Source organism: Phyllobates terribilis, unplaced genomic scaffold (genome assembly GCF_046119375.1).
Source record: "Phyllobates terribilis strain yellow unplaced genomic scaffold, ASM4611937v1 Scaffold_11__3_contigs__length_659146591, whole genome shotgun sequence".
In the NCBI taxonomy this organism is placed as follows: Eukaryota; Metazoa; Chordata; class Amphibia; order Anura; family Dendrobatidae; genus Phyllobates; species Phyllobates terribilis.
In genome coordinates this window covers 307,604,903-307,749,081 of record NW_027362771.1, presented here as the reverse complement: position 1 = coordinate 307,749,081, position 144,179 = coordinate 307,604,903, and the positions used below count along the sequence as shown (strand labels likewise).

Here is a 144,179-nt window from a genome sequence, read left to right as displayed (position 1 = left end):
CACGCGCGGTCCCTTTAAGAGAGGGGGAGCGCGCGCGCCCTAAGCACACTGCCGGGGAAGGAGCGCGCGCCGGAAGCAGCGGGGAGAGCAGCGCTGGAGGACGCCGCGCCAGGAGCTGGGAGGTGAGAGGGACGGCGTCTCTGCCTAGAACGGGGCAGAGACGCCGATGCTACAGTACCCCCCCCCTTTAGGCCCCCTCTTTTTTAGGCCAGAAAGAAATTTTTCAAGGAGAAGCGGGGCGTTGATGTTCTCCCTGGGTTCCCAAGTTCTCTCCTCAGGACCAAACCCCTTCCAATCTACCAGAAAAAAGGTTTTTCCTCTTACCCTCTTGGAGGCCAGAATACTCTCTACCTCAAAGATGTCATCAGCGGAAACCGGAGCAGGAGGGGCACCTGGATTTTTGGAAAAAGAGTTAAAGACAACGGGTTTGAGGAGAGATACGTGGAAGGAGTTGGGGATCCGTAGGGTGGCCGGGAGTTTTAATTTGTAGGCCACAGGGTTAATTTGCCTGAGGACTTCGAAGGGGCCGATGAATCGAGGACCCAACTTGTAGGAGGGTATTTTGAGCCGCACATGTTTGGATGAGAGCCAAACCTTGTCTCCCGGACGGAATTGGGGCGGATCCAGACGTCTCTTATCAGCATATCTCTTCATCCGCTCAGAGGAGAGAAGAAGAGCGGACCTGGTGCTCTCCCAAATAGTAGAAAATTCGCTGACAAGAGACTCCGCAGCAGGGTTGTCCACAGAAACGGAGACAGGAAGTGGAATCCGGGGATGTTGGCCACCAACTATAAAGAACGGGGATTTGGAAGAGGACTCGCTCTCATGGTTGTTATAAGAGAACTCGGCCCACAGTAGAAGATCCACCCAGTCCGAGTGGTGAGCATCCACGAAGTGCCGGAGGTAGCTGGACAAGATCTGATTGATCCGCTCCACTTGACCATTGGACTGAGGGTGGTAAGCGGAGGAGAAATCCAGGGTAATGTCCAGCAGCTTACAAATGGCTCTCCAGAAACGAGAGGTGAACTGAACCCCACGATCCGACACGATGTGGAGGGGCAGACCATGGAGACGGAAGATGTGGCGGATAAAGTCTTTAGCCAACTCGGGTGCAGACGGAAGACCAGGCAGGGGAATGAAGTGGGCCATCTTAGAAAAACGGTCAGCGACAACCCAAATGACGGTACAACCGGCAGAAACTGGAAGGTCGGTGATAAAGTCCATAGCGATGTGTTGCCAAGGAGCAGCAGGTACGGGAAGGGGCAGGAGATGGCCGGCAGGTAGATGTCGGGGAACTTTGTTACGAGCACAGGATGAACAGGCCGCGACGAAGTCTACCACGTCCTTACGTAGGGTAGGCCACCAGTAATGCCGGGCAATAAGTTGAAAGGTCTTTTTTTGGCCAGCATGGCCAGCTAGTTTAGAAGAATGTCCCCAGCGAAGAACCCTCTCCCGATATGGCACAGCTATGAACGTCTTACCGGGTGGAAGACGAGTTAAATCCAAGGGAGCCACATTCATCACCTTGGAGGAGTCGATGATGTGCGTAGGTTCCTCCTCTTGATCGGAGGACAGGAAAGACCGAGACAAGGCATCAGCTTTGACGTTCTTGTCCGCCGGACGGAAATGAAGAGTGAAGTCGAAGCGGGCAAAAAACAACGACCACCGGGCCTGGCGAGGATTGAGCCTCTGGGCATTTTGGAGATATGCCAGGTTTTTGTGATCCGTGTAGATAATTACCGGGTAGAGAGACCCTTCAAGCAGATAGCGCCACTCTCCTAGTGCCAATTTGATGGCTAGCAATTCCCGGTCTCCAATGGAGTAGTTGCGCTCCGACGAGGAGAAGATTTTGGAGAAGAAGCCGCACGTTACCATTCTCCCGGTAGAAGACTTCTGGGTGAGCACCGCTCCGGCTCCGGAGGAGGAAGCATCAACCTCCAGGTAGAATTGTTTATTACAGTCCGGACGGTGCAGGACGGGAGCAGAGGCGAAGGCTTTCTTTAGGGAAAGGAAGGCCTCCTCGGCTTCAGGCGACCATATCCTGGGGTTAGCCCCCTTACGGGTAAGTGCAGATATGGGAGCAGTCCGAGACGAGAAGTGTGGGATGAAAAGACGATAATAATTAGCGAAGCCCAGGAATCGCTGTATCGCCTTCAAACCTTCAGGACGAGGCCATTTTAGAACGGAAGAGAGCTTCTCGGGATCCATTTGCAGACCTGTTTGGGAGATGACATAGCCCAAGAACGGAAGGGAGGTCTGATCGAAGAGGCACTTCTCGTATTTGGCGTAAAGGTGGTTCTGCCGAAGCCTAAGCAGGACCTGACGTACATCCCTCCGGTGTGTGGGGAGATCCGGAGAGAAGACCAAGATATCGTCCAGGTATACCACTACGCAGGAGTACAGGAGGTCACGGAAGATGTCATTGACTAGTTCCTGAAAGACCGCGGGAGCATTACAGAGACCGAAGGGCATCACAAGGTACTCGTAGTGACCGTCCCGGGTATTGAATGCCGTCTTCCACTCGTCTCCTTGACGGATACGGACCAGATTATACGCTCCTCGAAGATCCAGCTTGGAGAAGATCCTGGCGCCCTTGAGCCGGTCAAACAATTCGGAGATGAGTGGCAGGGGATATTTGTTTTTTACCGTAATGAGATTGAGTCCTCTGTAGTCAATACAGGGACGTAGCGAGCCGTCTTTCTTTTTGACAAAGAAGAATCCGGCTCCAGCCGGGGAGGTAGATTTTCGGATAAATCCCCTAGCCAGATTCTCTTCAATGTACTCAGACATGGCTCGGGTCTCGGCTGCAGATAACGGGTAGATACGCCCACGGGGAGGAGTGGTGCCAGGTACCAGGTCGATCGGGCAATCGTATGGCCTATGGGGCGGCAACGTCTCAGCTTCCTTCTTACCGAAGACGTCCGCATAGGGCCAGTAGGGAACCGGGAGACCAGGTAAATTAGCTGGAGTAGGCTGAGGGCGAAGTGGACGGACCGGAACCAGGCAGGTCCTATGGCAGTCAGGACCCCATCGGAGTACTTCACCGGACCGCCAGTTCAATACGGGTTCATGTGTCTGGAGCCAAGGTAGACCTAGCAACAAGGAGTGAGAAAGTCCGGACAGCACATGGAATGAGATCTCCTCAGAGTGCAGCATTCCCACCTGTAGGGTTATAGGTTCGGTGACGAGCAGGATGGTCTCCGAGAGAAGTCTTCCATCCACGGAAGCAACTGACAATGGCTCCGCCAGGGACTTGGTGGGAATATGGTATCTCTCTACCAGAGACTGGGCGATGAGGTTTCCAGCAGCTCCAGAATCTAGATGGGCGAGTTCAAAGAGACGGTTTTCTCCCCAAGCAATAGAGACCGGTAAGGTCAGAGACGGAGAGGACTTACTTTTGTCTAGGACGACCTCTCCGAGTGGTCCTAGACACTGGCGTTTCCCGGCTTTTCCGGGCAGGAACGGATAAAGTGCTTCTTACTGCCACAATAGAAACAGCTTCCCTCGGCTCGGCGAGATTCTTGGCGAGAACCGACCATCTTGGTCTGGTCGACCTGCATAGGCTCAGGAGAGACGGAGGGAGTGACGGGTTGCTGAAAAGTAGGAGCTAGGCGTGGAAACCTCCTCTCACGGGTGACCTCTTTGGCACGCTCCTGGAACCGCAGGTCAATCCGGGTGGCAAGAGCTATCAGGTCATCGAGGGTGGTAGGAATGTCCCGACCGGCAAGTTCATCTTTAATACGGCCGGACAGACCCTCCCAGAAGACTGAAACCAGAGCGTCATTATCCCAGGCCAGCTCCGAGGCAAGGGTACGGAACCGTATGGCATATTGGCCAACGGTGAGGCTTCCCTGACGGAGGCGTAGCAGTGACGATGCGGATGAGGTCTTCCGTCCGGGTTCGTCGAAGACTTTCCGGAAGGCCGTGAGAAAGGCAGGCAAGTTGGACACCAGGGGTCTCCTCTCTCCCATAGAGGATTTAGCCAGGCCAGAGCCTCTCCGGTGAGATGGGACATGATGAAGGCAATTTTGGCCCGGTCGGAGTTAAACTGGTGGGACAGGAGTTCAAAGTGCAGGGTGCACTGATTTATGAAGCCCCGAGCCTGAGCGGAGTCGCCTCCGAAGCGAGGAGGTGCAGAAAGCCGGGGTCCGGGGTAGGATACCATAGTGTTGGTGGACAGCGGAGCTGTCGGATTGCGAATCATGGCGCTGGCGGAGGTTGCTGGCGGAGCAGTCAGAGTGTCCAGGCGAGAATTGACATTCCGCAGGTGACCCAGGATGGACTCCTGTTGGGACCTCTGGCGGGACAGTTCATGACACAGGTCCGAGAGCGAGGGAGCTTGGGTGCCACCGGGTTCCATGGCCCGAGCAAACTGTAACGGGTCTGGGAGGCGGAACCTCTGAGCTACTATACAAGGAGGCGGTCCTTGTAAGGGAGCGGGTGGCAATCAGGGATGACGGGCAGGCAGTCACAGCAGGTGACTGGGACAGTCTCTGAGTGGACGGGCTGGAGGTCACGGAAAGTGACCGGGGCAGTCTCTGGATAAACGGGCAGGGAGTTACGGCAAGTGACCGGGGCAGTCTCTGGAAGAACGGGCAGGGAGTTACGGCAAGTGACCGGGGCAGTCTCTGGGTAAAGGGTAGGTACGACCTGTGATGGCAGAGCCTCCGGGTAGGCTAGCAGGCAGATGGTAGATGTGTGCTCCCAGGTGAGCAAGCGAGAGTCTCTGGAATGGTAGGTGGTCACAGCACGTGACGGCGAAGCCTCCAGGTAGGCTAGCAGGCAGGTAACAGGTGGGCGCTCCCAGGTGAGCGGGCAGGAGTCTCTGGAAAGGCAGATGGTCACAGCACGTGACGGCGGAGCCTCCAGGTAGGCTAGCAGGCAGGTAACAGGTGTGCGCTCCCAGGTGAGCGGGCAAGCTGGTCCATAGACAGACTGACAGGAGTTGGAAGGCAGATCGTCGGACCTCAGGCTAGCAGGCAGGTGACTGGATATCAGGCAGGACAAAGGCAGCAAGCTGGCAGGAATCTGGCAGGTAACTGGCAGGTAACTGGCAACGGGACCTGAGGGCTGAAGCACAGGTGAGACACAGGTGCAAACAACATTGCTCGGGCACCTCCATTTTGGAGGAGGTGCCCTTTATATGGGAGGTCCTCCGGCAATTGGCCGGGGACTCCTTAGGACGGCGCGCGCGGTCCCTTTAAGAGAGGGGGAGCGCGCGCGCGCCCTAAGCACACTGCCGGGGAAGGAGCGCGCGCCGGAAGCAGCGGGGAGAGCAGCGCTGGAGGACGCCGCGCCAGGAGCGGGGAGGTGAGAGGGACGGCGTCTCTGCCTAGAACGGGGCAGAGACGCCGATGCTACACGTATGGACGATTAAGACAGGTATAAAGAGGGTGACATTTGACTATATACACACTCCCCTTGAGAAAGCCCATCAGAGTGCAAAATGGGCGTCGGGGTGTATGCTTTGGCGGTGTATGCTGTGGCGGTGGTCTGGGTACAGCAGGATTATAAATGGGTAAGTCCTGATAGCTAATGATCTTTCCTCCTCATGGGTATAGGGCATTGCTTTGGTGTAACTTATACTTTATACATATGTAGATTCTGAGGACACTTGTTCCTCTACTTAACCTAGCCATACCCAACTACACACATGTCTATATATCATGAGTTAAATTTTTTTTTACATTTTTTTCCATTTTTTCAGGTTTCCTCTTTTCTGCTGAAAACTCTCCCATTCCTCAATAGGTGGGAGAAATGGGTGCCATTTATCTTCATGGCACTGCTTTTTTATGATCCTATATACTACTAACAGATCACTATAGGATCACATCCTAGACCACGTGTATCCACAATTTCTTGAATCCCTTTTTCACCGTTTATGTCTTTTGTTACGGATCCGGGTGGTGGGACCTCTGTGCTGCGGTGCAAGGAGGGACCAGAGGGGCGTAACTAGGTATCAACTCGGACTGCCCAAGGTCGCACGGCGGCTCAATCGACTCCGTGAACCAGGGAAGGACCGAGCAGAGGGACCAGGTGCTACTCTGGGCCTGTCCTTGTATGAGAGCAGGTGACTCCCACGGGTAACTGGCAGGAGCCTCCGGGTAGGCACGGCAGGTAACTGGTAGGAGCCTCCAGATAGGCTGGCTGGTAGGCACGGCAGGTAACTGGTAGGAGCCTCCAGGTAGGCTGGCTGATAGGCACGGTAGGTAACTGGTAGGAGCCTCCAGGTAGGCTGACTGGTAGGCACGGCAGGTAACTAGTGCATTCTCCGGGTAGGCAGGCAAGCCTGGTCCATAGACAGACTGGCGGGTTTGGATCGTAGGCAGATCGTCGGGCAGGAGAGTACACTTGGCTGGCGGAGACAGGTAGTCAGGCTGGCGGACAGGACTGGTAGTCAGGCTGGCGGAGACAGGTAGTCAGGCTGGCGGACAGGACTGGTAGTCAGGCTGGCGGACTGGACTGGTAGTCAGGCTGGCGGACTGGACTGGTAGTCAGGTTGGCGGACTGGACTGGTAGTCAGGCTGGCGGACTGGACTGGTAGTCAGAATAGCAGCGGGACCTGAGGGCTGAAGCAGAGTTTAGAACACAAAGCTACAACCTTGCACAGGCACCTCCATTTTGGAGGAGGTGCCTTTTATATGAGAAGTCCTCCGGCCATTGGCCGGGGACTCCTTAGGACAGCGCGCGGCCCCTTTAAGAGGGAGGGAGCGCGCGGGCGTGCACCCTAAGCACAGTGCCAGGGAAGCTGCGCTCGCTGGCAGCAGCAGGAGAGCCGGGAGACGCCGGGAGCGCGGCGGTAAGGGGGACGGCGTCTCTGCCTGTCAGGGGGCGAGACGCCGATGCTACAGTACTCCCCCCTTTATGCCCCCTCTTTTTTAGGCCTGAAAGAATTTTTTTAAGGAGAAGCGGGCGTGGATGTTCTCACTGGGTTCCCAAGTTCTCTCCTCTGGGCCAAACCCCTTCCAATCCACCAGAAAAATGTTTTTTCCTCTTACCCTCTTGATGGCCAGAATGTTCTCTACCTCATAGACGTCCTCAACGGAGACCAGAGCTGGGGGGGTACCTGTATCGTCGGAAACAGAATTAAGAACAACTGGTTTGAGGAGAGATACGTGGAAGGAGTTGGGAATCTGTAAGGTGGCCGGGAGTTTTAACTTGTAGGCCACTGGATTGATTTGCTTGAGGACTTCAAATGGACTGATGAACCGTGGACCCAACTTATAGGAGGGTATTTTGAGATGAACATGTTTGGAGGAGAGCCAAACCTTGTCTCCCGGACGGAATTGAGGTGGGTCCAGGCGTCTCTTGTCGGCATGTCTCTTCATCCGCTCGGAGGATTGAAGAAGTGCGGATCTAGTGTCCTCCCAAATGGTGGAAAATTCGCTGACCAGAGACTCCTCGGCAGGGTTGTCCACTGAAACGGAGACAGGAAACGGAATCCGGGGATGTTGACCGTAGACCACAAAGAACGGGGACTTGGAAGAAGATTCGCTCTCATGGTTGTTATAGGAGAACTCGGCTCATGGTAGGAGCTCTACCCAATCGGTATGGTGAGCGTTGACGAAGTGCCCGAGGAAGCTGGTAAGGATCTGGTTGATACGTTCCACTTGGCCATTGGACTGTGGATGGTAAGCAGAGGAGAAATCCAGAGTGACATCCAGTAGCTTACACGTAGCTCTCCAGAAGCGCAAAGTAAACTGGACCCCGCGATCAGACACAATGTGGGGGGGTAGGCCGTGAAGACGAAAGATATGATGGATGAAGTCCTTAGCCAGCACGGATGCAGACGGGAGACCAGGCAGAGGGATAAAGTGGGCCATTTTAGAAATGCGGTCAGCGACCACCCAAATGACAGTACAACCGGCAGAAACAGGGAGATCAGTAATAAAGTTCATAGCAATGTGTTGCCACGGGGCAGCAGGTACGGGAAGAGGCAGGAGACGGCTGGCTGGAAGATGTCTGGGAACCTTGTTGCGGGCACAGGACGAACAGGCTGTGACGAAGTCTACCACATCCTTGCACAGGGTAGGCCACCAGTAATGCTGGGTAATGAGCAGGAAGGTCTTCTTCTGGCCAGCATGGCCAGCTAGTTTAGATGGATGACCCCAGTGAAGAACCTTCTTACGATCCGGAACCGCTAAAAACGTCTTACCGGGTGGGAGACGAGACAGGTCCAAGGGAGCCACATTCATCACTTTGGAGGGATCGATGATATGCATAGGCTCCTCCTCTTGATCGGAAGACAGGAAGGATCGGGAGAAGGCGTCGGCTTTAACGTTCTTGTCCGCAGGGCGGTAATGTAGGGTAAAGTTGAAGCGGGCGAAGAACAAAGATCACCAGGCCTGACGCGGATTGAGTCTTTTGGGCATTCTGTAGATATGCCAGGTTTTATGGTCAGTGTAGATGGCCACCGGGTGCAGAGCCCCCTCAAGCAAGTAACGCCATGACTCCAGCGCCAATTTAATGGCTAGCTGTTCTCGGTCTCCTATGAAGTAGTTGCGCTTGGACAAGGAGAAGAGCTTGGAGAAGAAGCCGCAGGTTACCATTCTCCCGGACGGAGATTTCTGGGTGAGCACTGCTCCGGCTCCGGACGAGGAAGCATCAACCTCCAGAAAGAACTATTTGTTGCAATCTGGACGGTGCAGCACTGGGGCAGAAGAGAAGGCTTGTTTTAAGGAGAGGAAGGCCTCCTCCGCTTCGGACTGCCATTCCTTAGGATTTGCTCCCTTACGGGTGAGCGCAGAGATGGGAGCAGTCCGGGAGGAGAAATGTGGGATGAAGAGACGGTAATAGTTGGCGAAGCCCAAAAATCGCTGAATCGCCTTCAACCCCTCCGGACGGGGCCACTTTAAGACGGCAGAGACCTTCTAGGGATCCATCCGTAGACCTGTCTTAGAGATAATATAGCCCAGGAAAGTAAGAGAGGTCTGCTCAAAGAGGCGTTTCTCAAATTTTGCGTATAGGTGATTCTGCCTGAGCCTAAGCAGGACCTAACGAACATCCCTCCAGTGTGTGGGAAGATCCGGAGAGAAGACCAAGATGTCGTCCAGGTACACCACCACGCAAGAATATAAGAGGTCACGGAAGATGTCGTTAACTAGTTAAGACAGCTAGAGCATTACAGAGGCCGAAGGGCATCACACGGTATTCATAGTGGCCGTCCCAGGTATTGAATGCCGTCTTCCACTCGTCTCCTTGGCGGCTCCGGACCAAGTTATACGCCCCACGAAGATCGAGTTTGGTGAAGATCTTCGCGCCTTTAAGGCGGTCGAACAGCTCAGAGATGAGCGGCAGGGGGTATTTGTTTTTGATAGTAATCTGGTTGAGTCCTCTATAATCGATACAGGGGCGTAGTGAACCGTCTTTCTTTTTTACGAAGAAGAATCCAGCTCCAGCCGGGGAGGTAGATTTCTGGATGAATCTCCTAGCCAGATTTTCTTCGATGTACTCCGACATGGCCCGGGTTTCGGCCAACGACAAAGGGTAGATACGCCCACGGGGTGGAGTGGCATCGGGTACCAGGTCGATAGGGCAATCATATGGCCTATGAGGCAGTGTCTCTGCTTCTTTCTTGTCGAACACATCTGCATAGGACCAGTAAGGTGCCGGTAGACCAGGTAAATTAGCTGGAGTAGACGGAGGTCGAGCCGGGCGAACCGGAACCAGGCAGGTCTCATGGCAATCCTGCCCCCAATGGAGCACCTCACCGGATTGCCAATTCAGAACGGGTTCATGTCTCTTTAGCCAGGGTAGACCTAGCAAAAGGGAGTGAGAGAGTCCGGAAAGCACATGGAAGGAGATCCTCTCTGAGTGCAGCATTCCCACCTGAAGGGTTACGGGCTCAGTGACGAGCAAGATGGTCACCGGAAGGAGTCTTCCATCCACGGAAGCGACAGCCAATGGTTCAGCCAGAGGTTTGGTAGGAATCTGATACTTCTCTACAAGGGACTGGGAAATGAAATTCCCAGCGGCTCCGGAATCCAGGTGGGCGGTTTTAAAGAAGCGGTTCTCTCCACAGGAAATTGAGATGGATAAAGTCAAGAACGGAGAGGATTTACTCTTGCCTAGGATGACCTCTCGGAGCGGTCCTAGACACTGGAGTTTCCCGGCTTCACCAGACAGGAACGGATCAGACGCTCCTTACTACCACAGTAGAAACAGCTCCCCTCGGCTCGGCGTGTTTCTTGGCGAGACTTGACCATCTTGGTCTGGTCGATCTGCATGGGTTCGGGTGAGCGTGCCCGGGGAGTTGCTGGTTGGGAGACAGGTTTCTGGAAAACAGGAGCAAGACGAGGAAATCTTCTCTCCTGGGTAGTCTCCTTAGCATGTTCTAGGAAACGGATGTCAATCCGGGTAGCTAGTGACACGAGGTCATCCAGGGTGGTAGGAATGTCCCTGCCGGCTAGCTCGTCCTTAATCCGACCGGAAAGACCTTTCCAGAAGGTGGACACCAGGGCCTCGTTGTTCCAGGCAAGCTCAGAAGCGAGGGTACGGAACTGTATGGCATACTGGCCCACGGTGAGACTCCCTTGGTGGAGACGGAGCAATGAGGAGGCAGTAAAAGTCCTTCGTCCGGGCTCATCGAAGACCCTCTGGAAGGCAGTGAGGAAAGCCGGAAAATTGGACACCAGGGAATCCCCTCTCTCCCATAGAGGGTATAGCCATGCCAATGCTTCCCCGGTGAGGTGAGACATGATGAACGCCACCTTGGCCCGGTCTGAGGGAAACTGATGTGCCAGAAGTTCAAAGTGCAGCGTGCGCTGGTTCAGAAAACCCCGACATAAGACGGGGTCACCTCCAAAACGAGGAGGCGCAGAAAGCCGGGGTCCTGAGCTGGATTCCATGGTACTAGTGGGCAGCAGCGCCGCCGGAGCGGGTGTCGCTCGGCTCGAGGCGGGCGCAGGTGGGACAGACAGCGTGTCCAGGCGAGAGTTGACAGACCGCAGGTCGGTCAGGAAGGTTTCTTGTTGGGATCTCTAACGAGAAACCTCCTGGTACAGGTCAGCAAGCGAAGGAGCCTGGGGGCCACTGGGTTCCATGGCCCGTGCAAACTGTTACGGATCCGGGTGGTGGAACCTATGTGCTGCGGTGCAAGGATGGACCAGATGGGTGTAACTAGGTATCAACTCGGACTGACCAAGGTCGCACGGCGGCTCAATCGACTCCGTGAACCAGGGAAGGACCGAGCAGAGGGACCAGGTGCTACTCTGGGCCTATCCTTGTATGAGAGCAGGTGACTCCCACGGGTAACTGGAAGGAGCCTCCGGGTAGGCACGGCAGGTAACTGGTAGGAGCCTCCAGGTAGGCTGGCTGGTAGGCACGGCAGGTAACTGGTAGGAGCCTCCAGGTAGGCTGGCTGATAGGCACGGTAGGTAACTGGTAGGAGCCTCCAGGTAGGCTGACTGGTAGGCACGGCAGGTAACTAGTACGTTACTGAAGCAGAGTTTAGAACACAAAGCTACAACCTTGCACAGGCACCTTCATTATGGAGGAGGTGCCTTTTATATGAGAAGTCCTCCGGCCATTGGCCGGGGACTCCTTAGGACGGCACGCGGCCCCTTTAAGAGGGAGGGAACGCGCGCCCTAAGCACAGTGCCAGGGAAGCTGCGCGCGCCGGCAGCAGCAGCAGGAGAGCCGGAAGACGCCAGGCCGGGAGCGCGGCGGTAAGGGGTGCGGCGTCTCTGCCTGTCAGAGGGCAGAGACGCCGATGCTACATCTTTGATGTCTACATTATTGGACACCACTATACCTGGATGTTGATCCTATTTTTCAGCAACTCTGCATCAACCCCCATATTTTTCTTCCTATACACACGATGAACTAATATTTGTGGAGACTAGCCTTTATTAATAGGAAGTTATTCTGTTACATGTTTTTCTAATGATGCAGTTCAACTAATTATCAACAACTGATTTAGTTCCTATTCTCTGTCAGCAATTTATTACATCATATGGAGCCACCGCATATTTAGTGTATACCTTGACCATTACTATAACGGTCTTTATACCCACCTCTGTATGAGCAGTTTTCTATGCCTGTATTGTTCTCTTTTTTTTTCTATGTTTGTATTTATTAATTTATATTTATTTATTAAAGCAACATGTTTTTATATATGTCTGGCATCCTTTTCTCTTTTTTGGTTTTCTATATGTCAATATAGTCATTGTTCATCCATAAGTGCATATATTCATGTACATTATGTTACATTTTTACGCACAATACACTTGTTCACACTACACACTTGTTCCATGAAAAGATAGCCAAGCGTTGAGCAATTACCATGCCTTATATAGGTGAGTTACCTTGAGGTATACCTAACCATCTGTAGCTTCTCACTCTCAAGAAATGTAAATATTAAATCCTATATAACTCTGTGTCTGGCGTGCAGAAATGCCACTTCATCATGAAGCTTCTGGTGCTCCTCACTGCTCTTGTGGCAGGGGTGCTCTGTGAGAAGACTTTTATAGGGTAAGTTTACAGTTGTGCTATCTAATTGCAGCAGGGTATTGGTCTGTGACTGTTTTTGTGGGCACAAAAAATGGATCTGTTAAGAATGGAATGCTTTTATTTGCCATATTTGTTTTTAAGGGAACCTCATTTATTGCATAGCTGAGACTGATCCACAAAAGCTGATCAGCACAGGACGTATACTGAGTTTAACCCCTTCACCCCCCAAGCCTGTTTCCACCTTCATAACCAAGCCAAATTTTACAATTCTGACCAGTGTCACTCTCACTGATTCTGAGATTGTTTTTTCATGACTTATTGTACTTCATAATAGTGGTAAAATTTCAATATCACTTGCGTTTATTTGTGAAAAAATCAGAAATTTGAATTTTCAAACTTTTAATTCTTATGTCCTTAAATCAGAGAGTTATGTCACACAAAATAGTTTATAAATAACATTTCCCACGTGTCTACTTTACATCAGCACAATCTTTGAAACATAATTTTTTTTGTTAGGAAGTTAGAAGAGTTAAAAGTTGACTCATTTTTCAAACAAAATTTACAAAACCATTTTTTTAGAGACCACATCACTTGAAGTGACTTTGAGGGGCCTATATGACAGAAATACCCAAAACTGACACCATTCTAAAAACGATACACTTGAAGGTGATGAAAACCACATTCAAGACGTTCATTAACCCTTCAGGTGCTTCACAGGAATTAATGGAATATGAAAGGAAAAAATTAACATTGAACTTTTTTTTTCACAAAACTGTTACTTTAGAACCCAATTTTTTAATTTTTTACAAAGGTAAAAGGAGAAAGTGGACTCTAAAATTTGTTTCTCCTGAGCATGCCAATACCCTATATGTGGGGGAAAACTACTGTTTAAGCGCACGGCAGGGCTCGGAAGGGAAGGTGCACCATTTGACGTTTTGAATGCAAAATTGGCTGGAATCATTAGCAGACGCCATGTCATAATTGGAGAGCACCTGATGTGCCTAAACAGTGGAATCCCCCCACAAGTGACCCTATTTTGGAAACCAGACCCCTCAAGGAATGTATCTAGATGTGTGTTGAGCAACTTGAGCCCCCAGGTGCTTCACAGAAGTTTATAACGTTGAGCTGTGAAAATAAAAAATCAAATTTTTCCCACAAAAATGTTCTTTTAGCCACACATTTTTTATTTTCACAAGGGGAATTTGCATCATGCAATTTGCTGTCCAATTTCTCCTAAATACATTGATACCCCATATGTGATCAAAAACTACTTTTGAGGCACAGTACAAAGCTCAGAAAGGAAGAAGCGCCATATTGGAGTTCATATTTTGCTGGAATGGTTTGCGGGTGCCATGTCACATTAGCAGAATGTGAAGTGCCAGAACAGCAGAAACCCCCCATAAGTGACATAATTTTTACACACTACACCTCTCAATGAATTCATCTAGTTGTGCAGTGAGCATGTTGACACCACATGTGCCTCACAGAAATTGATACCATTGGGTGGTGAAGAAAGAATAATTACATTCTTACTGCTAGAATGTTGTTTTAGCCCAAATTTTTATAAGGGCTAATAGGAAAAAATGGACCTCTCAGTTTGTTGTGCAATTTCTCCTGAGTACGCCAATACCCTGCATGTAATCGGGAACTACTTTTGAGGCACAGTGCAAAACTCAGAAGGGAAGGAGCACTATAATTCAGTGCAGATTTTACTGTTATGGTTTGCGGGTGCCATGACCCACTGGGAGAGCCCCAGAGGTGCCAGAACATCAGAACCCCCCATAAGTGACCTCCTTTTACAAACTACACCTCTCAATGAATTCACCTAAGGGTGTAGTGATCATATTTACACCACGGGTGTATCACAGAATTTTATACCATTGAGCAGTGAAGAAAAAATAATTACTTTTTTACCACAAAAATTTTGTTTTAGCCCATGATTTTACATTTTCACAAGGGGAAATAGGTAAAAATGGCACCAACATATGTCCCACAATTTCTGCTGAACGTGGAAATACCACATATGTGGCTGTTCAGTACTGCTTAGCCACACGGCGAGACTCTGGAAGGACTGATCGCTATTTGCCTCCTGGAGTGTTATTTGTCTCCTGTAGGTTTTCCTAGAATACTGTGCAGACTCCATATACTGAGCTCCTAAGTGCTAGAAGAGCAGAATACCCCCTCAAGTGACCCCTTTTTGGAAATCATACCCCTTTAGGAATTTATCTACAAGTGCACTGATGATTTTGACTCCATGGATGTTTTCCAGAAACAAGCAGCAGTGGATGTTGCTGAATGAAAATTGCAAATCTGCTGTTGTAGTGCCCATACATTGTAGTACTCAGTATGTTATACCCAGCTCATGCTTGTGGACACTCACCCGTAAATTAAGCGGGCTCTCGTCGCTACAGAAATGCTAAACATGTGGAAGCTAAATGTGGTTTAGGCATACTGTTGAGCTCAGAAGGGAGGGGGGCATTTGGATTTGGGAGTGCAGAATTCGCTGGATTTCTTTTGGGGGGGCGGAGAGCCATAGTGCTTTTCCAGAGCCTTTGTACTACCAGTACCATGGAAGCCCCCTATATTTCCGTTAACAGAGAATGGACTTGAGTGGGAACTTTCTTTTTAGGGGATTGAGCTGAAGATTTTATTGGAAACATTTTACATAACGTTTGGGATCACATTTATCTGGCGCTCTACGCGGAGCACTTATATCAGGGCTTCCAACGAAATCTCCGAATGACGTGATTCATATGAAACCCCCGAGTGATACATTCACTAGAATGAGGCAGCGAGTTATTCTGTACTCCATCTGCCCTCTGTTAAGTGGTGTCCTTCTTTTCAGAGGTGCACAAACTGTGGCCGACATTACTTTTATGTACGCCTAAAAAGACGGACACCTCCTGGATCATAAGCCAGACGGCATCCACAGTGTCCTCATCTGCCTCATTATAGGGAATCTTCCTCTGGAGCATCTGTCTGAATCACGTATTTAAGAGATTTATACAGAAACCCCGATGTAAGCGCTCAGCACAGAGCGCAGGATAAATGTGAGCTGAGCCTTACTGCCATTTTCATGAGGCAGAGTGAACAAATCAACAGCAGATGAACAATTTGTTTTATTTATTTTTTATGCCATTCCTCGTGTAGTATAAGTGATTAGACGAATTTATACTTCGGGTCTGTGCAATTACAGTGATACCACATTTATATCTTTTTTTTATGTTTGGCTGCTGTTACACACTAAAAGATGCTTTTTTTTGAAAAAACAAATTTTTGCATCTCCATATTTTGAGAGCTATAATTTTTCCATATTTCTGCTGACAGAGTCATGTGAAGGCTTGTTTTTTTGCGGGACGAGGTGACGTTTTTATTGGTACCATTTTCGAGCACATGACATTTTTTGAGCGCTTTCTATTCTGATATTTGTGAGGCAGCATGAACAAAAATCAGGAATTGTTTTTGTTTTGAAGCCATTCCGCGTATGATAAAATTGATAAGGCAGCTTTATTCTTCCGGTCAGTATGATTACAGCGATACCACATTTACATAGTTTTTTTTTTGTTTTGGCGCTTTTACACAATAAAACTATTTTATAGAATTATTTTTGCATCACTTTATTCTGAGAGCTATAACTTTTTTATTTTTCCGCTGTTGGACCTGTATTGTGGCTTTTTTTTTGCGGGACAAGATGACGTTTTCAGCTATACCATTTTTATTTACATTAGTCTTGTTGATCGCATTTTATACTGATTTGATGAAAGAGCATAGTTTTTTGCCTCATTTTTTTCTACTGTTCACTGAAGGGGTTAACCAGTGGGACAGTTTTATAGGTCGGGTCTTCCTGGATGCGGCGATACCAAATATGTGTGTGCTTTTTGTTTATTTTTTTCATAAAAATATTTATTTATGCGTACAATATATATACAGTAGATACATGTATAGATAGATAGATAGATAGATAGATATTTTCTTTATTATTTTGTGATTTTTTTTTAATATTTTTACAATTTGTTTTACTTTTTTTTTTTTACTTATTTACTTAGCCCCACTATAGGACTTTCACTTTTTGTAGTCTGATCGCAGTTGTAAAGTATAGCAATGCAGGAGCATTGCTATGCTTTATAACCTATCAGTGCAGCAGACACAAGCTTGTTAGACTATGCACTGCGCATGGTCAAACAAGCTTACTAGTGCGTGGTGACCCGGATGTTGTCATGACTACATCGGGTCACCATGGCAACAATTGACCCCGATGCGATGGCCTCTCGGGGGCGCCGATCGGAGTGCAGAGGGAGCCACTTCCCTCTGCTTGCCTTCTAAATGCTGCAATTGATATCAATTGCAGCATTTAGAGGGTTAAACTGCTGGGAGAGATGCGGGCACCACTCATCGGCAGTGAGTGGCGGGTGTCAGTTGGCATGTCAGCCAAACACATGGTGGTGATAGCCTAAACATATAGCTACGTCCAAGGTCGTGAAGGGGTTAATGGAACAGACACACAACAGATGTATGAATAGTTCTATTAAACTCTATGGGTCCTAGTGTTGTCCGTAAACGCAATTGAAGTCTATGGAGCTTTTCTCATGCTTGTGTTTTTTTTGTGGCCTGTGTGTCTGAAATAGAATATGGAAACATGTCCATTTTTGATCCAAGTCACAGATCCAAATTATACATACAAGTCTATGGTTCCGTGAAATATCTTCTGATGGCATTTTTTGTGCAATCTGTGTGCTATTCGTGATTAACACTTGTGGAAAGACGACTCACTCAGCTGCTTTCAGAAGTAGACTCAGGAATGGTTTTTGTCTGCAGGTTTATTATAATGGCATAAAGCACTGCAGATTCAGCAACATAAACTCAGCCTTGCTGACAAAGTTGGCAAAACAAAAAAACAAACGATAACACAGTCCATAAGTGTGCGGGGTTCGCCCGCACAAGCTGCAACACACTTCAACTCCTCCTGAGCTCAAGTTTCACAGCCTGGAGACTTGCCTTTCCAGACACACAACACAGGGAAAAAAAACAGTGACTGAGCATTTAACCTTGCTCAGCCACACCCTAAGGTGGAGGTAGGGTGAATGACTTCCCTTCCATCTCTATGTCATTCACACAAAACCACTCCCTTCACAATTGTGATTTTAACCCCCCAACATATAACATGCTGGATAAAAGTTGGAGGTTCAGTTCACTAAGGCTATCAGCCGTAGTGAAATATACCTCCCCTCACATACTTCACCAGTGACTCTGTCACACACTGTAATTGATTTAAGAAATTTTTTCAATGTATATTTATTTCTTCGTCAATGAAAATCACAGATGAAACACTGATGGTAAAAACTGAAACACTGACCAAACACTGATGAAAATCGTATAGAAAATACTGATGAACAACAATCCATGTTTTTATGTATGACAAAAATCATACTCGTCTGAATGAGACTTTAGTATAATGTGTTTCATTAATACAATCAGGAAAAATCTTACTCTGAGAAGATGTATAAACTCTAGCTTTCTTTTTCAGCGAGCAAGTGCTTAGGATCAAAGCAAGAAATGGTGACCAAATACATCAGTTGCAAGATCTGCAATCACTGGGTCACCTCCAGGTATGGTTACTTGATTATAAACACATGTTTTTAGTTTTTACATATCATATATAGCTGATTTCTCATGGCTCATGTTATTATAGTTTATATAAAGCAGATTAAATAATATCATTCCCTTGCACTGTGAATAAAATATACACTGCTCAAAAAAATAAAGGGAACACTTAAACAACAGAATATAACTCCAAGTAAATCAAACTTCTGTGAAATCAAACTGTCCACTTAGGAAGCAACACTGATTGACAATCAATTTCACATGCTGTTGTGCAAATGGAATAGACAATAGATGGAAATTATTGGCAATTATCAAGACACCCTCAATAAAGGAGTGGTTCTGCAGGTGGGGACCACAGACCACATCTCAGTACCAATGCTTTCTGGCTGATGTTTTGGTCACTTTTGAATGTTGGTTGTGCTTTCACACTCGTGGCAGCATGAGAGGGACTCTACAACTCACAGAAGTTGCTCAGGTAGTACAGCTCATCTAGGATGGCACATCAATGCGAGCTGTGGCAAGAAGGTTTGTTGTGTCTGTCAGCGTAGTGTCCAGAGGCTGGAGGCGCTACCAGGAGACAGGCCAGTACACCAGGAGATGTGGAGGGGGCCGTAGGAGGGCAACAACCCAGCAGCAGGACCGCTACCTCTGCCTTTGTGCAAGGAGGAACAGGAGGAGCACTGCCAGAGCCCTGCAAAATGACCTCCAGCAGGTCACAAATGTGCATGTGTCTGCACAAACTGTTAGAAACAGACTCCATGAGGGTGGTATGAGGGCCCGACATCCACAGATGGGGGTTGTGCTCACAGCCCAACACCGTGCAGGATGCTTTGCCTTTGCCACAGAACACCAGGATTGGCAAAGTCGCCCCTGGCGCCCTGAGCTCTTCACAGATGAGAGCAGGTTCACACTGAGCACATGTGACAGACGTGACAGAGTCTGGAGACGCCGTGGAGAGCGATCTGCTGCCTGCATCATCCTTCAGCAATGACCGGTTTGGCAGTGGGTCAGTAATGGTGTGGGGTGGCATTTCTTTGGAGGGCCGCACAGCCCTCCATGTGCTCGCCAGAGGTAGCCTGACTGCCATTAGGTACCGAGATGAGATCCTCAGACCCCTTGTGAGACCATATGCTGGTGCGGTTGGCCATGGGTTCCTCCTAATGCAGGACAATGCCTGACCTCATGTGGCTGGAGTGTGTCAGCAGTTCCTGCAAGATGAAGGCCTTGAAGCTATGGACTGGCCCTCCCGTTTCCCAGACCTGAATCCGATAGAGCACATCTGGGACATCATGTCTCGCTCCATCCACCAACGTCACGTTGCACCACAGACTGTCCTGGAGTTGGTGGATGCTTTAGTCCAGGTCTGGGAGGAGATTCCACAGGAGACCATCCGCAACCTCATCAGGAGCATGCCCAGGCGTTGTAGGGAGGTCATACAGGTACGTGGAGGCCACACACAATACTGAGCCTCATTTTGACTTGTTTTAAGGACATTACATTAAAGTTGGATCAGCCTGTAGTGTGTTTTTCCACTTTAATTTTGGGGGTGACTGCAAATCCAGGCCTCCATTGGTTAATAAATTTGATTTCCAATGATGATTTTTGTGTGATTTTGTTGTCAGCACATTCAACTTTGTACAGAACAAAGTATTCAATGAGAATATTTAATTCATTCAGATCTAGGATGTGTTATTTCAGTGTTCCCTTTATTTTTTTGAGCAGTGTATAATGGAGATATTACATTTCTTTCATTGCAGCTTGATTTTTGGACTGAACCTTCTAACCCAGATATACCAGTCGATATTCGTGTTCCGTTTGAGAGTCTTCAGTCAGTGAAGATTTATCTGGAATCCAATGACATTGATTACTCCATAATGATAAAGGATCTACAGGTATACTATGTAAACATGCACATAATCACAATCTGTCTTGTAACAAATGTTTTTGTACTTAAAGTTTTTTTTCCACAAACAAAAGTTCATTTTAAAAATTGTCTGTGTGTGACCGTGTATAGAACATACCACATCTCCTGGGCAGAGGAGGAAGCAAAAGACAATACAGACATTACAGCAGGGGACTGCAGAGGATTCATTTTGTGAGATAAAATATTGTTTAAAAACAGGAAGTGAAATATTTTACCTCACAAAATGAATCCTCTATGATCCCCTGCTGTAATGTCTGTATTGTCTTTTGCTTCCTCCCTTGCCCAGCAGCCGTGGCAGGCCCGGATTGGCAATCTGCCAATGCCTGCATTTTCCCGGTGGCTCTCGGCTGTAACGTGGACCCCTGCCCCTTTAAAACTTTTTTAATAAGCGCCTGTGTGTGCGCTCTCCCTATTATACGCACTGACAAGGCCACCGTGTGCGCTGCGGCGACCCTTGTCAGCGCTTGCGTGAGCCGCGGCAGCCCTTCTCAGCGCGTGCAGGGGAGAGAGAGCGGCACACAGGGGCTTATTAAAAAGTTTTAAAGGGCCGCCACGGCACGCACAGGGCCCTGTCTGACGCTGGCATGGTCTGTATCAGTGTCAGAATGTTTTTTGGGGGCGCAGTTGCACGCTACTCACCGGCCCCATGGATTGGATCCTCTCACCGGCCCCAGCAGGGATCCTGTCACCAGCCCCAGCAGGGATCCTCTAACCGGCCCCAGCAGGGATCCTCTCACCAGCCCCAGCAGGGACCCTCTCACTGGCCCCAGGGAATGGATCCTCTCACCGGCCCCAGCAGGGATCCTCTCACCAGCCCCAGCAGGGATCCTCTCGCCGGCCCCAGGAGGGATCCTCTCACCGGCCCAGGGATCCTCTCACCGGCCCCAGCAGGGATCCTCCCACAGGCCCCAGCAGGGATCCTCTCACCAGCCCCAGCAGGGATCCTCTCACCAGCCCCAGCAGGGATCCTTTCACTGGCCGCAGCAGGGATCCTCTCACCGGCCCCCGCAGGGATCCTCTCACCGGCCCCAGGGAATGGATCTTCTCACCGGCCCCAGCAGGGATCCTCTCACCAGCCCCAGCAGGGATCCTCTCACAGGCCCCAGCAGGGATCCTCTCACCGGCCCCAGCAGGGATCCTCTCACCGGCCCCAGCAGGCATCCTCTCACCAGCCCCAGCAGGTATCCTCTCACTGGCCACAGCAGGGATCTTCTCACTGGCCCCAGCAGGGATACTCTCACCGCTTCCAGCAGGGATCCTCTCACCGCCTCCAAGGATCATCTGCAGGCCTGATGCTGGACACGCTGCAGCTCTTCACCTCCTCCTGCCATCGTAGGGATCTGGGTGAGTCCACTCCCAATATAGAACATGTATCTATATACAGCAGTCAGTATCACCTGTATAATGTATATGGACTGCTGTATATACATTATATAAATGCTACTGCTGTGTATAATTGCAGTATCACCTATATAATGTATAAAGACTGTTGTATATATATTTTGTAGGTGATACTGCAATTATACACAGCAGTAGCATCTATATAATGTATATACAGCAGTCCATATACATTATACAGGTGCTACTGCTGTATATACATTATACAGGTGCTACTGCTGTATATGCATCACCTATATAATTTATATACAGTAGTCACAGTATCACCTTCATAATGTATATGGACTGCTGTGTATACAATATATACTGTTTGTGATACCGCTACTGCTGTATATACATATAGGTGATACTGCAATTATACACAGTAGTATCACCTATATATACAGTGATTTGTGAAAGTATTTGGCCCCCTTGAACTTTTCTACCTTTTGCCACATTTCTGGCTTCAAACATAAAGATATAAAATTCAAATTTTTTTGGGAAGAATCAACAACAAGTGGGACACAATTGTGAAGTGGAACGAAATTTATTGGATATTTTAAACTTTTTAAAAAAATTAAAAACTGAAAAGTGAGGCGTGCAATATTATTCGGCCCCCTTGATTTAATACTTTGTAGCGCCCTCTTTTGCTGCGATTACAGCTGCAAGTCGCTTGGGGTATGTCTCTATCAGTTTTGCACATCGAAAGGCTGAAATTCTTGCCCATTCTTCCTTGCAAAACAGCTCAAGCTCATTGAGGTTGGATGGAGGGCGTTTGTGAACAGCAGTTTTCAGCTCTTTCCACAGATTCTCGATTGGATTCAGGTCTGGACTTTGACTTGGCCATTCTAACACCTGGATACGTTTATTTTTGAACCATTCCATTGTAGATTTTGCTTTATGTTTGGGATCATTGTCTTGTTGGAAGATAAATCTCCGTCCCAGTCTCAGGTCTTTTGCAGACTCCAACAGGTTTTCTTCCAGAATGGTCCTGTATTTGGCTTTGTCCATCTTCCCATCAATTTTAACCATCTTCCCTGTCCCTGCTGAAGAAAAGCAGGCCCAAACCATGATGCTGCCACCACCATGTTTGACAGTGGGGATGGTGTTTTGAGGGTGATGAGCTGTGTTGCTTTTACGCCAAACATATCGTTTTGCATTGTGGCCAAAAAGTTCGATTTTGGTTTCGTCTGACCAGAGCACCTTATTCCACATGTTTGGTGTGTCTCCCAGGTGGCTTGTGGCAAACTTCAAACGAGACTTTTTATGGATATCTTTGAGAAATGGCTTTCTTCTTTCGTAAAGGCCAGATTTGTGGAGTGTACGACTGATTGTTGTCCTATTGACAGACTCTCCCACCTCAGCTGTAGATCTCTCCAGTTCATGCAGAGTGATCATGGGCCTTTTGGCTGCATCTCTGATCAGTCTTCTCCTTGTTCAAGATGAAAGTTTAGAGGGACGGCCGGGTCTTGGTAGATTTGCAGTGGTCTGATACTCCTTCCATTTCAATATGATCGCTTACACTGTGCTCCTTGAGATGTTTAAAACTTGGGAAATCTTTTTGTATCCAAATCCAGCTTTAAACTTCACCACAACAGTATCTTGGACCTGCCTTGGTCTTCATGATGTTTTCTGCACTTGAAACAGAACCCTGAGACTATCTGTTAGGTGTCAGGCTGTTGCTGGATTTGAAATGGGTCCAGAACCTTCTGTGGTCTCCCATTTCAGTCCAGCCAGGGCTGATGCTGCTCAGCATCATTGTCAGCCCCAACGCCTAGTTGGTCCACGAGATGTACAGATTGTCTCTTGGGTATTTGTGCCTAGCAATGTTAAGAGTAGGTTGCAGAGGGAGACAGGGCTGTTGGAGCCTAAGTCCAGGATTCTCCGCACTGAGCATGTCCGTGACCTGGCGGATCGTGATTGGTGGTTTGGCAACCACCTGATCCGGTGACCTGGCACCGCCTGATTGGTCGCGGGTGACGTCACCAATAGTGCAAAGGTGGGCAGGGCTTAGTCTTTAAAAGACCGCCCACAAACATGGCGGCACGCTCTGATCATTGAGCAGTGATGCTGTTGTGTGGACAACTGTGTTCCACGTAGTTTCCATAGGCAGGTGTAGTGGAAATAGGCAGGCTAGTGGAAATAGGCAGGTAGCTCCGTCTTGCAGTCTGGCTCTGCCATAGGGGTCGCCTAACACCCCGAGCAGCCTGTCGGACGTCCTGTCCACGGCTATCACCTGTCAGCCACGTGGAGTAATACCCTGCAGTCCGGTAGCACACCTGTTGGAGGCACGTGTACCCGTCGGCGTAGTCACCCACGCATCCAGTGTTGTTCCTGTGTAGTTAACAGAGCTACAGCTACTTCCCCGGTCGCGCATCTTCCGTGCAGTGAACGGAGATAGAGTGAACCGCTATACCCGTTCCTGTGTGCGTTAACACGGAAGGGTTTATCATTTAAGTTGGTTGCTTTCCTTTTGACCCGGAAAGTGTTCGGCAGCAGTCCACCAGGCTGCATAACCGTCCCCGGGGTCCGCGATGCTGGATTTGCGTATGACCCGCCTCCGGCGCCATTTAGGCCCTGCCCCATGTCTCGCCCTGAAGCACACAAGATGTCATTCTCTGAAAACTTCATAAGGTGAGTATTAAACAACCACTGATCAGATCCCTTCACATCAAGTATCAGATTAATCAGGATCACAGCGCCATTATAGCCATGCGGGCTAAATCCTGCTGACGGGTTCGCTTTAAGAGAGTGGTGAGGGGCACGACAACGTAAAATTCAAAATTCACATATCGGGCCTGAGGGATGTTATAGTATGGGGGCTGGTGGGGTTTGTGTGGCAGGGCTGCTTTTTTGTCCCGGTCTGGCCCTGAGCTGTGGTATGATTAGACTGTGTTCCGTACATGGTCAGACAATCAAAATTCACAAAAGACGAAGGATACTAAAATCTAACCTTGACACTACAATATTGCAAAATGATCTGGATAAGATGACTCAATGGGCATACACTTGGCAGATGAGTTTTAATGTAGATAAATTTAATAAAAATTCACAATAGACATCTACATAACTTCGACAGTAGTCTGCATGTCCTCTGCTTGAAAAATCTTTTAATAGCGAATGTGATAATGGGATGGGTACACCCTATTGATGAAAGTGATTACGGTATATATCACTAAGAAATGAAAGTATATAGTCCTTTGCTATAGAGTGTATTGACTACTTTTATCTACATGTTATAGGAGGTGATTAATGCAGAGAAGCAGGAGATGGAAATCAATATGAAGAAGGAACGCAGCTCTGGTGCTTTCAACTATGGAGCTTATCATACATTAGACAATGTAAGGAAGGAAATGTATTTAGAGGTGAACATAGGCTAATTGTCTATGATTTTCTGCAATGTATTAAGTCATATTTACAGTGTGAAAAAAGATACTATGCATGAACATATTACAATGGTATCATTCTGTTAGTGAAAGACTTATGTAACATTTCTTCTTTATGTCAGCTGTTCAACGCCATTGATGCTATTGTTCTGGACTACAAATCAATAGTCAGCAAACAGCAGATTGGACTATCATATGAGGGACGTCCTCTCTATGTTCTTAAGGTAAAACTTTTGAAAAGAATTCAAAATGCTGTTCATATGATAGAATATGGAGTATTGAATGAGGTGGTCCAACTAGGAGAAAACCTATAAAATAACTGCATCTAGAATCTGAGATTCAACCTCAGTGATGAAGAAAAAAAGTCTTATATAGACAGGGACTAATACATTGTGAACTATCTAAATATATTTGTTTTACTGAAACTGCTAATTGATATTACAGTTCAGCACTGGTGCCAATCGTCCTGGCATATGGATTGATGCAGGTATTCACTCCCGTGAATGGGTCACACAAGCTACTGCTCTCTGGACTGCACACAAGGTAATTGTCAACAATATCTACCGAATTTGATTACTCCAAGTCGATCACTATTTTGGTAGATATTATTTTTTGCCTATTACATTACATTAATTGCCCTCATAGACAAAAGTTGTCTGAACCTGCCAATAGGCCTATAGTCTATTGTGTATAGGGGCCTCCAGAATCTCCACCAACTGAGGATGTTAGGGGAGAGAAGGATCCGGCTGCTGAATCTCAATGGATGATCCTTTTGATCTCCCTGGAAATAAGTCAATAACACAGGAGCTTGACAGCGGCTCTCTCAAAGAGAACTCAGAAGTGCTCAGTTAAATGTTCCTGTGCCATGGGGGAGTCGGGAAAGACAGGTGTCGACAGGTCAATCGTTTGGCCAATAGCTATCTAATGTGTATGGGGGTCTTTAGTCTAAAACGGCAAAAAAAATCCGCTTTGAACTCATGTGAATGCAGACAGTATCAAGAGAATTATGTACTAATTTATGTTCCTGTAATGTGAAGCACTTAAAGCAAAATTATGTTAATATGTTCTCACAATAACTGAATTATTTTCACAATTTAAATAATTCTATATAACGAAATCAAAAAGGTATAAAAAATACCACTAAGGAAATGAATCACTAAAACATGATATATTCATACACTGTTACACCAAAGATATAAATATTTCATACATATGTCTTGGTAATAAAGATGATGCCAATGGTGCTGTGTGCAGTGAACTCCTAGGACTATGATATAAGAGGGTTCAAGAGCAGAAATGTAAATCATACTAAGGTCCTACCCATATTTAGCAGCTTGCATTGAAACCATCGGGCAAAAGACACCAGAATATTTAATGCTCCAGATGCACAGTTGTCGTATTTCATTACAATCAGTTCTAAACAACGTTTTTATATTTACTACACTTGTAAAAAACAATTTTCAAAGGTATCTTAAAATAATTAATGATATATTTTTACAAATTGTGGACTGGGTTGCAAGATATTGTATATATTTATGGTAACACTTCACTTTCTATTTAAAGCTTGCTAGCGACCATGGAAGTGATTCATTTGTAACCTCGCTGTTAAATACTTACGACTTATTTCTCTTGGTTGTCACAAATCCTGATGGGTATGTCTACTCGCACACAAAAGTGAGTATAAAAGGTAGAAAAGTGCTATTCTAGGTATTATTATCACTGTAATTTAAAGGCACATAGGGTGGATGTAGGAAATGAGGTGTATAATGCTTTGTTCATAGACTTGACAGTTTTCATTTGTAAAACTTAAAGGGAACCTGTTACTTGATTCATGCTGCCTGAACCATGGGCAGCGTGAACCAGAGCGTGGCTGCTTGATTGCAGCCTGAATATCTAACTCAGAAATGCTGTAGGGTTTCAGAGGAAGCATAGTTTTAAAAGGGGACTATAGGTATAGACGTGACTAGTCCTGTGTGGCCCCTGGCACCTTTTCCCCATTCTGTTCTAGGTGATTGATATGTCTCACCCACAAATGTACATAGGGAGAGATCTGTTAGTCATCTGGATCAAGGCGGGAAGAAGCCGGTTGGAGCTCACCCTGTGGAACCCGGCTGGGTTTTCGAACTATGTTTTCCTGAAACATTGCAGCATTTCAGAGAAAAACAGACCCGACTGCAATCATGATGGCTTCGTATTTGTGATTGATGGGGGTACTACCTATTGTTATGTTCTGCTACCAAAGCTAAGGAAAGAGAGGAGATCTGTCCCTACTATAGGACTCAGCTGAATCCCTACGATGTAACAGGGAACCTGATCCTGCGATCAGACCTGCTAAAGTCCTAATCTAGTCTGTACGGAGACCTATAGATGTGGGGAGGGAATCCCTACAAGTACTAAGGACTGGGAGGAATATGGGACACCTCCTAACAGAAATAGTAGCAGACAGACGAACAAACAAAATAGATAGAACATAGAGGTCCGTAGACCAAGCAAACTAACAGAGTTAGATACAGAGCACAGGCTAGCTAGAAAGTAGATATACAATGAAGTCCAGCAAAGCCAGAAGGGCGGAGCAGGATTAAATAGGCCAACAAGGTCATGTGACCAGCAAAGGAAAAAAAACCTAACAGCAAGGTTCTAACAGTACCCCCCCTTCTAAGAGGATCCTCCGGATCCCCTAGGACCAGGCTTATCAGGAAACCTCCTGTGAAACGCTCTGATAAGTCTGGACGCGGAAACATCATCTGACCTCACCCAAGAGTTATCCTCGGGTCCGAAACCTTTCCAGGCCACAAGATACTGCAAACTACCTCTATACCGTCTAGAGTCAAGGATGCGAGAAATTTCATATTCCCCGTCCTCCACCACCGGAGGAACAGAGGCAGAGGCGTCACCATCCGACACAACAGCTTTTTTTAACAGAGAGACATGAAAGACCGGATTAATTCTCCAGGAGGTAGGAACCTCCAACCTAACAGCAGATTGGTTGACAACCTGAAGCACCTTAAAGGGCCCTACAAACTTGGGACCCAATTTCTTAGAAGGAATCCTCAACCGCAGATTCTTAGAGGACAACCAAACCATGTCACCAACAGCGAACAAAACCTCCTGTCGTTTCCTATCAAAGTAGTCTTTAGATTTTCTGTTGGCCTCCTGAAGATTACCACGCACATCCGTCCAAACTCTTTCCAAATCACCGGAAAAATTCTCCTCCTCAGGCACTGCAGATCCCAACTTGGAGAACGACCCAAACGACGGATGTCTCCCAGAACAACAAAAAAATGGCGATCAACCAGCAGAAGAAGATGTATGATTGTTCAGAGCAAATTCGGCAAGTGGCAGAAACTCAGACCACCCCTCTTGATTGTCTGCCACAAAACAACGCAAGAACTGCTCAACATCCTGGTTTTTCCTTTCTGTCTGGCCATTAGATTCAGGATGATATCCGGACGAAAACGACAAATGAATTCCCAACCTGTCACAAAAGGCACGCCAAAAACGAGCCACGAACTGAGGACCCCTATCAGAAACAATGTCAGTAGGAACGCCATGAAGTCTGACAATTTCCTTGACAAAGGCCTTAGCGAGAGTTTTAGCGCAGGGCAGTTTGACGAAGGGAACCAAGTGACACATCTTGCTAAAACGGTCCACGACCACCCAGATGACAGTAAAACCCTCAGAGGGGGGAAGGTCAGTTATAAAGTCCATAGCCAAATGTGTCCAAGGAGCACTGGGGACCTCCAAAGGACAAAGCAACCCCGCAGCAGGAGTATGTGAGGACTTAGATCTAGCACATATAGTACATTGGCGCACCCACTTAATGACTTCCTTCTGCCATCCAGGCCACCAAAAACTGTGACCCACCAGTCTCTTGGTCTCAGAGATTCCGGGATGACCTGCCAACCGAGATTCGTGACACTCAACAAACAAATCTCTCCTAAAGGTCCCAGGCACAAACAACCTCCCATGAGGAGTGTTAGATGGGGCATTCTCCTGAGCTTTAAGAATCTCATCTTCCAAAACGGAGTCTAAAGCAGCTATCACAACACCTTCTTGTAAAATGTTTTCCTCTTTCTCAGCACCGACTATGGGAGAAAAACTGCGAGACAAGGCATCCGCCTTAACATTCTTAGTACCAGGGATGTAAGTAACGGAGAAATTAAACCGCGAGAAAAACAGTGCCCACCTAGCCTGACGGGCATTCAGGCGCTTGGCAGCATCAAGATATATCAGATTTTTATGATCCGTAAGAACCTGAACGGGAAATTCCGCACCTTCCAAGAAGTGGCGCCAGTGTTCAAATGCGAGTTTAATAGCCAATAATTCCCGATTACCAATATCGTAATTCAATTCAGTCTCCGAAATTTTTTTTGAAAAAAAGGCACAGGGATGTAATCCATCCCCGTTATCCTGAGACAATACTGCGCCAACCCCCACAGAGGAAGCATCAACCTCAACCAAAAACGGCCTAGTAACATCAGGCTGCATAAGGATGGGAGCAGAGGTGAACCTCTCCTTGAGATACACAAAAGCTTCAATGGCCTCAGAAGACCACTGAACCGCATCAGCACCTTTCCTGGTGAGATCAGTCAGAGGTTTGACAATACTAGAAAAATTTTTTATGAATTTTCTATAGTAATTGGCGAAACCCAAAAACCTCTGTATCGATTTCAAACCAATAGGCCTAGGCCATTCCTGCACAGCCTGAACCTTAACCGGATCCATCTCAAAACCTTTGCTGGAGATAATGTAGCCCAAAAAACTAATTCTCTGTACAGCGAACTCACATTTCTCCAGCTTAGCAAAAAGCGAATTGTCCATTAATAACTGTAATACCTCACGCACGCTCCGCCAATGAGACTCCAGATCTGGCGAATAAATCAAAATGTCATCCAAATACACAACCACATTTTTACCGATTAAAGGTCTAAGGATGTCATTAATCAGATTCTGAAAAAATGCAGGAGCATTAGTAAGACCAAAAGGCATAACCAGATTCTCAAAATGACCCACAGGAGTGTTAAAAGCAGTCTTCCATTCATGACCCTCCTTCATGCGCAACAGATTGTATGCCCCCTTAAGGTCAATTTTAGAGAACCACTTGGCCCCCAATAACTGGTTAAACAGATCAGGAATCAATGGCAGTGGGTAAGGATTGCGTACAGTAATTTTGTTAATCTCACGAAAATCCAGACAAGGACGTAAACCGCCGTCCTTTTTTTTTACAAAAAAAAATCCAACCGCCACAGGAGACTTAGAGGGCCTAATGTGACCGGCGGCCAAACTTGTCTGTATGTATTCCTCCAAAGCCTTCCTCTCAGGAATAGTAAGGTTAAATAAACGACTTTTAGGAAGAGTCGCTCCAGGGACAAATTCAATAGAACAATCATAGTCTCTATGGGGAGGCAAAACCTGCGATTCCTTCTCAGAAAAAACTCTCCAAAAATCCTGAATAGGAACAGGCAATTCTCCCCTATCCAAAGCTGCAATACGCCCGTTACAACACTTGTCATAACATTTATGGCTCCAGGATTTAATTTCACTGGTAGACCAATCCAGTACAGGATTGTGAAATTTTAACCAGGGCAAACCCAATATTACTGGAGAAGGCAAGTTATTCAACACTACCAAATCCAATTTCTCATGGTGAACACCATTAATAGTGAGAGGAAATTCACTGACCTTGAGAGTAATATTCTTCAAAGGGGAGCCATCCACAGAAACCACAGCAATGGGGGATGATAAAGGTTCAGGTTTTAAATTGAGTTTTTCCACGAATCCCCCATCAATTACATTCAGTGTACAGTCATGGCCAAAAGTATTGAGAATGAGACAAATAGTAATTTTTCCAAAGTTTACTGCTTCATTTTTTGTAATGGCAATTTGCATATACTCCTGAATGTCAAAGAGTGATCAGCTTAACAGCAATTACTGTACTTGCAAAGTCAATATTTGCCCAGAAAATGAACTTTAACCCCCAAAACACATTTCAACATCATTGCAGTCCTGCCTTAAAAGGAGCAGCTAACATTGTTTTAGTGATTGATCCATTAACACAGGTGTGGGTGTTGATGAGGACAGGGCTGGCGATCAATCAGTCATGATTAAGTAAGAATGACATCACTGGACACTTTAAAAGGAGGCAGGTTCTTGGTATCATTGTTTCTCTTCAGTTAACCATGGTTATCTCTAAAGAAACACATGCAGCCATCATTGCACTGCAACAAAAATGGCCTAACAGGGAAGAGTATCGCAGCTACAAAGATTGCACCTCAGTGAACAATCTATCGCATCATCAAGAACTTCAAGGAGAGAGCTTCCATTGTTGTCAAAAAGGTTCCAGGGCGCCCAAGAAAGACCAGCAAGCGCCAGGACAGTATCTTAAAACTGTTTCAGCTGCGGGATTGGACTACCAGCAGTGCCGAGCTTGCTCAGGAATGGCAGCAGGCTGGTGTGAGTGCTTCTGCACGCACTGTGAGGCGGAGACTCTTTGAGCAAGGGCTGGTTTCAAGGAGGGCAGCAAAGAAGCCACTTCTCTCCAGAAAAAACATCAGGGACCGACTGATATTCTGCAAAAGGTACAGGGAGTGGACTGCTGAGGACTGGGGCAAAGTCATTTTCTCTGATGAATCCCCTTTTCGATTGTTTGGGATATCTGGAAAACAGCTTATTCGGAGAAGAAGAGGTGAGCGCTACCACCAGTCTTGTCTCATGCCAACTGTAAAGCATCCTGAAACCATTCATGTGTGGGGTTGCTTCTCAGCCAAGGGAATCGGCTCACTCACAGTCTTGCCTAAAAACACAGCCATGAATAAAGAATGGTACCAGAATGTCCTCCAAGAGCAACTTCTCCCAACCGTCCAAGAGCAGTTTGGCGCCCAACAATGCCTTTTCCAGCATGATGGAGCACCTTGCCATAAAGCAAAGGTGATAACTAAATGGCTCATGGAACAAAACATAGAGATTTTGGGTCCATGGCCTGGAAACTCCCCAGATCTTAATCCCATTGAGAACTTGTGGTCAATCATCAAGAGACGGGTGGACAAACAAAAACCAACAAATTCTGGCAAAATGCAAGCATTGATTATGCAAGAATGGACTGCTATCAGTTAGGATTTGGTACAAAAGTTGATTGAGAGCATGCCAGGGAGAATTACAGAGGTCTTGAAGAAGAAGGGGCAACACTGCAAATATTGACTTGCTGCATTAACTCATTCTAACTGTCAATATAACCTATTGGTACTCATAATATGATTGCAATTATATTTCTGTATGTGATATTAACATCAGACAAACACTAATAAAAACCAGAGGCCAGCAGATCATGTGAAAATATCATTTTGGTGTCATTCTCAAAACTTTTGGCCATGACTGTAGACCCGCAATCAACAAACAACCGAAATTCCATTAATTTTTCCTGAGCAATCGTGGAAGCAGCTAAAAATATACCCTTGGAATTTAAACAGGCAATACGGGCGTGACTGACCATTTTTTTTTCTTTCTTCATACGAAGCTCACAGCCTTTAATCAAATGACCAGATTTTCCGCAATAGAAACACAAGCCTTCCGAAAAACGACGGTCTTTTTCTTGAGAGCGAGGTGCCACCGATCCAATCTCCATCGGTTCACCACTGTTAGTACACACATTATCATAACCAGAAACTGACATAGCAGAGGATTTGCTCTCATTAACCCTAGCACGCAGTCTTCTATCCACCCGTATAGCTAATTGCATAGCCTGTTGCAAATCCTCAGGTGTAGGATAAGCAATTAGCAGGTCTTTAACCCTTTCACTGAGCCCAGCAAGAAATAGACTTTTCAGAGCAGAATCGTTCCACCCTGTTTGAGTGGACCAACGACGAAAATGAGTACAATATTTTTCCACATTACCTGATCCTTGTTTTAAACGTCTCAACTCAGTCTCAGCTGATGCCACACGGTCAGGATCATCATATAATAGTCCTAAAGCAGAAAAAAAACTATCCACTGATCTGAAGCATGTATCACTAGGTTGCAAAGAAAAGGCCCACTCCTGAGGCTCTTTGCGCAAAAGTGACATTATGAACCCTACGCGCTGGGATTCATCCCCAGAGGACTTGGGTCTCAAACGAAAATACAATAAGCAAGCATTTTTAAATGAAAAAAATTCTCGATGTTCACCAAAAAATAAATCCGGCAAACATACCTTAGGCTCCAAGAAATATGCTCCAGGACAGTTACTCACGTGCTGACGGAGCTCGGCCACTTCCAGAGAGAGTCCCTGCAGGTGTTTAGCCAAATCCTGAACCGACACCATGATGGAACAAAAAAAATCTTTCCTTAGAGAATTTGCAGGCTGGACTTACTGTTATGTTCTGCTACCAAAGCTAAGGTAAGAGAGGAGATCTGTCCCTACTATAGGACTCAGCTGAATCCCTACGATGTAACAGGGAACCTGATCCTGCGATCAGACCTGCTAAAGTCCTAATCTAGTCTGTATGGAGACCTATAGATGTGGGGAGGGAATCCCTACAAGTACTAAGGACTGGGAGGAATATGGGACACCTCCTAACAGAAATAGTAGCAGACAGACGAACAAACAAAATAGATAGAACATAGAGGTCCGTAGACCAAGCAAACTAACAGAGTTAGATATAGAGCACAGGCTAGCTAGAAAGTAGATATACAATGAAGTCCAGCAAAGCCAGAAGGGCGGAGCAGGATTAAATAGGCCAACAAGGTCATGTGACCAGCAAAGGAAAAAAACCTAACAGCAAGGTTCTAACACCTATGCCATGAATGTTTTGATTGTAGAACTATAGACGCCATGAATGTTTTGATTGCAGAACTATCCCTTTAATCAAAATCACAGTGAAATATTTACTCAGTGAAGACATTGCTATAGTTAATCCCTACTTAATTTGTAACAACAATTCCCATGTAAAACATACTATAACATAACAATACCACCAGCACATTTGGCTTATATTGTTCAAATTGTAAAATACATTTTTTTTGTTCAGTTTATGATGATGTCATATTCTTAATATCTTAATGATATCAGCGTAAGTTAAAGTGCAATGCTATCTAAATGTAATTTTCTGTGCTGTCAGGACCGTATGTGGCGTAAAACCCGCACCATCAACAGTGGTAGCCGATGTGTTGGTGTAGACCCCAACAGAAACTGGAATGCTGGCTTTGGGGGTAACTAAGATTTCCCTTGTAATTACATAGAAGGATGTAAATTATATATGTGTAACTTAACTTAAATTCTTTGTAGGTCCAGGAGCAAGTTCTGATCCCTGCTCCGACTCATACTTTGGATCAGGGGCAGAGTCTGAGGTGGAAGTAAAGTCAATTGCTAACTTTATTAGAGGACACGGCAAAATCAAAGGTTTCATAAGCATCCACAGCTACTCCCAGCTTCTGCTTTTCCCTTATGGATATAAGTGTAGCAACCCGGCTCACTTTACAGAACTTGTAAGTCAGTTGCAAACTGATTTTCACAATTACTATGCACAAGAGCGAGACTCACATTTTATTATATAATGACAATTAATCCAAATTAAATATCTGTTGTGTTTTTCTAGAACGATGTCGGTAAAGCTGCAGCTAGTGCGTTGAGCTCTTTGTATGGCACCCAGTACAAAGTTGGAACAATCTGCTCCACTATCTGTAAGTGTACATGGTTACATTACTGTCGCTGTCATTCCTTATATTCTGGGGCTGTAGCACAGCTAGTAACAAATCAAGTTACGCTGTGAATCTAATATAATACATGTCCACAAACTGTTTCACAGGAACACCATTAACTAGCATTAAATTAACATTTTAACCCACCCCTTACACACTAATATACATTACACACTATTAGGACAACCCCTTTCCTTCTGCCCTATAAAGGCATAAGAAGTTTATAGAGAGGATCACCTCAAAGTAGAACTCTCTTCTGTAAGTTAAAGCAAATAGGCACTGCAAGGGAAGACGCTCTCTTGAAAACATATTAGCACTCATTGCCGTAGAAGTTATATGGCGCTTTAGTAGTCCTGCAATCAGTGTGATTCCCTGTGATTCTCTAATTGATCGTCTTACCCTTGTGTGCCACTGGTAAAGCCTCCAAGACTGGTAGTCAATGGAACAATATCAACTCTTTTTATCTGCTATTTATCCAATATTTAGAAGTATTTGTATTTATTAGCCATCCTTATTAGTGATGAGCGAGCGTGCTCGTTTAACCCTTTAATCGAGCAAGCTCGGGTGCTCGGCGAGTATTTGCGGCGTGCTCAGCATCAATGTTTGATCCACCGTGGCTGCATGTGTCACGGCTGTTAAATAGCTGCGACACATGCAGAGATTGCCTAACAAACAGGTAATCCCTGCATGTGCCGCAGCTGTCTAACAGCTGTGACACATGCAGCCACGACGCATCAAACATAGATGATGCTGAGCACACCACAAACACTCAGCGAGCACCTGAGCATGCTCGATTAAAGGGTTAAACGAGCACTCTTGCTCATCACTAATCCTAATGACTAGTGATGAGCGAGCACTAAAATACTTGGGTGCTCGTTGCTCGGGTCAAGAAAATCGTAATGCTTGGGTGCTCGACCCGAGCAACGAGCCCAATGTAAGTCAATGGGACACGTGAGCATTTTTCCGGCTGCCCTCCCCAGAAGGTCTGGAGGGGGCCTCAAAATTGGCCAAATCAATGGGAACACTGCTAAAATGATATGGGAACAGCATGGGAAGACCCCTGGAAGCATTTCTGACTGCCAGGTCACTGCTGTGAACAATGTTGTCAGAGTATTACGCCACTTTTACGGACTGACGATAAAACATACAAAAACTAAGCCAAAATGGATTTTCCTGGATAAAATGTTAAGGAACATCCTTTCCAGGGTAATGACTTGCATATATAGCAGAATAAATAACACCTTGGGCTTTGTTCACACATAGCATTTTTGATGCGTTTTTGCACATTTGCATTGCTTTCAACGGTGAAAAATACAATGTAATTGTAACATTTTACTACCTTATCTGGTCATGTTGTGTGTGAGACAAGATCAGACACATCCATACAGTGCTGAAATGACATGGGAACAGCATGGGGAAGACCCCTGTAAGCATTTCTGCATCCTAGGTCACTGCCTAAAACAGTGGTCTTCAGACGTGATCCTATATTATTGCAGACATTTTTGTCAATGTGACAAATATTAAACTCCATTTAAAATGGGCAAGGCGTGTGGCAAAGGACGGGCAAGTGGACGTTATGGTGATGGTGCACGCAGAGGCCGATGCCATGGGCAAGATGAAACTGTGCCTGCTGAGGGAGCCCAACATGTACCCACACCCACATCATGCCGACCTAGGTTCTTGTCCCACTTTCTAGGGGGGTTGCAGAATACCACTCTTGAAGCCAGACCAGTGTGAAAAGGTTATTGGTTGGATAGCAGATAAATAAATAATGCTTCCAGTCAGTTTGCAACCATCACCACCACCGTGTATTCCACACGGTCCAGTCTCAGTAGCCATGAGTCTGGACCACATTATTATTATAGCACCATCTATTCCATAGCTCTTTACATGTGAAAAGGGGTATACATAGCAAAAACAATTACAATAATCTTGAACAAAAAACGTGACGGCAACCATAGAATCATAGAATGGTAGAGTTGGAAGGGACCTCCTGGGTCATCTGGTCCAACCCCCTGCTCAAAGCAGGATTCACTAGATCATCTCAGACAGATGTCTGTCCAGCCTCTGTTTGAAGACGTCCATTGAAGGGGAACTCACCACCTCTCGTGGCAGCCTGTTCCACTCATTAATCACCCTAACTGTCAAAAAGTTTTTTCTAATATCTAATCTGTGTCTCCTCCCATTTAGTTTCATCCCATTGCTTCTAGTCTTTCCTTGTGCAAATGAGAATAAAGATGATCCTTCTACAATGTGACAGCCCTTGACATATTTGTAGACAGCTATTAAGTCTCCTCTCAGTCTTCTTTTTTGCAAGCTAAACATTCCCAAATCCTGCAACCGTTCCTCATAGGACATGGTTTGCAGACCAGTCACCATTCTGGTCGCTCTTCTCTGAACTTGCTCCAGTTTGTCTATGTCTTTTTTAAAATGTGGTGCCCAAAACTGTACACAGTATTCCAGATGAGGTCTGACCAAAGAGGAGTAAAGACCGATAATGACTTCACGTGATCTAGACTGTATGCTTCTGTTAATACATCCCAGAATTGTATTTGCCTTTTTTGCTGCTGCATCACACTGTTGACTCATGTTCAGTCTATGATCTATTAGTATACCTAAGTCTTTTTCACATGTACTGTTTTAGCTCTATTCCTCCCATTCTGTATATGCTTTTTTCATTTTTATTGCCCAGATGTAGTACTTTGCATTTTTCCCTGTTAAAAACCATTCTGTTGGTTGCTGCCCACTGCTCCAGTTTATTTAGGTCTTTTTGAATCCTCTCTCTCTCTTCTCTAGTATTAGCTATCCCTCCTAGCTTTGTGTCATCAGCAAATTTAATGAGTTTACCCTCAATTCCTTCATCTAAATCATTGATAAAGATGTTGAACAATACAGGTCCCAGGACGGAGCCCTGTGGTACCCCACTTGAGACATTCATCCAGCTGGATGTGAAGCCATTTACAACCACCCTTTGAGTCCGATCACTAAGCCAGTTATGAATCCACCTAACAGTTGCCTGGTCCATTGCATACTTGGTCATTTTTTCAATAAGGATGGTGTGAGATACTTTGTCAAATGCTTTGCTGAAGTCAAGATATACTATATCTACAGCATTTCCCTGATCTACCCAGTCAGTGATTCTGTCATAGAAGGAAATTAAGTTAGTCTGACATGACTTGTTAGTTACAAACCCATGCTGACTCTGGTTAATCACTTTATTCTTATCCATGTACTTACATACATGTTGTTTAATAATTTGTTCAAAGATCTTTCCTGGTATAGAAGTCAGTCAAACCGGTACAGGAGGAGAGAGGGCTCACAATCTACAAGGGATGGGTGAGGATACAGTAGGTGAGGGTAGAGATGGTCGTGCAGTGGTATGGTGGAGTGGTTGTTACTGCAGGTTGTAGGCTTGTCGGAAGAGGTAGGTCTTCAGGTTCCTTTTGAAGGTTTCCACGGTAGGCAAGAGTCTGGTATGATGGGGTAAAGAGTTCCAGAGTAGGGGTGATGCACGGGAGAAACCTTGTATGTGATTGTGGGAAGAGGAGATAAAGAAATCTTGTGAGGATCGGAGGTTGCGTGCAGGTAAGTACCAGGATACTAGGTCACAGATGTATGGAGAAGACAGGTTGTGGATGGCTTTGCATGCCAAGGTTAGGGTTTTGAACTGTAGTCACTGGGCAGTGGGAAGCCAGTGAAGAGATTGATAGAGAGGAGTGGTTAGGGAATAGCGGGGGGACAGGTGGATTAGTGGGGCAGCAGAGTTTAGGACAGATTGGAGGGGTGCGAGAGTGTTAGAAGGGCCACAGAGCTGGAGGTTGCAGTAGTCGAGGCGGGAGATGATGAGGGCATGCACAATTGTTTTTCCAGATTCTTGTTTGAGGAATGTGCAGATCCGGGAGATTTTTTTTACTTGAAGTCGGCATATTCCTCTCCCTGATCCTCCTTCCTCCCACCATGCCGAGTGCCCGGAGACAACTGATCCCACACTTGGACACTCGGTCCGCTTCAACTGGTGAAACAGGAGATCGCATGTAGCAATGCCAAAATATTTCAGCAGTCATGGTCACACGAAAGTGATGGTGGGAAAGTGCAATTACTGTCACAAAAGGTGGATGATGATGATGAGACACAATTGCCACCAAGTCAGGAGGAGGCCCAGGATGCGTACGTGGAAGACGAGGTGGTAGACGATGAAGTCACTGACCCAACCTGGCAAGGTGACATGCATAGCGAGGACAGCAGCACAGAGGGGAAGGGAGGCGTAGCACTCAACAGACAGGAACAAGCAGTGCGGCGGCCACAGACACAAGGTGGACACCTGTTCCCCAAAACACCAATACCAGGGAAGTTGCCAGTCCAACTTCTAGGTCTCCCGAGTCTGGCTATTTTTTAAAGACTGTCCCGTTAACCCCAAAAAGGCCATTTGCAACATCTGCCATGCCAGCATCAGCAGGGGCAGCAAAACTACCAGCCTGACCTCCACCTGTTAGGCACATGACAGCAAAGCACCCAACTAGCTTGGCCAAACGCCAGGATGCAGAAACAATGTCTGCGGGTGAAACCACTGCCTCTTCCCTTGTTGTACGTGCACGCCAAGCCTCTGTCCAAGTTGCAGGCAAAGATGTCTCCCACCCTGCGCCTGTCGTTGCACACTTGCAACCATCACAGTCAGCAACCTTGTCCACGTCTTTGTCCCAGCGCAGCGTTCAGCTGTCCCTACATGAGTCCTTGGAACGCAAGCACAAATACGCAGCCACCCACAGGCCACAATACTAAACTACCACTTTTCTCAACTGCTTGCACTTTTAGCGGAAGCTTTCCACAACCACATGGCGGCTGTCCCTCGGTACTCGGTCCCCAGCCACAACTATTTCTCCTGGTGTGATGTTGCTTTTACAAGCACAGGTCCCGAACATTATCCGTACCCTCACCAACACAGTTACTGGTAAGGACCACTAAACCAGAGACACATGGACAAGTGCTTGTGGCCAGGGATGGAACATCTCACTGATGGCACACTGGGTTAATATTGTGGAAGCTGGGATGCAGAAGATTGCGGGCCCTGGGTCAATCAGTGTTGCCCCCACATTCTACAGCTCCTGCACCTCCTCCTCTTTGGGCTCCATATCTGAAATGACCACATCAGTCGCAAGCTGGAAGCACTGCAGCACTGCCTCGGCCAAGTGGCAACAGGCTGTGCTGAAGATAATATGTTTAGGTGACAAACCGCACACTGCTGCAGAGTTGTTGAAATCTGTAACAGAGCAGGCAGATCTGTGGTTCTCAACACTGAAGCTTGGTCGTGTGTGACTATAGCCGGAACCTGGTGGCGGCTCTGAGGCTTGGCAACCTCGCACATGTACAATGACTGGCCCATGTGCTCAACTTAGTGGTTCAGCGGTTTCTCAAAACCTACCCAGATCTGCCAGAGCTGCTTGTGAAAGTACGCCGAGTGAGTGCCCATTTCAGAAAGTCAGCTACAGCTTCCGCCACCCTGACAGTGCTTCAGCAGCATTTGGTCACCGCTTCCAGGTCACCGACTGGTGTGCGATGTCACCATACATTGGAAATCAACGTTGCAGATGTTAAGAAGGTTTTGTGAGCAGCAGAGGGCTGTTGTTGAGTACCAGCTTTAACACACCCGTTGGAATTCAGGTCTGCTTCCGCACATAAGAGCTGATGAGTGGGCATGGATGTCTGACATCTGTGCCGTCCTCCAAAACTTTGAGGACTCCACCAAGATGGTGAGAGGAGATGACGCCACAATTTCCATCACCATCCCACTTCTCTGTCTACTGAAACTCTCGCTGCTCTCAATTAAAGAGGAGGCATTGCAGGTGGACCAAGGAACTATACAGGGTGATGCTACACAGTCCAGCCTCATCTCATCTCAACGCGGATTCGGTGATAATGAGGAGGAGGATGATGAGGAGGAGAACATGGACTTAAAGAATATGGTCCTGGCTAAGAAAAGTCTGTGTGAAGGTTTATGGCTGCTTTTTTACTGTGGACGGGCTCCAGCTATCTATAAGACTTAAGATACAATCTGGCACCTTGGCAAAGCCCAATTCTGTTCTCCCTCTGATATCTAACAAACAGGTCATACTGGAGAAACTTACACCTACTGCCACTCAGTGTCTTCAGCTCGTTTGTGAAAAACTAATGTTTGGGCAGCCAGTCTACCAAATAAAATTCCTGAGAAATGGAAATTGTGGATGGCTTCGCTTCTGGTACTCAGTGCTAATACCAAACCATGGCGTGCCATTCACTGGATATTCCGGGCTGGTTGGAGACAAGCTCATTCCCACAGAAAAGTACCAGTAAGCTAAGGAGATGGTGGCCTCTATCATCATGAAAGAGTTTGCTCACTGTCTAGGAGACCGACCACCGCTGCTGTCTACCTTGTGAACATTGTGTTAAAGCTTGCAAGGATTACATTGGCGAGTCTGGTTTTTATACTAAAGATCCTGCTGTGTTTTTATAGTTGTTTTTTTTTTAACATCTCTTCAAATGTGTATTGGAGTGAATTTTTGGCAGCCCTTGAAATTGCTGTATACGCAATAACAGTATAGGAGACCCACTCCATAATAATGGGAAGGACAATTAAAATAGATTCTATATTCTAGAATATTACCTGTCTTATCTGAAATTCGTTTACGGGTGAGCTATCGCAGTATGGATAGCGTATTACACCAATTCAGCCAGTTATTATTGCCTTATACTGTGTGCTGCAGAAAAAAATATAAATCTATTCTTTTCCCTATTGATACCGCTGTTAGATGCATTTACAATAGGGATAGGTGCTGCTAGGTGGTATCATCAGCTCGAGATGAGTGTTCATTCTGGTCACATAAATCTCTTCCACAGTCCATATCTTTTTTTTTACTATTTATTTGGCCTCATATACAAGTCATGACTCTGAAAATAATGTTTCTTAACATTTTTTCAAGGAAAATCCACTTTAGCTTCGTTTTTGTATGTTTTATTGTCAGTCCATAAAAATGGCATAATACTCTGACAGTATTGTTCACAGATATGCTATTGGTCTGCGACCAAGTGTAAATAGGTTTGAAAAACACACAACTGTTAAACTTTAAATGGAGTGTAATATCTGGCACGCTCCCCAAAATGTCACGATCATTACGGCAGTAATATCGGATCACGTCTGATGCCAACAAAGGATTTTCAACCAAGTACTAGAAATGAACATTTTATTTACAATTATTTAATCTGTCCAATTACTTTTGGTCCCTTTAAAAACAGGGTGGCACATGTTAAGGAGCTGAAACTCCTAAACCCTTCATCCAATTTTAATGTGGATACCCTCAAATAAAAGCTGAAAGTCTGAACTTCAACTGCATCTGAATTGTTTTGTTTAAAATTCATTGTGGTAATGTCTAGAACCAAAATTAGAAAAATGTTGTCTCTGTCCAAATATATATGGACCTAACTGCAGCTATGGAATATCTAATACCTCACTAATAAACCGCCAATTCTCTCCCTAGCTCAGCAGCACCTCTCCCTACTTTGCCTGTCTGAAGGGTAGACTGTGATGAGCATAGGGTCACCGGGTCTGATATAGACCCGATGATGCTATGCGGCCAGCCAATCACTGTAATGCCACAACCAACATGGCTGCGGCATTACAGTGAGTGTCAGGAAATCCCCGCATGTTTATTCACTGTTAAAACAGCACAAAAAATGCGGGGCGGGGACTCGAGCTCCCGCCCGAGCATCCTGGAAATACTCGCCGAGCATCTCGAGCAGTGAGATACTCAGGCGAGTACAGAGCAGGAGCAAGCATGCTCGCTCATCACTACTAATGACCCAATGGACAACTTTGAAGTACCAAGTTCATCAACCATTCCTGGTTATGAAGAAGATCTCTCTTGTCATCCATTATTTTAGTATCTATCCTTGGTGATGCAAAGTGTGCCACACCTAGTGATCTAGGGGTGCATTTTTTTATCCCTGATTATCCTGTGACTTAGTTTGTGTTCTTTCTTTGATGTTTGTGTTTTCTGTGTTGCATTGTCCATCTTTGATGATCTTTTATGTTATTGAAAATTCAGTTATTTACCTTCTGGTTCCAGAGATGTCCTGACGTGAAGACACCCTTGACTTTCCTATTTACAGCTTTATACTACTTATTGTATAATGCCACACTAGAAATGTAATGTTATTTATTATGTATTAATATCAGCTGAATGGGTTGCCTATTACTTTGACAACCCCTTGAATAGGATATAAGCTACAATACCCTGGAGGGTGCACTAAACAATGTATGGAGCTGTGCCCTTGTGGCGCTGTACACTGTTTACATGCATCCATGCCAGTTGTCGGACCCCACCATTCTGAAATTGATGACCTATCCTAACAACCCCCCTAACATAACATTTTTTCTTGGTGCAGATCAAGCCAGTGGTGGAAGCATTGACTGGACCTATGACATAGGAATCAAATATTCATTTGCCTTTGAGCTAAGGGACACAGGACGATATGGTTTTCTTCTTCCATCTAATCAAATCCTGCCAACGGCACAGGAAACCTGGCTGGGGCTGCAAAAGATACTGGAGCACATACGAGACAATCCTTATTAAGATCTATTGGTCCAAAACCAGAGTTTATATAAAATGTCCATTGTTTCTCAAGTTTTTTTTATAAAAAGCTTAACATTATTTTTTTATTTTTTATTCTATTGATTTCTCTAAAACCTCAATGTACCAACATTATCATTGTGTATGCAGAAATAAAGATAATATTGCAAAACTATAAATCATCATACAATAATGTTTTGTACAAACACATCCATGTAGAGTAAACTCATATGTGTAGATTTTAAATGTTCTATCAATCAAATCTTGACTGTGTGGTGGGCAGCTTGTGTCAATTACATTTGCTATTTGGGCAAACTACCTTCGCTTGCTGAAATCTAAGAATAAAGTAATATTCCGGCACCGAAGAAACCTCTATGAATCGGAAAAATAATTTATTAAAATATAAGATCGTAATATAAGACCAATACAAAAGACTAAAACAAAAAAAGGATATATTCCTATAAACACAACACTAAAGTACTGTAATTAAGTTAAGGCGCGTAAATATAAAACAAATATAGTGAATAATACCAAAGAAATCCAGGAGATTTATAGGTGTATACTTGGGGCCCTCATGTTTTATCAACCTACTCTATTTAAATATTTGTGTATATGGGGCTGAAATGTAGCGATAAACGCATGTTTACTGATAAAGCTGAAAATTAGTGTTTGTATTAATGATCAGCGTATCCATTACTAATGATTTCTAGCTAATGAAAAGCACTTGCATTATTTTGAAGATGGAGGAGCTTTTAAACTAGGATCTGGGGTGAGGGAGGGTATTCGTGCTAATAAGGGGATAGATAGAGTAAACAGAGAGAGTGGGACAGCAGGGGTTATAGAGGATCTTGGGGGGGCTGGGATATGCAAGGAAAGTAGCTGAGTAGGAGGAACAAATGGGCTAATAGTATTAAATGTTTGTTGGCAAATGCAAGAAGTCTGGCAAACAAAATGGCTGAGCTGGAGACTCTTATGTCGGTCACAGAATATGATGCGGTGGGTATTACGGAAACCTGGCTGGATAAAAGCCATGACTGGGTGACAAATATGGAGGGACATACTACATTTAGAAAGGATAGGAAAGACAAAAAAGGTGGAGGGTGTGTATTTTCGTAAGATCCAACTTAAAACCTGTGCTCAATGTCGACATTGGGGGAAGATGCGACAATGTAGAGTCAGTCTGGGTTAATGTATATGGAGATGGCCATAATGGAAAGCTTTTAATTGGAGTTTGTTACAAGCCTTCTAATATAGCTGAACTGGTAGAGGACGAAATGCTGGAACAAATTAAAAAGGCAGCAAATAATAATAGGGTCCTTATTATGGGGGATTTTAACTATCCTGATATCCAATGGGACATAGAATCATCCAGTTGTGCTAAAAGCTGCAAGTTCTTATCCACAGTTCAGGACAATTACCTCTCAGCTGGTAGATGGACCAACCAGGGGAAGTAATGTACTAGATCTGTTTCTGTCAAATAGACCAATATTGCTTCAGATATACAGGTCCGGGAGCATTTGGGAAACAGCGACCATAATATGATAAGTTTCAATGTAATATTCAATAAAACATTTCAAAAAGGAAATGCAAAAACCTGGAACTTTTGGAAAGCTGATTTCAACAAATTAAGGGAAGAGCTTAATCGTGTAGACTGGGACCATGGTAACTGGGGATACTGAACGTAAATGGGGCATGTTCAAGGAAATACTACTAGAATCCTGTAGAAAATTTATACCCTCTGGTAATAAAATGTCCAGGAATAAAAATAATCCATTATGGATAAATAAAACAAAAATAGCATTTCAGGAGTATAAAGACCTAAATAAGAAATGTAAAAAAAATCAAGCTAGCAAAATTATCTACAGAGCAACAAATCGCCAGCAACATTAAAATAAATCCCCCAAAATTTTATACATACATCAATGCCAAAAAGAAAAAATCAGATGGTATTTGCCCCTTAAAAAACGATAGCAACAAGATAATTATAGAGGACAAAAAAAAGGCTGAGATATTAAACAGGCACTTTTCATCCATGTTCACCAACAAACCGTCCATTCCAGTGATCTTTTAACAATCTTTCAAAATCAAAGTTCAGCACCTAATATAACTAGTTTAACAGAAAAAGAAGTACGCCTGCGACTGAGCAAATTAAACATTGACAAATCCCCTGGCCCAGATGGTATTCATCAACGGATACTGAGGGAATTAAGCTCAGTAATTGACAAACCGCTGTATCTCATATTCTTAGACTCTCTGGTAAGAGGGGTAGTGCCACAGGATTGGAGGATAGCCGATGTGGTACCGATATTTAAGAAAGGTAAAAAGGTGGATCTAGGTAACAGGTAACTACCGTCCGGTAAGTCTGACATCAGTAGTGTGCAAAGTTTTTGAAAGCATCATAAGAGATGACCTGCTGAGTTATATCGCAGAGAATAATATAATAAATGATAATCAGCATGGATTCATGAAAAATAGGTCATGTTGGGGTTCTATGAGGAGGTAAGTGAAAATTTGGATGTTGGTAATGCTGCTGATGTGATTTATCTGGACATTGCAAAGGTATTTGAAACTGTACCACATAGCAGCCTTATACTGAAGCTACAGAACCAAGGACTTGGGGGAACTATATGCAGATGGGTAAGCAATTCGCTAAATGATAGGAAACAAAGAGTCATCATAAACTGTACGTTTTCTAAATGAGATATAGTCAGCAGTAGGGTGCTGCAGGGATCTGTGCTAGGACCGATTCTTTTTAACCTCTTTATTAATGACCTTGGGGATGGGAGTGAGAGTAAAGTGTCAGTTTTTGCTGACGACACCAAACTATGTAGGATATTAAAATCTGATCTTGATGTTACAATATTGTAGAACGATCTGGATAAGATGACTGAATGGGCTAACACTTGGCAGATGAGATTTAATGTAGATAAATGTAGAGTAATGCACCTAGGATGAAGTAATCCTGTTGCTACAGAACAGGAGAAGGACTTGGGTATTCTGGTTACCAGTAAGCTGAGCAGCAGTACTCAATGTCAAGCAGCTGCCGCAAAGGCACATACGATTTTAGGATGTATAAAAAGAGAAATAAAATCCGGCGATCCCAATGTACTGTTACCCCTTTATAAATCACTGGTGAGGCCACATCTGGAATATGGGATCCAGTTTTGGGCTCCACACTTTAAAAAGGATATTCAGAAGTTAGAGTCAGTTCAAAGGCGGGCAACTAGATTATTACAAGGGATGGAAGGCCTCTCATATGATGAGAGGTTGAAAAAGTTGAGTCTGTTTAGCTTAGAAAAACGACGCCTCGGAGGGGATCTCATTTACATGTATAAATATATGTGTGGTCAGTACAAAGGACTAGCACATGATTTATTCCTTCCAAAGACCAGACTAAGGACCAGGGGGCACTCATTACAGGTGGAAGAAAGGCGATTCCGTCACCTAAACAGGAAAGGGTTCTTTACAGTCAGAGCAGTCAGACTGTGGAATGTCCTACCCCAAGAGGTAGTAATGGCCGACACTAAAACAGCTTTCAAAAAAGGGCTGGACGATTTCCTCGATACACATAACATTGGGGGCTACAGTTAAATTAGACAAAATATTACACCTTATGTAAAATATTACACTGTATTAGTACATTTAATACGATAATAGTAATTACATAACTAGCATCCTAATTAGGTTTGATCCAGGGTTCTTGGACTGATCGCCTTTTCTCGGGGTCAAGAAGGATTTTTTCCCCGTGATGCAAATTGACCCAATGTGTCCTGGGGTTTTTGCCTTCTTCTGGATCAACAAATTTAGGCATAGGGATTTTAGTAATACCATTACTAGAATCACAAGAGTAATACAAAATATAAAACTAATTAAAAAATTATAAACGGGTTAATTGTAATAGTGCAGAAATAATAAAAATGGTAATAATACATTTGTGAGGCCAATTCCTAGTAAGTTAGTATGTTAGTGTAGGGAGTACAATTGGGGGAGAAAGGTTGAACTGGATGGACCTAGGTATTTATTCAATCTACGTTACTATGTTACTATGTTACATTAGGTGTAGACATAGGCATTTGGGTGCTCCTGTGCAAGAATAGATCCTTTCTGTTTAAGGGTGAAAACACTTTTGGCCATGACTGTTTATATACCCCCACACACAGAACATACATACACATATATATACACACACCACATATGGTACATACCAGCCTGTCTCCCCTTCAGTACCTCTAGACTCCTGCAGTTAATGGACCTTTGGTGAAATCATGGGGTCACATGACCATGATGTTACCAAAGGTCCTTAAGCAGTTTTAATCACAGAAAAGAAACATTGGGGGCCCCTAAGAGAGTAAGAAAAGTTTTACTCTCTGACACCAGCCCTGACTGTAACTAGGGCTTATTTTTGGAGTAGGGCTTATATTTCAAGCATACTCCATAAATACTGTAAAATCATGCTAAGACTTATTTTCGGGGTAGGTCTTATTTTTGGGGAAACAACTGTGTGAATGAAATGATCAGCTTTTTCTGATGTTTGAAAAGCAATGGTAGAAAAAAGAGAGGCTCAAAGGCAATAAAAATAAACTTAACCAATACTGGAAAGAAGGAAAAAGCATAAGTTGCAGAAAGTGCTGTTGCATGGTATTCTCAATGTAAATGGTGCACAGGCACTGTTTGTAATAGAGATGCAACTAGAAGTTTGTCATAGATGTGCTTGCTTAATGGGAGAATGGTAAAGGAAAGGTACTGGTATGGGAACTAGTCATGCTCATCGTCAGGCAGCAAATGTGTATGCATACTGTACATATGAATGTATCCTTCAACTTGTATTGTAACAAGTGGATACTATGTACACAAAATTTTGCATCAACCTAGAGTGTACAGTAAACAATTTTAACAATATTGGAATCAGGTACAATCCACATTGTCTAGCAACCTTTCACTATACCCTGACTGCAGCCCATTATTTGTACACCTCCACTTGGCACCTATATGTATTCTTTGCACCAATGCTTATTGTTACTCCCAATGGAGCCGGGTCTGCCTAGGTAGGAGCGTAGCTAAGCGGCTACCTGGTGTTCACTGCATCTCCAGATTTTGGAGACAGGATGGGCTGCAGGTAGCCACCAGGTATCATTCCTAGGCAGATGCTGGTACTGCAACAACTGACCCCAGGGGTCAGGTTAGCTAACACAGACTTAGGCTCCGTTCAGACTAATAGTGTCACGCAAGGTGTGGGAAAGACTTAGTGCAGCACAAAGGGAAGAGGGAAAGGAAGCCCAGACTCTAGGGAAAGGGGGGAGTGGAGACCTCCTGGCTGATAGAATATCACCCTGTCTCTCCTAACGTCCCTATATTGGCTCTTCACCAATCGCTGCACACGTTCCTCGCCCTGTCTTTCCCTGGCATTTGGCCCTGGCTAGGGAAGGAAGGGGATGAGTGTAGCATCGGCGCCTCTGCCCCCTGCCAGGCAGAGACGCCGTCCCCCTTACCGCCGCGGTCCTGCTTTGGCATCTCCCGGCCTCCCTGCAGCTGCTGCTTGTGCACGCAGCTTCCCTGGCTCTGTGCTTAGGGCGCGCACGCTCTCCCTCCCTCTTAAACGGGCCGTGCGCCGTCTTAAAAAGTCCCTGGTCAATGGCCGGAGGACTTTCCCTATATAAGGCTCCTCCTCCAATATGGAGGTGCCTGTGCAAGGTTGTTGCTCTGTGATACTTACCTTGCTTCAGTCTGATCTTCAGTCCAGTCCGCCAGTCTGACTACTTTCCAGCCTGACAGTCTGCCTTCAGTCCAGTCCGCCAGTCTGTCTATGGGCTTGCTAGCTTGCTTACCTGGAAGCACCTGCCTGTTACCTGCCGTGCCTGCCAGCCTGCTTATCTGGAAGCACCTGCCTGTTACCTGCCATGCCCGCCAGCCTGCTTACCTGGAAGCACCTGCCTGTTATCTGCCGTGCCCGCTTACCTGCTTGCCGCTCTGCAATCCTGGTCGGGCCAAGTAGATACCTAGTCACACCCCTCTGGTCCCTCCTTGCACCGCAGCACAGAGGTTCCACCACCCGGATCCGTAACAGTTTGCACGGGCCATGGAACCCGGTGCCTCCCAGGCTCCTTTGCTTTCTGACCTGTACAAGGAGGTTTCTCGTCAGAGATCCCAACAGGAAACTATCCTGACCTACCTGCGGTCTGTCAACTCCCTCCTACACGCTGTCCATCCCACCTGTGTCCATCTAGAGCCCAGCGGCACCCGCTCCGGCGGCGCCTCAGCCTACTAGTGCCATGGCATCCAGCTCCGGACCCCGGCTCTCTGCGTCTCCACATTTTGGTGGTGACCCCGTCTTATGTCGGAGTTTTCTAAACCAGTGCACGCTGCACTTCGAACTCCTGGCACATCAGTTTCCCTCAGACCGGGCAAGGTAGCGTTTATCATGTCTCACTTCACCGGGGAAGCATTGGGATGGCTAAACCCCCTATGGGAGAGAGGGGATCCCCTGGTGTCTGATCTTCCGGCTTTCCTCACTGCCTTCCGGAAGGTCTTCGATGAGCCCGGACGGAAGACTTCTACTGCCTCCTCACTGCTCCGTCTCCGTCAAGGGAGTCTCACCGTGGGCCAGTATGCCATACAGTTCCGTACCCTTGCATCTGAGCTTGCCTGGAACAACGAGGCCCTGGTGTCCACCTTCTGGGAGGGTCTTTCCGGATGAATCAAGGATGAGCTAGCCGGTCGTGACATCCCTTCCACCCTGGACGACCTGGTGTCACTAGCTACCCGGATTGACATTCGTTTCTTGGAGCGAGTTAAGGAGACTACCCGGGAGAGAAGATTTCCTCGTCTTGCTCCTATTTTCCAGAAACCTGCCTCCCAACCAGCAATTCCCCGGGCACGCTCGCCCGAACCCATGGAGATTGACCAGATGGTCATGTCTTGCCAAGAAACGCGCCGAGCCAAGGGGAGCTGTTTCTACTATGGCAGTAAGGAGCATCTGATCCGTTCCTGTCCAGTAAAGCCGGGAATCTCCAGTGTCTAGGACCACTCGGAGAGGTCGTCCTAGGCAAGAGTAAATCCTCTCCGTCCTTGACTCTATCCGTTTCTATCTCCAGTGGTGTGACCCGCTTCTTTGAGACCGCCCACCTGGATTCCGGAGCCGCTGGGAATCTCATTTCTCGTCCCCTTGTGGAGCAGTATCAGATTCCCACCAAACGTCTGGCCGAACCATTAGCAGTCACTTCTGTGGATGGGAGACTCCTTCCAGTGACCATCTTGCTCGTCACAGAGCCTGTAACACTTCTGGTGGGAATGCTGCACTCGGAGAGGATCTCCTTCCATGTGGTATCCGGACTCTCTCACTCCCTTTTGCTAGGTCTACCCTGGCTACAGAAACATGAACCCGTCCTGAATTGGCGATCTGGTGAGGTGCTCCTTTGGGGGCAGGATTGCCATGAGTCCTGCCTTGTTCCGGTTTGCCTGGCTCGACTTCTGTCTACTCCGGCTAATCTACCTGGTCTGCCGGCACCCTACTGGTCCTATGCGGACGTCTTTGACAAGAAGGAAGCCGAGACTCTACCACCTCATAGGCCGTATGATTGCCCCATCGACTTGATACGTGGCGCTTCACCTCCCCGCGGGCGTATCTACCCCTTGTCTCTGGCTGAGACCCTGGCCATGTCTGAGTACATCGAGGAGAATCTTGCTAGGGGATTCATTCAGAAATCTACTTCCCCGACTGGAGCAGGATTCTTCTTCATTAAAAAGAAAGACTGCTCGCTTCGGCCGTGTATCGATTACAGGGGGCTTAACCAAATTACCATCAAGAATAAGTTCCCCCTGCCTCTCATCTCGGAGCTGTTTGACCGCCTTAAAGCTCGATCTACATGGGGCATACAATTTGGTCTGGATCCGCCAGGAAGATGAGTGGAAGGGCGTGATGCCCTTTGGTCTCTGTAATACCCCAGCCATCTTCCAGGAGCTAGTTAACGAATTTTCCGTGACCTCTTGTATTCTTGCGTAGTGGTGTACCTGGACGATATCTTGGTCTTCTCTCCGGATCTGCCCTCACACCGGAGGAATGCTCGTCAGGTTCTGCTAAGGCTCTGGCAGAATCGTCTCTACGCAAAATTTGAAAAATGTCTCTTCAAGCAGACATACCCTTCCGTTCCTGGGATATTTTATCTCCGAGACTGGTCTTCGGATGGATCCCGAGAAGGTTTCTGCCGTCTTAAAATGGCACCGACCGGAGGGGAGGGGTTGAAGGCCTTTTTCTCCCTAAAACAAGCCTTCTCTTCCTCCCCTGTGCTGCACCGTCCGGATTGCAACAAGCAATTCTTCCTGGAGGTTGATGCTTCCTCCTCCAGAGCCGGAGCGGTGCTCATCCAGAAATCCCCGTCTGGGAGAATGGTAACCTGCGGCTTCTTCTCCAAGCTCTTCTCCTTGTTCGAGCGCCACTACTCCATAGGAGATTGTGAGCTGCTTGCCATCAAATTGACGCTGGAGGAGTGGCGCTATCTGCTGGAAGGGGCTCTGCACCCGGTGATCATCTACACATCACAAAAACCTGGCCTATCTCCAAAACGCCCAAATACTCAATCCACGTCAGGCCCGGTGATCTCTGCTCTTTGCCTGATTCTGCTTTTCTCTTCATTACCGCCCTGCGGACAAGAACGTTAAAGCCGACGCTCTATCCCACTCATTCCTGTCCTCCGACCAAGAGGAGGAGCCTCTGCATAACATCGACCCCTCCAGAGTAATGAATGTGGCCCCGTTTGACCTGTCTCGTCTTCCACCCGGTAAGACTTTTGTAACTGTTTCGGATCGTAAGAAGGTTCTTCTCTGGGGCCAGTCGTCCAAACTAGCCGGCCATGCTGGCCAGAGGAAGACCTTCCTGCTCATCGCCCGGCATTACTGGTGGCCTTCGCTACGCAAGGATGTTGCGGATTTCTTCTCGGCTTGTTCCTCCTGTGCCCATAACAAAGTTCCCAGGCATCTTCCCGCTGGCCATCTCCTGCCTCTACCCGTACCTTCCGCTCCGTGGCAACACATTGCTATGGACTTTATTACGGATCTCCCTGTTTCTGCTGGTTGTACTGTCATTTGGGTGGTCGCTGACCGCTTTTCTAAAGTGGCCCACTTCATCCCTCTGCCTGGTCTCCCGTCCGCATCTGTGCTGGCTAAGGACTTCATCCTTCGCATCTTTCGTCTCCATGGCCTACCCCTCCACATTGTGTCTGATCGCGGGGTCCAGTTCACTTCGCGCTTCTGGATGTCACCCTGGATTTCTCCTCTGCTTATCATCCTCAGTCCAATGGTCAAGTGGAACGTATCAACCAGGTCCTAAGCAGCTATCTCCGGCATTTCGTCAATGCCCACTATAACGATTGGGTTGAGGTTGAACTCCTACCATGGGTTGAGTTCTCCTATAACAACCATGAGAGTGAGTCTTCTTCCAAATCCCAGTTCTTTGTGGTCTACGGTCAACACCCCCGGATCCCGTTTCCCGTTTCCGCTTCTGTGGACAATCCTGCCGCGGAGTCTCTGGTCAGCGAATTTTCTACTATTTGGGAAGACATTAGATCAGCACTTCTTCAGTCCTCTGAACGGATGAAGAAACATGCCGATAAGAGACGTCTGGATCTGCCTCTATTCCGTCCGGGAGACAGGGTCTGGCTCTCCTCCAAACATGTTCGGCTCAAAATACCATCATATAAGTTGGGTCCGCGGTTCATCGGCCCGTTTGAGGTTCTCAATCAATCCCATGGCTTACAAGCTAAAACTCCCGGCCACCTTACGGATTCCCAACTCCTTCCACGTATCTCTCCTCAAACCAGTTGTTCTTGTTTTGACGATCCAGGTACCACTCCAGTTCCAGTCTCCGCTGAGGACGTCTATGAGGTAGAGAACATTTTGGCCACCAAAAGGGTAAGAGGAAAAACCTTTTTTCTGGTGGATTGGAAGGGGTTTGGCCCGGAGGAGAGGTCTTGGGAACCCAGGGAGAACATCCATGTCCCTCTTCTCCTTAAAGAATTTCTTGCTGGCCTGAAAAAGGGGGGGCATAACACCATTCCTACAGTAAAGCACGGAGGTGGATAGCTGATGTTTTGGCACAGGACACTTAATAAAAGTTGAAGGAAAGATGAATACAGCATGTTATCAGGAAATACTGGAGGCAAATTTGCACTCATCAGCCCGGAAGCTGCACATGGGACGTAATTGGACGTTCCAACATGACAACGATTCAAAACACAAGGCCAAGTCGACTTGTCATTGGCTACAGCAGAACAAAGTGAAGTTTCTGGAGTGGCCATATTAGTTTCCTGACCTCAATATCATTGAGCCACTTTGGGGAGATCTCAAGCGCGCAGTTCATGCTAGACAGCCCAGGAATTTACAGGAACTGGAGGCTTTTTGCTAAGAAGAATGGGCAGCTTTACCATCTGAGAAAATAAACAACCTCATCCACAACTACCACAAAAGACTTCAAGCTGTCATTGAGGTTAGAGGGGGCAATAGACGGTATTAAGAACTGGGGTATGTGAACTTTTGATCAGGGTCTTTTGATCAGGGTCATTTGGATATTTTTGGTTTTCATTTAGATTTAAAAAGAGAAAACACAGTAGTTTGACAATAAATGGCTTCACCCAACCAATAGCCATGAGTGGAGAAAAAGTTTTTTTGTTATCATTCATATTCTCTGAAACAAGGCCATGAAAGGAAAAATTCTGCCGGGGTATGTAAACTTTTGAGCACAACTGTATATAATGCCAAATAAAATGCCTCCTGACAAAGTTTAAGCGAAACATGCGTTGGGGCTGAAGGGACAGTACACACAAGGAATCTTTTCATGTAGGTTACTTTTTCTTTTTTATGGCCTCAAACTGCAAAAAAAAGGGAAAAGTGTAACTCAGCTTATACTGTATATACTAATTGGCTATATTCTTATTTATTATATGTGAACTGATGCTACTCTGTATATATGTCCAAGTCCATGCTTTGAGGTCAGCAACTTCTGTATTATTCTCTGCATTACATGATCTATTTTAATTATGTTTAAATAAAAAAGTATTTTTATTTGGCATTATATACTCTTTGGGGTTTATTGCTCTTATTTGTGTATCAGTTTATCGAGTGACTGTTTTGTACATTTTGTATATGGGTTTCCTGCTGTAGTTAAAATTGGTTAGTAGAGTATACACTTTAAGGTTAGTTTCATGTGTCTGACGTTCATGTATGAGTAAGGTTGGCCACTGGTTTTCTAAACCAACCTCAACGCCCCCATATATGCATATGAGACTTTTGAAATTGTGTCACATCTACGTCCAGTTCGAACATCGTGGTCTATATGAAGTGTGGCATACTCGGCACGTCACATGAGGTAATTAAAAACTGAGGAGAAGGAGCTCTGTCTCTAGCTCCTTCTTCCATCTACATAGAATCTCATCAGTAGCAGCTGCCATCTCCAATCTCAGTGATGGGAAAATCTGTCTTCACTGAATACAGATTTTACCCCAGAAATGAGAATTTTGATAATGGCTTATCAATTCCGGTGGAGAAAAAAGCAAATTTCTCTGATAAGATATATAACAACATTGCTTATTTTTATGTGTACTATTAATTTATGAAATAAAGATTAAAACGACGCTTACTCTTTAAGAAAACAGGTGATTTGAGTGGAACACCCACAGGAGCATGCAGCAAGATATTTGCATTATTTAAACTATTATTTTAGCATCAAGTTTTTTATGCATATCCATTTAATATCCCATTAAAGTCTGTCTGTGAGAGTGCCCGGTATTTTGTAAGGCTTTGTTTCCATCTATCTGGACCATCTGACTTATTTTTTCTTTCAGAATGGCAGTGACATGCCTGAAAGAAACTGATGCATGAGCTTATCCCATACTTTGCAATGTATTTGTTCACATTTATCCAGCTCTTCAAGGGACCGGATCAGAAAATACTACATGTTGCATTCAACAACTTGGCTCACCAATTTTACAGTAGAAACTGTCAGTTGTGACTAGTGTTGAGCATTCCGATACTGAAATATCTGGTATCGGCCGATATTCGCGGTATCGGAATTCCGATACTTAATTCCGATACTTTTACAATATCGAATACCGGAATCGGAAGTTCCCATAATGCCTGCGCTCTGAAGGATGACAAGCTGGGTGGCAGCGCTCAGGTGCGATCCAGCCTGTCATCAGAATGCCGGCTTTTAAACAATCACACAGCCCCATACTGCTTCCCCGCAGCCTCCCACCCCGATCCTCCGCTCCTCTCGCCACCTCCCATCCCGATCGTAAGTTAGGACCGGGCGGGGAGCGCAGCACCAAGGAGCGGGGAGCGAAGGACCCGGGCGGGGAAGCCGGCAGTGAAAAGACTTCACCGCCGGCTTTCCCGTTCTGTGCTGCGCTTTCCCGCCGGTTATTTCAAATGAACAGCTGAGGTATCAGGTGATGCCGATCAGCTGTTCATTTGAAGTCGCCGCGGTGCCCTCGGAGGGTTCATGTGAGTTCATGCTTGACTGCATGAACTCACATGAACTTTCCCACGGCCGCACAGGTCAGCCTCACCTCCCAGACCATCAGCCCGTCATGAGTGGTGTATGTGGGTGTCTGTGCGATGTCTGCGGGGTGTCTGTGCGATGTCTGCGGGGGTGTGCGCGGTGTCTGCGAGTGTGTGCGGGTGTGCGCGGTGTCTGTGCGGTGTGTGCGGGTGTGTGCGTGCAGGCAGACATAGGCTGATGTGACACTACTACTCCCATCGGCCTATGTCTGTCCCCCGTTCACTCGTGCCAGCAGGATCAGCTCGATGGGAGCAGTAGTTCCCATCAGCCTGATCCTGCTATTTAAATTGCCCTACTGTGTCCCCAATAAATTTTAAATACATGTCATTGGTGGCCAGTGGTTACCTACAATAAATTAGTTCATACATTACCTGTCCCCGCCGATCGCCACCTAAAATAAAGTAAAAAATAAAAAACTACACCTATACTCACCTAGACACCTAATTCCCCGAAGCCATCGATCTCCTGTAATAAAATATAAAATAATAAACCACAACCTTATCCTTACCCCTCCGTAGTAGTCCACGAGTGTCCCACGATGATCTCCAGTTTAGAGCAGCCACATAGAATGTGACCGCTCTGAACCGCCGCCGCCGCTAGAATGACGGGGCCGTAAAGCAGCCCCGTCATTGCATAAGCGGGTTCACCGGAGTTTAGCTCCTTTACGGCCCTGCTGTATCGTGAGAAATTCCCACGGTACAGCAGTGCCGTAAAGGAGGTCTCCGGAGCAGCGCTGACTGAATGCACTCCGGTGACCTCAGTCAGTGGCTCCCGCTGCCGGGAGCGGACGTGTTCCCGGCAGCGTGCGCTTACAGCAGCCATGCACAGCTGTCACCATCTCCAGATGTGACAGCTGTGCATGGGAGATCAGCGCAGGAACGTGGACAGGTAACTATTTTTTTTTTTTAGTAAACTAAGAATTAAATAAAATGGTGTGTTTTATTTCAAATAAATTATTTTTTTCTGGGTGTAGTGTGTTTTTTCTTTTTAACACTTTGTAGGTTAGTAATGGGGGTGTCTTATAGACGCCCATCATTACTAACCTGGGCTTCATGGCAGCTGGCGCTGACATGAACCCCAGCCCTATTACCCCCTGCCACCGCACCAGGGCAGCGTGGAAGAGCGAGGCTAAGTGCCAGAGTTGGCGCATCCTATGGATGCGCCATTTCTCGGGCGGCTGACGGCTGGTGTTTCTAGCCTGGGAGGGGGCCAATATTCATGGCACCCTTCCTGGGCTATTAATATCAGCCCCCAGCTGTCTGCCTAGCCTTTGCTAGCTATTAAAATAGGGGGGACCCCACATCATTTTTTTTGGGGGGTCCCCCATTTTAATAGCTAGTAAAGGCTAGGTATTCAGCTGGGGGCTGATATTAGTAGTCTGGGAAGCTCCGTGGGTATTACCCCCTTCCCAGGCTTCAAACATCTGCCCCAGCCGTCTGCTTAACCTCCGCTAGAGACTAAAATTGTGGGGGATCCCACGCCAATTTTTTTTTTAAATAAATCCTTTATTTTAACACTAAATGACATTTGAGGAGTTAATAAAGATGCAGTCCCTAAATTATTATTTATTTTTTAATTAATTTTTCCAAAAAATTTTGACGTGGGCTTTGCTATATTTTTGTATGCCAGCCAGGTACAGCATCCAGCTTCTATGAACGCGCCATTTTCCGGGGTGGCTACGGACTGCAATTTGCAGCGGGGGGGGGGGGCCAGAAAGCTTGGGTCTCCCTGCGCTGCAGATTCCATCCCCCAGCTGCCTAGTTGTACCTGGCTGGAGACAAAAATAGGGAGAAGCCCCACATATTTTTTTTTTTAATTATTTCATGAAATTCATGAAATAATAAAGAAAAAAAGGGCTTCCCTATATTGTTGTGTCCGGCCAGGTACAAATAGGCAGCTGGTGGTTGGGGGCAGCCCGTTCCTGCCTGCTGTACCTGGCTGGACACAAATATAGTGCGAAGCCCCACGTCAATTTTTTTTAAATTATTTCAGGAAATTCATGAAATAATTTAAAAAAAATTGATGTGGGGCTTCGCCCTATATTTGTGTCCAGCCAGGTACAGCAGGCAGGAACGGGCTGCCCCCAACCACCAGCTGCCTATTTGTACCTGGCCGGACACAACAATATAGGGAAGCCCTTTTTTTAAAAAATTATTTCATGAAATAATTTAAAAAAAATTGACGTGAAGCTTCGCACTATATTTGGGTCCAGCCAGGTACAGCAGGCAGGAACGGGCTGCCCCCAACCACCAGCTGCCTATTTGTACCTGGCCGGACACAACAATATAGGGAAGCCCTTTTTTTCTTAATTATTTCATGAATTTCATGAAATAATTAAAAAAAAAAATATGTGGAGCTTCGCCCTATTTTTGTGTCCAGCCAGGTACAACTAGGCAGCTGGGGGCTGGAATCTGCAGCGCAGGGAGGCCCAAGCTTTCTGGGCCCCACCCGCTGCAAATTGCAGTCCGCAGCCGCCCCGGAAAATGGCGCGTTCATAGAAGCGCCATCTTCTGTGGCTGTACCCAACTCATCCAGGGCCCTGGTGCGGTGGCTCACTGGGTAATAAAGGGGTTAAGGCCAGCTTGGCATTATCAGCTGGCCCTAAGCCCGAAATTCATGGGGTCACGCCAATATTAGACATGACCACCATCAATTTCTAGTAAAGCATTTAAAAAAAACACAACACCCAGAATAAAGTCCTTTAATTGAAATAAAGACACAATTCTTTATTGTTCTAAATTAAACTATACTTACCATCACGCCCATTCCAGCTGAAGCCAACGATCTCCTGCAATAAAAGAAAAATAATAAAGCAACCTCATCCTTACCTTTCCATGGTTCCCACGACAGCTTCAGCTCTGCTACATCGAGATGACAGGCTGGACCGCAGCAGAACGCTGCCATCCAGCCTGTCATCCCGCAGACACTGAGAAGCGCAGGCATGCTTGCGCTCCTCAGTGTCTGACTGTGACGGCATCCAGATGAGCCGAGGTCATGTCCAATGAACTCGGCTCACCTCATGCACGTCACTGACAGCGTGGGAGAATTCTCACGCTGAAGCGCTGAGTGCAGGAGAATTTTCCCACGCTGTCAGTGACGTACATGAAGTGAGCTGAGTTCATTGGACATGACCTCACCTCATGCACGTCACTGACAGCGTGGGAAAATTCTCACGCTGAAGCGCTGAGTGCAGGAGAATTCTCCCACGCTGTCAGTGACGTGCATGAGGTGAGCCGAGTTCATTGTGGGCTCATCTGGATGCCGTCACAGTCAGACACTGAGGAGCGCAAGCATGCCTGCGCTTCTCAGTGTCCGCGGGATGACAGGCTGGATGGCAGCGTTCTGCTGCGGTCCAGCCTGTCATCTCGATGTAGCAGAGCTGGAGCCATCGTGGGAACCATGGAGAGGTAAGGATGAGGTTGCTTTATTATTTTTCTTTTATTGCAGGAGATCGTTGGCTTCAGCTGGAATGGGCGTGATGGTAAGTATGGTTTAATTTAGAACAATAAAGAATTGTGTGTTTATTTCAATTAAAGGACTTTATTCTGGGTGTTTGTGTTTTTTTTTTAACTTTGGCTATGGGGTTAGTAATGGGGGTGTCTTATAGACGCCTCTCCATTACTAACCTGGGCTTGATGTCAGCTGGCATTATAAGCTGACATGAACCCCAGCCCTATTACCCCACTGCCACCGCTACAGGGCAGTGGGAAGAGCGAGGCTAAGTGCCAGAGTTGGCGCATCCTATGGATGCGCCATTTCTGGGGCGGCTGACGGCTGGTGTTTCTAGCCTGGGAGGGGGCCAATATTCATGGCACCCTTCCTGGGCTATTAATATCAGCCCCCAGCTGTCTGCCTAGCCTTTGCTAGCTAATAAATTAGGGGGGACCCCACGTCATTTTTTTTGGGGGGGTCCCCCATTTTAATAGCTAGTAAAGGCTATGTATTCAGCTGGGGGCTGATATTAGTAGCCTGGGAAGCTCCGTGGGTATTACCCCCTTCCCAGGCTTCAAACATCTGCCCCAGCTGTCTGCTTAACCTCCGCTAGAGACTAAAATTAAGGAGAACCCCATGCCAATTTTTTTTTAAATAAATCCTTTATTTTAACATTAAATGACAAGTACAGTAATCAACACTATCACTGTACTTCATATATATGTGACTGACCTGTTTCTATCTATCTAATCTATGTGTGATTCTCTATTCCTTCTATTCTAAATTGTCGGGTACCGCTGCTGAATTGCCGGCCGGCTTTTTTAAAGAGACAGTGCATGAAAACACTATTATTTTTTTAAATAAATCCTTTACACTAAATGACAAGTACAGTAACCAACACTGTCACTGTACTTATTATATATGTGACTGACATGTTTCTATCTATCTAATCTATGTGTGAAGCTCTATTCTGTCTGTTATAAATTGTCGGGTACCGCTGCTGAATTGCCGGCCAGCTTTTTTAAAGAGACAGTGCATGAAAACACTATTATATTTTTTAATAAATCCTTTACACTAAATGACAAGTACAGTAAGCAACATTGTCACTGTACTTCATATATATGTGACTGACATGTTTCTATCTATCTAATCTATGTGTGATGCTCTATTCTTTCTGTTGTAAATTGTCGGGTACCGGTGTATGCGCTGATGAATTGCCGGCTTTTCGCATAATACATTCTACATTATTCTTAGTTGTTTTACTTCATGTAGAATTAACCTACAAGGAAAGAAAGGGTTTATTTTCATTCCGATATTTCTGTCCCATTGACTTGCATTGGTTTCCGGTATCGGAATCGGCGATATCCGATACTTTTTGAGTATCGGTCCGATCCAATCCGATACGATATTTCCTGATATCAGAAGGTATCGCTCAACACTAGTTGTGACCAGTTGACTAGCCATAGGCCTTGTTCAGATAGCCATATTTCACAGTATGCAAACCTGCAATGCAAGGACTTACTACGGGTCTCCTGATTGGAACTTACAGACTCATTTGCCTATAGAGGCTATAAATATGAATTGGGACACCCATGGTCAGTCCATGCATTGTGGTCTGTATGCGGCCTGTGAAATATAGACGTCTACACCTGACCTAACTGAGATAAGGTAACAGCTGAGCACACCTACTCAATTAGTGTCCCAGCATTTGGAGCCTTTCTAGTCTCTTTCTTACCATATTGAGACAATTGTTGGAAAGTCACTTTAATAATTAAATTTGTTTTGTAGCCTTCCATTCTTATCACTATGATGTAGGACAGCAAACATTAGTTCAGGGAATAAACCAAGCAAACACAGTTTTATCTTTGTGTCCTAAAGTGATCACAACAGCTGAAGCAATTTCTATAACTTCACAGTCATTAGATGGAAAATACTGGAAATTGAACTGTCCAAACTATGAAGCTTTCATGCTGACGCAGGATCCTGACATATGTTTCTTACATTGTTGACCAACTACCTAAATTATACAAGTCAGAGCCTTCACACATACAGTAATTCTTAAATTGCACTGTGTTCCTGGAAAACAGAGGAGGACAGGGCTAGGTGATAAAAGCTGGTGGATCCTTGTTTAGGTTATTCAGTTGAAGTGGACTATGTTCACACGCTGAGAGCAATAACGGACTTTTTTCCTAGAGATGTGAGAGGGTAAGGACGGCTGGGCTTGTTTTTCTCTGTGTTTGTGTATGAAAAAAGTGAAAATAAAAATAGCACTGTGCGCAATATACATATTACAATGATAAACTCCTACACATATTGCACACCATGCGATAGTAAATGTAAAATGAATATTTTATTAATATAATACAAGTGAAAAACATATTAAAAAAAAGTTAAAAAGGAGAGCACATGCACACAGAAACATGAGCTGCAAACTACATGAGTAAGTAGTAGTGTTGAGCGATACCTTCTGATATCAGGAAATATCGTATCGGATTGGATCGGACCGATACTCAAAAAGTATCGGATATCGCCGATTCCGAAACCGGAAACCAATGCAAGTCAATGGGACACAAATATCGGAATGAAAATAAACCCTTTCTTTCCTTGTAGGTTAATTCTACATGAAGTAAAACAACTAAGAATAATGTAGAATATATTATGCGAAAAGCCGGCAATTCATTAGCGGCATACACCGGTACCCGACAATTTACAACAGAAAGAATAGAGCATCACACATAGATTAGATAGATAGAAACATGTCAGTCACATATATATGAAGTACAGTGACAGTGTTGCTTACTGTACTTGTCATTTAGTGTAAAGGATTTATTAAAAAATATAATAGTGTTTTCGTGCACCGTCTCTTTAAAAAAGCCGGCCGGCAATTCAGCAGCGGGACCCGACAATTTACAACAGACAGAATAGAGCTTCACACATAGATTAGATAGATAGAAACATGTCAGTCACATATATATGAAGTACAGTGACAGTGTTGGTTACTGTACTTGTCATTTAGTGTAAAGGATTTATTAAAAAAAATAATAGTGTTTTCGTGCACCGTCTCTTTAAGAAAGCCGGCCGGCAATTCAGCAGCGGTACCCGACAATTTAGAATAGAAGGAATAGAGAATCATACATAGATTAGATAGATAGAAACATGTCAGTCACATATATATGAAGTACAGTGACAGTGTTGATTACTGTACTTGTCATTTAGTGTTAAAATAAAGGATTTATTTAAAAAAAAATTGGCGTAGGGTTCCCCGTAATTTTAGTCTCTAGCGGAGGTTAAGCAGACAGCTGGGGCAGATGTTTGAAGCCTGGGAAGGGGGTAATACCCACGGAGCTTCCCAGGCTACTAATATCAGCCCCCAGCTGAATACATAGCCTTTACTAGCTATTAAAATGGGGGACCCCCCCCAAAATGACGTGGGGTCCCCCCTAATTTATTAGCTAGGAAAGGCTAGGCAGACAGCTGGGGGCTGATATTAATAGCCCAGGAAGGGTGCCATGAATATTGGCCCCCTCCCAGGCTAGAAACACCAGCCGTCAGCCGCCCCAGAAATGGCGCATCCATAGGATGCGCCAATTCTGGCACTTAGCCTCCGCTCTTCCCACTGCCCTGTAGCGGTGGCAGTGGGGTAATAGGGCTGGGGTTGATGTCAGCTTATAATGCCAGCTGACATCAAGCCCAGGTTAGTAATGGAGAGGCGTCTATAAGACACCCCCATTACTAACCCCATAGCCAAAGTTAAAAAAAAAACACAAACACCCAGAATAAAGTCCTTTAATTGAAATAAACACACAATTCTTTATTGTTCTAAATTAAACCATACTTACCATCACGCCCATTCCAGCTGAAGCCAACGATCTCCTGCAATAAAAGAAAAATAATAAAGCAACCTCATCCTTACCTTTCCATGGTTCCCACGATGGCTCCAGCTCTGCTACATCGAGATGGCAGCAGAACGCTGCCATCCAGCCTGTCATCCCGCGGACACTGAGAAGCGCAGGCATGCTTGCGCTCCTCAGTGTCTCTCTGTGACGGCATCCAGATGAGCCCACAATGAACTCGGCTCACCTCATGCACGTCACTGACAGCGTGGGAGAATTCTCCTGCACTCAGCGCTTCAGCGTGAGAATTTTCCCACGCTGTCAGTGACATGCATGAGGTGAGGTCATGTCCAATGAACTCAGCTCACCTCATGCACGTCACTGACAGCGTGGGAGAATTCTTACGCTGAAGCGCTGAGTGCAGGAGAATTTTCCCACGCTGTCAGTGACGTGCATGAGGTGAGCCGAGTTCATTGGACATGACCTCACCTCATGCACGTCACTGACAGCGTGGGAAAATTCTCCTGCACTCAGCGCTTCAGCGTAAGAATTCTCCCACGCTGTCAGTGACGTGCATGAGGTGAGCCGAGTTCATTGGACATGACCTCGGCTCATCTGGATGCCGTCACAGAGAGACACTGAGGAGCGCAAGCATGCCAGCGCTGCTCAGTGTCCGCGGGATGACAGGCTGGATGGCAGCGTTCTGCTGCGGTCCAACCTGTCATCTCGATGTAGCAGAGCTGAAGCTGTCGTGGGAACCATGGAAAGGTAAGGATGAGGTTGCTTTATTATTTTTCTTTTATTGCAGGAGATCGTTGGCTTCAGCTGGAATGGACGTTATGGTAAGTATAGTTTAATTTAGAACAATAAAGAATTGTGTCTTTATTTCAATTAAAGGACTTTATTCTGAGTGTTGTGTTTTTTTTAAATACTTTACTAGAAATTCATGGTGGTCATGTCTAATATTGGCGTGACCCCATGAATTTCAGGCTTAGGGCCAGCTGATAATGCCAAGCTGGCCTTAACCCCTTTATTACCCAGTGAGCCACCGCACCAGGGCCCTGGATGAGTTGGGTACAGCGCCAGAAGATGGTGCTTCTATGAACGCGCCATTTTCCGGGGCGGCTGCGGACTGCAATTTGCAGCGGGTGGGGCCCAGAAAGCTTGGGCCTCCCTGCGCTGCAGATTCCAGCCCCCAGCTGCCTAGTTGTACCTGGCTGGACACAAAAATAGGGCGAAGCTCCACGTATTTTTTTTTTAAATTATTTCATGAAATTCATGAAATAATAAAGAAAAAAAGGGCTTCCCTATATTGTTGTGTCCGGCCAGGTACAAATAGGCAGCTGGTGGTTGGGGGCAGCCCGTTCCTGCCTGCTGTACCTGGCTGGACACAAATATAGTGCGAAGCCCCACGTCAATTTTTTTTTAATACCCACGGAGCTTCCCAGGCTACTAATATCAGCCCCCAGCTGAATACCTAGCCTTTACTAGCTATTAAAATGGGGGACCCCCCCAAAAAAAATGACGTGGGGTCCCCCCTATTTTAATAGCTAGCAAAGGCTAGGCAGACAGCTGGGGGCTGATATTAATAGCCCAGGAAGGGTGCCATGAATATTGGCCCCCTCCCAGGCTAGAAACACCAGCCGTCAGCCGCCCCAGAAATGGCGCATCCATAGGATGCGCCAACTCTGGCACTTAGCCTCGCTCTTCCACGCTGCCCTGGTGCGGTGGCAGGGGGTAATAGGGCTGGGGTTCATGTCAGCGCCAGCTGCCATGAAGCCCAGGTTAGTAATGATGGGCATCTATAAGACACCCACATTACTAACCTACAAAGTGTTAAAAAGAAAAAACACACTACACCCAGAAAAAAATAATTTATTTGAAATAAAACACACCATTTTATTTAATTCTTAGTTTACTAAAAAAAAAAAATAGTTACCTGTCCACGTTCCTGCGCTGATCTCCCATGCACAGCTGTCACATCTGGAGATGGTGACAGCTGTGCATGGCTGCTGTAAGCGCACGCTGCCGGGAACACGTCCGCTCCCGGCAACGGGAGCCACTGACTGAGGTCACCGGAGTGCATTCAGTCAGCGCTGCTCCGGAGACCTCCTTTACGGCACTGCTGTACCGTGGGAATTTCTCACGATACAGCAGGGCCGTAAAGGAGCTAAACTCCGGTGAACCCGCTTATGCAATGACGGGGTTGCTTTACGGCCCCGTCATTCTAGCGGCGGCGGCGGTTCAGAGCGGTCACATTCTATGTGGCTGCTCTAAACTGGAGATCATCGTGGGACACTCGTGGACTACTACGGAGGGGTAAGGATAAGGTTGTGGTTTATTATTTTATATTTTATTACAGGAGATCGATGGCTTCGGGGAATTAGGTGTCTAGGTGAGTATAGGTGTAGTTTTTTATTTTTTACTTTATTTTAGGTGGCGATCGGCGGGGACAGGTAATGTATGAACTAATTTATTGTAGGTAACCACTGGCCACCAATGACATGTATTTAAAATTTATTGGGGACACAGTAGGGCAATTTAAATAGCAGGATCAGGCTGATGGGAACTACTGCTCCCATCGAGCTGATCCTGCTGGCACGAGTGAACGGGGGACAGACATAGGCCGATGGGAGTAGTAGTGTCACATCAGCCTATGTCTGCCTGCACGCACACACCCGCACACACCGCACAGACACCGCGCACACCCGCACACACTCGCAGACACCGCGCACACCCCCGCAGACATCGCACAGACACCCCGCAGACATCGCACAGACACCCACATACACCACTCATGACGGGCTGATGGTCTGGGAGGTGAGGCTGACCTGTGCGGCCGTGGGAAAGTTCATGTGAGTTCATGCAGTCAAGCATGAACTCACATGAACCCTCCGAGGGCACCGCGGCGACTTCAAATGAACAGCTGATCGGCATCACCTGATACCTCAGCTGTTCATTTGAAATAACCGGCGGGAAATCGCAGCACAGAACGGGAAAGCCGGCGGTGAAGTCTTTTCACTGCCGGCTTCCCCGCCCGGGTCCTTCGCTCCCCGCTCCTTGGTGCTGCGCTCCCCGCCCGGTCCTAACTTACGATCGGGATGGGAGGTGGCGAGAGGAGCGGAGGATCGGGGTGGGAGGCTGCGGGGAAGCAGTATGGGGCTGTGTGATTGTTTAAAAGCCGGCGGCTTTTTGCCGCCCGCCGGCTTTTAAACAATCAGGAGAATTCTCTCACGCTAGGATGGCATTCTGATGACAGGCTGGATCGCACCTGAGCGCTGCCACCCAGCTTCTCATCCTTCAGAGCGCAGGCATTATGGGAACTACCGATTCCGGTATTCGATATTGTAAAAGTATCGGAATTAAGTATCGGAATTCCGATACCGCGAATATCGGCCGATACCCGATATTTCAGTATCGGAATGCTCAACACTAGTAAGTAGTAATACATAGTAATTAAATCCAGGGCCGAACTGGGTCTAAAAAGCAGCCCTGGCACACAAAATTCACCAGCCCACATACAATAAGTGTCCTCCACCCAAATCGTAGAACACTGACAGGTCGTATCGAATTTTGCTTTACTTCTTACACCACTTGCTTAAAAGTGTTAGATAACCACTTTAAAGGGGTTGTCCACTACTCGGACATCCCCTTCTCAATCCGAATGTTTTCCCCTTTTGAAATAATAAAACTTATATTCACCTCCTGTTTCGGCGCCGTTCCAGTGGTGTCGGCACTCGGATCGCGTACCAGTGTTACATCACGCGATCCCTGTAGCCCATCAGCTCAGACTTCACTCTACCCGCCTTCAAACATATCACATACAGTGGGGAAAATAAGTATTTGATACACCGCCGATTTTGCAAGTTTTCCCACCTACAAAGAATGGAGAGATCTGTAATTTTTACCGTAGGTACAATTCAACTGTGAGAGACAGAATTTAAAAATAAAATCCAGAAAATCACATTGTATGATTTTTACATAATTAATTAGCAGTTTATTGCATGAAATAAGTATTTGAGACAATAGAAAAACAGAACTTAATATTTGGTATCGAAATTACAGAGGTCAGACGTTTCCTGTAGTTCTTTACCAAGTTTGCACACACAGGGATTTTGTCCCATTCCTCCATATGGACCTTCTCCAGATCTTCCAGGTTTCGGGGCTGTCGCTGGACAGCATTGAGTTTGTAGCGCCGGCGTCCCTGCCCTCTGCTAGGCAGGGACGCTGTTCCCCTCACCGCTCTGCTCCGTGCCCGGCGTCCCTCTCCCGCTCTGCTGGCAGCGCGCGCTCCTTCCCGGCCACTGTGCTTAGGGCGCACGCGCGCGCTCTCCCTCCCTCTTAAAGGGGCCGCGCGCGCCGTCCTAAGGAGTCCCCGGCCAATGGCCGGAGGACTTCACCATATATAAGGCACCTCCTCCAAAATGGAGGTGCCCGAGCAATGTTGTTTGCACCAGTGTCTCACCTGTGCTTCAGCCCTCAGGTCCCGTTGCCAGATACCTGCCAGTTACCTGCCAGATTCCTGCCTGATTACTTGTTACCTGCCTGCTAGTCTGAGGTCCGACGGTCTGCCTTACCATTCCTGTCAGTCTGTCTAAGGACCAGCCTGCCCGCTCACCTGGGAGCGCACATCAGCTACCTGCCTGCTTGCCTGAGGTCCGACGGTCTGCCTTCCAAACTCCTGTCAGTCTGTCTATGGACCAGCTTGCCCGCTCACCTGGGAGCGCACATCTGCTACCTGCCTGCTAGCCTACCTGGAGGCTCCGCCGTCACGTGCTGTGACCACCTGCCTGTCCAGTGACTCCTGCCCGCTCACCTGGGAGCGCTCATCTGCTACCTGTCTGTTAGCCTACCTGGAGGCTTCGCCGTCACGTGCTGTGACCACCCGCCTGTCCAGAGACTTCTGTCCGCTCACCTGGGAGGGCTCATCTGCCGCCTGTCTGTTGGTCTTCCTGGAGGCTCCGCCGTCACATGCTGTGACCACCCGTTCATCCAGAGACTCTCGCCTGCTCACCTGGGAGCTCACGTCTATCTTCAGCCGCCACAGGTCGTACCAACCCTTTACCTAGAGACTGTCCCGGTCACTTGCCGTGACCACCAGCCCGTTCATCCAGAGACTGCCTCGGTCACTTACCGTGACCTCCAGCCCGTTCACTCAGAGACTGTCCCGTTCTCCTACTGTGACTTCCAGCCCGTCTTTCCTGGTCGCCACCCGCTCCCTTACAAGGGCCGCCCCCTTGTATAGTAGCTCAGAGGTTCCGCCTCCCAGACCCGTTACAGTTTGCTCGGGCCATGGAACCCGGTGGCACCCAAGCTCCCTTGCTCTCGGACTTGTGTCATGAACTGTCCCGTCAAAGGTCCCAACAGGAGTCCATCCTGGGTCACCTGCGGAATGTCAATACTCGCCTGGACACTCTGACTGCTCCACCAGCAACCTCCGCCAGTGCCATGACTCGCAACCCGGCAGCCCCGCTGCCCACCAATACCATGGTACCTTACCCCGGACCCCGGCTTTCTGCACCTCCTCGCTTCGGAGGCGACTCCGCCCAGGCTCGGGGCTTCATAAATCAGTGCACCCTGCACTTTGAACTATTATCTCACCAGTTTAACTCCGACCGGGCCAAAATTGCATTCATCATGTCCCATCTCACCGGGGAGGCCCTGGCCTGGCTAAATCCTCTATGGGAGAGAGGAGACCCCCTGGTATCCAACTTGCCTGCTTTTCTCACGGCTTTCCGGAAAGTCTTCGACGAACCCGGACGGAAGACCTCATCCGCATCATCTCTGCTACGCCTCCGTCAGGAAAGTCTCACCGTGGGCCAATATGCCATACGGTTCCGTACCCTTGCCTCGGAGCTGGCCTGGGATAACGACGCTCTGGTATCCGTCTTCTGGGAGGGTCTGTCCGGCCGTATTAAAGATGAGCTTGCCGGCCGGGACATTCCTACCACTCTCGATGACTTAATAACTCTTGCCACCCGGATTGACCTACGGTTCCAGGAGCGTGCCAGAGAGGTCACCCGTGAGAGAAGATTACCCCGTCTAGCTCCTACTTTTCAGAAACCCGTCACTCCTTCTGTCTCTTACCAGGTACACTCTCCTGAGCCTATGCAGGTCGACCAGACCAAGATGGTCAAGACCCGTCAGGACTTATGCCGTGTCGAGGGGACCTGCTGCTACTGCGGCAGTAAGGAGCACCGGATCCGTGCCTGCCCGGAGAGGTCGGGAAACGCCTGTGTCTAGGTTCGCTCAGAGAGGTCCACCTAGACAAGAATAAATCCTCTCCATCCCTGCTGTTGTCAGTTTCAATCGTCTACGGGGAGAACCGTTATTTCGAACTAGCCCAACTTGACTCTGGAGCAGCCGGGAATCTTATTTCACAGTCCCTGGTAGAGAAATACCGCATCCCCACCAAACCTCTGGCTGTACCCTTGTCCGTTGCTGCCATGGATGGGGGGCTCTTACCACGCCCCATCCAACTCATCACCGAATCCATTACTCTGCAGGTGGGAATGCTGCATTCTGAAAGTATCTCCTTCCATGTTCTGCCTGGACTCTCTCACGCCCTCTTGCTAGGTCTACCTTGGCTCCAGAGACATGCATCCGTTCTTGACTGGCAGACCGGAGAGGTCCTTCGCTGGGGACAGGGCTGCCATAAGACCTGTCTGGTTCCCGTTCATCCCGTCCGTCCTTCTCCTACCCCAGCTAATCTACCTGGACTTCCGATCCCGTATTGGTCTTATGCTGATGTCTTTAATAAAAAGGAAGCAGAGACACTACCCCCTCATAGACCATACGACTGCCCTATCGACCTGTTACCTGGTACTTCTCCTCCCCGTGGGCGTATTTATCCATTATCCGCTGCTGAGACCCGCTCGATGTCCGAATATATTGAGGAGAATCTGGCCAGGGGATTCATCCGGAAATCTACCTCCCCGGCGGGAGCAGGCTTCTTTTTCGTCAAAAAGAAGGACGGCTCCCTCCGTCCCTGTATAGACTATAGAGGCCTTAACCAGATCACGGTGAAGAATAAGTACCCCCTTCCGCTCATTCCGGAGTTATTTGATCGTCTGAGGGGGGCTAGAATCTTCACCAAACTGGACCTCCGTGGGGCGTACAACCTGGTTCGTATCCGTCAGGGGGATGAATGGAAGACGGCATTCAACACCCGGGACGGCCACTATGAATATCTGGTAATGCCCTTTGGCCTCTGTAACGCTCCTGCCGTCTTTCAAGAGTTGGTCAATGACATCTTCCGGGACCTTCTCTACTCCTGCGTAGTGGTGTACCTGGACGACATCTTGGTCTTCTCTCCGGATCTCCAGACTCACCGGAGGGATGTTCGTCAGGTCCTGCTCAGGCTCAGGCAGAACCATCTCTACGCTAAATTTGAGAAGTGCCTCTTTGAGCAGACCTCGCTTCCGTTTCTGGGCTACATTATCTCTCAGACCGGCCTACAAATGGATCCTGAGAAACTGTCTGCCATCGAGAAATGGCCCCGACCGGAGGGGTTGAAGGCCATTCAGCGATTCCTGGGCTTCGCCAACTACTACCGCCTCTTCATACCACACTTCTCTTCCCGGACGGCCCCAATTTCCGCGCTCACCCGTAAAGGTACTAATCCCAAAGAGTGGCCACCCGAAGCAGAGGAGGCCTTTCTTTCCCTAAAACAGGCCTTCTCTTCCGCCCCGGTGCTGCATCGCCCAGATAGCAACAAGCAGTTCTTCCTGGAAGTTGACGCCTCCTCCTCTGGAGCCGGAGCGGTACTTACTCAAAAATCATCTTCCGGGAGGATGGTAACTTGTGGCTTCTTCTCCTCCTCAGAGCGCAATTATTCCATAGGAGACCGAGAGTTATTGGCCATCAAACTGGCATTGGAGGAGTGGCGTTACCTGCTCGAGGGGGCTCTTCACCCGGTAATAATTTACACTGACCACAAGAACTTGGCTTACCTCCAGCATGCCCAGAGACTTAACCCGCGCCAAGCCCGGTGGTCCTTGTTTTTTGCTCGCTTTGATTTTGTTCTTCATTTTCGCCCGGCTGACAAAAACGTCAAAGCAGACGCCTTGTCCCGATCCTTTCTAGTGTCAGATCTCGGGGATGAACCTAAACATATCATCGATCCCGCCAGAGTAATGCAGGTGGCTCCCGTGAGTCTAAATCGTCTCCCTCCCGGTAAGACGTTTGTTTCAGTACCTGATCGGGAGAAGATCCTACACTGGGGCCATTCGTCTAAACTAGCTGGCCACGCCAGTCAGAAAAAGACCCTCCAGCTTATTGCCCGGCACTACTGGTGGCCTACCCTGCACAAGGACGTAATAGACTTCGTTTCTGCCTGTGTGTCCTGCGCCCGCAACAAAGTCCCGAGACACCTGCCAGCCTGTCGCCTCCTTCCGCTTCCTGTGCCTGCTGCCCCCTGGCAGCATATTGCTATGGACTTCATAACTGATCTCCCAGTCTCTGCCGATTGTACGGTCATTTGGGTGGTCGCTGACCGCTTTTCCAAGATGGCTCACTTTATTCCTCTGCCAGGCCTCCCATCTGCACCCGAGCTGGCTAAAGACTTTATCCGCCACATCTTCCGTCTTCATGGCCTGCCCCTCCACATCGTGTCGGATCGTGGGGTACAGTTCACCTCACGTTTCTGGAGAGCCACCTGTAAACTGCTAGATGTCACCCTGGACTTCTCTTCCGCTTACCACCCACAGTCCAATGGTCAAGTGGAGCGGATCAATCAGAACCTGACCAGTTACCTCCGGCACTTCGTTAATGCCCATCATTCAGACTGGGTGGATCTCCTACCTTGGGCCGAGTTCTCTTATAATAACCACCAGAGCGAATCCTCCTCCAAATCCCCGTTTTTTGTAGTCTTCGGTCAACATCCTCGGATTCCTTTTCCTGTCTCCATCTCTGTGGACAACCCGGCTGCGGAATCTCTCGTTAGCAAATTTTCCTCCATTTGGGAGAGTACCCGATCCGCACTCCTTCAGTCGTCCGAACGGATGAAAAGGCACGCTGACAAAAAACGCCTGGATCCTCCACAATTTCGTCCTGGAGATAAAGTCTGGCTCTCATCTAAATATGTCCGACTCAAGATACCTTCTTACAAGTTAGGGCCTCGGTTCATCGGTCCTCTGGAGGTCATCAGCCAGATCAACCCGGTGGCCTATAAATTGAAACTCCCGGCCAACTTACGGATCCCTAACTCTTTCCATGTATCTCTCCTCAAACCTGTGGTACTTAACTCTTTTTCCAAGTCTACAGGTACGCCTCCTGCTCCGGTTTCTGCTGAGGACGAGTTTGAGGTAGAGAACATTCTTGCCACCAAAAGGGTAAGAGGAAAGACCTTTTTTCTAGTAGATTGGAAGGGGTTTGGTCCTGAGGAGAGAACGTGGGAGCCCCGGGAGAACATCCATGCCCCTCTCATCTTAGCTAAATTTCTGTCTGGCCTAAAAAAGGGGGGGCCTAAAGGGGGGGGTACTGTAGCGCCGGCGTCCCTGCCCTCTGCTAGGCAGGGACGCTGTTCCCCTCACCGCTCTGCTCCGTGCCCGGCGTCCCTCTCCCGCTCTGCTGGCAGCGCGCGCTCCTTCCCGGCCACTGTGCTTAGGGCGCGCGCGCGCGCTCTCCCTCCCTCTTAAAGGGGCCGCGCGCGCCGTCCTAAGGAGTCCCCGGCCAATGGCCGGAGGACTTCACCATATATAAGGCACCTCCTCCAAAATGGAGGTGCCCGAGCAATGTTGTTTGCACCAGTGTCTCACCTGTGCTTCAGCCCTCAGGTCCCGTTGCCAGATACCTGCCAGTTACCTGCCAGATTCCTGCCTGATTACTTGTTACCTGCCTGCTAGTCTGAGGTCCGACGGTCTGCCTTACCATTCCTGTCAGTCTGTCTAAGGACCAGCCTGCCCGCTCACCTGGGAGCGCACATCAGCTACCTGCCTGCTTGCCTGAGGTCCGACGGTCTGCCTTCCAAACTCCTGTCAGTCTGTCTATGGACCAGCTTGCCCGCTCACCTGGGAGCGCACATCTGCTACCTGCCTGCTAGCCTACCTGGAGGCTCCGCCGTCACGTGCTGTGACCACCTGCCTGTCCAGTGACTCCTGCCCGCTCACCTGGGAGCGCTCATCTGCTACCTGTCTGTTAGCCTACCTGGAGGCTCCGCCGTCACGTGCTGTGACCACCCGCCTGTCCAGAGACTTCTGTCCGCTCACCTGGGAGCGCTCATCTGCCGCCTGTCTGTTGGTCTTCCTGGAGGCTCCGCCGTCACATGCTGTGACCACCCGTTCATCCAGAGACTCTCGCCTGCTCACCTGGGAGCTCACGTCTATCTTCAGTCGCCACAGGTCGTACCAACCCTTTACCTAGAGACTGTCCCGGTCACTTGCCGTGACCACCAGCCCGTTCATCCAGAGACTGCCTCGGTCACTTACCGTGACCTCCAGCCCGTTCACTCAGAGACTGTCCCGTTCTCCTACTGTGACTTCCAGCCCGTCTTTCCTGGTCGCCACCCGCTCCCTTACAAGGGCCGCCCCCTTGTATAGTAGCTCAGAGGTTCCGCCTCCCAGACCCGTTACAGAGTTTCAGCTCCCTCCAAAAATTTTCTATTGGGTTTAGGTCTGGATACTAGCTAGGTCACTCCAGGACCTTGAAATTCTTCTTCAGGAAACACTCCTTCTGTGTACGAATCTCTTAAGACTGGAAAAAGTTCTAAAAGAAAAAATCGCATTAAGCAGTCCTTTGTCTGACATGTGCTCTCTCCTTTTTTGTGGAAACACACTGCTTGTGATTTCCAACAATCTTCAAAAGTTGTTAGAGTACTTGCTGACTTAGCAATATTAGCTGTAAATGTCCCTCCATAAACCCTATTTTAATCGATCTTTTAGTTAAACCTTTCAGGTAAATAAACCTTTCAAATTCTTTTAATTTAGCTCTGATTTTTATAATTCTTCCCAAGGGGGCCATTCACAGGGGATTCTCTGGGGGCATGCCTTTAGGCTGCTCTGCATTATTACCCTGTGAGACCATAGATATTAGCACTAAAAAAAATCCATATCTCTGGAACCATATGTTGGATTTGAAAAAAACAGAAAATGTAATACTCCGGGTAGTAGAGGGAAAAAAAATAAGAGCAAAAACTGTCTGTTCTTGACTTGGTTCTCTTTAATCCTCACCAGCTATCCTATACATTTTTACAGTGTGATGCTAAAGAACTGTACCCCGTATATAAAATAATGTGTTGTCACTAGCTCTGGTGCATGTTTGGTAAAAAGGTGTGTAATTGCCAGTGTTGCAAAAAAAACAAACGTTTAAAGGACATAAGTTGGTAGGGGGCACTGCAAAGTAATAACAAAATCTACAAAGAATCAGGAGTGAAAATGAAAAATAATATAAACTTTTATTAATTCGCAATATGAAGACATAAAAACAGGGCCGGACTGGGATTAAAATATAGCCCTGGCACACAAACCTTAGCAGCCCACATATAATATTGTTTAACCCTTTCTTCTATCAAGGAAAATTAGCTAGAGCATCACTCACACCCAGTTAAATATGCAAGACCAGCTTCAAAAGTCTGAGTCAAAATAAATGTCCCCTGGTAGACCAGACCTATTCCAACATTTCCAGGACAATAAACAGAGTAAAGGGTTTGTCAACACCTCAACAAGCCCTGTTTAATCATTTTAGGACCCCAATTAAGATAAAACCACTTGATACTCTCCTCATGCCATAGCAACATGCCAATGATGTCAGAAGAGCTGTTCTCGGGAGAGTGACGTGACTTGTTGTGTCATGTGCCAGCTGCAGCCAATGGGTGTCTGTTCGTCAACTGCAGCCTTTACTATATCATCAGAGCGGATGTCCACCCAGACAGAATATTGATGAGCTGCAGCTATACCGAGCCCGCTCATGGGTGATAAGTGAGTATCCACTGTTTTTATTTTAATTGGAGTCCTGAATTGATTAAGCTGCAGTTTACCAGTAGTGCATAACAATTTTAAGGCCGCAAAACGTAATTCTAAGTAGAGATTCTTCAGAATTGTTATGGTTAATATAAGAATTGACCAGACATTTCAGGAGAGTTAACAGACCCTCTATCAACCAACAAGTGACATCCATTCTAATTTTACAAGATCCATTAAAAAATTCAGTCTATAAAACTTCCTAAATTAGCAAGTCTGTTTTTGTAATACACTTCCTATTCACATTTTAAAAAGAATCTGTCAGCAGGATTTATCAATATAAAGCAAAGACATGACCATAATGGCACTGTGATGCTGATTAATCTGATACCTGCTGTGAAGGAATCTGATGTGTGGTTCTTGCATAATCATCCTTCAAAGTTTTCATCTAATGACATCTTCTGTGCATCGAGGAGGGCCTAGGGGGTAGGGTCTTCTTCTGTTTCTCCACCCCTCCACCAGTCTCCAGAGTAGTAGTCATGATTGACCTGCTGTCTGGTTATGCTCTGACACTTTACAAATGATGCCCCAGTCCCAGTGTGCTGTCAGGTGTGGGGTGCATCACATACACTTGTAGGCCACAGGCCTCTGTTGCCTCCGGGCTTCCGTCCTCAGGAGTCATCGCACACAATTCAGGGGACACCAAGTTCTCAGCATTTCACGTTTCTTCCTTCCTTAGTACAGTACCTCTTCAGCCCTACCACTTGCTTGTCCTGGACTATTCCTAAGCCCACTGATTCCATCAGCCTCAGGGATTTCCTGTCCCCTTCAGTAGTGTACCCAGGACCAGCCACCTGCCCTTCATGTGATTCCACGTCCACCGACTTCGAGATGTCAGAAGACCAGACCCTCTCCATGGTACCTGGAACGAGCTCTGGGCACAGGATTTTACATGAATGTCCACAAGGGATTTTAGTTTGTCCTCCCACTGCCTTGAACGACTGGCACATGCTGCCCCTAGCAGCCAACAGCACCCAAACTTGATCTTGAGACTTCACTTCCCTATCCACACACTAGCAGGAAATGCCCACCTTTTTATTAACACTAGTTCCCACCCACTGGACTAGTTCTATCATTAAGTCTGTCCTATCCTTTAGACTAAACCTATTGTCCTTATTTTATGTCCTATATTCTTGCTATACCAATGGCTATACAACAGTACATTGCTATTCCAAAGCTAATCCTATGCTTACTCTGTACTATACACTGCTCACAATATAATACATCAACACTTTACATTACTTATATGCTGTACATTACCATAACACATTATATAAGACGCACATCACTATACACATAGTGCGATTGTTGTCTTTAGTGGCAGGAACAGGGTAAGACAGTCCACATCCCTACATAAAAATCTGACATGTGAACGAGCTTTAAGCCTTAATCAGATGAGTGTCTTTTCGTGTATGAAAAAAATGTCCGATTTTGGTCAGTTTTTACTATCAGAGTTTCATTAGTTTTTCTAGTATGCAAAATAAATACATAAATTGAAACACATATCCTATGATAACAGTGTTTAAAACAGAGAGCACACGGATGGCAATGCGTGCTGTCAGTGATTTCACAGACCCGCAGACTTGATTGGCGAATTTTGAGCCACGACTAGGATAAAAAATGGACATCACATGGTCTTCAAATCAAATTGGACATGTGAAGTGCCATACAGATTATATTGGGTATGTGTTGTATCCGTGAAAAATATGGGTAGGACACAAACATGAAAAACAGAGGTCTGAATGAGGCCTAAAACATATGTTTACACACTGATAAGGGAGCTAGAAAAATCTATTTCAGATTTTCAATAAGTCCATGGCAGAAATTTCCAGTTAAGAGGAACCTGTCAATTCGGAAAATGCCACTTACCTGCAGTATTTAACTGGAGGAAATAGGGTTAATCTGCAGGTTAATAGCGTTACAATGCTGTCCTACCACCTGAGTGAAAGTGCAACTACAGGAAGAAAATGAACTTATTTTGTCCCAGGAGCCGGCTTTTATTCATGTGACGTGCACAAAGCAGCTACAATCACAACTCACTATAATGTGAGCGACAGCTGTAAGCACGTCCCGGAACTTTGATTGACAGTTCGCTCTGCAGATGCATGCTGCACCCTGAGCTGTCAATCAAATTGCTGGGGTGTGCTTACAACCACTGCTCAATGTGTACTGAGCCGTAACTCTTGCTGCTTCGTGCAAAGCTCCCATGACTAAAAGCTGGAGGCTTCTCCCAGGCAGCATTGGAACACTATTAACCTGCAGATTTGACCTATATCTGCAGGTAAATTGCGTTTTCCAAGGTTACAGGTTCCCCTTAACCCCTGGATTTTTGCAGCAGAGCTACAGCTTCAATGTGGAATCTCATTCAATGTAGCTAATGCATGTAGAATCCACAAGCTGTTTCACACAGAATCCGCCTCAATAAGTCACTTAACTCTTTTTTTTTTCTGCGACATGAAAAGATTTGCCATGCTTCAAATTTCAAACTCCATACTGGTTGTCAATTTTTTGCATGAAAAATTGATAATCTTATCTGTTTGGACAGTTTTATAGTACGGTGCTGAAAATCTGCACCAAATATGGATAGCATGCATTTATCTAACGAATACACATTTCTTATTGAAATTATAAGAATCCTGATTTCACACAGACTTTGGTGTAGAATCCAAGTTAGAATTGCGTGAGAAGAAAATGAATAAACATGGAAAACTATTTAGAGAATGTCAGCACAATATACACTGCTCAGCCTAAATGAGTACACCCCCTTTGAAAAGTAAGACTTTAATCAACCAATGTTACTGAACAATTTCCAAACTTTTGACAAGACTGAGTTTCATAGAAAATGTTTTAATTCCTAACTTTCATTACAAAATCTTGAGATTTACTCAAATTAGTTGATGCAAAAATGAATACATCATATATTAAAAACTACTACATCTAGTATTTTACTGGGAAATCTCTGCAACGCAGAAGAGAGTGACGGCCACTAAAGTCCATTTTGAAAATGATACAAATTTTATTGATACATATAAATACAAATTTTATATATACATACAAGCAGTGCATAGCAAAGTGACACAATACTGACGTGCACAGTGGTGCCCAGCTGCCAGTTGTTTATCCAGGTAATTATCGCCGTTTGAATACCTCCTATGTGCCAGGTGCAATCTTAGAATATTGATAGATCTAATATTAGTCTTTTTGGATATTAATACCTGGAAGATAGTAACACTGATTTAATATTGAGAGTCAATTTTATGATATATATGGGAGTGTTTTATATTTACATTCACAATATATGGGATAGGAATTTTTAGAAAACCCCTCCCCTGGTCTCTCTTTCTTATAAACAACTTATTATAAATCTTCAATCTGGTTAGCTGTACGCTGTTGCGGTTTCTGATGTTTTTATAGCTATATTATTATCTTCAGTATTGTGTCCCTTTGCTGTGCACTGCTTGTGTGTATATATAAAATTTGTATTTATATGTAACAATAAAATTTGTATAATTTTCAAAATGGACTTTAGTGGCCGTCACTCTCTTCTGCGTTGCAGAGATTTCCCAGTGTTATGTGTATGACGGTCCGTCATGTTTTCAGGTCCCTTTTGGCAGTGGTATGGACTTCCCCAGATTATATATATCTATGTATTGTGTACTGCTCTGCTTTTTCAGTCATTCATTTATGTACATCTAGTATTTTGTATGATCTCCATGATTTTTAAGGACAGTACCAAGTCTTCTAGCCCTGGAATAAACAAGTTGGTAACATATTAAAACATCTATCTTTTTACATTCTTCAAGAATGAACCTGGATGATAGATGGAAAGTGAAGCTCAACTTCTTTCTTCAGAATTCCCCATAGGTGTTTGATTGAGTTCAGATCAGGAGTCATATTTGGCCACTGAATCACTCTCACCCTTTTCTTCAGAAATGCAACAGTGGCCTTGGATATCCCAGTGCGTATATTGTATCAATGTTGTGTTGGAAAAGTGCAAGTCTACCAAGGGCACAGAGTGATGGTAGCATCTTCTTTTTCATTATAGAGCAGTACATCTGTGAATTCATGATACCATTAGTGAAATATAGCTCCCTTTTACCTGTAGCACTCTTACAACTCCACATAAGGACACTGCCACCACCACCACCATGTTTCACTGTAGACAGCATGCATTTTTCATTATTCTCCTCACCTTTGTAACACCATACAGTTTTGAAACCATCATTTCCAAGCACATTTACTTTGGTCTCATCATTCCAGATTACAGAGTCCCTGTAGTCTTCATATTTTTCAGTATGGTCCTTGGCAACTTGGAAGCAAGCTTTTTTTGTGCCTCGGTTTTAGGAGTGGCTTCCTTTGTGGACTACATCCATGCTTGGCTTTCCTCTGCAATGTACGATGCATTGTGTCATGGGAAACGTTGGCCTAGCCAGCCAGATCAGCCATACCGCCTAGCCAGCCAGATCAGCCATACCGCCTAGCCAGTCAGATCAAACTAACCCTAGTGATCAATGGAGTGACAGATGTTGCAGCCACGTCTTCCTCCCGTCCAGTACTATCCGCCTTTACCTTTATGTATACGGCCTGGAGAGGTCGCATTAGACTTCTCCATACGTCGCTCGCACAGGGCACCTGCTTTCACCTTCTCCATTCCTGTATGTTTTCTGATGATGTAATGTGTAACTTGTGTGACTATGTGATGTCACTGCAATCATATCTATAGTGGATGTATATTATGTCTCACTGTAAATATGATACAATGCACAAATTCTGGTACAATTTGCTGTTACGTGTTGGCATTAATCTTCTAAGCTCAAGGGAAGGGCAGTCCTCCAGTCATGGTTCCCTAGAGGTTTTCTCCACAGGAGGTTTTCCTCTCCTGAGTGCTGAAGGATGATTCTTCGTGAGTCGTAGGTTTGCCATTTTCAGTGTCTTTTTCATAGCAATTGACTGATTCGAAATTTCAGACACTGAATGAAATAATAATAATGTGATTTGTAATAAAATTCGGTTGATTTAACATCCAATAAAAGTGTCTTGTGCATCTCTTTCACAATCTTCGGTTGGTGGGATTTTCTTGGGAATCAGGATCCAGCATTTTTGATCAATCCATGAAGCCAGATATGGAGTTTGAGCATTTTTAACCCTGTGCTGGAAGATAGGACACAGCAGAGATGACTAAGTATTATTGCACAATTAGCACAAGTTCACACTCTTCCTTGCATTCAGATAATGGGGGTGATTCAGGGCTGGACTGGGACTAAAAGCAGACCTGCCACACAAAATTCACCAGCCCACATGCAATAAGTGTCCTCAACCCAAATCATAGAACACTGACAGGTCATGTCGAATTTTGCTTTACTTCTTACACCACTTGCTTAAATGTGTTGGATAACCACTTTAAAGTTCACAGTTGTGGACATCCCCTTCTCAATTCAAATGTTTTCCCCTTTTAAAATAATAAAACGTATACTCACCTCCGGTTCCGGCACCATCCCAGCGGTGTCTGCACTCGGATCGCACACTAATGTTACATCACGCGATCCCTGTAGCTAATCAGTGCTGGGTTTACTCAACCCGCCTAAAGACATATCACATACATCCAGAGGAAGAGAGAGCAGCAGCACATCTGTGTGTCACAGGCTGAGTACAGACAGTTATTCACCAACAGGCCGCAGGTCTCCTGACCTGAACTTTACAGTTTCAAATATGCTTATGAGGTTGTCAATTTTGGATCAAATGTCCTGTTGCCAGTTCGTGAATGTCTATACTCGGACCTTGACACATAGATGTGTGAATGCTGCCTTAATTGAATAGATTGTCACTATTCTTCAATCAGCAGTCTGGTAGTGTACCATTATCCCTCCCAATATCAGACTGTGTAACGACACATCCCTTTGAGAAAGGGAATAGCAATGCCCAATGTTAGTTAGGTCTAGGCTACACTTTTTGAAGTGCTACATACTGATTTTAACCATTGAGTGTCAGTTGAATTTTTTCACACTATTAACCTGCAGATATGGGGTTAATCTGCAGGTTAATAGCGTTCTAAAGCTGCGCAGCTGATAGTCCGGCTACCAGGTGGAAATTAACTTTATTCCTTCTGGTGGCCGCCGGCTTTCAACCATAGAGACATGGCTCCAGTCATGGCTCAGTCCATAGTGAGTGGCTGCTGTAACCATGCTCTGACAGACAGCTGGCTCAGCAGTGCATCAGTACAGAGCCAGCTGTCAGTGCCAGAGCATGGGTACAGCTGCTGCTCACTATGTACTGAGCGATGACTGAAGCTGCTGCGGCTGCAACTTTATGACTAAAAGTCAGAGGCTGCCGGGAGGAATAAAGTTAATTTTCCCTTGGTAGCCGGACTGTCAGGGTGGCAGCCGAAGGGCTTTAGAATGATATTATCCTGCAGATTAACACCATATCTGAAGGTTTATAGCAGTTTTTGACATGACAGGTTCCCTTTACTGTGACTGTCCACTACTCGGACAACCCTTCTCAAGCCCTATGTTTCCCCGATAACAAAATAACACTCATACTAATCTCCGGTGCCGCCACAGTTCCAGTGGTGTTGGCACTGGCTCTTCCGGGGTTCATATGACATTGTTATGTCACGAGATCCCTGCAGCCAGTCAGTGCTGGCTTCACTTTTCCCTCCACTGGACAAATCAGACATCCGGAGGAAGCGAGAGCTGCAGATCTCTCATTTCCTCCGAATGTCAATTATGTCCAAAGGAGGGGAGAGTAAAGCTAATGCAGGCAGTGCCGACACCGGGGGAATGGCGGCGGCAACAGTGGTGACTGAGTATAAGTGTTATTACTTTACTGGGGGGAAAAGATAGGAATTCAGAAGAGGCTGTTCGAATAGGGGACAACCCCTTCAAGGCCAGACAGCAGCTACTCTGGCCTTAATTCATCACGACCAGGGTTGTTCATGCAGGGCTTGATGAGGGAGTGTGCTGGAGTCAGAGGTGCTGGATTCATTAAAGGGAACCTGTCATCAGCAAAAGCACTATTAACCTGCAGATATGGGCTTAATCTGTATTCTCAGAGTGGTGACTGAACCAGCTCCCGTGACTGAAACCAACACCTCTGACTACAGCACACCCCCTCATCAAGCCCTGCATGAACAAACCTGGTCTTGATGAATTAAGGCTGGTGCTCGTTCAGTCACTGTAACCGTGCCCTGGCCTTGACTGACAGACGGCCACTATGCAGAGCGAGTGTCAGTCAGGACTGAAACCAAATACTACTGGAGAGAATAAAGTTAATTTTTTCCCTGGAGCGTTCGACTACGTGCAGGCACCGGGCAGGTTAGTAACGCTATTAACCTGCAGATTAAGCCCATATCTGCAGATAATTAGAGTTTTTGCTGATGACAGGTTCCCTTAAAGAGGCACAAATCTACACTGACAGATATCTATAATATACTTACCTTGTAAAGTCTTCACATCCTGTTTCGTCCAGATGTGTCCGGATCCCAGAATTCCAAGCGGCGGAGGTTCGTCGACCGCCATATTGGGACACCCAAGTGATGGGTGTCTCAATATGGAAACCGCTGATGGTAGCAGCCTCTTGCGCGGTACCACCAGCGGAACACCGTCGTGAACACGCCGTACACGCCGCCTCCGGGATCAGCCGAATGATTCACTGACCGCCGCCATCTTTGTACAGGAGGAGCACATGCGCAGTTTTAATGTGACCGCCGCTATCGGTCTGCACAAAGATGGTGGCGGTCTGATTTACTGCACGGGGAGACAGCTCAAACGAGAGAACACATGAGGGAAGAAGACAGCGCAGGGGTGGAGTGAGAGAGCAGACAAGGGGGAGAGCACATGGGGTACACAGGTCAAAGAAGAGATCACATGAGAGAAGAAGACAGCAGATGGGGGAGAGGGAAAGCGCACAGGGGGGAGACAGCTCAAACAGGACAGCGCATGAGGGGAGAACACAGCACAGGAAGGAGAGAGACAGCAGATAAGGGGGATAGCACATAGGGTAGACAGGTCAAAAAAGAGCACAGATGGGAGAAGTCAACACATGGGGGAAAGAGAGAGTGGATATGTGGGTGAGCACATGGGGGGGAGATTCTCAACGCTGCAAAGCCTGCCCCCATCATGACATTACTGCCCTCCCGATTCGATAGCATCGGGCCTCCATCTAGTATTATAGAAGTGCGGTGTGAAGTAAAACTCAGCAAAGTGCATAGAAGCAGTACACACATTTAATTAAAAGCCACAAGATGTAACACAGCCCTAAAGCGAACCACAGATAACAAAGATAAATAGTAATTAAAAGTAATAAATATGGGATTGATATACACTGATATAGGACAGTTGAAAGAATAAGTAGTAATACATAGTAAATAAATAATCTACACTGACAGATATAGTACAGAATGGCTGTAAATGGCTTTTGTGGTTTGTCCTGAAGAAGGAGTTGGAGTGACTCTGAAACGCATTGTCATTAAACCAACGATTCTCCATTTCATGGTGGCTTGTCATTAATTAGCAGTGAGGAAATGAAGATGGATCCAGCTCAACACACCAGGCAATTGATTAAAATTCAACAATCTTTATTTATTATTCATATTAATTAGCAGCGCAGGATACTTTCATCGCCCTTGGCACATTTGTATACATATAAATCCTTTAGAAGCTGCAGCGGCTGTGATTTATTCATTACTTAACATGAGCACACCCTACCCTTTTGTTTTCTCTTGAATTCTTGGATTAGACCCTATTTCGCTTTTGCATTGTTTATCTAAAAAATTAAAGGGAATCTTTCACCAAGTTTTTGCTGCCTAATTTGAGAGCAGCATGAGGTAGAGACAGAGACCCTGATTCCCACCTCTTACAGCAGCGAACAGAGCTAGCTCTGATCACTGCTCTTTAGCCATTTAGATGCTTCTCTGATAGTGAAATTGAAATGGTTGCTATCATGGGAGATTGTTATTTTGATATACACTACCATTCTTAGGTACTGACACATAAAATATATAGTATATATACGTATATACAGTGCCATGAAAGAGTGTTCATACCCAGTGAACTTTTCCACATTTTTCACATTACATCCACAAACTGGAATGTATTTTATTAGGATTTTATGTGATATACCAACACAAAGGAACAAGTATCTGTGAAGTGTAAAGGAAATGATACATGGTTTTATAAATGTTTTAAAAATATAAATCTGAAAATTTTGATGTGCATTTTTATTCAGCCCTCCTTAGTCAATACTTTGTAGGACCACCTTTCGCTGAAATTACTGCCTCAAGTCTTTTAGGGTATGTTTCTGCCAGCTTTGCACATCTAGAAGGCTGACTTTTTTGCCCATGCTTCTTTGCAAACTAGCACTAGTTTGGGGCGTCTACGAATGATTTAGCACCGGGTTCCCAGCGAAACTTGCAGTGCACTCCGGGAGAGAGGCAGCGGGGCTTCCGGCTGCTCTCCGGTCCACGGGGCGTTCAGCGTTACTCACTGGGGATTCGGGGTCCCCCGGCAATCCCTGGACGGGATGGGCTCCCCGGCACTGCGATATCGTCACGTTTAGGTTTTCGCCCCCTGAGGAAGAAAGTCTCTCCATAGCTACTTAAGAGGGATTCTCTTACATACATCTTAGGTACTTTATTTCTCCTCATAAAACAGCCCCTTACCCTGTTTACTATGAACATAAATTTGCCATTTTGATTGAAGTTCATTAGGGAATATGGGTTTTTCCCTATAATGGCTGCGTATCTTCAATATCTATTGAGATTAGACACAATACGATTATTTTTGCACAGTGCAATTTTCACCTTATTCATACTTCATTGCTCCAAACTTATCTGCATGCATTTTATTGGTATTTTTTGTACAATCATGCTCTGAAATTTAATCTTAGATAATTATTGGATTTTTATGTGTAGTGTCTTTCCCCTTTATTGCAGTACTTTGTTGTTTATATTATTTTTTGTTATATGTATATAATAAAAATATTTTTGGTCTATTAACACTCTGGTTGATTGGGCGTCTTTTGTATATTGGCCCACAAGTTGGAATTTTCAAGTCTGAAATTTTTGCACATTCTTTTTTGAAAAAATTTCACACTGTACATGTTTGGTGTGGATTTACAGCATACATTTACATGCTGAAAATCCACAGCGCAATATAGTGTCAGCTAAATAGAGCCCTTACTACTAGCTAAGACTATATTCACATCCCACATTGTATTTATTTCATTTATGATTAGAGAAAAAGATGAGATGCAAACTGATGGAGAAAGGCCCCATTGACTCACATAGACTGCAGCTTGCACTTGGTCTGTACAATAACTGGACACAAAGCAGGAATAAGAAGGACCCTATTATAGTTAATGAGACCCTTATGCTTCAGTTTGCATCTGTTTTGTAACGTATCTGTTCCCCATATGAAATCTGTTTCTCTGAACGTAAAAGAAAACCCAACAGAGAAATGGAACTCATAAAGCAAGTGTGAATAGAACCTAATATATTTTCAGCAGGTGGCAAATGTGAAGACACCTCAGAGCTGCAAATCACATGGTCAGAGAATCTCAAACCACACGTAAATACACATATTACACATGAATAATTATCAGCCAAGTAAGTGTGAAAGGACAGATGCCTTCTGTGAACAACGGTATTATCTATCATGTGTACCATAGCTGATGCCAGGACATAATTAATGACTTTTGATATAAAAAGTCCTTGGTTAAGTCTTGCACTAAGCAATATAAATGACCAGATCCTCCTATACCTAGTTCTGTTGGTCCAAATATTAGATGAAATGAAGATTTTGATAGTTTTCACAATTTTCTTTGCAGCTGCATGCAGCCAAAAGACTTTTGTTGGGTAAGTACTCTTTTTATTTCAATAAAGTCTTATTGTCAGTTGTAATGAAAATTCTTATTGTATTTTCTCATATTACTTATGTGCATTGCATCCATACATTAGCTCTTTTCTCGCACTGGATAGGTTAATTGATCAATAAATTCTCATCTATCATAACCTAATGAGATATTAGGTTCTGATAGATGAGATTGCCAACACAACATTTTGCAATTGAAAGGATGGAATCATTTTTATCTCGTCAGTTCTTCCTAGACTTGTATGCATTTTTCTGACTTGGTGTTTAGAAGGCTTCATGAACACTGCGGAGCTGTGTGTGCAAGTCTTTGTCCAGGCACACAAAGTCATTGACATGCTTTTATGGGAACAGTTTCTTAATATGGCATCTGATTAAATATTTCACAACGTTTTCCCTATAACAGCTCCATACAAGTCAGAGTTAAGCTACTTTCACACATCTGTGTGACACATTTTATTCTGGTACAGAACATAGATCCATCAAATTAAATTGATCCATATGCACATTAATTTTGAAAACAGATCCGTGTGTCCAATCTGTGAAACTTAGAGCATGTCCTATTCCCATCAATTTTGCGGTTAATACTCAGCCATACTGAGGACACCGGACACGTTGAGGAGCAGAGGAGAATGACTTGCAGCGAGTGGGCCCCTGACCAGCGCTGAGCTCACTGAGCGGTGTCCTGTCACTCAGTGAGCTCAGCGCAGTTCAGGGGCCATGCTCACTGCATAGAGGTATTCTCCTCGGCTCCTCAGTGTGTGCAGTCGCCTCAAGCCACTGCTCACGCTGATGAAAAAATGCTGGTCAGATGGATTACAGCGTGGGACATTTATTTCATCTTTGGGCAGGTGAGTATAATGTTTTTTTTATTTTATTCTTATTTTTACACTTGAGACAGCGAGAGCAGAATACTACTCTCAACAATGTCCCTTGCTCGCGCTGATTGCAGCACAAGCAGGGGACAATGATGAGACTTGCCTGCAGCACCCTGCGCTTGGGAACAGTGCGAACCATACCAATAATTCCCAGGTGCGGGTACGTGTGATTCTGATGCGACACATGGGTAGCACACGTTTGCCACACTGTTGCCACACAGGGACACATGGACACACGGACACAGATATCTCCGGTACTGTTTTTACAGTTATGGAAATATCTGGACGTGTGAAAGAGGCCTAAGATGGATGAAGCACAGAAGACATACTTTGTACTTCAGTATTTCATCCATTTTTCACTAATCCATTTAAGAATTAAAGGGATTGTCCACTATTATGACAACCCCTTCTCATTCCCCATGTTTGGCCTCGTTAAAATGTTAAAATAAAAAAGCTTATACTCACCTCCCATGCCGGCGCTGTTCCAGTGGTGTTGGCTGTCGATCTCCCGAGGCTCACGTGAGCTTGTTACGTCATGTGAGCTCTGCGTCCAATCAGTGCCGACTTCAATGTCCCTGCCATTGGACCTATAAGTAATCAACAGGAAGTGAGAGCTGTGGCTCCTGTCAAGTGAGTATTAGCTTTTTCATTTTAATGGGGTCAAACCTGGAGAATGAGAAGAGGTTGTCCAAGTAGTTTGAGTCAATACATAAATAAAAGTTCAGACATTCTACCTGCTTCAGTTTTTAAAAACCAATGAGAAAAAAACAGATGCAAAACAGAGGCAAAATGGTGACAATACAGATGACACATGAGAAAAAAATGTTTTGTTTTACACAGAAATAAAAATTCATACAGATGAGTGAATATCACCTTAAAGGGGTGGTCTGGAGTCTAAATTAAATAAATTTTCATCCTAAATCCCTATCTATTTAATGCCATATCCTAAACTATTTTCTAATATACTTGAATTAAAAAATTCCCTATCCTTTCCTAACTACACTATCTGACTTTTTTTTTCACTTCCTTTTTGATGACACTTCCTTTGAGAATCCCACTGCATGCTTGGATGCTCAAGAGAAGAATCGTCAAAGGGCAGAGGCTGCGGTCACTGCCACAGCCTCTAACCCCTCCCTGAAGCGAAACAATATCAGTAAAGCTTCTTTCTGAGGCTGGGCGAGTTCTTGCGAGTCCTTGCAAGATGTGCACAATGACAGCGCGGTCTCTTTTGGCAGCTCAGATCAGCAGTAACAAGCCGGCAACAGAGTGCGTTGTCCGAATTCCCAGTGTGCGAGTACGGCGCTGGTCTCTGCACGACAGGTATTCTGAGAACGTGCTCTGTTGCCGGCCCATTACTGTTGATCTGACCCGGCAATACAGAGAACGCTGTCATTGTGCACATCGCACAGTGCACATTGCCCAGGAAGGATGAGGAAAAAATCCAGCAACCGCAGGAAGAATGTTTAAAAAAGTATAAATTAAAGCATCATATTTCTTTAGTATATTAAAAACAAGAGATAAAAATAAAAACTACATGAAGGAAGAAAACGACCCCGGGTCTACGTGTTTGGAGCTATCAGCTCTTACTCCTGACAAGGTATGTCTAAGAGAATGAGCAATTTACAGTGGGGAAAATAAGTATTTGACACATTGCCGATTTTGCAAGTTTTCCCACCTACAAAGAATGGAGAGGTTTGTAATTTTTATCGTAGGTATACTTCAACTGTGAGAGACAGAATCTAAAAATAAAAAACAGAAAATCACATTGTATGATTTTTAAATAATCAATTAGCATTTTATTGCATGAAATAAGTATTTGATAAAATAGAAAAACAGAACTTAATATTTGGTACCGAAACCTTTGTTTGCAATTACAGAGGTCAGATGTTTCCTGTAGCTCTTGGCCAAGTTTGCATGCAATGCAACATGGATTTTGGCCAACTCCTCCATACAGATCTTCTCCAGATCTTTCAGGTTTCGGGCTGTGGCTAGGCAACATTGAGTTTCAGCTCCCTCCAAAGATTTTCTATTGGGTTCAGGTCTGGAGAATGGCTAGGCCACTCCAGGACCTTGAAATGCTTCCTACGGAGCCACTCCTTAGTTGCCCTGGCTGTGTGTTTCGAGTCATTGTTATGCAGGAAGACCCAGCCATGACCAATCTTCAATGCTCTTACTGACGGAAGCAGGTTGTTGGCCAAAATTGTGGTCAGATGATTGAACTTGGATTCATCAAACCACAACACCTTAGATCAATCTGTCTCTTTCCATTGACTGTGTTCCTTGGCAAACTTAAATTGGACCTTGCGGTTCTTTGCAGAGATTAACCCCTTTCTGATGTGCTCAGTAATAGTACATCCTTTTGCCCTGGGCCTATTGGACCAGGTACGTACTATTACGCGTACTGCAATCGCGCCCGCACACAAGCGGTGAGGGGCGACTGCCGCCGGGTGTCAGCTAATTCTCACAGCTGACACCCAGTACTATGTGCCAGGTGTGGTCCCGCACTGCTCCCGGCACATTAACCCCCGAAATGCTGCAATTGAAGTCAATCGCAGCATTCCGGGAGCAAGGGGAGGTAAGCGCGGCTTACTTATTACTTACTGTCTGTGCCGGGTCCCGGCAGTTGTCATGGTGACCCAATGACGATATCCGGGTCACCAGACAGCAGGAAGTTCCTTTGATCATGCGCAGTACGTGATCAAAGTAACTTCTGCCTGTGCAGCGCTGACACGCAGCATAGCATAGAGATGCAGCTGCATCTCTATGCTATAGAAGCGATCAACCTGCAAAAAGTGAAAGTTCCATAGTGGGACAAAGTGTAAAAGTAAAAAAAAAGTATCAGAAAGTGAAAAAAAACATTTAAAAAAATTGTAAAAGTATTTTTTAAAAAATGAAAAAAATAATGAAAAAAAAAATAGAAATATACTATACCCGTAAATAAATAATATTCTGAAAAAAAAAACAAAAAAAACATTAAGTACACATATTTGGTATTGCTGCTTCCGGAATGACCTGACCTATGAAACTGTCCCACTAGTTAACACCTTTAGTGAACACGGTAAAAAAAAACGAAGCATAAAACGATGCTTTATCATCATACCGCCAAACAAAAAATGGAATAAAACACGATCAAAAAGACGAATGTAAATAAAAATGGTACCGCTGAAAACGTCATCTTGTCCTGCAAAAAACAAGCCACCATACAGATCCATCAGCTGAAAAATAAAAAAGTTATAGTTTTTTTTGTGTAAAAGCGTCAAAACATAAAAAAACTATATAAATGTGGTACCGCTGTAATCGTACTGACCTGAAGAATAAAGTTACCTTATAAATTTTACCACACGCAGAACGGCATAAAAAAAAAAAGAAAACAATTCCTGAATTGTTGTTTTTTGTTTGTTCTGCCTCCCAAAAATCGGAATAGAAAGGGATCAAAAATGTCACATGCCCAAAAATGGTACCAATGAAAACGTCAACTTGTACTACAAAAAAACTAAAAACATGACTCTGTCGGCCGAAATATGGAAAAATGATTGCAAAAACTAGTCTTTGCAAAAAAAAAAAAGTCTTTTAGTGTATGACAGCTACCAAACATAAAAACCTGATATGAATCTGGCATCACTGTAATTGCACCGACCTGAAGAATAAAGTAATCCAATCACTTATACCGCACGAGGAATGGCGTAAAAAATAAACTCTAGGGTTAGGGTTGCTTTAGGGTTATGGTTTTGCTAGGTATGGGTTGTGCTAGGGTTAGGGTTGTGCTAGGGTTAGGATTGTGATAGGGTTAGGGTTGTGCTAGGTTAGGGTTGTGCTAGGTTTAGGGTTGTGCTAGGGTTAGGGTTGGGGTTGTGCTAGGGTTAGGGTTAGGATTGTGCTAAGGTTAGGGTTGTGCTAGGATTAGGGTTGTGTTGCGGTTGGGATTTTTTCAAAAGTAAAGAAAAAAATATGATGACGGTATGGCGACTAGTGTTGAGAGCAAGTGCTCGCTACTTGAGTTTGCATCAGGTGCTCGGGTATGCACCGAGTATTGCAGGTGATCGAGTGACATGCTTGAATCTCCGGCCCATATGTTTCATGGCCAAAAAAACCTTGCGGGGATTGACTGCCTTGCACAAGCGATCCACGCATGTTTTTTTTGGGTGTCTAACAACCGTGAAACATGCGGGGCGGGGACTCGAGCATTCCCTTACTGAGCCCTGCCATGTGCCCAAATAGTGTATTTTCCCCACACATGGGGTATCGGCGTACTCAGGAGAAATTGCACAACAGTTATTGGGGTCCAATTTCTCCTTTTACCCTTGTGAAAATAAAAAATGTGGGGCTAAAAGATAATTTTTGTGGAAAAAGTTAGATTTTTTTATTTTCACGGGTCCATGTTATAAACTTCTGTGAAGCACCTGGTGGTTCAAAGTGCTCACCACACATCTAGATAAGTTCCCTGAGGGGTCTAGTTTCCAAAATGGTGTCACTTGTGGGGGGGGGTTCCACTGTTTAGGCACATCAGGGGCACTCCAAATGCAACATGGTGTCCGCTAATTATTCAAGCAAATTTTACATTCAAAAAGTCAAATTGCGCTCCTTTTCTTCCGTACCCTGCCGTGCACCCAAACAGTGGTTTTCTCCCATATATGGGGTATCGGCATACTCAGGAGAAATTGCACAACAAATGGTATGGTGCAATTTCTCAGGTTACCCTTATGAAAATGCAAAATTGGGGGCTAAAAAACACTTTTGTGAGAAAAATGTGAACATTTTATTTTAAACCATTTGCTTCTGGTTTACTGAAATCAACAGGAAAATGGAGTCACAACAACCAGACAAGAATAATCACACTTTTAAAAAAAATGCAAAACTTTTGGTCGTCACTGTATATATTTGCAAGATGGCACCCTTGTTGGCGTTGATATGCTTGTACTCAGTTTCTAAAATAAATGTGAATCAGAAACAGAACAAACAGTAGAGCTATATAGCTAGTTATTGTACATTGAGAGCAATAGAAAGAGAGGAATGATGTGCAAATAGTAGGTGTGTGAACTATTTCTACTTTTTGATGCAGTATCATGACAAAGTTCACGAGCACTGAGCGTTTTCGTTCTAAATGGTTAACACAGTGAAAAAAGGTATGATTACTTCTGATTAGCATGTGATATTATACTAGTGTTTGTTTGTTGGGAATGCAGCCTTCTACCATGCTGCTGGGAAAATGAAAAACCATGCTAGTCACAGTCCTACAACAGCATCTGTAGTTACATGTGCGCCTCTTCGAAATGTTTCCTTGCTACCTCTTATATAAACACTCTTTCTGCTACAGGGCGCATCCCTACAAAGATCCCCATAAAGTCAGCTGTTAAAAAGGTGCTTTCACGCCTCTTTTCCCTCAAAGGTGGCAAACATGGTGAATAATAATAATAATAAAAAAATAATAAGAAGAACAGAATAAAAAGTGCTGCTTTTGAGATCATTGCTTTCCACCAAACAGGGCTAGACTATGATGGTAAGTTGGTCAGTAGCCCATAAAGGGGATTGTTTAAGCCAAACACCCATGGTCCGCAGCCCCCATAAAGAGATGTTTCCCTTTTCTAGTCTATTTGCTGCTGGCTTTGATATACTCCAAGTTGTCATAAACTAATTCAGAGTAAGTCAGAGTAAGCTCCTGATGCAGAGGGTCAGAGAGGGCAATTTCTACTTCACCTGAAGTAAGAAAAGGTTCGCAACCTGCTTTTCACTAGTTAAAACTGTTGAGTTTGTAATAATGAATTTCATTGTCAAAGATGTAGGTCCCCTGATTTCTAGGACTTACGTAATATTTTTATTGATCATGTATTAAATTTGTTGATTGGTTTATAGCAGGGGTGTCCAAACTTTTTTCTAAGAGTGCCAAATTTGATGAAGTGAACATGTGCGAGGGCCGATCATTTTGCTTGACATTCTTTGGACCATTAAAATGAATGCAAATAAACTTTTTTTGCAAAGTTTATTGAAAACGGCATACTTTTTATTTTGTGACTTGGATGACAAATCTAAACAGGTGTTTAATCAATCTGCCTTAAAGGGGTTAACCCAGACATACCCCCATTCTCACCCAGGAAGCCCCTCCCCGACTTGAGCATCGAAGCAGTTTATGCTCCAATGTCCTACTTTTGCCCTGCACTAAATTGCGCAGAGGAAAGGCATTTTCTGGAGTTCTAGTGACATACCCGGCTCTCCACGGGGCTGGCAGAAAGCCCAGTGACGTCACCGGCACTGATGGGCGGGCTTTATCACCAGTAAACCAGCTAGAGCAGCGCTAAAGCCTGCACATTAGAGACGGTGAAGCCTCCTACCGGCAGTGTGTCATTGTAAATAGCACAGGGCAAGGGAGCACATCGGAGCATGAGATGCTTTGATGCCCATGGCAGGGGGGCTGCCTGGGTGAAAAAGGGGGTATGTCTGGGTTCTGAACTTGGACAACCCCTTTAATATAATAAAAACAGGAAACTGAGATATCTCAGGAACATTTTAAAGTACATTACACAAAGTAATGTAAGGTTGTCTGTCAACTTATAAGTTCAAAAAATGTGAACAGGAACATAACAGCAAGTATACATGTGTTCAAATATATAACTGTCTATCCAACTGACATTAATTGAGATTTTACAACATATTAATCTCAATTAAAAAAAAGAAACTAGCCTGCACTAATGTGAAGGGTGAAACTGGGATCTGGACTGCAGCACATAGACTAGGTCTGGTTCAATGGCCGTGGTTTTGATGCGCAAAATGTCACGCAGGTGAGAGTCACTTAGTCTTGTCCTCACGCGGTTCTTGTTAAAGTTCATAACAGAGAATGTCTTCTCACACAAATATGTTGAGCCAAACAAGCTCAGGGTTTTCTTAGCCAATGTTCGAATCTCTTGAAACCGGCTCTTATCCAGTTGGCGGTAAAAGTTAACAAGAGAGAGCTGTTGATGACGACTGCGTAACTCGCTGTCACAATGTAGCTCAATGAGCTCGAGCTGCAACTGATCAGGAGCATTGTCGGGGTCAACAGAGAATGGAGAGGAGAAAATGCTGATCTCCTTTTCAATAGCTGCAAAATCTTGAAAGCGCCGTTGAAACTCCCCAGCCAGAGATGTGATGTCTGCTGCATACCTGCTTATTTGCGCATGGATATCATCCTGTGGAAAACTGTTAATTATTTCCTGTAGCGCTGAAAAATGGATGGTATTGGGCGGTGTTTGTGACAACTGCCTTAGGAAAAGTTGCAGCTTTGTTCCAAAGGCTTTGAGGTGTGAATAAAGTTGGTTCACCGCTGCATCTTTGCCCTGAAGATTCATGTTCAGTACATTCAGATGCTTTGTTAGGTCGACTAGAAACCCCAAATCAGCCAGCCAAATTGGATCAGATAGTTCTCGCATCGTTTGTCCCTTTGTTTCCAAGAATTCTCCTATTTCCTTTCTGAGAGAGTAGAAACGTTGCAGTGCAGACCCCCGACTGAGCCATCTTACATCGTTATGATATGAAACATCTTCATATTCAGCCTGGATATCCAGTAGAAACTGTTTAAACTGGCGGTGGCACAGGGCTTTAGAGCGGATAAAATTAATGGTCTTTAGTACCGGTTTCATAACATGATCATATTGGAGATGTTTAGCACAGAGAACTTGTTGATGAATGATGCAATGAAGTTTAATAGCTTTGCCTCCTTCTTCGCTCACCTTGTTACAGATTAGGGTTGATAATCCACTTCGTTCACCAGTCATGGCAGGTGCCCCATCAGTAATAATCCCAGTAACTTTGTTCCAAGGCAGTTTCATGTCATCTATGGCAGAACTAACAGAATCAAATAAATCTTTCCCTCTTGTTTGATCCTTGAGGCTCTGGAGGTCAAGTAGCTCTTCAGTCACATTCATTTCATCGTCCACCCCTCTTAAAAAAATCAGCAACTGAGCCGTGTCAGATAGGTCCGTGCTTTCATCACAGGCTATTGAAAAGAAGTCAAAATCAGCTCCTTTTGACATTAACTGTCTCTTAATATCCGATGAAATTTCTTCAATTCTCCGTGCTACAGTGTTACGAGCCAGGCAAATGTTGGAAAACTCTTGCTTCTTCTCGGGACAGACATTCTCTACCATTTTCATAACACATTCTTTGATAAAGTCACCCTCTGCAAAAGATTTGCAATTTTTAGCAATTAACGCTGCCACCTCATAGCTCGCCTTTGTGGCATTTTCATTTGACTCACGGGCTCTTGTAAAAAATCGCTGTTGTGACAATAAAACAGCTTCAAGTTGCTTATACTTTTCACTTCGGTCGTGCCCTGTTAGCTTGTCGTATGTGCTATGTCTCGTCTGATAGTGTCGCTTGACATTAAATTCTTTATAAACAGCAACGGTCTCTTGGCATATCAGACAAACACAGTGATTCTTTATTTCAGTGAAAAAATATTCTACTTTCCACTTGTCCTGGAAGCGGCGGCCCTCACTGTCAACTTTTCGTTTCTTATTTGTAGTTGCCATTATAAAAATTGGCCAGAAGGGGAGAGATTAAAAGGCGCAGAGGGTGGAACAGCAAAAATAAGATACTGCTATATGCTTTATAACACAGGCAGAGAATAGCAAGCTGTGCAACAGTCGCACATCAGATAATGGAATTATAGCACAGTGACAGGCAGTCAGGGGTTAATGAAGGGTATGACAGCTTGCTACCACAAGCTTGTGTGAGAGCCCTGCTGGCCTAACCTTTCTGGAGGTGTAAGGTGGCGCAGGGACTTATATATAACTTAATATATATATTATTTATATAATTTTACACAACTAAGCTGAGGTCTTCAGCCTATCTGACCTCTGAACGTCTTACAACCCCTGGGGGCTGGAGATCTCGCACGTCGCGAGATCTTGGCTGTCCGGTTGCCGCCGCTCAGTACTCCGGCGCAGGGAGAAGGAAAGCCGAAATCTCGCGATGTCCGAGATTTCGGCTCTTCTCCCTGCGCCGGAGTACTGAGCGGCGGTGGCGACGAGAGCGGCGGTGGCGACGAGAGCGGCAGCGGCCGCAAGGTACATGCTGCTGGATACCTGGGGGCCTTATTAGTCCGGACCGCGGGCCGCAAATGGCCCGCGGGCCGGACTTTGGACATGCCTGGTTTATAGGTTATATGTAACGTGGAAGGTACTGTATATACCCTGTCCTTTTCATAGTCACAGGAGAGAACCTGCAGCTATAGAGTCTATACGTTTTCCCTCTTTCCCTGTTATCACAGGTCCTCTTGAAGACCTGAGAGGATCAGGAGGAACAGATGGTCTTGCTGTACCTAGTCTGGACCTGATGTACACAGTTTGATGTTGCAGAGGCTGATCAAGGACTAAAAGGTTCTTGTTGGTCAATATCAATATATTTCTTCTAGAGCGGTCTGTGCCTGGGACATCTGAATAATGTGCATAGCTGCAGTGTTTGGCTACTTCTCCTTTCTGTTTGTCATAACACACTAGTGAGTATTCACTTGCTGAAGGCTGGGACTTGTAGCCGATATAAAGCTATCAATGCAGACTATCAGGATTAGTAGCCCAGCAGACAGTCTGGTTTCAGCCACCTCCTTTTATTGGAGGCTGCACTGGAATTCTCAGGTCAGACATTTACACCAGGCCTGGCTTCAGACATGTCTACTGGTTTTGCTCTAAAACTTTACAATTCAAAACTCACAAAAATCGCGGCCTACATGGAACTATAGAACTTAATAGCAGCCTCTAAGCTCTTCATTCTAAAATATTGAGCAACTTGAGTTCCTGTGTACAACTGTCCCTTAGTTTATGTCTATAATACTTAGATTCTTGAAGAATAAATAAATTTTTACATTTTTTAAAAATGTGACATCCTAGGTCCACAAATGGGAAAATTAAGACAGCTTTTGAGATGTTCTGTTTGGGATCATGCCAGATCCATCACTCTGTCATCACTCTCATATTCACTTATAGTATCCACCCCAGGTTAACAACCTCTTGCATATATGTCCCAATTGGAATCAGAATCAGGCCTCTCCCTTACCAGAGTACGAGTCTGAATTCATTCACTGACACATTCAAGAAAGAGGCTTTAAAACTCTCAATGGTACAGTCCCCACTCCACTCCTCATAATATTTTCTGAGGTTAGTCTGCTGTGCTGGAGATGTAGAGAGAATGAGAGTAGCTTTCCGCATATTTTTTGGTCCTGTAAAATACTTACTGTACTTCTTTTTGGTAGAAAGTCCATCAAATTATTCAAAAGGTGACTGTTTTACCAAGGATTGAATCTGGTTACTTCTTTACCATCGCAAGATATCCAAGATAGTATATAATCATTCTCTTCTCCATCTGGTCTATACAGCCATGGCCTTTATCCAACTTGTCTGGAAGACAAAGACACCTATAGCATTATGGTTCACCAAGATTAATAATTCATTGTTTATGGAAGATCTCACCTCATCTATCCTTGACCATCAATACAGTTACTACAAGTCCTGGTAATCCTGGTTAGAATTCCCATCCTCTACAGCAGGAGTGGGCAATTCATTTTCCCGAGTGGACACATGAGAGACCGTGACTGTTGTGGAAGCTCAAACCAAAAGGCTGAAATTAATTCTGCTCAATATTAATATCACACATTAATTATAATGATTTTATATTAATAATAATTGTATCACTTAATATTGAGCAGAATTAAGTATGCTGACATCCCTATATATTATATGAGACTGCACACAACCCCCCTGTTTATACAGTATAAGTCCCCACATAGCCGCCTGTGTACATTGAGAGCCCCCACAGAGTCCCTCTATAAACAGTATGAGACCCCACATAGCCCCTATATACAGTATGAACCCCCACATAGCCTCTCTATACATTGTGAGCCCCCACATAGCCACCTATATACACTATGAGCCCCCACATAGCCCCTATATACAATATGAGCCCCCACATAGCCTCTCTCTATACAGTGTGAGCCCCCACTTAGCCTCTCTGTATACAATATGAGCCCTCACATAGCCTCTAAATACAGTATGAGCCCCCTCATAGCCACCTATATACACTATGAGAATCCACATAGCCCTTCTATATACAGTGTGAGCCCCCACATAGCCTCCTATATACAGTATGAGACCCTCACATAGCCCCCATATATAGTATGAGCTCTCAAATAGCCTCCAACATACAGTATAAGCCCCCAGATAGTGGTGACAGTGGGCAACGGTGGGTGACGGCATGGTGGGGTCTGTGGGCCACTGTTTCAGCTTTTTGGCTATCTTGGTCTGCAGACTGGATTGGAACAGCCAGAGGGCCGGATTTGGCTCGTGGGCCACAGTTTGCCCAGCTCTACTCTATAGTCTACTTGACTTTTCATTGAGATTCATAGTGGTCACCCGCTGGCTTTACATTTAGTGGAGATCATTCTGATGGATAGATGTTGTATGGCTTCTTTCATTTCTTTCGCCCCTAAGCAATCAGTTAAGGAGCAATTCTAATAGCTTCTGTCCAGCTGCAAGAGATTACTGACCTGGCTGAGGGACCAGACTCTATTGTCTACCTATATTTCTAACTATTTACTTGGTGTTTTGATTTTTAATCATTTACATATTGGCTTGATGTCGTGTGGCTTTCTTTGTATCGGGACATTTTATAATAGTAAATAAAGAATAAAAAAAAGACCTTCAATTTTATTAATGACATACTATTAAAATTAATTTACATACATATACATGGATGTGTTGTCAAAATTTCGGGCCACATCAGAAGCTGTAATATGCGAACACACGTCAGTATGTTGTGTGTATCTTGAGATGCCTTCAGTAATGAAGATGGCTTCAGGACGGGTCTGTGGAGTGATATACCACAGGAGGAGGTCATGGGGTGATATGCTGCAGGAAGGAGCCTAAGGGTGATATTCTGCATAAGGTTATGGAGCGATATACTGCATGAGGTATCTGTGAAGCAATGTACTGCAAGAGGGGGCTGAGGAGCAATGTATTGCAGGATGTGATATACTGCAGGAGGGGATTAAGAAGTGATGTACTGCAGGATAGGGCTGAAAAAAACGATGTACTGCAGGAGGGGGCTGTGGATCGACAGGAGGGGGTTGGATGGAACTGTATATAGAGGGCTGATAGGAGTGAAGTAATGCATAATGCAGGATGGTATTACATATAGAGGGGCTGTGGAGTGATGTACTGCAGGGATTATATATAGAGGGGGCAAAGTAATAAACAATCTGCAGCTGTATCATAATCTGCATCACAATCTGTATGGTGCGCCTACGCAGCAGCACTCCTCTTCATGGTACTTACCAGTAGTGATGATCGAGTATGTTTCATTAACCCTTTCTCGCGAGCACGCTCGGGTGCTCGCCTAGTGTTTTAGGATTTCTTTTATTGTTGCCGCAGCTGCAAGTGTGATGGCTGTTAGACAGCTGTGACACATGCAGAGATTGACTGATGGAAAGAGTTAATGAAACATACTCGATCATCACTACTTACCAGAGAGGAGCCCTTGTGGCCTGAAAGATGCCATTTTCCTGATGACTGGAAATCAATCATTCGTTCAGCAGTATTATTCGTATTATTCATAAAGTAGTATTCAGATTGTTGAGAGCTGATGTCGGTGTGCCACCTCTTCGTGTGCGTCTGGCTGTGTAGCACTGGCAGCAATGCTCAACTGGTTATGTATTTATTGTGGCAAAGTAGTGCTCTAGATCTTTTGGGATACGGGTTAAGGTAATTGATTTTAGTGAAATGTATGTACCGGTAAATATAAAACAAGGGTGCATTTTTTGGGGGGATGTTATTATAATCTGGGGAAGGGATGATTCAATATTTAATAACACTGTTGACCACATTTTCATAGATTCTTTGTAAATGCATTCAAATTAGGTTATGCACCTTTCTATGATCATAAGGGAACAGAACATTACCATATCGCTAAATCATTAGCTCTAGTTTTTAAAATACGAGATGTGGGGCAATGAAATTAATGAAATTCACAATTAATGGTTACAAAGTGAAATTGGCAAAATCCTTCAACACATTTATTGGGAATTTTTATGGTAAACTATTATTTCATGGGCCAAATAATAATAAATAACTAAATAACTACATTTATGCAATTTCAAGTTGGGCGAGTTCTCTTTGCCTGCCGTTTGAAGTATAGCACTGGACCGTCTCTCTTGATTGTCCAGCAGTAGTCTCCTGCTGATGCACTGCTATGTATAGCACAGTCCTAAAGGGACTATTGAAGCCAGTAAAAAGTAAAAAAAAAGTTTTAAAAAATATTTCAAAAATTAAAAAAAAAAAAAAGTTCAAATCACTCCCCTATTGCCCCATTGAAAAAATACACAGATTTGGTATCGCTACGTGCAGAAATGTCCGATATATCAAAATATAAAGTAATTTAATCCGATCGGTAAACTACGTAATGAGAAAAAAATTGAGACTCCTGAATTACTTTTTTTTGGCCGCCACAACATTGCAACAAAATGCAATAACGGGGGATCAAAACATTGTATCTACACCAAAATAGTATAAATAAGAATGTCAGCTCGACGCACAAAACATAAGCTATCACCCAGCCCAAGATCCCGAAAAATGGAGACGCCAAGGGTCTAGGAAAATGGCAACATAAGGAAATTTTTTTTTCTTTTAATTTTCGGATTTTTTTTCACCACTTAAATAAAAAAGAACCTATACATGTTAGATATCTGAAACTGACTTGGGGAATCATATTGACTGGTCAGGTTCAAAAACAGAAAAACAATTGTGAATTGCATTTTTTTGCAATATCACTGCACTTTGAATATGTTTGTTATTTTCCAGCATGCTATATGGTAAAATATATGGTGTCATTCAAAACTTGTCCTGCAAAAAACAAGTCCTCATAATCTGGGAAGAAAGGGAAGGCAAAAAAACAAAAGCGCAAAAAAAGGAAAATCGTAAAGTGGTGAAGGGGTTAAAACTATTCCACTCTGCCTTCTGGACAGCCTCAAGTCATAGAACAGAGTGTCCTTCTAAAGCTCCCTAATTTGTGGGCCAAGAAAGATACCCTCTTTCAAGTTTGCATGAATTAATTGAGGAAATTTTGATGGCAAATACTTGAAGCCTTCACTTTCTTTTTGCATGCTCTTTACAGAGTTTTTCATTAGTCCTAGTTTGATGTGTAGTGGCGGGAGTAAAAATTTCTTAGAATCAACCAATGGTTCATTTTGTACATTTTTTGTACCAGGCTGAAGTGTTGTCAACCTAATACAACCTAATATGAAAAAATTTATTTCCATACAATTACTGCATTACAACTCTCCACGATTGACCCGTGTAAAATAAAAACTAGAGCTAGTTTTCAATTTTATCTGTCATTTTCCTTTTCAGCAGCATCAAATTAGCTACTTTTGTTCAATTTACAATTTTGTTGTTGAATAGTGTAATTAATAATTCAAATAACAGCATGTTTCCATTGTATAAGTAGAAATTAAGTACAGACTTCTTGGGGGGTTTTTTTGCAGCCATTAACAATAAGTGTACCATTTGTGATACAGCAGAAAGAGGCTGTGAGTTTCATTGTAAAGCAGGTTCATCCATCAGGGAAATAAAACTTACAAAACTCAAGTGGGACAGCAAAAGATATTATTACAAAGTGTGAGTGAGATAATACAGGTGATACACAGATGTATAAGGAGAAAAATATATTTCTCTGAAAGAGATAAAATCTAAGGCTATATACCCATTACATGCTTGCCCTGTCTATAGTGCGGCTCCATTTTCCCTGTTTTTAACCCCTTAAGCCCCGCGGGTGGTTTGCACGTTAATGACCGGGCCAATTTTTACAATTCTGACCACTGTCACTTTATGAGGTAATTACTCTCGAACGCTTTAACGGATCCCCCTGATTCTGAGATTGTTTTTTCGTGACATATTGTACTTCATGATTGTGGAAAAATTTCTTCGATATCACTTGCGTTTATTTGTGAAAAAAACGGAAATTTGGCGAAAATTTTGAAAATTTTGAAATTTTCAAAATTTGAATTTTTAAGCCCTGAAATCAGAGCGATATGTCACACAAAAGAGTTAATAAATAACATTTCCCACATGTCTACTTTACATCAGCACAATTTTGGAACCAAAATTTTTTTTTGTTAGGGAGCTATAAGGGTTAAAAGTTGACCAGCGATTTCTCATTTTTCCAACAAAATTTACAAAACCATTTTTTTAGGGACCACATCACATTTGAAGTCACTTTGAGAGGTCTTTATGACAGAAAATACCCAAAAGTGACACCATTCTAAAAACTGCACCCCTCAAGGTGCTCAAAACCACATTCAAGAACTTTATTAACCCTTCAGGTGCTTCACAGGAATTTTTTGAATGTGGAAGAAAAAAATGAACATTTAACTTTTTTCACAAAAATGTTAATTTAGACCCAAATTTTTTTATTTTCACAGGGGTAACAAGAAAAAATGGACCCCAAAATTTGTTGTGCAATTTCCCCTGGGCACGCAGATACCCAATATTTGGGGAAAAAATACTGTTTGGGCTCACGGCAGGGCTCGGAAGGGAAGGAGCGCTATTTGACTTTTTGATTGTAAAATTTGCTTGAATAATTAGCGGACGCCATGTTGTGTTTGGAGAGCCCATGTGTGCCCAAACTTTGGAGCTCCCCCACAAGTGACACCATTTTGGAAACTAGACCCCCCAAGGCACCTTTCTAGATGCATAGTGAGCACTTGGAACCCTCAGGTGCTTCACAAATTGATTCGTAACAATGAAAAAGTGAAAAAAAAAACACTTTTTCATTTGTATGAATCAATTTGTGAAGCACCTGAGGGTTCCAAGTGCTCACTATGCATCTAGATAGGTGCCTTGGGTGGTCTAGTTTCCAAAATGGGGTCACTTGTGGGGGAGCTCCAATATTTGGGCACACAGCGGCTCTCTAAATGCAACATGGTGTCCGCTAACAAATTTAACGCAAAATTGGCTCAAATTGTTAGCGACACCATGTTGCGTTTGGAGAGCTGCTGTGTGCCCAAACATTGGAGCTCCCCCACAAGTGACCCCATTTTGGAAACTAGACCCCCCAAGGCACCTATCTAGATGCATAGTGAGCACTTGGAACCCCCAGGTGCTTCACAAATTGATTCGTAACAATGAAAAAGTGAAAAAAAAAACACTTTTTCATTTTTATGAATCAATTTGTGAAGCACCTGGGGGTTCCAACTGCTCACTATGCATCTAGATAGGTGCCTTGGGGGGTCTAGTTTCCAAAATGGGGTCACTTGTGGGAGAGCTCCAATGTTTGGGCACACAGGGACTCTCTAAATGCAACATGGTATCCGCTAACAAATTGAATGGAAAATCGGCTCAAATTGTTAGCGGACACCACATTGCGTTTGGAGAGCTTCTCTGTGCCCAAACTTTGGAGCTCCCCCACAAGTGACCCCATTTTGGAAACTAGACCCCCCAAGGCACCTTTCTAGATGCATAGTGAGCACTTGGATCCCCCAGGTGCTTCACAAATTGATTCGTAATAATGAAAAAGTGAAAAAAAAAACACTTTTTCATTTTTACGAATCAATTTGTGAAGCACCTAGGGGTTCCAAGTGCTCACTATGCATCTAGATAGGTGCCTTGGGGGGTCTAGTTTCCAAAATGGGGTCACTTGTGGGGGAGCTCCAATGTTTGGGCACACAGGGACTCTCTAAATGCAACATGGTATCCGCTAACAAATTGAATGGAAAATCGGCTCAAATTGTTAGCGGACGCCACATTGCGTTTGGAGAGCCCCTCTGTGCCCAAACTTTGGAGCTCCCCCACAAGTGACCCCATTTTGGAAACTAGACCCCCCAAGGCACCTTTCTAGATGCATAGTGAGCACTTGGAACCCCCAGGTGCTTCACAAATTGATTCGTAATAATGAAAAAGTGAAAAAAAAAACACTTTTTCATTTTTACGAATTAATTTGTGAAGCACCTAGGGGTTCCAAGTGCTCACTATGCATCTAGATAGGTGCCTTGGGGGGTCTAGTTTCCAAAATGGGGTCACTTGTGGAGGAGCTCCAATGTTTGGGCACACAGGGACTCTCCAAATGCAACATGATATCCGCTAACAATTTGAGCCGACAATTTGTTAGCGGATATCATGTTGCATTTGGAGAGTCCCTGTGTGCCCAAACATTGGAGCTCCCCCACAAGTAACCCCATTTTGGAAACTAGACCCCCCAAGGCACCTATCTAGATTCATAGTGAGCACTTGGAACCCCAGGTGCTTCACAAATTGATTCATAAAAATGAAAAAGTGTTTTTTTTTTCACTTTTTCATTTTTACGAATCAATTTGTGAAGCACCTGGGGGTTCCAAGTGCTCACTATGCATCTAGAAAGGTGCCTTGGGGGGTCTAGTTTCCAAAATGGGGTCACTTGTGGGGGAGCTCCAAAGTTTGGGCACAGAGGGGCTCTCCAAACGCAATGTGGTGTCCGCTAACAATTTGAGCCGATTTTCCATTCAATTTGTTAGCGGATACCATGTTGCATTTAGAGAGTCCCTGTGTGCCCAAACATTGGAGCTCCCCCACAAGTGACCCCATTTTGGAAACTAGACCTCCCAAGGCACCTATCTAGATTCATAGTGAGCACTTGGAACCCCAGGTGCTTCACAAATTGATTCATAAAAATGAAAAAGTGTTTTTTTTTTCACTTTTTCATTTTTACGAATCAATTTGTGAAGCACCTGGGGGTTCCAAGTGCTCACTATGCATCTAGAAAGGTGCCTTGGGGGGTCTAGTTTCCAAAATGGGGTCACTTGTGGGGGAGCTCCAAAGTTTGGGCACAGAGGGGCTCTCCAAACGCAATGTGGTGTCCGCTAACAATTTGAGCCGATTTTCCATTCAATTTGTTAGCGGATACCATGTTGCATTTAGAGAGTCCCTGTGTGCCCAAACATTGGAGCTCCCCCACAAGTGACCCCATTTTGGAAACTAGACCTCCCAAGGCACCTATCTAGATTCATAGTGAGCACTTGGAACCCCAGGTGCTTCACAAATTGATTCATAAAAATGAAAAAGTGTTTTTTTTTTCACTTTTTCATTTTTACGAATCAATTTGTGAAGCACCTGGGGGTTCCAAGTGCTCACTATGCATCTAGAAAGGTGCCTTGGGGGGTCTAGTTTCCAAAATGGGGTCACTTGTGGGGGAGCTCCAAAGTTTGGGCACAGAGGGGCTCTCCAAACGCAATGTGGTGTCCGCTAACAATTTGAGCCGATTTTCCATTCAATTTGTTAGCGGATACCATGTTGCATTTAGAGAGTCCCTGTGTGCCCAAACATTGGAGCTCCCCCACAAGTGACCCCATTTTGGAAACTAGACCCCCCAAGGCACATATCTAGATTCATAGTGAGCACTTGGAACCCCAGGTGCTTCACAAATTGATTCATAAAAATGAAAAAGTGTTTTATTTTCACTTTTTCATTTTTACGAATCAATTTGTGAAGCACCTGGGGGTTCTAAGTGCTCACTATGCATCTAGATAGGTGCCTTGGGGGGTCTAGTTTCCAAAATGGGGTCACTTGTGGGGGAGCTCCAATGTTTGGACACACAGGGGCTCTCCAAACGCAACATGGCGTCCGCTAACAATTTGAGCCGATTTTCCATTCAATTTGTTAGCGGACACCATGTCGCGTTTGGAGAGCCCGTGATGTGCCTAAACAGTGGAGCTCCCCCACAAGTGTCCCCATTTTGGAAACTATACCCCTCAAAGATTTTATTAAGGTGTATAGTGAGCATTTTGAACCCAGAGGTACGGCACATTATTTGTTTACATTAGGTCATCATATTGAATAAGTTTTCATTATTCTTGAGCGCAAGTGCTCGCTACTTGAGTTTGCATCGGGAACTCAGGTATGCACCATGTACAGCGTGTGCTCGAGTGACATGCTCGAGTCCCTGCTCCGCATGTTTCACGGTTATTAGACACCCAAAAAAAAACATGCGGGGATCGCTCGTGCATGGCAGGCAATCCCCGTAAAGTTTTTTGGCCGCGAAGCATATGGGGCAGAGACTCGAGCATGTCACTCAAATACCCACGATACTAAATGCATACCAGAGCACCCGATGCAAACTCAAGTAGCGAGCACTTGCTCTCAACACTAGTCGCCATATCGTCATCTTTTTTTCTTACTTTTGAAAAAAATCCCAACCCCAGCCCTAACCCTAGCACAACCCTAGCCCCAGCACAACCCTAGCCCCAGCACAACCCTAGCCCCAGCACAACCCTAGCCCCAGCACAACCCTAGCCCCAAACCCAGCCCTAACCCTAGCCCAATCCTAACTCAAGAGTTTATTTTTGACGCCGTTCCTTGTGCGGTATAAGTGATTAGACGACTTTATTCTTCGGGTCGGTGTGATTACAGCAATGCCAGAATCATATGGGGTTTTTATGACTGACAGCTGTCACACACTAAAAGACGCATTTTTTGTAAAATCTAGTTTTTGCATCGCCATATTTTGAGAGCTATAATTTTTCCAGATTTTGGCAGACAGTCATGTGACGGCTCGTTTTTTGCGGGATGACTTGATGTTGTTATTGGTGCCATTTTCAGGCACGTGACATTTTTTGATCGCTTTCTATTCCGATTTTTGGGAGGCAGAATAAACAAAAACCAACAATTCAGGAATTGTTTTTTTTTTTTTTTTTTTATTCTGTTCCGCGTGTGGTAAAATTGATGAGGCAGCTTTACTCTTCGGGTCAGTACGTTTACAGCGGTACCACATTTGTATCATTTTTCTATGTTTTGGCGCTTATACACAATAAAAGCTATTTTATAGAAAAAAATATTTTTTAGTATCGCTTTATTCTGAGAGCTATAACTTTTTTATTTTTCAGCTGATGGAGCTATATGGCGGCTTGTTTTTTGCGGGACGAGATGACGTTTTCAGCGGTATCATTTTTATTTATATGCGTCTTTTTGATCGCGTGTTATTCCACTTTTTGTTTGGCGGTATGGTGATAAAGCATTGTTTTTTGCTTGTTTTTTTTTTTTTTTTTTTTACCGTGTTCACTGAAGGGGTTAACTAGTGGGACAGTTTTATAGGTCAGGTTGTTCCGGACGCGGCGATACCAAATATGTGTACTTTTATTGTTTTTTTTTTATTTTTTTTATAATAATATTTATTGATGGGTACATTATATTTTTATTTTTGGTGTATTATTTTTTTTATTTTTTTATAATATTTTTGCACATTTTTTTTTTTTTTTTTTTTTCCACTTTCACACAGTTTATACACTTTATTACTTTGTCCCACTCTGGGACTTTCACTTTTTTTTTTCTGATCGCCTGCATGGCACAGGAATGGAGCACCATCCCTATGCCATGAAGGCTGTCAGAAGTGCACAGTGTGAAGATTGCTTGGAGATGCACTGCGCATGTCCAAGCAATCTTCCTGCTCTCTGGTGACCCGGATGTTGTCATGACGACATCGGGTCGTCATGGCAACACCCGGGAAGCCTTTGCAGACTGCGCTGGAAGCCGGAAGAGGAGGTGAGTATCGCCGATCACCTCCCCTTGCCCCCGCAATGCCGCGATCGACTTCGATCGACTTCGATCGCAGCATCGCGGGGGTTAATGTGCTGGGAGCGGTGCGTGACCGCTCCCTGCACATAGTACCGGGTGTCAGCTGTGACAATCAGCTGACACCCGGCGGCGATCGCGCCCGCACAGCCTGTGTGCGGGCGCGATCGCGATGACGTACTAATACGGGTCTGGCTCTTAAGTCCCAGGGCACAGACGCGTATTAGTACATCAGATGTTATTAAGGGGTTAAGGAGAAAAGTATTAACAAAGTTTCCTTCGCCAAAGGTGTCCACTGTCATCCTATTGTTCGCTTTAGTTATGGAGCCGTTGGCATTACATATTTGACTAAATACAGTCCTACTCATTGTTATTTGCACCAATTACGTTTAAATACATAATGTGGAATATCTCCTGAAAAAAATGAATCAAGTGAAACAGTTTTTTTGCATAGAGCCCTCGTGTTAAATACAAAAGAGCAAATGATCAACAATTATTTTGAAACAAAAAACAATGGGAGGGAAAAATAGAAGAACCTAAAGCTTGCTGTGTCACTGGTATTGGCTCGTAGATGGCTATAAGAAATGTTTGGAGGCTGTCATCGATGCCAAAGGGTGTGCAACCAAGTATTAATTAGGGGTGCCTTTATTGCTGCACATGCTGTTTATTCTGTTTCCTCTTTGAAATTGCAACATGGAAGTTGAAAAACAATGTTTTATTGTTGTATTACTTTGATCCACTAATTAACAAATCCTGAGGATATAATTTTGGTACATTTCCCTTTATTTCTGAAGATATTTTACAATCTATGACAAAAATGACATTTAGTGTGGAAACACATTTTGACTTGCCTGTGGTAAATTACAAAAGATATTCACCTGTGATTGTAGGTGCCCATGTGACATAAATTAGCCAATGCATGATGACTTCAGTGTTTTAAAAAGCCCTATGATAGGCACTGTTCCTTTGTCACAATGGCAAATACAAAGGAGCTGTCTGAGGACATCAGACCTGCTATTATTAGCAAACACAAGACTTCCAAAGGGTATAAGGCCATCTCCAAAGAACTTGGTATCCCAGTTTCCACAGTGAGCAATGTTATTAAGAAGTTTGCCAAGCATGGAACCGTCAAGAACCTCCCTGGACGTAGGGGGAAGAGGAAAATTGACAAGAGATATCTTCGAAGATGGTGCAAATGGTGGAAAAAAAAACATGTCACACATTCAAAGACCTGAAGGCCAACCTGGAACAGTCTGGGGTCATCATTTCAACAAGTACCATACATCACACACTAAACCAAGCAGAGCTTTATGGGTGAAGGCCATGGAAGAAACCATTGCTGAAGAAAAGACATAAAAAAGAACAACTGATATTTGCCAAAAAGAACCTTGAAAAACCACAATCCTTCTGAGAAAATGTTCTGTGGACAGATGAAACAAAAATAGAGCTTTTGGGTAAAGCAAAGCAACAGTTTATTTACAGATGGCGCAATGAAGCTTATAAGGAAAAGAACATCTTACCAACAGTTAAGCATGGTGGAGGATCAATAATGCTGTTTGGTTGCTTTGCTGCATCTGATACTGGAGGCTTTGACCGTATCTCAGGAATCATGAAATCAGACAATTATCAAGAAATTTTAGAGTGAAATGTCCTACCCAGTGTAAGAAAACTAAAGCCCCTGTCTCACATAACGAGATCGCTGCTGTGTCACGGTTTTGGTGAAGCAACAGCGACCTCACCAGCGATGTCGCTATGTGTGACACTTTGCAGCGATCAGGCCCCTGCTGTGAGGTCGCTGATCGCTGCAGAATGTCCTGGACCTTTTTTTGGTCTTTGCCCTCCCGCTGGTCAGCACACATCACTGTGTGTGACCAGCAGGACCAGCGATCAGGCTGGTAACCATGATAAACAGCGGGTTACTAGGGGCACACACGCACTTAGTAACCCGCTGTTTATCATGGTTACCACTCTGCTACGGTGAGCGGTAACCTCCCGCTCACCATAGCAGAGTGGTAACCATGATAAACAGCGGGTTACTAGGTGCGCGTGTGCCCCTAGTAACCCACTGTTTATCATGGTTACCAGCCTGCTCCTGCTTCAGCAGGCTGGTAACCAGGAGCATCTTTCCACGATGTCGCTGCTCCCCTGATCGCTGGTGAGCCTGCCTGTTTGACAGCTCACCAGTGACCACATAGCGACGCAGCAACGATCCCTGACAGGTCGTATCGTTGTCGGGATCGTCGCTAAGTGAGACGGGGCCTTTAGTTTGAGTCGAAGATCATGGGTCCTCCAGCAAGACAATGACCCAAAGTAAACATCCAAAAGTACACAGGAATGGTTGAAAAAGAAAAAATGGACTGTTTTAAAATGGCTAGCAATGAGTTCTGACCTCAATCCCATTGAAAATCTTTGGAGAAACTGCAAAGGAAGAGTGGGAGAAAATTCCAGCCGAGAAGTGCAAGAGGCTTATACGAGATGGCTCGTAGATGGCTATAAGAAATGTTTAGAGGCTGTCATCAATGCCAAAGGGTGTGCAACCAAGTATTAATTAGGGGTGCCTTTATTGCTGCACATGCTGTTTATTCTGTTTCCTCTTTGAAATTGCAACATGGAAGTTGAAAAAAAAATGTTTTATTGTTGTATTACTTTGAACCACTAATTAAAAAATCCTGAGGATATAATTTTGGTACATTTCCATTTATTTCTGAAGATATTTTACAATCTATGACAAAAAATGAAGGGGTGCCAATGATTAAATTAATTAAACGTATTCAAGCTAACTCTCAACAATAAAAGATTTATTTGTTCGCAGAATATATTATTTTATCATTGTTGGAACCACTGATTCCATTAGAGAGGTAAACACCATACTATAAAAGTTTGTAAAAGTGTCCTACTAAATGCAGAAAAAATCAAACATTTTACATTATTACATAGATAACTAACTTCAGATGATTATAAAAAATGAAAGCAAATATAAATGGCAAAATGAGGATATTACATTATCTAAGTATTTCTCTTGTGAAACCCATTAATAATATTATAGATGTAAACCTAGGGAAATTGTATAAAACCGTTCAAGAGGATATTACTCACTATAATAAAATAGACTTAACCGGGTTAGTAAAAATAATAACTTTTAAAATGGTAACTTTACCTAAGATTCTTTATTTATTTAGAACTATCACCATAAGAGTCCATCAGAAATGATTGAAGATAATTCAGTCATTAATAAATATTTTTGTGTGGAGTAATAAAAAACGAAATTTTCTAAAACCATTTAAATTAAAAACAAAAATCAAGGTGGTTTTGAACTGCCTAACATATTTACCTGGCTCTGCATTTGGGCCAGCTGTCATTCGGGGCCTGGGGCGCGGTTACAGCAGCTGCCCTGTATATTTAGAGGGGTGACTGAACCAGCACCAGCACCGCCCCCTTGACTGAAACTGGATGCTCTCAAGAGCCTCGGCTGAATGGAGCGGAGGTCGATCATGTGCGCCACCACTCCATTCATACTTAATGACAGTGCCGGAGATTGCGGAGCATAATGCTCGGCTGATCTCCTATTAGAATGAATGGAGTGCTAGTATGCATGATCAACCTCCATTCCATTCAGCTGGGGCTCCTTAGTGTCCTGATTCTTGGAATCGGTGGGGGCCACAGTGGACAGACCCCCACTGATGAGACCAAAGTAGAACTTTTTGGGCTAAATACAAAACTCTATGTTTGCCGCAAACTAACAATGCTCGTCACCCTGAAAACACCATCCCCACCGTAACACATGGTAGAGGCAGCATCATGCTGTGGGGATGATTTATTTTATTGCATGATAGCATTGTGCACATGTAGGGGGTCAGCCCCTGCTAACAACTGAATTACACTGTGACTTTAAGAGACAATTGGACTAGTACTTTCTCCTGTGCAGCTTGCAGTGTGTTGGTTTGAACAAGAAGCAGGAAGTGTCGGTTCAGGAAGTGAAGTGAGAGACTGGTGCCTGTGAGAGACTTGTCCTGCCCTGTGAGAGACTGGTGCCTGTAAGAGACAGGAAGGACAATAAGTGTGTCCTAACAAGGGAGAAGATAGTGCCCAGTTATCACAGGATCGATCAGCAGGACCGTGTCAGAAGGAAAGAGGCGTATTGCAAAGACAGGGTAGTTATCCCCGAGCACTTGTAACCTGAGGGAGGAAACAACGCCGTGGTACCAGTAATCTCTCAACATTGAAAGTGAGAACGAGACTTGCCCAGATCCGGAAGAGCAAGGATCCGTTAACCTGAAGGAAGAGCTCAACATCACAAACTCGGCCATACTACATCAGGACCAAGCAGTAGCTACCAGACTTTCTTCTAAGTGCTATAGAGCTGTGAGTGTGACACTGGTGTTCAACATAATTATGGTGCTCATGGTCAAATGTGACCACCTCGGAGGATAACGACTGGATGGTCAGTTATGCTGGAGCATTCCCAGTCATGAAAGTCTCCCCTGATGAATCTGGATGAGAGGAAACACGTAGGGAGCACCGCACCTCTATCTCTCTTCTATGTGACCAGTTAGTGGGACTTATGAGAGTGATGCCACACTGGCACTGAGTGAGCCATACTGATTTGCAGGACTTGGTAAGACTGTTTCAGTTTTTTCTACAGTAGGAGTCCTTTGCACTCTTTGAGAGGATTGTTCTGACTTATGACAGACAGAGTTTGTCTTAGGCTGTGTGCCCACGGTGCGTTTTTTAAGCGTTTCCGCAGCGGCAAAAACGCTGCAGAAACGCTTAAAAAAGCATGGTAGAAGGCCTGCCATGTTCCCCAATGATAATCCGCATGTGCTTTGCACATGCTGCGGAAATTTCCGCTGCGGATTATCATTGCGGAAAAAAACACAGCACTACCAATTATTTTGCGGAAGCGCTGCATTTTCGCCGCCATTGACTTTCATTGGAATGCATGTAATCCGCATCACTGGATCTGCACATGCGGAATCCAAGCGTTTCAATGTGCGGATGGTACCCGGCTGTTGAGAAGAGGAGACTCTCCTCCGGACCCGAGTACCATAGAACCTGTAAAAAAAAAAATAAAATAAAAAAAATATATTATATTTACCTTCTGATGGCCCCTGGTCTCCTTGTCTTCGCTTGCCGCGAAGTGTAGTGTACCGCGAGCGGGCGGCAAGCCAGGACGGAGCGAAGCAAGACTCCGGGGGCCATCGGAAGGTAAGTATAGATTTATTTTTTCTTTTTTGCCATTCTTTAAGGTCACACTATATAAATCCATGTCGTTTGCATGGATTTATATAGTGTGACCAAGTTGACAAGCACTTTCCAAGTGATGCTAAAATCGCTTGGAAAGCGCTTGTCAACCCGCATGTGGAAATGCATGTGAAGAACACTTCACATCCGCTTGTCCCTGGCAGGAAAAACGCATGTACAATCCGCATGTACAATCCGCATGTACAATCCGCATGGGTTTTTTCTGCCAGGGAGATGCAGAAACACTCAGGAAAAAATCCGGAGCATTTCTGCATCGTGGGCACATAGCCTTATTGCACTATGTGTTTTCTGTGGTGATTTGTGTATTTAGAGGTTTGTCCTGTATGTTTGATATCTAAAGGATAGGTGTGCAGCACAGTAGCACCTTTTATTATACTTAATGTCGGACTCTAAATCATCAGTGTTCTTAAGTGCAATTTGCGTACACCTGGTCACCATTTGCCTAGTTTCTTAGGTAGGTGTATAACTCTATTATCTTTAACCTACCGTACTGCAATATCTTCTAGGTATGCATTGAATCTGTATGGGTATAGACTTGGTTAAACTTATAATCATTTTAGTGTTTGATATATATACTTAGTAAAATTTTATATCAGTACATGCACTTGTCTCTGGATTTGGGGTCATGAGGACCTTGTGTGTTTAATTTGTGATTTGAGTAGATACTCACTTTGATCTGTTTTATTGCATATCAAATAAAAGTTGCTTTTACATACATTAGGACCAAGCAGTAGCTACCAGACTTTCTTCTAAGTGCTATAGAGCTGTGAGTGTGACACTGGTGTTCAACTATGTGAGGCTGTAGAGCAGGTTTCTTTAGATACGACGCTGTAGCAGCGCGGCCCGATTATCGGAAGCAAGGTAGGAATTTAGCAGAGAGTAGTTTTGTAGAAATTGTTTATACTGTTTTGTGCATTGTCATAGCTGGAGCACAGCTTGTGTGATACGCTCCAGCTATTTCTTTTTGTATCTTTTATTGCTATTATCATTACAATAACTGTTAGTCTTATTTTCTGGCATATAATCCTGTCTTTCAATAAAGCCAGTGTTTTGTTTCTGCCTCATCGTCTTCTGTACCGTTTTTGAGTCCTGCCCAGCGGTGTCGGTCAGGCACTTCTACACGTACATGAGAAATTAACCTTGAATGCAAAATTGAACATTTTTAATAATATTGTTTGATTTACATATTTTCCACATATTATTTGTTTTATGTACTGATTTAAAATATATTGCATATTACATATTCTTTGTAGCCTACAACTAGAGTGAGGATACCTGAGGAACTGTGTTTTTAGTGACTTAACTAGTTGTAACCAACAAAGAACACAACCTTGTGATATGTTTTACTCCTTGGACAGTAATTTTGTTTTTTTTTCTGCTTTGAATGGCTTCTTGGTGCTTACTAGCTCAAAACTCACTTCCATGCACCAAATTAACTGTAATGCTGTTATTAGTGCAGTATTTCAGAATCTGGGGCCCCACTTTGAATTTTTCCCAGGGCCACAATTTGTCTAAAACTTACCCTAGCTGGAGTGTGCCTGCCCACTGTCCGAAATTTGCTGGGACTTTCCTGAATTCTCAGACAATCCAGGCAAATATGGGGCATACTGGACCAAAAAAATGTGGGCTTTATGTAAGCACCACCCATTCTATGCCTGGGTTAGTAGCCAGAACTTAAATGAATATATTATCTCCTTTATATGCAGTAAGACACAGAAGATAAATGAAAAATTTCAAGCTGAGACAAAAAAGCCCGTTTACTGTGCGGAAAGCATTGCATGAATTGTTAATAATCTTGTTCTTTAAAGTTTTACTGAGAACTCCAATGATTTCTTGGTGCCTTTCATATTAATGATTCTCCACGGTTGATGAGGAAATTACATACACATATGTTTTAGCACAGGGGTGGGCAATTAATTTTCCAAAGCGGCCACAAGAGAGACCGTAACTATTGCGAAGGGCCGAACCAATACTTTGAAATTCTGTTCAATGTTGTCATTAACATATTAATATTTATTAATATTAATTGTATTTCTTATTATTTAGCAGTTCAAAACCACAATGTACTGATTGTTATAAAGTTTAAAAAAAGCAGTGAATCATACTTCTCCTGTTATTCGGCCCTTGTACTATGACCAACATTTTACCCCAAAATAGTATGATGTCCTTATAGCCCCCATACAATGTATGATGCCCCCATAGTACGCAACATAGCACAATGTTCCCACAGTCTTCACACAGTATGATGGTCCCACAGATCCCCACATAGTTACTGGACACCTCAGCAACCATATGCGGTATGATAGCCCCCACAGCCCCTCAAAAAGCATTATACTAGACACACGATGATGGCCCTTACCAAGTATGAATGCTCACACAGCCCCCCCACACAGTTTGATCCTTAAAAGCCCCCCCCACACACACACACACAATATGATGACTCCCACAGCTCCCTACACAATATGGCTCCCACAGTCCCCCAAACAGTATGATGGTCCCCACAGCCACTATAGCCCCCCATACAGTATGATTTCCTACAGCCCTCAAAGACAGAATGATGACTCCCACAATATGAACACCCACAACCCCTCAACAAAATTATGGCTCCCACAGCACTCTCAATACAGCATGATCACCACAGCCAGGCAACACAAAATGAGTACCCCCACAATATGATTCCTAACTGCTTCCAACACAGAATGATACCCCCAAGGTATGATCCCCATAACCACCAACACAGAATGAGAACTCCCACAGGATGATCCCCCACAGCCCCTAGAACAGAATGAAGACCCCCACACTGTATGATCCCCCACAGCCTCCAACACAGAATGAGAACCTTCACAGTCTGATCCCTCACAGCCTCCAACACAGAATGAAAACCCCCATAACTCTCCAACACAGAATGAGGGCCCCCACAGTATGATCCCCTTAAACCCAACATAGAATGAGGACCCGGACAGAATTATCCCCCCTCAGCCTCCAACACAGAATAAAGACCCCCACAACCCTCCAACACAGAATGAGGAGCCCCTCAGTATTATCCCTCACAGAATCCGACATAGAATGAGAACCCCCACAGTATGGTCCCCCACAATCCCACAAAACATTATGATGTCCCCCACAGTCCCAAATACATAATAGTGGCTGCACGTATTCCCCCTCACTCAGTCACACAGGCAGAATGGTGGAAGACAGTCCCGATGGCTCCTTCCTCCACCATTACATTCACCGGTATCTGCATCCCAAGGATGCATATAGCTGTGAAATTAAGACGTCGGCCTGAGGTGGGAGGGTGGCTGCGGCATGCAATTTGTGAGCCACTGCTTCCAGCTCTTTTCCTGTCCCTTGCTGCAGGCCGGATGGGAACAGCCAAAGGGCCAGATGTGGCTCCCGGGCTGTAATTTTCTCAGGTCTGCTTTAGCAGATAAAGGCTACTGCAGTCATAAATTTTCGTGGCGAACAGAGCGGCCACGATCTATTACACAATGGCTGTCCCTAGATTGCTGTTTTACTCCTCATTGTACAAACCAGCAGGTTATACACTCTTGTAAGCTGTACTATATTGTACTATGTTTCTATTCAACATACAATCTATGTCATGATTTGCTTGCCGATATGTAACATACTATTCAAAATATTTTTGTTTTCTGGCAATATAGAGATCAGGTTCTACGCGCTTATGCCAAAGATGAAACACAATTGGATATATTAAGAGAATTGGAAGCCATGAAGCATTTACAGGTATCCACTACTATGACCTTTAGTTCAAACTATATAGAAATAATTTTGCAGAACTGGAGCAAAAACAGGTATGACCAGCAGATGTCAGTTCAACATTTCCTCCTTTTTCTAAATCCTTTTCTGTGTTGATAGGCATATAGAATGTGTAATGTTTGACATGTACATGCATATATTACAGTGAAGGAAATAATTATTTGATCCCTTGCTGTTTTTGTAAGTTTGCCCACTGACAAAGACATGAACAGACTATAATTTTAAGGGTAGGTTAATTTTAACATTGAGAGATAGAATATCCCCCCCCAAAAAATCAAGAAAATCACATTGTATAAATTAGATACATTTATTTGCATTTTGTGAGAAATAAGTATTTGATCCCCTACAAACCATTATGAGTTCTGGCTCCTACAGACCAGTTAGATGCTCCTAATCAACTCGTTACCTGCATTAAAGACAGCTGTCTTACATAGTCACCTGTATAAAAGACTCCTGTCCACAGACTCAATTAATCAGTCAGACTCTAATCTCTACAACATGGGCAAGACCAAAGAGCTTTCTAAGGATGTCAGGGACAAGATCATAGACCTGCACAAAGCTGGAATGGGCTACAAAACCATAAGTAAGATGCTGGGTGAGAAGGAGACAACTGTTGGTGCAATAGTAAGAAAATGGAAGAAAAACAAAATGATTGTCAATCAACATTGATCTGGGGCACCATGCAAAATCTCACCTCATGCGGTATCCTTGATCATGAGGAAGGTAAGAGATCAGCCTAAAACTACAGAGGGGAACTTGTTAAGGTCCCCCTGCTCAAGAAGGCACATCATGTGCAGGCGTTATCTGCGTGACAGCGTGGCAAATCAGGGATGTTCATGGGCGGAGCCAATTTTTTAGCGCAAACAAGCCGGAACCCCGAACACGAACCCAAATTTGAAATGCCGAACAAATTCGCTCAACACTAATTGTGATAACCTTATTTATGCAAAAGATGATTATGTATTTAAAGTACTATTAGTATTTGCCTCCTAGAAAACAGAAGCATAATTTATTTATTTTCTTATCAATTTACAGTCTTGAGAAAAAGTAATTTTATGGTTTTATGCATGAGGACATAATAAAATAACATCCGGTCCTTTAAAGGTCTTAAAATTAAATAAATACAAGAGATGAACAACAACTCTTGACAAACTGCGCTGTCATTTATTTAACATAAACGAGGCCAAAATGCAGAAGCGGTTTGTGAAAAATTAAGTACATCCCATGAATCAATAACTTGTAGGACCACGACTGACTGTCCATTATTATACTGTAAAGCAGGAGTCGTTTCTATTGGACATCGGCAGTATAAGACTGGCCTTCCGCAGGCATGATGCCACCCCCAGATGAAGGCTGATTGCCGAAAGGCATGTCAGGGCTGGCTCCATTCCAGCGAGATAGGACAGCAATTGGGATCCAGTCTTTCATTTTTATACTGTGTATTCTTGGTTAATCAATATTATTTACTATTGCACTAAATAAAATACCTTGTAATTTAGGCATGCTATGAGACAGCAAGCATATTTATAATACCAAGAACTTTTTTCTCACCTATATACACTTAGGTTATGTGCACACGATGCTGTGCACATCATGCGGAAATTTCGCCGCCATTGACTTGCATTGGACCACATAAGATCCGCATGACTACATGTAGTCATGCGGATCTTATGCGATTTAATGTGCTGATGGTACCCGGGTCTGGAGAAGAGTTAAAAAAGAATTATAAAGCTAAAAATAAAAAAAAATAATCATACTCACCTCTCCGTCGCCCCCGGTGTCCTCCCAGTCTCCTCCCGAGGACGATGCGCTCTCCTCGGCTCCCAGCGGTGATCTGCAAGGACCTTCGGTGACGTCATTTAGTCAGCTGATGGTCACGAGACCGCTGACGTCAGCGGTCACGTGATGGTCGCAGGACCATAAGCTGACTAAATGACGTCACCGAAGGTCCTTGCAGATCACTGCTGGGAGCCGAGGAGAGCGCATCGTCACCGGGAGGACACCGGGGGGTTCGCAGAAGGTGATTATGAATATTTTTTACTTTGTAATTCCTTTTTTTTAAATATTTTATGGTCACACAATATAAATCCATGCCAGTTGCATGGATTTATATTGTGTGACCAACTTGTCAAGCCCTTTTCCAAGTGATCCTCAAAATCGCTTGGAAAAGTGCTTGAAAATACGCATGCTTAAAACGCATGTAAAAAAGCTAAAACGCTTCTCCCTGGCAGAAAAGACAACACTTTAAGATTCATGCTATTTAACCTTGTTAATTATATTTAAAAAATAATATATTGTGTATATCTTTTCATATCTTGTTCTATTTTTTGATCCAAATTAATATTGGGAGGATCTGCGTTTTTTGATGCTCTATTCTTAGGATAGGCCATCAATATCTGATCTGATCAGTGGGTGTGCAGCACCTAGCACCCTCGCTGATAAGCTGTTACCAGTGATACTGCCAGCTTTAAATTCTCAGATGCTGACAGAACACAGCAGCTCTGGCCATGGGCGTACCCACCGTGGGGCAGGGGGGGGGCAGCTGCCCCCCCCAGAAGCAGGCACGCAAGCCGCACACCAGGGCCGGCGTCAGCACCCGGCGCACCCGGGCAAATGCCGGAGCCCTGAGCAGGCGGGGGGGGGGGGCCCTCACCGTCAGCACCCGCTCCCCCCTCTTGCTCAGGGCCCCGGCACAATACTTACCCCTCCCCGTGCCTCCGCAGCAGCTCCTGCATCCTCCGCGGCTGCTGCACTGTGACGTCTCAGGTCAGAGGGCGCGGTGACGTCTTTACACCGCGCTCTCTCCTGAGCAGTTACAGTGCAGAGCAGGATGAGGTCGGCGACGCTGGTGTCCGGAGCAGCGGCAGCAGGTGAGATGTGAGGTGAGTATTTGATTTTTTTTTTTTTATTATATGGAGGCCTGTGGCAATATAAGGGAGGGGGGTGAGGTGGGGGTGTGTGACATCCTGCATGGGGCATTATAAGGGGTGTTTGTGACATCCTGCATGGGGCATTATAAGAGGGGGTGACATCCTGCATGGGGCATTATAAGGGGGGGGTGACATCCTGCATGGGGCATTATAAGGGAGGGGGTGTGTGACATCCTGCATGGGGCATTATAAGGGAGGGGGGGTGACATCCTGCATGGGGCATTATAAGGGAGGGTGTGTGTGTGACAACCTGCATGGGGTATTATAAGGGAGGGGGGGCTGACATCCTGCATGGGGCATTATAAGGAAGGGGGGGGTCATCCTGCATGGGGCATTATAAGGTGGGGTGACATCCTACATGGGGCATTATATGGGGGGGAACAGCCTGCATGGGGCATTATGTGGGGGGAACAGCCTGCATGGGGGGAACAGCCTGCGTGGGGCATTATGTGGGGGGGAACAGCCTGCATGAGGCATTATGTGTGGGGAACAGCCTGCATGGAACGTTATATGGGGGCCAGTATTCCGTATGGAGCGTTATATGGGGGCCAGTATTCTGTATGGAGCGTTATATGGGGGCCAGTATTCTGTATGGAGCGTTATATGGGGGCCAGTATCCTGCATGGAGCATTATTTGGGGGCCAGTATCCTGCCTGGAGCGTTATATGGGGGCCAGTATTCTGTATGGAGCATTATATGGGGGCCAGTATCCTGTATGGAGCATTATATGGGAGCCAGTATTCTGTATGAAGCGTTATATGGGGGCCAGTATTCTGTATGGAGCGTTATATGGGGGCCAGTATCCTGTATGGAGCGTTATATGGGGACCAGTATCTTGTATGGGGCAATTTATGGCGGCCAGTATACTATGTGGAGCGATTCGCCGGTTTCTGAGCTATTGTGGAATTTACAATAGATATCACTCATGTAATGTAAGAAGTGAAATCTTTGCATTGTACTATATATATATTTCTCTTCGGTATCTGTGACCATGGCTTGCCCCCCCCCCCCTAGTTTTGATCCTGGGTACGCCCATGGCTCTGGCAAAACTATAATGTCCATGCCTGGGTACTAAAGATCTGCCGTACCCGGCAGCGTCCACTATAGAAAAGATGGAGCTGCTCTGTTTCGGCAGCTGCCAGCAATAGCTGATTGGTGAGGGTGGCGGATGTTGCACCCCCACGATCAGATATTGATGGCCTATCGTTAAGATAGGCCATCAATACAAAAAGAAGTGGCCAAATGCTTTAAGTTCATTGAAGTTTATGGTCACTCATTTATGTACAGCTCTCTTATGGCATGTGCACACTCTTTTTTTCAGACTGATTCCGCCTGAAAGCCCCCTGAAAAAGCGCTAGAAAAACTTAAAAAATAATGAACATATGCAGTGCAATGTCAAAACATCTTGCTTGCATATGTTGAGTCTTTTGTAACTTCTTTTAACCGCTTTAAGCTTCCAAAGTCATAAAGCGGACAGAAAAGTGACCAGTCCATTCTTAAGTCGTCTTCTGCCAGTATTTTATATGTGAAACAAAGAAAAAAGACGGAGGCGGCAGTTACGTAGCAAAAACAACTAAATGAAGACAAAGAAGATGCTTCAAGTAACACACTGCTTTCCTGAAGCGTCTTCTGCTTCAAAAACTCAGCAGGCACACTGGCATCTTAAAGACATTGTGTGCTCATACCCTTAAGGTATCACCACAGCATTTCAATTTGGTTGAGGTCTGGACTTTGACTGAGTCATTGCAACACCTCGTAGATATGCTGGTGTACTTGGGATCATTGTCCTGCTGCATGACCCAGTTTTGGCAAACTTTAGCCTTTGGATAGATGGCCTCACATTTGACTATAGAACTCTTTGTACATAGAATAGTTCATGGCCAATCAATTACTGCAAGGTGCCCACATTAGGTGGCTGTAAAATAAGAGCAAATCATCCCCATCCACCACCATGCTTTATAGTTGGTATGAGGTATTTGTGCTGATATGCTGTTTTCAGTTTTCCACAAATGTAGCACAGAATATTATAGGCAAACATCTGCAGTTTGGTCTCGTCTGTCCACAGGACATTGTTCTATAAGTATTGTGATTTGTTCCTGTGCAACTTGGCAAACTTTAGCTATGCTGCTATTTATTTTTTAAATAAGAAGCTTTCTTCTGGCAACCCTTCTAAACAAGCCATAATTTTTCAGCATTTTCTTTTCATTTTCCTGTTATAAACTTGAACATTTAACTGGCTGAAGCCTTTGTAGTCTGAGCTGTAGCTCTTTTTTTTTCTTAGCATTGCAGGGACTGACCTTTTTGTGAATTTGTTGCGCTGTCCACTCTTGGGAAGATTGTCAACTTCCTTCAATATTGTCAACTTGTAAATAATCTTTCTCACTGTATAATGATAGACTACACATTGTTTGGAAATGGCTTTATAACCCTTGCCAAATTTATGAGCTTCAACAATTGCTTCTCTAGGATCATTGCTGATATCGTCCCTTCTTGATATTGTGTTAGCACACGCCTGAATGCTTCAGACCAGCAAACTGCCAAAACTTTCGCTTTTGGTCACACTTGCTGATAATTCAAATGCCCTTGTTTAATTGTTTATCAACAATTTACTTCTACTTACCCTCTGAATTCATAGGAAAAACGCAAGTGTGAACTTAATTTTTTACACACAGTCCTTCTGCATTTCTGCCTGGCTTTTTTTGCTTCTGATACAGTGTAATTTGTCATGCATTGTTGAGAACCAGTTTTCTCTTCCCTTACATGCCATTAAATAATATAGAGGACCTATAGTTATAATTGTATTCATGTGGGGAGCGATCCCTGTACCTATCTCAGAGGAAATTGACATACTGCTCTGAATTAATGTATACACCAAAATGATTGTGCATTTTAGGCTAGTAGAAAAGAGGTCCTATCCTTGTAATACACTTTTCTTACAAAGGACAACACATTCACATGACAGATCCACTTTACCTAATATTACTATTACCAGTGAATATCCAATTTATCATCATATATAATAGTTCAGACTGTTCACCAAATAAAGCTACCGTATTTAATTTTGGAACTAAACTCTACAAACTATACTACCCATTATGAAAGAATATCTTAAAAAGGTTGTCTGGTGAAAAATACCTTATCATCTAGCCAAAGGATAATGATGGGTTAAAGAGCATCGGGGTCCGGCGACTAAGACCTCCTAATGGAATTTATGGATTGTGGGAACCGACTTCAGGGGTCCCCTAATAAAAAAAAATCACTGATCGAGGACCTAAAGAACTCAAGGAGCCCACTGACTCTAAAATTCACTGACTTAGGTGGACTTTAAGGATAAAATCTAACATATTAAATTGGTTAAAATGTCAACCATTGCAATTCCACCGTGCTATATATAAGTCTATCTACAAATACTGAGACACCACAGGGGTACGATATTGAATGATGGATGTTAAGAATAAAGGCCATATAAATTGTATGAACTGGTAGGTATCATTTAGAATAGTTTATGTGATTATTTTTATTATTATATTATTAATAATTATTTTTATTATCTATTTTTATACACTACTAACACTCCAGACTGATTAATAAAATCTTCATAAAATCATATCACTGCAGATTTAAGAGATATATAACATTATCTCCCAAATGCAAAACTTCTCCTCCTATGTAAATACAGCCACAGTTATCACATAGATATAATGGCAATCTCGATGATTACCTACCAGTTCATAGAATTTATATAGCCTTTAATTTAATAAAAGTTAGATTGCCCCCCCTAGTAATCAGAATGGGGCACTTTTATCCTTCTTAGAATGGTGCACAGACCTGACTGCCACCCTATTAAAGAGGTTATCCACTTCTTTCACATTGATGCCCAGGTAAGGACTTCCGGCCGGCACCTATAACAGCTAATCGGCGGGGGAGCCGGGTGTCAAACCCCAGCCGATCATACATTGATGCCCTATCCCGGGGAAAGTAGTGGACAACTTCTTTAATTCTCTGTGGGAATGCCAGAGAAAGCTGAGAACATTGCTTGGCTGCCCATAAAGGGTATGAACGGAGCATTGGTTGGCCATGCACACTTCCACTCCATTCTAATAGGGATAAAAGTACTCCATGAATATGGGGATAGGTGATAACTTCTTTTCATCGGACAACCCCTTTAACGTTTATTGGAAGATCAAGCTCCTTTCATATACCATGTTACTAGTTTACTTATCTGTTGCTTTAAAAAAAAATCACAACTGTAAAAATTCCTCCTGGTACCGAAAATCCAAGTTCATAATTCTGAATGTGATCTCTAAATTATAGATTTATTGATATTATCATTAGGTAACTTTTTTCCCTTTAGGTTGATTACTGGCGCAGTCCTTCAAGCCCTGATCTGCCTGTGGACATGATGGTTCCTGATGCCGCTTTACAGCTGGTGAAGGTGTTTCTGGAATCTAACAGCATTGATTACTCCATCATGATAGAGGATGTTCAGGTACCTAACAAGGCTAACATATGAAACTTCACATTATTATTATTGGTGTTCATCCAGTGAACATTTCAATGGAAAATAAGGCTATAACTAAGACTGACTCTTTGCTATTATTGTATATCGGGCATTATTCTATATACACAGCAATAAAAAAATAATCTGTACAAATGGCAGATCAAGAGAACAGCAACGGAAAGCAATAATAAATTGTAAACCTGAATACCGTACATTAAAAAAAAAACATTAATTTGAATATATGGTGTTTATACATCAAAATTGTATATTAAGTGCTAAATGCATATCACAGCACCCAAACTGCATTATATATATCATACTTACCTGCAGGTTTTGGTTGTCAGGACTTCTTTGCACTGCGTTATCACAACTAACCACGAAGCGTATTAAGATTGTAGTATAAGTAAATAGGGATTGTGAAAACCCTTTTTTTTACATTATACTGTACAATGCAGGTTACACAACTAAAATACATGATGTGGGAAAGGGAAACTGACCTAAATGTTCTACTCTTAGGCTGCGTGCCCACTATGCGTTTTTCAAGCGTTTTTTGCCGAGGAATTTCCGCAGCGAAAACGCTTAAAAAATGCTTGGTAATACACGCCCCATGGTCCCCAATGATAATCCGCATGTGCTGTGCAAATACTGCGGAAATTTCCGCTGCGGATTATCATTGCAGAAAAATACGCAGCATGTCCATTATTTTTGCGGACACGCGGCGTAATTGCCTTGAAACGCTTGATATCCGCATCACTACATGTGCACACGCGGATATGAAGCTATTCAATGTGCGGATGGTACCCGGGTTTGGAGAAGAGGAGACTCTCCTCCAGACCCGGGTACCATGGTACCTGTAAAAAAAAGAACTTAAAATAAAAAATAAAGATTATACTGACCTTCCGATGGCCCCCGGCCTCATCAGCGATTCGTCCGGTGTGTTGGGCGGCTCGCGGTGGTGTGAAAAGACCTTCCATGATGTCATTTAGTCATGTGACAGGTCATGCGACCACTGACGTCGGCAGTCGCGTGACCTGTCACATGACTAAATGACGTCATGGCAGGTCCTTTTACACTACCGCGAGACACCGGGGAGACCGGACGCATCGGAGAAGGAGACTGGGGGCCATCAGAAGGTAAGTATAATCTATATTTTTTATTTTTTACCATTCTTATTCTTTTTTTTTTAACTATTACTTGGTCACACTATATAAATCCATGCCGGTTGCATGGATTTATATAGTGTGACCAAGTTGTCAAGTACTTTTTCAAGTGATGCTAAAATCGCTTGGAAAAGCGCTTGTCAACCCGCATGCGGAAATGCATGTGAAGAACGCTTCACATCCGCATGTCCCTGGCAGGAAAAACGCATGTACAATTCGCATGCGTTCTTCCTGCCAGGAAAAAGCGGAAAAAATATGCAGCTTTTCTGCATCGTGGGCACTTAACCTTACACAAATTGGTTGTTTATGGAAATGCACAAATTACATAAATAGGAGCTATATCTGGCATTATTGCCATATGTGAAGGTTTATGGTAAAGTAAATTTTGGCCTGGTCTTTAGTCTCTTCTATACGTTCAGTCACTTTTATTTTCTATTTATTCCCAGGAAATACTGGACCAGGAGCAGCAGGAAATGCGATCTGCAAAGATCCGTGAGAGAAGCACTAATGGCTTTACTTATTCCACTTATCACACGATAGAAGAGGTTAATTCACTTTTCATTCTTAAAAAATATTACCTGTTCTCTAGTGGATCAGTGATAGAGATTAAGGCTAAGGTCACATTAGCGTGCATTCTCTCATCCGAGAGAATTGGGCCGATTATGCTAATCACACTCTGATCAGAGTTTGATTAGAGTGTCAGCATATTGTGCTCCTATTTTCTCGGATGAGGAGAAGATGGGAAAAAAAAAATTCTCCATCTTCTCCATTGTGTCTGTCCGTGAAAATCGGAGTGCAGTCCGATGTTTTCCCACGGACTTATTGACTTACATGGTCGATAATGGGATCTAACTTGGGCTTGCTGCGATTTTTTTCCTTGGATTGGCTCGGTCGGAGGAAAAAATCGGACAAGTGCTTGGCTCCATAGAATAGCATTGGTCCAAGTGCGATCAGATTTTTTGTCAGATTGCACTTAGACCGATAATATGGTGGTCTGTATGAGCCCTAAATGTGACATAGACGTTCATTAAAAATTCACAAGACTTTCTTCTCTTCCCTTATCATAGGACCAGACGTTCACTACTATGCTAGCTTCAGTTTAGAAATTTCCTTTCTGCTCTAGAATTTTTATGGAAAAGATGGTTAAAATAATTACAGTATACAGTAAATCCCCAGTAAATTTCAGGCATCTATGAGTTTAACCTTCTACACCAAACCAGGGTCTAAAAAACCCCAAACGACCAGAGTTTTTAGAAAATTTATAACATCTTTATTGAAAAACATATTTTTTTTTAAAAAAAAATTTCAGCAACATGGTGCTATAAAACGAGGACAACAACCTTGACAGTTGTAATATGAGCAGAGTATTAATTGAAAGCATATAATAATAGTTAATCAATCATTCATAAAGTGTCCAGTGCATCTTATCAATACATAACATTCCTAGTGGAAGTCTAATGTCGCAATTGCCATGTAATCAAAAGATAAGGATATGTACTTACTCCAGCTCAATGTTAGGTATGGGTCCTCACGCCCCTACGCGCATTTCACCCTCGCTTCTTCGGGAGGCGTGTACCATGAGTGGTTGGGTGTCATAATATAGTGTACCACCAGCAATCCGAGTGTTCGCTACCCACCTGTCGCTCGTAAAATCACAAATCTGCTTGCATCCATGACGGCGCATGCGCTGCCGCACGTCACATCCTATGGGACACTTCCGCTCTTCGGCGGTGGAACGCAAGCGTGTCTCCACTGCTAGGCAGCGGTATACACGCGAGCGCACACTGTGTCAGAGAGGGGAAGGTCAGACGGGACGGTGGCGTGCATGCGCTACAGATACCGCAGAGAGGTGAACACATTACTTGGATCGTTAAAATGTAAATGGAAGCAAAACATATATCTGTTGATATGGAGGGAAACCAATATTACTTGTGTGTGTATTTTAAGATGGGAATATCATAATTGAAACGGAGGGTATAGCGGGAAAACAAGCAGGAGAGAGGGGGAAAAAAAGAGTAAAATATAATTTTGTCAATCTCCACAATAATAATACAGGGGTGTGAATTCAACCCCAAACATTTTACAAAACCCAATATTATTGCACATATATCTGTATTCAGTCCCGCTTATTTACTCTTTTCCCCAAAATTCAACCATTACCATACATCATATTGATAAATTCAGAGGTTCACAATAGTCACATATTTCAGAGGGTCACAGTGGACACATATTTCTGTCCTTTCATTATAATAAATTAAGATAAGAGTTCCTCCAAGTGGAGTCACCACGTAACAAACGAGCCCCTCCCCATATCCCAAACAATGCATCAATCCAGCCATCCAGAATCCATCGGGTAGGGTTATTCGGATCATTGTCCATCAAATCTGTTGCGACTGTAAAGATCCACCAAAATCATCCATATGTGGTACATATATAAATCTAAAACTCAAACAAGACAAAAATTAAAATCACAGCTAGAAAAACATCATTAAAAACCACCCTACTTATGTTAAAAGAGAGTATGGAACAAGCACATAAATTACAGAAAAGAGCCAAACCCAAAATTTTCATTTAACCCCAGAGGACTTACGGTTTTAAGTCTATAGATCCAACGACTTTCAACCTATGATACGGTTCTAAATAGGTCTCCTCCTCTTAAACCCAACAGCACCTGATCAATCCCTCTGATTTTCAAATGTCGTGCATCACTGTCATGAAACCTCTTAAAGTGTCTAGGTAATGTTTTGAGATCACTTTCATTTTCTATTTCTTTTGATTTTTCAATGTCTCTGTGTTCCCGTACTCGCACCTTCAATTCTCTGGTGGTCATACCTACATACAATTTTGCACACTAAATATACTACCCCTTTAGAGGCACAAGTTAGGAAACTATTGATCATAAACTCTCTGGTTCCGTCCGAGTTAGTAAATTTCTTAGCTTTAACTAGATTTTGACAAGCTTTGCAATGTCCGCAAGGGATGAAGCCTTTAATGTGGTTCCTGAAGGAATCCACTTTCCTGTCATTATCCTGGGAGTAGTGACTCCTAACAAGTAAATCCTTCAAATTTTTTGACCTTTTAGCTGTAATTAATGTTTTTTCAGACATTATACGTCCTAGGATGGGATCTGCTTGTATAATACCCCAATGCTTTTGGATAATATTGATGAAGTTCTTCCAATGGCCATTGAAGGGGGTGATAAGACGTGCCTGACCAGCTGGTTCCCTATCATCTTTTGACATATTATCATATAAAAGTTTATTCCTAGGAATGCTCTTTGCCCTGTTATATCCTCGTCTAATTATTCTGTGACCATATCCTCTCTCTCGAAATCTCCTATATAGATCCTGTGCCTGATGTTCAAATTGTTCTTCCGTGGAACAAATTCTTTTAGCACGGAGGTATTGACTAATCGGTATACTTTGTATGGTAGATGCAGATGTGAGAAGCTGGCATGTAGAATGGAATTCGTTGCAGTGGGTTTATGGAAAATATCTGTGGTGATCAATCCATCCAAGGTTACCTGAAAATCAATATCAAGAAAATTTACACGCCGGCCACTGGAATAGGTCAATTTAATATTAACATCATTGGTGTTTAAATTTATCATAAACTGTGCCAGCGCCTCACTTGTGCCATCCCACACAAAAAGGACATCATCTATATATCTCATCCAGTTGTGGGCTTTATCAGAGCCCGCAACTGGAGCATATTGTAGTACCTCCCTCTCCCAAGCTCCCATAAAGAGATTTGCATATGAGGGGGCACAAGCCGCCCCCATTGCAGTCCCTTGCCTCTGAATAAAGATCTCATCATTGAATGTGAAGCAATTGTGTTTTAACACAAACTCGAGCAGCTCCATGATTAATCCAATGAGAGAAGTGTCCAAGTTACAATTGATTAAATACCATCTTACTGCACTCAATCCATCAGCATGTTTTATTGACGTGTAGAGTGCTTCCACGTCAATGAGTTTAAGTTACATTGAAAATAACAGAATTAGGCTACATTCACATGGCCGCTTTTTTGGTCTGAGTGCTGTCCAGGAAAAATCAGACAGCCCTCGGACCAATGTTATTCATTACGACTGTTCAGATGCCTTTTTTCTTCACAGACCGAATGTTTGGGTTAAAAAAAATCCCGGCATGTACTAGTCTCTTCCATATTTTAGAACAGACTCGTCTATTCAAGTCTATGGGTCTATTCAAGTCCATATGGAGACGCGATATAGCATCCGATTATTTCTGAATGCAATTATTTACGTAAGAAACTGGATTTGGTTTTGTATATTTTAATAATTGCTGATGTATAAAAATGGATGGCATACAATACAGATGAAAAATCTTTTTTTTTTTTTTTTCTGGATGAGAAACGGACTAGTTTTTATAGCTCATGTGAACTTACCCTTACAGTCATCTATTTCCTTTTTTTTTCAGATTTACAACTGGATTGACAATTTAGTGACGGAGTATCCACAATTGGTCAGAAAGATTGATATTGGTCAGAGCCATGAAGGTCGTTCAATATATGCTTTGAAGGTAAAGATAGCAGCAAGGAAATGCTTAAATATTTATGCACCTTTATGAATGGTTCTAGAAAGGCTTAGTGTTCCAGAACTACCATTGCAAACTGTGCAGTGGGGGAGGCTCCTTCTGCAGCCAGAGACAGAATTGTTAGGGGGAACCGGAGAGAAGTGGCTGATCTCCTGGGACACCATAAGAGAAAATCATATTTATAACAGTTTTGATTGTATTATGAGGCAAAATATGATCAAGGCAGAAGAGGAGATTAAAGGAAGATAGACAGCACTTCTGAAAAAATCTTTTGTGTATTTTGTTCTTTTATTGACGTTCAAATCTAAGATATCATTTGAATACATTTTTTTATAATCTGTTCTAGTTCAGTACAGGTGGAAACAAGCCAGCTATATGGATCGACACAGGAATTCATTCTCGTGAGTGGATCACCCAGGCCACAGGTGTATGGACAGCTAAAAAGGTTGTGGTCAAAAAGTAACATGTATAATAAATTAACATGTATAATAAATTTTCAGTAGATAGTTGCTAAAAGGATATTGTATACCTTGGTCAAAAAAAGGATTCATCTTCCAATTGTATTTTTAGATTGCAAGCAGCTATGGTGTCGACTCATCACTTACTGATATTCTGAATAATTTTGACATATTTTTGGAAATTGTTACCAACCCTGACGGCTATGCATACACGCACAGTACGGTAAGATTGGCGCTGGTAAACTAGATTAATAACCAGAAATTGTGTAATTGTCATAGTGCAGCAGGAAAGTAAAACTTTGTAACAACTGTGCTCTGAGTTTCTTAACACAATAGTGAATTAAATAGGCAATCTGATACACAGTATTGGGGGTGTGGGGATCCACTCACTCTTTTGCAGCGGGTTTGAGGATGGCACAAGCACAAAGTAGTGGGGGTTTGCCCACTCGGGTTAGTGTCCAGCTCTTTAGTCATTAGCAAAGATAGACAACACTGGAGGTCTGCATACCTCCACTGACAGACACTAAATGAGGCATGTGAACTGCCTTTTATAGCCCATTCCAAGACCTGGAACTGGAGGTAAGTGAGTAGCCGATTCAACCCAGCTCTTTCAAATGCTCCTAAAGCCCGGACCCATGAATTCGGGCCCATAGAAAAACCCTCATAGCACTATATGTGCTGGAGCCTGTTTCTCAGGGTCCTACATCACCGAGGCTTGGCACATTCAGGGACACATACCTCCCATCCAGCACCTGTCCACCTGCCACTTTACAGGGGACATATACTGCTACTAAATTTCTGCTTTGATGTTCCTTAACAGCACTGTTAAAAGGGTTAGTCTCAAGATAATAAGTTATCTTCTATCCATTGGACACCCAACAATCCCAAGAACAGAGCTGTGGAACCCAGAAACCAAGATTTGCACATCGCCATCTTGAATAGAGTGGAGGTGAACATACTCGACTTCCACTCCATTTATTATCTATGGAAAAGCTGGAGAAAGCCGAGCACAGCGCTCCACTATTCATGGTTTCAGAGGCCCATTCTTGAGTTTGCTGAGTGTCCCATAGGTCGGACTCCATTCTGTTAGTTACCTCCTATTCTATGAATTGGTGCAACTTACTGTCTTGAGAATAACCCATTGAGTTTGGCTACTTTTGGGAAACATAATCACATGTTCACACTTTTTTACCATTTGTTTTCATGGCTTCTTTAAATGACTTATTCCATGGGTTCTTTTAGAATCGCATGTGGAGAAAGACCAGGTCGATCAATGTGGGCTCTTCTTGTATTGGTGTGGATCCGAACAGGAATTGGAATGCAGGTTTTGGAGGTACAAAACTTGATTAAATGATTCATATGTACAGTACAGACCAAAAGTTTGGACACACCTTCTCATTTAAAGATTTTTCTGTATTTTCATGACTATGAAATTGTACATTCAGACTGAAGGCATCAAAACTATGAATTAACACATGTGGAATTATATACTTAACAAAAAAGTGTGAAACAACTGAAAATATGTCTTATATACTAGGTTCTTCAAAGTAGCCACCTTTTGCTTTGATGACTGCTTTGCACACTCTTGGCATTCTCTTGATGAGCTTCAAGTGGCTACTTTGAAGAACCTAGACTATAAGACATATTTTCAGTTGTTTCACACTTTTTTGTTAAGTATATAATTCCACATGTGTTAATTCATAGTTTTGATACCTTCAGTGTGAATGTACAATTTCATAGTCATGAAAATACAGAAAAATCTTTAAATGAGAAGGTGTGTCCAAACTTTTGGTCTGTACTGTATATCATAGTAAAAGTACACATGACGGGAATTTAGAATATGACCTATGTCATACTTAAATCAATTTTTCCCACAATTAAATGCTACATTTCTCTGTTAGATCTTGTTAAACACACCATTTTTTAATTAGAATCACGTAAAATAATGCACTTGTGTTTAGGTATTGTTATTACATACTTATTTTAGCGCCTCATGGTGTTTTTTAAATGTCCTGTCAGAGGGTCCGCCGAATGTATCCAGTCCTGATGGTGACAGATTCAGTAGCTCAGTCCTACGGCCTGGATCGTTACATACATAGGCAGATGAAGGATTCCTGTTGTCATGCAGTCAGCCGCTAGGACTCTGAGCACTAGGAATAAAGGTGGTGGACATTATGAAAGGGGATCAAAATAACATCAAGGGGCACCATAAAAAGTATGTCACTGCACTATCTAAACACAGGAGCCTTTTCTTTTAAATAATTCAAAGAAAAAGTCTAATGTTTTGTCATCTAATAGAAACATGTTTTGGTTTTGACAGTTTCTTACACAGTGTTATCCAGTATTTTTCAGGTGGATAGTAATTTATAGGAAATCTGTCACCAGGTTTTTGCTACCCTATCTGAGAGTATCATAATGAAAATGAAGAAACCCTGATTCCAGCAATGTGTCACTTACTAGGTTGCTTGCTGCAGTTTGGATAAAATCACTGGTTTATCTGCTGCAGAGCTACCTATTCTCTGAATGATGAGTTCTGTATAGACCCGCCCACAAGGCTGATTGGCAGCTTTCTGTGTGCACTGTGCATAGGCAAAAAACTGCAAATCAGCTGTGGGGGGTGATGGAGGGATTATATAGAGATCATGAATATGGAGGACTACATTGCGTAGGTGGAATGAAGGACTTATTACGGAGTGTCCAGATGGAAAGCTCAAACATGGGACTCCTATTCAATACAAGGAAGGCAAAGATATTGACTACTGCCAGGTACGACCAGGACACATTTGAGATGGACGGCGACTAACTGGAATTTGTAACGGACTTCAACCTACTCGGATCACTGATCACTCAAGATGCAGCGACGACATCGGAAGTCAATAATAGCTATGGGCAAATCAACAATGAAGTCACTGGACAAGGACTTCAAAACGAGGAACATTTCACTGGTGACAAAGGCACAGCTCCTACATAGTTTGGTCTTTTCTGTAGTAAATCCAGACAATAAAGAAACAAGACAGAAGACGAAATAACGCCTTTGAAATGTGGTGCTGGAGAAGGATGTTACCAATACCATGGATCGCAAAAACAACAAACAAATCAATCTTGGAAGAAATCAAGCCGGACATGTTACTCGAAGCAAGGATCACCAACCTATGACTTGCCTACTTTGGACACATCACACGAAGAGAGCAATCACTGGAGAAGGACATCATGGTCTGAAGAATAGAAGGAACAAGGCAAAAGGAAGACCAGCAACCCGATGGCTTGATACTATCAAGATGACGGCCTAGAAGAATCTATCTAGGCTTCCACAAGATCGATCTTCCTACAGAGCGATCATCTATCAAGTCAACATGGCTCGAGATTGAGCTAAAGGCCGTTAAAATAAAATAAACATTGCAGCAGGTTTACTAGTCCTCTAGTGACAATCTCTAGCTAATAAAAGCAAGCAGCCTAGTAAGAGAAACATTCCTGGAATCAGGGTCTTTGTCTCTACATTATAATGCTCTCAGATTAGGTGGCAAAAACCGGGTGACAGATTCCCTTTAAGCAAAGCTGTATGAGTCTATTGTAAATTCTGGAACAATACTTTCAAAATGCAGCCAAGCACTGGTCACTAGCACTAAGATCACACTGCTCTCATGGAATTATTTAGTCACAAGTTTTAGAGTATTGGATTGTGTTAGGTATATTTATAGCTACAAGACATAAGGAAACTATTGGACATGTGGTTTTATTGTTTTGCAGGCCCTGGTTCTAGCAGTAATCCATGTGATGAGACGTATCATGGAGCACATCCTCACTCTGAGCCTGAGGTTAACTCTGTTGTGGATTTTATTTTGGCTCATGGTAATGTGAAAGCTATGCTTACCATACACAGCTACTCACAGATGCTTCTCTTTCCCTATGGCTACACTACTAATCTAGCACCTGACCACGAGGAACTGGTAAGAATCAACAAGTAATGACTTGACGTCCATTATTCACATGATTTATGTGGCAAATCCCCCAACTATCACTGGTGTCATACAATCAAACATCACATTTATTTCCCTATTCTTTGCCATATTGTGTAAAATCCTGGAAAATTCTCTTGTTGAACAAAATCAAAATCTACTAAAGAACAGCCAAGTATGTGCTACAGTACTAAGTTTTGTCATATTATTTTGTACATTTACATTTACAGTATTTAGCTACTCAACTATGAACACATACTATTACCTTTCATACTTTTATAGGCAATTCCATCCTTTATATAATATAGCAGGTGATTGGTGAGTGTGCAGCACCATGTTAGTCCAGCATAAGAGAAAAATCTCAAGATACCAAATGCCTCATAATAGGTGAAAATGCTATTAAAGCTATAACAATGTTTCTCTGAAACTATTATGTATTTCCCATTGCTTATGTGGCTTTGGCTTATTCTTTAGTGCATTATCAGTCACTTTTCCCAATAGGCTCACACACCTCCTATCTTAAACACTGTTGGGGCAATCTTATAGTAAGTCAATTAATTTATCAGTATAATATGTGACAAGGTCAGATTATCTGGCTAATTCAAACATATACAGGGAGAATGTACAGTACAACCTGACCTGTACATTCTCAAATGGTGCTCCTGGTTGGATCTGAACGTAGAACACAAGGACTGAAATGCCACCGATCCACCTTTACATGAACTAGTGGTTAAGTATAAACTACAAATTTTAAGTTAAATGTTTAGCTGAGGACATCTTAGGTATGGAAGTGGATTATAGTGCATGCTATTGCTCACATTAGAAAGACGAAAAGGACAAAATAAATCATCTGAATATTGTACGCTTGCAAACTTTTGAGACTGGTGAGCAGCATCCAGATTTTGTAACCCTTGTTTTTACTTTTGCTGTTACTTCTGTTTTGTGAAATTAAAAGTGGAGAAGGGGCTTTTTCATTCCACCATAATGGTTCTGACAAACGTGTTATTAATGTAATACTTGTCATTTCCTACAGATGTAGCAAAGTTTAAAATGACAATGCACCATTTTAATAACTTATCACACAAGGTTATCTTATTTAAAAGGAACATTTTGCCCTATAAACTGTCCCCAATGCCGTATAGGTCATGAAATGTACATCCCTAGCATGTGTCTGTTAAGCTAAATGCCCCAGTATAGGTAAAAAAACCCACTTTTTAACTTTAGTTACCTTCTATGTAAATTCCTGGTTCTTAGTCATATGGGTAGCACTGGATATCACTTCAGTCATGCACCCTTGGCCAGTAGTGACACCCACCACAGTGTGAATTACAAATGAAGCTGCCCCAATGTCACAGCCTTCTACGAGGAAATCTCCCACCGCGTGCTGAGAACCAACTCCCCAAGCATGCGGATTAAGGTTGGAACTGGGTGTACTTCCCCAGCTTCATTTTTATATCTGCGCGTGCTCCATAAACCAATGGTATTCAGAGACTTTGTGCATGCAGTAAGCTCATGCCACTCATATTGCTCCTTATGCTCATGGCATATGTAAGAATTTGGAAGTGTTTCCCCTTGAAGACAGGTGTATTGCTGTAATACATTATGATGTTTGTGTGTTTAATGAGATGTATTGTTATGTGATGAGGTTGATCATGTAACGGCCATAGTGGCATAATTAGCTCCCCTAAAGGGAAAAGGACGCGGAACCATGGGTTAAAGAATAGGACTTTTGCTTACTGATTAGTGGTGCTGTTGTTGGGGACTAGGGAAGCTCTCGAAGTGCTGTGCTGAGTGGTGGTGAGGCTAGAGAGAGAGGCTAATGGACAGAGGCAGAATGAGTTCAGGAAGGAACGGGAATGTATATGAAGGTGTTCTATTTTATAAGAACAACGTCCATGAAGTTATACACCCGCTATCCGCTGTACATACTTTCTATTTTATTGTTCAGTAAAAGACAGTTTATTTTTGAGTGGTGATCTCCCTCAATGAACTCTACAACATCTAGGCCCGGCCAGCCGCAGTCAACGGCATCATACGGTCAGAAAGGGCATAGAGCCCCCACAGCTAAAGTCCACACAGCCAGGACCCTCATTTTCATTCAGAACGAAGCTCAAGTATTTCACCCCCGACTAACCCCCTTCCATGTTACACTTGGCGTAGTCGGCAGGGTTGAGTCTTGCAACAGGAAGAACGAAGGGATACGTGGAAGTCTTGATTTACATGGAATATGGTAACCGTGATGTGGTTTAAGATGGTGCCGAGCAGAGACTCTAAGATGGCAGTTAGTAGTGCAGCACAGAGAAAAGAATCTGCCCATCATGGACATAGAGGACACAAAAGGGTGCAAAGGATCTTCCAGCCCTCCAGATGTTCCGCCTCCAGAAGGGAGTGTCTTATAAAGAAACACCAGCCTGCAGTAAGAGGTACCCACCCAAAGAGGGTGACGTGAAAGGAGAAAGCCTGCCGACTGGAGTGTGACGAGGGTAAATGGGTGGAGGTGTCAGCAAAACGGAGTGGAAGCCACACCCAGTGGAAGGCAGAACAGTGACATAGAATGTGCAGTGACAAGAAAATCGGCGCCATTAGTCTGATGGGAGTCGGGGAATGAGCAGTACGGTATAGCAGCCTAGCGAGAGTCCTTGATTGGCGGGGGGAGCCCAGAAAGGTGGTGGTGGCTGGGGCTGGTCCCCTTCGTTTCCAGATTGACCCAGGCGGATCTGAAAAACTAGATGGATGCCGAAGAGGAGGATAACTGCAGGAGGAAGACAAAGGCAGGCCTTATGCCCAGTGCGCAGTCGGGAGTTGGAAGAGGACGCAGTCGGCTATGTCAGTTCAAGGAGCTGGTAGAGCAGGAACTGGAGGTTGACACGATGGAGGGAGTGATCACTCGTCTAACTGGCAGAATGCTGGTGGAAGTCAACGGCATCATGCGGTCTGCAAGGGCTTAGCACCCCCACAGCTAAAGTCCACACACCAAGCCAGGACCCCCATTTTCATATAGCGTTCTGGGGTGTAAAGCACGAGTACCTCGCCCACGGCTACCGCCCCTCTCCACGTTACACATGTACAAAGCCCCTAAGTACCAGCTCTACAGAAACATGTTTGAGATGCACATTTCATGTCCTCCTGTGGCATTATTGACGGTTTCGTCTGGCAAAAATGACATTATAGGTTCCCTCTAATAAGTTTGAAATAACATTACCCAGTCCGATGTCAAGTTTGGTGTCAAATTACACCTAACTTTGTTACAACTCTATGGCCCTGATTCATCAAGACCTGCGTTGTTCACAATGGTTTTGAAGCTGGGGTGTCCTGGAGTCAGATGCTCATGAGTCATGAAGAGGCACCCACTTTTTCATGACTCAGGACCATCGGGGAAGTGGTGAACGTCTGTGTGTGCCTTGCCATAAATTTTACTCCAGTCAAGAGCCACCACTCACCATGAATTTGACAAGTGGCGGTTGTCACACACTTGTCCCGCAACAGCTCTACTTACTTTGTCAGAGGTGGGCAAAAATGGCGTGTGAAAGCCAAAGTTGCAACATTTTAGTACAGTTTTGAGTTGTGGCAAAGCCTTGCTACTTTTCAAAGCTTTTTACGCTAGAATTGTGGCTTAAAAGGTTTGATCAGTTGGGCTCTATGTTTCTTGAAAATGGAAATAGATATAGATAAAAATATAGAACATAATAGACACATAAAGGAAATGAAAAGTGTTTTACACTTGCTTCCCTTTATATATTCAATAACTAACAAAGCTAGAAATATGAGAAAATTTGGGGTTTCAGAAATGTTTTATTTCTTCACCTAATAATATTTATTTTATTGTTAGATGGAACTGGCTAAACAAACGGCGGCGGCCTTGGCATCTCTGCATGGAACCCAATATACTTATGGAACCACTATTGCTACCATTTGTAAGTACTACATTGCTATAGTAATAGTCTTGATTAGGTTATGGGATAATGTATTATCAGAGGTAGATACATTAGTATCCTCTAAGTACTAATTTCGGCACAAATTTTCCTCCCTTCATAAAGGTGTTTTTACACTGCAAGATTACTATGAACCAGTGTTCCTAGGAACACTCATTTCATGATAATTGTGCAGTCTACACAGGCTGACGATCACCCAATAAGTGAGCAAAATGTTTGTTCATCAGGTGAAATGATTGTTTGTGCTGCACAAAAGATCATCATTCTGGGCAGCACATTGTCCTGTGTAAATAGGATTTGAGCTACCAAAAAAAATTAAATTCTATGTGCACTGAGCTATCGATTACAGATTGTTCTGTGTGCCTTGTTAAGAGCATTAATTTACACAGGCTATTAAATAACCATTGTGTAAATGGACATTAAAGGGGTCCATGGATAGGTGATAGCTTGGTGATTGATGGGTGTCCCTACACTGTGACATGCACTGATCGGAGAACTTTTATCTCCAAGCAACTTTTTTCCAGCTATAAAATACGTGGTGGGTAAGGCACCCAAACACCATTCTATTTATTTTGCGATGGGGTTACTGGCACTGTTGCTCCACTCTAATGGTAGGGTCACACAAGCATATAAAAAATTATTCAGTATTTCATACAGAAAAGTGGGATGATTTTTTTCTCACTTGTCATCAGTGTGCGGTCTGTATACAATCCTTTTTTTACAGCAGCAGCTAATAATTATTTACAGGACCATTTTCATTTTCCTATGTTACAGAATTGCAATGTATCTGTAAAAATCAGATGTTATACTGTGGCTCTGTATGACATACAGTCATGGCCAAAAGTTTTGAGAATGACACCAAAATTATATTTTCACATGATCTGCTGGCCTCTGGTTTTTATTAGTGTTTGTCTGATGTTTATATCACATACAGAAATATAATATCAATCATATTATGAGTACCAATAGGTTATAGTGACAGTTAGAATGAGTTAATGCAGCAAGTCAATATTTGCAGTGTTGCCCCTTCTTCTTCAAGACCTCTGTAATTCTCCCTGGCATGCTCTCAATCAACTTTTGGACCAAATCCTGACTGATAGCAGTCCATTCTTGCATAATCAATGCTTGCATTTTGCCAGAATTTGTTGGTTTTTGTTTGTCCACCCGTCTCTTGATGATTGACCACAAGTTCTCAATGGGATTAAGATCTGGGGAGTTTCCAGGCCATGGACCCAAAATCTCTATGTTTTGTTCCATGAGCCATTTAGTTATCACCTTTGCTTTATGGCAAGGTGCTCCATCATGCTGGAAAAGGCATTGTTGGGCGCCAAACTGCTCTTGGATGGTTGGGAGAAGTTGGTCTTGGAGGACATTCTGGTACCATTCTTTATTCATGGCTGTGTTTTTAGGCAAGACTGTGAGTGAGCCGATTCCCTTGGCTGAGAAGCAACCCCACACATGAATGGTTTCAGGATGCTTTACAGTTGGCATGAGACAAGAGTGGTGGTAGCGCTCACCTCTTCTTCTCTGAATAAACTGTTTTCCAGATGTCCCAAACAATTGAAAAGGGGATTCATCAGAGAAAATGACTTTGCCCCAGTCCTCAGCAGTCCACTCCCTGTACCTTTTGCAGAATATCAGTCAGTCCCTGATGTTTTTTCTGGAGAGAAGTGGCTTCTTTGCTGCCCTCCTTGAAACCAGCCCTTGCTCAAAGAGTCTCCGCCTCACAGTGCGTGCAGAAGCACTCACACCAGCCTGCTGCCATTCCTGAGCAAGCTCGGCACTGCTGGTAGTCCGATCCCACAGCTGAAACAGTTTTAAGATACGGTCCTGGCGCTTGCTGGTCTTTCTTGGGCGCCCTGGAGCCTTTTTGACAACAATGGAAGCTCTCTCCTTGAAGTTCTTGATGATGCGATAGATTGTTGACTGAGGTGCAATCTTTGTAGCTGCGATACTCTTCCCTGTTAGGCCATTTTTATGCAGTGCAATGATGGCTGCACGTGTTTCTTTAGAGATAACCATGGTTAACTGAAGAGAAACAATGATACCAAGAACCAGCCTCCTTTTAAAGTGTCCAGTGATGTCATTCTTACTTAATCATGACTGATTGATCGCCAGCCCTGTCCTCATCAACACCCACACCTGTGTTAATGGATCAATCACTAAAACAATGTTAGCTTCTCCTTTTAAGGCAGGACTGCAATGATGTTGAAATATGTTTTGGGGGTTAAAGTTCATTTTCTTGGCAAATATTGACTTTGCAAGTACAGTAATTGCTGTTAAGCTGATCACTCTTTGACATTCAGGAGTATATGCAAATTGCCATTACAAAAAATGAAGCAGTAAACTTTGGAAAAATTACTATTTGTCTCATTCTCAATACTTTTGGCCATGACTGTACAATTTTTTTTTTACGCATCCATAGACTTGAATGGGTGAGTCTTATCAGATTTTCGGAGGAAACTAGTGCATGCTGCAATTTTTTTCACACCCATATTGGATCAGTGAAAGAAATCGCTCATCTGCAATGCCCCATTGAATAACATTGATCAGAGTGTGGTCCATTTTTTTCATGGATAGCACTCGGACCGAAAACACGGTTGTGTGAACAAGCCCTGACAGTGATAAAATTTCCCCGATCGCTTCTAACAGCTTGCTACGATGTATCAGCGTAAAATAACATATAATAGTCCTTCCTCTCACAGATAATTGTATATAAATGTAGAAAGTTGGTGGAAAAAGTAGAGAAAACTGCACCCAATTCCTTGTATAAAAACATTCAAATTTTATTCCATCTTGATTAAAAAAAAACGGCATGTCGTATTATTGCGTATATTCTGTAGAAACCATCTGACGTGTTTCCAGCAAATTCTGAATAAAACACGGTAATTTCCAAGCTTTTGCTGACTATGATTAATATTTATCATGCATAACTATTATATATTATCATACAGCTAGAGACGTACTAATGTGTAATTTTGTAAATCATTTCTGTTTTCTATTTTCTTTGAATTTATTCCGCTCTCTTCAGACCGAGCAGATGGAACAACAACTGACTGGGCATATAATAATGGCATTAAGTATTCCTACACCTTTGAGTTAAGAGACACAGGAAAATATGGCTTCCTCCTTCCTGCTGAGCAGATCATACCCACAGCCGAAGAGACGTGGCTGGCACTCATGACAATCATGGAACATGTAAAGAATCACCCCTATTAAGTCTGTGTTTCTTTGGACAATACAGAATTAAATGTCATTGAATGTTAACTGAAACAATAAATTTTTACCTTTGTCATTGGGCACTTTTGGTTATTTCCTTTTAATTTCTATTATCAGGGAATGGGTTAGTTATTAACATACAGATTGCTGAAGACCTCTCTGTCATAGAGAAAAATTAAAATCCATAAAGATATCTCCAGAGAGGGGACATATCATCCTCACTTTGAGCAAATGGGATTAATTATAACTGGGGAAGTAAAAAACTAATTATAACTGGGGAAGTGAGAGAGACCTGACACTTCAACTTCAGTTGAAGTAGGGACCTCCTGTAGTGACCAGGTAATTACAACAGGCGATCTACTCTGAGAATCAGCCAGCAGGACTGGGATTCGTTTATTTAGAGGTGGAAAAGTACAGTTCCAAGGCAAGAGTTTCCTCTGAACAAAGCACGGCTCCCAGACCTTTGGAGCCAGTGGTCAGTGGTGAATATTGGGGTTTGCATCGATCTGATAAATATGTAAGATATATTTTTGGCATCATAGCGAAGGGACAAACATAACGCATTCACTCACATCACTGTAAGGCCATTCTAACCCCTCCAACTTAATATCGTTCCAATGGATGATGCTAGCCATGTCATGTTTCATCTCTTTAGAAAGATAAAATCGCAATAGGAAACATGGCGACAATATCTCCCACCACCTGGGACCTCCAGGGGCAAAGATATCCTGAAAGTTGAGGATCTCATAAATTTCTAAAAGACCTAGCACATCCCACAACCAGCCCCCATATGAGCTCAGAAAGGGAAGGTATGTGGGCATAACCTTGATTTAACAAAAAACAGAGTTTGGAGTTCTGTCATTGTTCATTTTGGAAGACATAGTTCGCTGTGAGAGTGTTTCATTTTCCTATTTGGAGTGCTTCCCTAAGATAAGAGCCATCAGGTTTAGTACTTTTCTTTCGTCATTCCTTTTTATTTTATGTAATTGCATATACCATATTGATAGCTCCTATTTTGTAACATCTTTTCTATATTTTTTATAAACACTGGCCTACTTTTCCTGATTAATTATATAAAATTTCATAGCTCTGTTCCTCTTGCTCTGTAAACCGCATCCCTTACACCATACGCTACCTGTAAGTAACAGGTGTCCAATTGGCCTGTGTAAATGATTGGTGGTGGCAGCTAGTAGTTCCTTTTGTTATTGAGGAGTTGGCTGTGACAGTACCGGGGTATATATATATTCAATGAATTGGAATCAGAGATGTACAGTACAGACCAAAAGTTTGCACCCACCTTCTCATTTAAAGATTTTTCTGTATTTTCATGACTTTGAAAATTGTACATTCACACTGAAGGCATCAAAACTATGAATTAACACATGTGGAATTACAGTGCCTACAAGTAATATTCAACCCCCTGCAGATTTAGCTGGTTTGATAAGATGCAAATAAGTTAGAGCCTTCAAACTGCAAACGAGAGTAGGTTTTATGAACAGAAGCATAAATCTTACAAACCAAAAAGTTATGTTGCTCAGTTGAATTTTATTAAATTTTAAACATAAAAGTGTGGGTCAATTATTATACAACCCCTATGTTTAATATTTTGTGGAATAACCCTTGTTTGCAATTACAGCTAATAATCGTCTTTTATAAGACCTGATCAGGCCGGCACAGGTCTGTGGAGTTATCTTGGCCCACTCCTCCATGCAGATCTTCTCCAAGTTATCTAGGTTCTTTGGGTGTCTCATGTGGACTTTATTCTTGAGCTCCTTCCACAAGTTTTCAATTGGGTTAAGGTCAGGAGACTGACTAGGCCACTCCAACACCTTGACTTTTTCCCTCTTGAACCAGGCCTTGGTTTTCTTGGCTGTGTGCTTTGGGTCGTTGTTGTTAGAACCTTGCTCTTAGTTTTTTTTTCCTTTGCTGGTCACATGACCTTGTTGGCCTATTTAAGCCTGCTCCGCCCTTCTGGCTTTGCTGGACTTCATTGTATATCTACTTTCTAGCTAGCCTGTGCTCTGTGTTTTGCTCTGTTAGTTTGCTTGGTCTACTGACCTCTATGTTCTATATATTTTGTTTGTTCGTCTGTCTGCTACTATTTCTGTTAGGAGGTATCCCATATTCCTCCCAGTCCTTAGTACTTGTAGGGATTCCTTCCCCACATCTATAGGTCTCCGTACAGACTAGCTTAGGACTTTAGCAGGTCTGATCGCAGGATCAGGTCCCCTGTTACATCGTAGGGATTAAGCTGAGTTCTATCGTAGGGACAGATCTCCTCTCTTTCCTTAGCTCTGGTAGCAGAACATAACAGTAAGTCCAGCCTGCAAATTCTCTAAGGAAAGATTTTTCTGTTCCATCATGGTGTCGGTTCAGGATTTGGTTCATCGCCTGCAGGGACTCTCTCTGGAGGTGGCCGAGCTCCGTCAGCACGTGAGTAACTGTCCTGGAGCACATTTCTTGGAGCCTAAGGTATGTTTGCCGGATTTATTTTTTGGTGAACACCGAGAATTTTTTTCATTTAAAAATGCTTGCTTATTGTATTTTCGTTTGAGACCTAAGTCCTCTGGGGATGAATCCCAGCGCGTAGGGTTCATAATGTCACTTTTGCGCAAAGAGCCTCAGGAGTGGGCCTTTTCTTTGCAACCTAGTGATACATGCTTCAGATCAGTGGATAGTTTTTTTTCTGCTTTGGGACTATTATATGATGATCCTGACCGTGTCGCATCAGCTGAGACTGAGTTGAGACGTTTAAAACAAGGATCAGGTAATGTGGAAAAATATTGTACTCATTTCCGTCGTTGGTCTACTCAAACAGGGTGGAACGATTCTGCTCTGAAAAGTCTATTTTTTGCTGGGCTCAGTGAAAGGGTTAAAGACCTGCTAATTGCTTATCCTACACCTGAAGATTTGCAACAGGCTATGCAATTAGCTATACGGGTGGATAGAAGACTGCGTGCAAGGGTTAATGAGAGCAAATCCTCTGCTATGTCAGTTTCTGGTTATGAGAATGTGTGTACTAACAGTGGTGAACCGATGGAGATTGGATCGGTGACACCTCGCTCTCAAGAAAAAGACCGTCGATTTTCTGAAGGCTTGTGTTTCTATTGCGGAAAATCTGGTCATTTGATTAAAGGCTGTGAGCTTCGTATGAAGAAAGAAAAAAAAATGGTCAGTCACGCCCGTATTGCCTGTTTAAATTCCAAGGGTATATTTTTAGCTGCTTCCACGATTGCTCAGAAAAAATTAATGGAATTTCGGGTATTTGTTGATTGCGGGTCTACTCTGAATGTAATTGATGGGGGATTCGTGGAAAGACTCAATTTAAAACCTGAACCTTTATCATCCCCCATTGCT

General features: G+C 44.2%; 2 protein-coding genes across 2 annotated transcripts; both read left to right on the top strand.

Annotated features, from left to right (window-relative positions):
- Positions 1–12,401: 12,401 nt before the first annotated feature.
- Positions 12,402–43,013, top strand: LOC141165108 (carboxypeptidase A2-like). Its single transcript, XM_073650750.1, has 11 exons — positions 12,402–12,471; positions 17,975–18,056; positions 19,809–19,943; positions 24,595–24,693; positions 24,861–24,962; positions 25,183–25,281; positions 26,302–26,412; positions 33,831–33,921; positions 33,998–34,197; positions 34,308–34,392; positions 42,826–43,013. The coding sequence occupies exons 1-11, from the start codon at positions 12,407–12,409 to the stop codon at positions 43,011–43,013; spliced, it is 1,257 nt and encodes a 418-aa protein (XP_073506851.1). The 5' UTR covers positions 12,402–12,406.
- A 42,486-nt stretch (positions 43,014–85,499) lies between these two features.
- Positions 85,500–140,898, top strand: LOC141166131 (carboxypeptidase A1-like). Its single transcript, XM_073652497.1, has 11 exons — positions 85,500–85,631; positions 115,999–116,080; positions 123,398–123,532; positions 125,151–125,249; positions 129,141–129,242; positions 129,604–129,702; positions 129,828–129,938; positions 130,958–131,048; positions 133,463–133,662; positions 137,501–137,585; positions 140,635–140,898. Exons 1-11 carry the CDS (start codon positions 85,567–85,569, stop codon positions 140,820–140,822), a joined length of 1,257 nt encoding a protein of 418 aa, XP_073508598.1. The 5' UTR covers positions 85,500–85,566; the 3' UTR covers positions 140,823–140,898.
- The last annotated feature ends 3,281 nt before the right edge of the window (positions 140,899–144,179 follow it).

Coding starts and splice junctions, on each gene's coding strand:
- LOC141165108 (XM_073650750.1), top strand. CDS start 12,407: ATGAAGCTTCTGGTGCTCCTCACTGCTCTTGTGGCAGGGGTGCTCTGT. Junction 26,413..33,830: donor ATGTCTACTCGCACACAAAA/GTGAGTATAAAA, acceptor CTGTGCTGTCAG/GACCGTATGTGGCGTAAAAC. Junction 34,393..42,825: donor AACAATCTGCTCCACTATCT/GTAAGTGTACAT, acceptor TTCTTGGTGCAG/ATCAAGCCAGTGGTGGAAGC.
- LOC141166131 (XM_073652497.1), top strand. CDS start 85,567: ATGAAGATTTTGATAGTTTTCACAATTTTCTTTGCAGCTGCATGCAGC. Junction 129,939..130,957: donor ATGCATACACGCACAGTACG/GTAAGATTGGCG, acceptor GGGTTCTTTTAG/AATCGCATGTGGAGAAAGAC. Junction 131,049..133,462: donor TTGGAATGCAGGTTTTGGAG/GTACAAAACTTG, acceptor ATTGTTTTGCAG/GCCCTGGTTCTAGCAGTAAT.